General features: G+C 36.0%; 12 protein-coding genes, 2 long non-coding RNA genes and 3 pseudogenes across 24 annotated transcripts; 5 read left to right on the top strand and 12 right to left on the bottom strand.

Annotated features, from left to right (window-relative positions):
- The first annotated feature begins 24,662 nt into the window (after positions 1-24,662).
- Positions 24,663-28,153, top strand: LOC147513103 (vacuolar-processing enzyme-like). Its single transcript, XM_086596137.1, has 9 exons — positions 24,663-24,898; positions 24,990-25,154; positions 25,283-25,439; positions 25,628-25,713; positions 26,040-26,239; positions 26,730-26,778; positions 26,908-27,117; positions 27,221-27,427; positions 27,766-28,153. The coding sequence occupies exons 1-9, from the start codon at positions 24,710-24,712 to the stop codon at positions 27,946-27,948; spliced, it is 1,446 nt and encodes a 481-aa protein (XP_086452263.1). The 5' UTR covers positions 24,663-24,709; the 3' UTR covers positions 27,949-28,153.
- Positions 28,154-28,326: 173 nt separating this feature from the next.
- Positions 28,327-29,465, bottom strand: LOC147513102 (uncharacterized). The gene is made up of 2 exons (XM_086596138.1): positions 28,652-29,465; positions 28,327-28,483 (listed from the first exon to the last, which is right to left on the bottom strand). The coding sequence occupies exons 1-2, from the start codon at positions 29,380-29,382 to the stop codon at positions 28,453-28,455; spliced, it is 762 nt and encodes a 253-aa protein (XP_086452264.1). The 5' UTR covers positions 29,383-29,465; the 3' UTR covers positions 28,327-28,452.
- Positions 29,466-30,936: 1,471 nt separating this feature from the next.
- On the top strand, positions 30,937-31,567 carry LOC147513101 (14 kDa proline-rich protein DC2.15 pseudogene; annotated as a pseudogene).
- Positions 31,568-40,157: 8,590 nt separating this feature from the next.
- LOC147513100 (F-box/kelch-repeat protein At1g57790-like) lies at positions 40,158-41,168 on the bottom strand. The gene has a single exon (XM_086598857.1). The coding sequence runs from the start codon at positions 41,166-41,168 to the stop codon at positions 40,158-40,160; it is 1,011 nt and encodes a 336-aa protein (XP_086454983.1).
- Positions 41,169-41,179: 11 nt separating this feature from the next.
- LOC147513099 (uncharacterized) lies at positions 41,180-42,570 on the bottom strand. The gene is made up of 2 exons (XM_086598856.1): positions 41,440-42,570; positions 41,180-41,327 (listed from the first exon to the last, which is right to left on the bottom strand). Exons 1-2 carry the CDS (start codon positions 42,396-42,398, stop codon positions 41,180-41,182), a joined length of 1,107 nt encoding a protein of 368 aa, XP_086454982.1. The 5' UTR covers positions 42,399-42,570.
- A 10,407-nt stretch (positions 42,571-52,977) lies between these two features.
- Positions 52,978-58,138, bottom strand: LOC147513098 (alpha-1,2-mannosyltransferase ALG9-like). Of its 10 annotated transcripts, none has more exons than XM_086596131.1 (8): positions 56,735-58,138; positions 56,416-56,530; positions 56,196-56,334; positions 55,900-56,096; positions 55,764-55,807; positions 55,545-55,616; positions 54,258-54,360; positions 52,978-53,555 (listed from the first exon to the last, which is right to left on the bottom strand). In XM_086596131.1, the coding sequence occupies exons 2-6, from the start codon at positions 56,419-56,421 to the stop codon at positions 55,610-55,612; spliced, it is 393 nt and encodes a 130-aa protein (XP_086452257.1). In that variant the 5' UTR covers positions 56,422-56,530; positions 56,735-58,138; the 3' UTR covers positions 52,978-53,555; positions 54,258-54,360; positions 55,545-55,609. The 10 variants fall into 10 exon arrangements, with proteins under 10 accessions (XP_086452257.1, XP_086452253.1, XP_086452252.1 ...); XM_086596127.1 differs by having other exon boundaries at positions 54,258-54,488; positions 56,698-58,137; XM_086596126.1 differs by having other exon boundaries at positions 56,698-58,137.
- Positions 58,139-72,525: 14,387 nt separating this feature from the next.
- LOC147513097 (uncharacterized) lies at positions 72,526-77,000 on the bottom strand. Its single transcript, XR_015217333.1, has 2 exons — positions 76,373-77,000; positions 72,526-72,800 (listed from the first exon to the last, which is right to left on the bottom strand). It is a non-coding gene; the product is annotated as an uncharacterized LOC147513097 (long non-coding RNA).
- A 9,138-nt stretch (positions 77,001-86,138) lies between these two features.
- Positions 86,139-87,027, top strand: LOC147513096 (double-stranded RNA-binding protein 4-like). The gene is made up of 2 exons (XM_086598855.1): positions 86,139-86,381; positions 86,830-87,027. The coding sequence occupies exons 1-2, from the start codon at positions 86,139-86,141 to the stop codon at positions 87,025-87,027; spliced, it is 441 nt and encodes a 146-aa protein (XP_086454981.1).
- Positions 87,028-89,194: 2,167 nt separating this feature from the next.
- LOC147513095 (protein FAR1-RELATED SEQUENCE 5-like) lies at positions 89,195-90,775 on the bottom strand. The gene has a single exon (XM_086598854.1). The coding sequence runs from the start codon at positions 90,773-90,775 to the stop codon at positions 89,195-89,197; it is 1,581 nt and encodes a 526-aa protein (XP_086454980.1).
- A 2,511-nt stretch (positions 90,776-93,286) lies between these two features.
- Positions 93,287-94,201, top strand: LOC147513094 (14 kDa proline-rich protein DC2.15 pseudogene; annotated as a pseudogene).
- Positions 94,202-95,213: 1,012 nt separating this feature from the next.
- Positions 95,214-97,285, bottom strand: LOC147513093 (F-box/kelch-repeat protein At1g57790-like). Its single transcript, XM_086599518.1, has 2 exons — positions 96,734-97,285; positions 95,214-96,622 (listed from the first exon to the last, which is right to left on the bottom strand). Exons 1-2 carry the CDS (start codon positions 97,198-97,200, stop codon positions 95,452-95,454), a joined length of 1,638 nt encoding a protein of 545 aa, XP_086455644.1. The 5' UTR covers positions 97,201-97,285; the 3' UTR covers positions 95,214-95,451.
- An 8,566-nt stretch (positions 97,286-105,851) lies between these two features.
- LOC147513092 (uncharacterized) lies at positions 105,852-107,951 on the bottom strand. Its single transcript, XM_086596125.1, has 4 exons — positions 107,863-107,951; positions 107,634-107,731; positions 107,403-107,463; positions 105,852-106,274 (listed from the first exon to the last, which is right to left on the bottom strand). The coding sequence occupies exons 1-4, from the start codon at positions 107,892-107,894 to the stop codon at positions 106,121-106,123; spliced, it is 345 nt and encodes a 114-aa protein (XP_086452251.1). The 5' UTR covers positions 107,895-107,951; the 3' UTR covers positions 105,852-106,120.
- Positions 107,952-108,098: 147 nt separating this feature from the next.
- LOC147513091 (uncharacterized) lies at positions 108,099-111,173 on the bottom strand. Of its 2 annotated transcripts, none has more exons than XR_015215217.1 (3): positions 110,688-111,173; positions 109,298-109,347; positions 108,099-109,210 (listed from the first exon to the last, which is right to left on the bottom strand). It is a non-coding gene; the product is annotated as an uncharacterized LOC147513091 (long non-coding RNA). The 2 variants fall into 2 exon arrangements; XR_015215216.1 differs by having other exon boundaries at positions 108,099-108,649; positions 110,688-111,152.
- Positions 111,174-111,969: 796 nt separating this feature from the next.
- LOC147513090 (uncharacterized) lies at positions 111,970-115,599 on the bottom strand. The gene is made up of 4 exons (XM_086598853.1): positions 115,292-115,599; positions 114,499-114,932; positions 113,860-114,290; positions 111,970-113,729 (listed from the first exon to the last, which is right to left on the bottom strand). The coding sequence occupies exons 2-4, from the start codon at positions 114,922-114,924 to the stop codon at positions 112,517-112,519; spliced, it is 2,070 nt and encodes a 689-aa protein (XP_086454979.1). The 5' UTR covers positions 114,925-114,932; positions 115,292-115,599; the 3' UTR covers positions 111,970-112,516.
- An 8,928-nt stretch (positions 115,600-124,527) lies between these two features.
- LOC147513089 (14 kDa proline-rich protein DC2.15 pseudogene) lies at positions 124,528-125,124 on the top strand (annotated as a pseudogene).
- Positions 125,125-126,144: 1,020 nt separating this feature from the next.
- LOC147513088 (uncharacterized) lies at positions 126,145-128,711 on the bottom strand. The gene is made up of 2 exons (XM_086596124.1): positions 127,630-128,711; positions 126,145-127,517 (listed from the first exon to the last, which is right to left on the bottom strand). The coding sequence occupies exons 1-2, from the start codon at positions 128,586-128,588 to the stop codon at positions 126,347-126,349; spliced, it is 2,130 nt and encodes a 709-aa protein (XP_086452250.1). The 5' UTR covers positions 128,589-128,711; the 3' UTR covers positions 126,145-126,346.
- Positions 128,712-135,828: 7,117 nt separating this feature from the next.
- On the bottom strand, positions 135,829-137,756 carry LOC147513087 (auxin-responsive protein SAUR36-like). Its single transcript, XM_086596122.1, has one exon. It carries the CDS (start codon positions 136,503-136,505, stop codon positions 135,990-135,992), a length of 516 nt encoding a protein of 171 aa, XP_086452248.1. The 5' UTR covers positions 136,506-137,756; the 3' UTR covers positions 135,829-135,989.
- Between the last annotated feature and the right edge of the window lie 3,739 nt (positions 137,757-141,495).

Below are 141,495 nucleotides of genomic sequence, written 5' to 3'. Positions count from 1 at the left end.
GACGGACACCAACATGGACGAAGCTCCGTGATCATCTCGTGCCCGTGCAGACAAGAGAGTGGCCAAGAAGATCAAGGAGGAGCATGAGCGGCTGATCAAAGAAGGCTTCTTCCCGGTTCGCCGTTGCCCCCCGAGGTTCTGTACCACCTCGGCATCCGCATCAGTGGGTCGATGAGGCGGGCCTCTTAGTGGCTGGGGTGATAGACGCTGCTGCAGATGCCGTCATAGAGGAAGCCGCCGAGTCAGTGATACATGAAAATGTTTAAATGCGTTTCGCTTGAAATGGCCTGTTTTGTGCCCTGGCAGGCTTCTTTTGTTGTAATTGGTAATACCGATACATTTCATTTTATTTTTACTCCCTCCGGTTGAGGATAACTGATTTTGGTATTTATCTTATATTTTGTCTTTGTGAATTCCAAGTGCTTTGCTCTGCACCCGATACTGCGTGGCTTTAGCAGTAGTGAACCTCTATCATCGTCTTCACCTGTTTGGTCGGGAGCACTTCGCTCCCTTTGCCCCATGTTAAGGTCGGGGCCCTGCCCCGCCTCTCTCCTCCATATGTCGACCCTTGTTCATGGGCGAGAGGAAGCATCTTCGCTTCCTCTTGCTTGGAAGATCTCACATCTTGTCCGGCGACTCCCGCCCGCTCGCCAGGTGATTTCGCTCCCGTCGTGGACAACTCTTTTTGCCCCGATTGAGTTCTAGACCTCTCGTCCTCGAAAGGCTCCCCCCTTCCATTCCCTTTACTCTGAAGGCAGTAAAAATTCATGCGACCTTACTCATCCCAAAAGTGCTAAGGTTTTATATATGTACAACTAGCTCATGCAGTTTATAGCCACTCCCATTATATTTACTCATGAAATTTTTTTAGTAGCCTTACATTCCACGATTTTTCAACCATTTTCCCTTCCAAGGTCCGCAACCTGTAGGTGCCCGATCCTCCCACCTCAACCACCACATAAGGCCCCTCCCATGTTGGCCCAGCTTTCCCTCGCTCACTTTCTTGGTGTTGGGGGTCACCCGCCGGAGTACCTTGTCTCCCACCTTAAAGCTCCTTAGCTTCACCTTCTTGTTGTACTGCCGTTGGAGGCGGCGATGGTACTCTTCTAGTCTAATGCGCGCGGTATCTCTTCTTTCCTCCGCTAGATTCATATCTCTGGCAAGGATGCCCTAGCTTTGAGCCGCCCCTTGACGGGCTAAGGTTCTAGTAGTGAGGCCGCCACCAGCCTACATTTGGTATCACGGCCTTCACACCATATGCTAACGAAAAGGGGGTCTCCATGGTAGTGGTCCGCAGAGTTGTCTGATATGCCCATAGTACATGATTGAGCTCGCCGCCCGGGACCCTTTCTTGCTCTCCGTTTTCTCTTGATTGTTTAGTATGGTCTTGTTGGAGGATTCTCGCGCCCATTGCCCTCAAGGTTGTAATGGGCCGGAGAATCCTCGCCACATGATAGGCTCAGAAAGCTCTTAACTCTTGATCCCGTGGAACGTGATTCCATTATCTCGCAATGATAGCATAAGGCAACCCGAACGGCAAATAATGTTCTCCCACAAGAACTTGATTACTTGGACCTCCTTTAATAATTGCAGAGGCACGTACCGATCCACTTTGTAAAGTAGTCCGTCCACGCACTAAAAGAAACCTCCTCCTCTTACCTTCGGTTGTTTAGCGTGGTCCCACTATGTCGAGGGCCCACATTGCAAATGGCCATGGGCTAGATACACAGGGCAGCGGCTCTGCTGGGGCCCATATTAGTTGAGAGAATCTTTGACATTTCTCACACTTTCTGGCGAATTCCACAGCATCTCTTTCCATGTGCGGCCAAAAGTAACCTTGTGTTAACAACCTCAGGCACAAATTGTCCCGGCCTAATCAATGGCTCCTTGAGCCTCGCCTTCGCATCTCATCGAAAGCACCTTTTGCCGCCTTCGCCCCAAACATTTCAACAAAGGCCCGTTGAAGTTCCTTCGATATAATTCTCCTCGAATCAGTGTGTATCTCCGCGATGCCTGTTCCAATCTCCGCCTTTCTCTAGGGTCGGTCACCTCCACCCCTTCCAAGAACCGCTGAAAGGTCCCATCCATCCCTCATCTCCCTCCGCTGCGGATCATTACCTCCAATCTTTCCTTTTTCGGTCTCCGCTTCAATTTCCTTATCTCGATTGTCCTTTCTTCGACCACCGGAATGGCGGCGCCACACGTAGGCGAGCATCGGGTGTGGCGATTCTCCCCCCTGTTCAGATGGATGAATCGGATTTGGTCGAACTTCGAGGCCCACGCCCGCAGGACTCCCAAATACCTTGCCATTCTAGGACATCTAGCCGCAAAACCCTCCATTCGGCCGGCATACCACCAAATTGAGTCGGAGTATATAGTGAGTTCCTTCACGCCGTGTCCATCGCCATTCTTATGCCTGCGATCACAGCTTCTTCATATTCCACCTCGTTATTTGATGCTGCGAAGCCCAATTTCATTGTTTGCTCTAACCTATTGTTCTCCGGAGTGACGAGTACCACGCCTATTCCGGCCGCCAGATCCGCTGCCGATCCATCGGCAAACACTTCCAACCGTTCAAGGCACATCCCATGGGTTCGCATAATCCAATCCTCTTCTCTCGGGCTCCAAAACCATCTCCTCCCCGGTTAGGATCCTCTGCGCGGGGAACTCCGCCAAGAATTCCGCCATCGCTCGCTTCTTTCGGCCCCTAACTTGATATCAATCTCATATGAACTAAGCATCACGGCCCATTTCAAAGATTCTCCTCGATTTTTTCCGCCCTCGTGAGCCTCGAGCCGGCGAGAGGCAAGTTGGTTACTACACCATTGCGTGGGCTTCGAAATAGGGTTTCAAATTTTCAGTGGCAGAGAACACCAAGGCTGTATGCATTTCTACTTCCGATGCAGCCTAGTCTCAAGTCTTAATAAGGTCTTGCTCGAACTACACCGGTCTCTACTTTATCCACTACCCGACGGGGACCGAAGCCGATTATGTAACCAGGACACCTGTGTACAAAAATAACTTTTCTCCCACTTCGGGCCGCGACAACAATGGTGTTTCCTCTAGATACCTCTTAAGCCCCCTGGAATGCCTCTTCGTGACTACATTTGTCCATTTGAAACTGCGTGGTGTTTCTCAACAAATGATACAGCCGCCTACACTTGTCGGATGACTTTGAGATGAATCTATTGAGAGCCGCGAACTCTACCCGCCAACCGTATCCTCCTTCACTATCGTGGTGGTGACGCATCTCCACCAAATGATCTTATCTGTTCGGGTTTGCCTCTATTCCATTGTGTCACAATGTATTTAAAATTTCCCCGTGGTGACTCTAAATGTGCATTTCTCTGGGTTGAGTTTCAAATTGTGGGACCCGCAAAGATCTAGAACGCCTCCTTCAAATTCTCCAGGTGCTCTAGCTCGACATGCTTTTCTCCACCATATCATCGATATATATCTCGATGCCCCCTTCGAATCTTGCCTCAAACATTTTCTCCCAACCACTGGAACGTAGCCCCCGTGATTCTTCAACCCAAATGGCATCCTCAGATAGCAAGATGTGCCTCCTTCCACCACGAATGAGGTCTTTCCCCGATCAGGTCCATACATCGCGAACCTGGTTGTGCCCCATGGACGATCCATAAATGAGAATATGCTGAATCCTGGCCGCCCCGTCTACCAATTCGCCCACTCGCAGATAGATAACCGCCCTTCTGACACTCCAGTTTACGCCCCGCGGAAGTCAACACACATTCGCGACCTTCCCATTTTTCTTCAGAATCGCTGACTATATTGGGATGTACCATTCTGCGGAACTCCACCTCTCTTATGATCCCCGTGACTCTTTTAGTCCGCAACCTCTTCCCCGGATCCCTTCCGCAGATTTAGTTCTCATTCCCTCATCTTTCGTCTCCTCACCGCTTCGGCCCTCTCCCTCATATGTAAGCGATGACATGCGAATCCAGGATCTAAGCCTGTAACATCCTCTATCCCCCAAGCGAATACGTCCCTGTTATCCACTAAACATTGCACCAACTTATCCTTCCATTCATCCGCCGGCCTTGATCCAATCGATGTCAACTTCTCCTCTCCATTCTCTCCCTGTGTTCACTATTTCCGTTTCATCTAAAGTCTTTGGAACCATCGCGGCCTCCTCCGCCCCTTCCACGGCCCCGCACTGTAATTGCTATGCTGACCTCTTCCTAGGGTTCACCGGTCCACATACCGGTTAGCGGGACATCCTCTTTTAATTGTGTTCTCGTGGATCGTTCTTGAGGCCACCTGATCTCCGGACCTCGTGATGTTCCCTCGTAGGGTCGGGAAGCGTTATGACTTGATAATAGGTCGAGGGTACCGCTCTCATCTCATGTATCCATCTCCTCCCCGTGATCGCGTTGATTGGGAATGGGAGTCGACACCACCATAAATCTCGAGAACACCGCCACCGACCCGCTGTTACGGGCAGCAAAAGTTCACCCATAGGCTCGCGGACGCTACCATTGAACCCATACTGAACCGGTCTCATGGGGCCGTAGTTGCCTTCGCGGTCTATCCCCCATCTCCTCAAGAGCTCCTCAACAACAAATCCACGGGCTACTACCAAATCAATCAGACCCTTTTGACCACATAATTACCCATTGCTACCGCGGATGACTCAGCGCGATCTTCATGTGGAGTATCCACGGTTCGAGGTCCAGACCGGAGAATGCAATCCCTTCTTCCCCGCCCGCATCCGCTCGTCATTCTCTCGCCTTCGGTGGGACTCATTGACTTGTTGAATGCTCGCCGTCCTCGACCTTATCCCGGTGGGCATTGTGACTCGCTTCCCCACTAAAGATAACATTTATGGTCCCCAATATTCTTCCCGTTGGGCGGGCACCGCTCCCCTATTTTGTGGTTCCGCTACTTAACTCCCTCATCACTCCCTTCTCAACTAACCTCGAACCAACCACTTTAAAGGCATAGCAGTCATTTGTTCCATGATTGTGCACCGTGATATTCGCAAGATGGCTTTTGTCGCATTTCGGCAGAAATGTTCGCGCGCCCTTTATATCCCCAAGACGTTTTTATCAACGGCAAGATCTCGCCAACGGTCTCGCAAAGGGCACTTGTTCCACCTCGCGGTATGGCCTTTTCTCCCTCTGCCCTCTGCGCATCATTTCTCTTCCCCTCCCCGGCCGTGATGACTGACCGCGGTACCTCTCCCCACCTCTGTCTTCTCCTCCGCTTTTTTCGCCCCTTCCTTTTTCATCCGCAGAATCGCCTTTGCTCCCCTCTTTGAGTCCTTCTTACGATAGTGTCCTCAGATTCGATATACTTCTCTACCCGCGGATATAGCTCGCGGCAATGTTGCAATCTCATTCTTCGCCACGATCGATGTACCGCCGTCCCTCGGTCGCGACCCCTCTCTCGAACGCTATTACCGCTGCCCTTTCATCCAAATTTTCCACTTTAAGTGTTTTTAGCTTTGAAGGCGACATAGATACTCCTCGACAGATTCGCGGACCTTTGTCCGACATTAAATAAGGTCGCGATGTCCACCACCCTCCTCTTCGATGTATAAAGTGATCAACAAATGTTTGCTCCAACTCTTTGAAATTGGTTATGCTCCTTTGACGACAACCCGATAGTACCGGTCCGGAAGCCCCTTTAAGATCGGCGGGAACATCATACACCGCGGACCATCAGACCTCGCCTTTGCCGAGAGGCATCTGCTGGCCGAAAGTGATGGATGTGATCTGCCGGGTCTCCCGCTCCGTCAGATCTCTCGAATCTTTGGCTGATTGAAGCGTTTTGGCACCTCGGAAGTCCATATCGCGATCTGCCCGGTCATCGGGCTCCCCGCCACCACCGACCGCCGCGCCCGTTTGAACTTTCGCTTGCGAAGATTCGCCCCCGATCGTTGTTTATCATTTGTTGGACTTGCTCCATCGTTAATCCCTGCCACCGGGTTGTCCACCGTTGTCGGCCCCTCGCTCTCCTCATCTTCCGCGCCTTTTTCTCCTCGATTCCTCCCCTCTCTCTTCCCCGGACTCCTCCTTACTCCTCTCTCTTCTCTTCTCAGCTCCTCATTTTCTCCCCTCGGTCTTTCAATCTCTTCCCGCGATAAGCCGAGCTTCTTTCTCCTTCCTCCCCTCGCTCCCCTTCCTCCACCGGGCCGCTTCCTCGGCATTTGTTCTAAGACTCTTACCTTCCCGAGGGTCACCGCCGCTTTCTTTGGTGTCATTTCCATCGTTCCCCACAGACGGGCGCCAAATGTTACAACTCACACCTTTGTTATGTCACTATTCACTAGATCTTGAATCTCTATTCCCTCTCTCTTCTCTCACGGGCCGCTCCCCTCTCCCTTTTTTTTTCCCTCCCTTTTCCTCTCCTCTTTCTCTTTATATCAGTTTCTTACTCCATCCGGGCCTTCCACCTGTCCTTCCATCTCGCGGTCTCCTTCTCTCCGCGTGTAGGGTTTCCATACTGCGACCATGTGCCTTAGCATTGATCCTGTACACCGCGGCTCAATACCTTTCGTTGACTCGGGCGTATCCTCCCTTTGACACTTCGGGCCCCCATACTACCACTACAGGTGCATCAAGTTTATGATTTCTCATTAGTTATTCATTAAGGTTAATTTAGTGTAGTTGCATCCAGTTTTCGATATATCGTTAATTAGTTTTTGAGATTAGTTTATTGCATTTTCATCCAGGTTCCAATTTCTTATTAATTACTCTTTCAGATTAGTTCAATACATCTGCATCCAGTTTCTGATTTCCAATTAATTATTTTTAGAGGTTAGTTCGATGTTCAATGTATTTGCATCTAGTTTCAAATTTATGGTTATTTATGCTTTGAAGTTAGTTCGACCAGTTACATCCAATTTCTTATTTCTAGTTAACTATTCTTTGAGGTTATTTCAATGCATTTGTATCAAATTTTTGATTTACGGTTAAATATTCCTCAAGATATTGCATCCAATTTCTGATTTGCCATTAGTTAATATCTAATTTTAGTTTAATGCAGTTGCATCCAGTTTCTAATTTTTCATTAATTATTCTTTTAAGGTTAGCTCAATGTAAATGCATCCAATTTTCAATTTATAGTTAATTGTTCTTTGAGGTTAGTTTAATGCATTTGCATCAAAGTTTCCGATACATTAATTATTTTTGAGGTTAGTTCAATGTAGTTGCATCAAATTTATGATTTCCCGTTAATTATTCATTGAGATTAGTTCAGTGCAGTTGCATCCATTTTTCGATATTTCGTTAATTAGTCTTTGAGATTAGTTCATTGCATTTGCATACATTTTTTGACTTCCCGTTAATAACTCTTTGATGTTAGTTCAATATATCTGCATCTAGTTTTTGATTATTTATGCTTTGAGGTTAGTTCGATACAATTACATCCGATTTCTGATTTTTCGTTAACTATTCTTTGAGGTTATTTCAATGCATTTGCATCTAGTTTCTGATTTTTTGCCAATTATTCTATGAGGTTAGTTCAACGCAATTGCATTTGGTTTTTTATTTTCTGTTAATTATTTTTTGAGATTAGTTCAATACATTTGCATCCAGTTTTCGATTTCCCGTTAATTATTATTTGAAGTTTGTTTGATGTATTTACATACCGTTTCCAATTTCCCTTTAAATATTTTTCAAAGATTTAGCATCCAATTTCTAATTTTTTATTAGTTATTCTTTGACGTTAGTTTAATGCAGTTACATCCAGTTTCAGATTGTTAGTTAATTACTTTTTGAGTATGGTTTATTGTATTTGCATAAAGTTTCCGATTTTTTATTAATTACTTTTTGAGCTTAGTTCAATGTATTTGAATCCAGTTCCCGATTTTCTTTTAATTATTCAATGTGGTGTGTAATATCAACTTCAAACAGGACATAAAAATAAATTATGTTTGATTTACCATGTGGGATCATAAAAAATTATCTAGTCCCAATTTCCCATTAATTATTATTTAAATTATACATTACTCACTATGTGGGATCTTCAAAGATTATCTACGAATGTGTGATGTTATATTAATTATTTTGAAAAATATTTACAACTATATATGCAGTAACTATTATATATGAATATTATATTGATCACTCATCTAAATTTCTTATAACGTGAAAAATCTCACTATCCATTAAAAAAAAATAACTCACTTTTGATTAAACCCTTCAACTTCATTTTGTTGTTTAATAATAGAAGTTTGATTGAAGTTTTGTGAGATTGCTTAATAAGGCAAAGTTCATATTGAAGCTACTTGAATAGCAAATGTTCCTAATCATCTAAAAAGAGATAAGATAAATATTATTTTAAATGCAAAACTATATTTATCGAGACATTCACACAACATATAACACAACTATGTTTTGAGGTTAGTTTAATGCATTTGCATCTAGTTTTTTATTTTGAATTCCGTTATTTATTTTTTTATGTTAGTTCAATGCAGTTGCATATAGTTTCCGATTTCCCATTTTTTTAGGTTAGTTCAATACGGTTAGTTCAATGCATTTGCATCTAATTTTCTATTAATTGTTCTTCGAGGTCAGTTCAATATATTTGCATCCAATTTCCGATTTTCCGTTAATTATTCTTTGAGATCATTTTAATATATTTGCATCCAGTTTTTTATTTTTCGTTTATTATTCGATAAGGTTGCATTTGCATCTAGTTTCTGATTTTCCATTAATTATTGTTTGAGGTTAGTTTAATGAATTTGCATCTAATTTTCAATTTTTTAGTTAATTATTTCTTGAGGTTAGTTTAATGCATTTGCATCTAGTTTATTTTTTGAGATTAGTTCAATGCAATTGCATCCGATTCCCGATTTTCTATTAATTATTATTTAAAATTAGTACTACGCATTTGCATCATGTTCCCAATTTATAATTAATTTTTCTTTGATGTTAATTCAATGCAGTTGTATCTAGTTTTCGATTTCCATTAATTTAATAATTGAGGATTAGTCCAATGCATTTCCAACCAGTTTTCCCAACAATTAATTTTTATGTTAATTGATGTATTTGCATCCAAGTTTTGATTTCATGTTAATTATTCTTTGTGGTTAGTTTAATGCAGTTGTATCCATAGTCCGATTTCCCATTAATTACTTGTTAAGATTAGTTTAATGTTTGCATTTGCATCAAATTTTCGATTTTCCGTTAAATATTATTTGAGGTTAGTTTGATACATTTGCATCCAGTTTTCGGTTTCTTATTAATTGTTCTTTGAGCTTAGTTTCATGTAGTATTATATATATTTTAAAATATTTGTATTATTGGTTTGCCGTTATTTTTTTATTTTTTTTTATACATGTGAGCTTGCATTAGAATGAATGCAAAATTTTCTATTATATATTTTGTGATGTTATTTTTTGTATAATTTAATTTTCCACTGTACTTTGTTTTGGTTTGGTGTGTATATATATATATATATATATATATATATATATATATATATATATATATATATATATATTATAAAATTGGAAATTATATTATAGTGAAAAAAAAAAATTATAAATTCAGAAATTTAATTGGAATATAAAGTAATTAATTGTGGTTTTGAATTCTTTAACGATAACTAAATGTCTAAATTCCAAAGTGGATGATGCATTAAATCTATCCAATTTTATTTGTTTAGACCCATATAGATATATAGTGCATACAATACAATTTTATTTGTTGTCTACTTAGTTTTGGGTGTACACTGTTACTTATTTTATGATTAGTTGACTTTTATTTTTCTTTTTTTGTCCCAGTCATATGTGTGGTTAACAAATGTAAAAAGTAAATGTTCAGGCAACTCAATTCATTTTTTCCTTCGTTATTTCATTGTCTTTTTCTAGAAAGAAACTTTGTTATGTTAAACTTCACCTAAGATTAGTGTGAAAACTATTTTTTGTGGCATAAGGGTTTTAGGAAAATCGTTTTCGGTGGAAACTATTGTTTTTAGCAATTTAGTTTTTTGTCTCCTATTTTTTCGTAATTAGCTAGTGTTTAGGAAAAGTTAGAGAATCTGTGAAACTCTAGATGCAATTGTTTCCTTCTTGATATCATATTTTTTTCGTAATTAGTAATAGAGTTTAAAAAAACTGGAGTCTCTGTGAGTGCTCCAATTGTCTAATTTTTCCATATTAGTCTCATACTTTTTCGTAATTAGGCAAAGAGTTTTATAAATATTAGAGACTCTGTGAATGCTAAAAAAATAGAGCCAAGAGGGTACAACTATAATATATATCTAAGATTACGGGGGGAAAAAAAAAATCCAAAAATCCTTAGATAGATATTATAGCTATACCCTCACCAATCTATTTTTTGGAGCACTCACAAAGACTCTAATTTTTTCTAAGCTCTATTACTAATTACGAACAAATAGGATATAAATAAATAAAAAAAACCAATCTCATCTAAAGTTTCACAGAGTCTCTAACTTTTCTATTGCTAAAAATAATAGTTTTAGCCAAAAACGATTTTCCTAAAACTCTTATGCCACAAGGAATAGTTTTCACACTAATCTCAAGTGAAGTTTAACATAACAAAGTTTCTTTCTAGAAAATGACAATGAAACTATGAAAGAACAAAGGAAAAAGTAAATTGAGTTGGTTGAACATTTACTTTATGCATTTGTTAACCACACATGTGAATGAGAAAAAAGGGAAAAAAAAAAGTAAACTAATCATAAAATAAATAACAGTACGGGTGTACACCCAAAACAAACAAAATTGTATTGTATGCACTATATATATGGGCTTAATAAATAAAGTTTGATCAATTTGATATGTCATCAATTGTGGGATTTAGACATTTAGTCATAGTTAAGGATTTCAAAAACTATAGTTCCAGCAACAATAATTACGATATATTCCAATTAAATTTCTGAATTTTATAATTTCCAATTTTAGTGGAATAACGAGATTCAATTAAAGTGGACGTTGGCTTAAATAAATTATATAACTATTGATTTAGTTAAAGTGGGCGTTGGGATTAAATAAATTATTTACCAAACCAAACCAAACCAAAACAAATTACATGTGGAAAACTAAATTATACAAAAATAACATCACAAAATATATAATAGAAAATAATAAAATAATAATAACGTAAACCAATAATGACAAATATTAAAAATATATATAATATGCATGAAACTAACGTCAAAATAACAATTAACAGAAAATAGAAAAACTAGATGCAAATGCATCCAACTAACTTCAAATAATATTTAATAGGAAATCAAATTAAATACACATGCAAGTATTAAACTAATCTTAAAAGTAATTAATGGACAATCGTAATATGGATACAACTACATTAAACTAACCTCAAAGAATAATTAATGGAAAATCAAAACTTGATGTAAATACATCAAACTAACATCAAAAATAATTGTTGAAAAATTGAAGGCTGGATGTAAATGCATTGAACTAACCCTCAAAGATTAAATTAAATGGAAATCGAAAATGGATACAATTGTATTAAACTAACCTCAAAAAAAATTAATTATAAATTGGAAACATAATGCAAATCGTGGAACTAATCTTAAAAAATAATTAATGAGAAATTGAAAAACCGGATGCAACTTGCATTGAACTAATCTCAAAAATAAATTGGATGCAAAACCTCTTAAGAAATAATTAATGGAAAATTAGAAACTAGTTTGCAAATTTATTGAACTAACCTCAAGCAATAATTAATGGAAATCAGAAACTATATGCAAATGCAACTTTATCAAATAATAAACAAAAAATTGGAAACTAGATGCAAATGCATTAAACTAATTTCAAAGAATAATTAACGAAAAATCAAAACCTGGATGCAAATGCATTGAACTAAAAGAAAACCTCAAAGATGCAAATTGAACTAATCGAAAAAGAAAATTGAAAATGGATGCAAATGTATTGAAATGATCTCAAAAAATAAATAATAAGAAATAGAAAATTGGATGCAACTGCATTAAACTAACCTCAAAAAAAAATAAATAGCGGAAAATCAGAAATTAGATGCAAATGCATTGAACTAACCTCAAAATATAGTTGGGTTATATGTTATGAGAATGTCTTGATAAGTATATAGTTTTGCATTTAAAATGATGTTTATATTATGTCTTTTATGATGATTGAGAACTCCTTGCTATTCGAGAAGCTTCAATATATATGAACTTCTTCTTTATTAGGCAATCTAAAAACTTCAATCAAACTTCTATTATTAAATAACAAAATGAAGTTGAAGGGTTTTATCAAAGGCAAAGTTATTTTTTTTTTAATGGAGAGTGAGATTTTCATATTATAAAAATTTGGTTGAGTGATCAATATAATATCAATATATAATAGTTTTACATATTTGCAAATATTTTTGAATAATTAATTAAATAAAGACCCGTTCATAGATAATCTTTGAAGATTCCCACATAATGAGTCATGCATAATTTAAAAGAATAATTAACGGAAATCGAACTGGATAATCTTTGATGATCCCATATAGTAAATTAAGCATAATTTATTTTTTATGTCATGTTAATTTGCAAAGACACTGACGATGGATCAATAGAAAGTTTGTATTACACACCACATGGATAATTAAAAGAAAATGAAAATTGGATTCAAATACATAAGCGAGCTCAATGAGTAATTAATGGGAAATTGGAAAACTTTATGCAAATTGTATTAAACTAAAAAGTAATTAACTAGAAATGAGAATAACTAACGGAAATTATAAATTGGATGCAAAACTTTGAAAAATATTGGATGCAAATTTTGAAAAATATTTAGCGGTATGCAAATACATCAAACAAACCTCAAATAATAATTAATGGGAAACCGAAAACTGGATGCAAATGCATTAAACTTAACTCAAAAAATAATTAACATAAAATCAAAAACTGAATGCAAATGCATTAAACTAACCTCATAGAATAATTGGTGGAAAATCGGAAACTAAATGCAAATGCATTGAAATAATTTTAAAGAATAGTTAGCGGAAAATCAGAAACCGGATATAATTGTATCGAACTAACCTCAAAGCATAAATAATTAGAAACTAGATGCAGATGTATTGGACTAACCTTAAAGAGTTATTAATAGGAAATCGGAAACTATATCTAAATGCACTGAACTAATCTCAAAGACTAATTAATGAAATATTGAAAAATGGATGAAACTGCACTGATCTAACCTAAATGAATAATTAACGGTAAATTATAAATTTGATGTAACTGCATTGAACTAACCTCAAAAAATAATTAATAAAAAATCAAAAACTTGATACAAATGCATTGAACTAACCTCAAAGAACAATTAACATAAAATCGGAAATTGGATGCAACTGCATTGAACTAACCTCAAAAAATAATTAATGGAAAACCAAAAACAGGATGCAACTGCATTAAACTAAAATCAGAAATTAAGTAACGGAAAATCAGAAATTGGATGCAAATGGATTGAAATAATCTAAAAAAATAGTTAACTAGAAATCGAAAGTCGGATGTAACTGCATCGCACTGACCTCAAAGCATAAATGTCTACTTTTTTAGCCTTCTCACATTAGTAATTACGAGTAATTAGGAACCCAAAACAAAAGTGAGTTTATAAAAACAGACTCTTACATGTATGCAAACAAATTGTAAACTATCGAACTAATCTAGAAAAGCAATTAACGGGAAATCAAAAACTGGATGCAGATGTACTGAACTAACCTCAAAGAGTAATTAACGGGAGATTGGAACCTGGATGCAAATGCAATGAACTAATCTCAAAGACTAATTAACGAAACATCGAAAACTTGATGCAACTGTACTGAATTAACCTTAATGGATAACTAACGGGAAATCATAAATAAGTGGATGCAATTGCACTAAACTAACCTCAAATAATAATTAACGAGAAATTGGAAACTTGATGCAATTGCATTGAACTAATCTCAAAGAATAATTAATGAGAAATTGGAAACTGGATGCAACGTACTACATTAAACTAACTTTAAAGAATAATTAATTGAAAATAAAAAATTTGATGCAAATGCATTGAACTAATAATCCTAAAACATATTTGTATTATATGTAGGGGGAATAAATGTCTCAACAAATATAGTTTTGCATTTTAAATAGTGTTTATTATAATTCTTTTATTGTAATTGGGAATGTCTTGCTATTCAAGTAGCTTTAATATTATCTTCGTCATATTGGGTATTCTTACAAAGCTTCAATCAAACTTCTATTATTAAACCTAACAATAAAAAGAAGTCGATGAGTTTTATCAAGGCTTGATGCTTCCTTTTTATAGAGAGTGGTCAAGAAATTTAAATGAGTAATTAGTATAATTTTCATATCTCATAGCTATGCATAGTTGCTAATATTTTTTAGAATAATTTAATATAATGACACCCGTTCGTAGGACACGTTCATGTGAAAAATCTTTTCAAGCGGGAGTAGTGTATTCTTTGAGGATATGGAAACAATCAATCTGTTTTAGTGATTTGTACACATTACGTAAGCCGAATGGTGATGATTTACCGCTAAATCACCATAAATCTAATAAAACTATTATACAAGCTAGATCGAGTTTAAGATAATTTTATTTGAAAATTACGGATTAATATTCTAAACCACAATGTGAAGAGGCTATCTCAATTTGATCCCTTAGTTTCCAAGTACTTATGCACTATAATCGTTGCTCATTAACGTATTTCGGTTTATTTTCAATAAAAATATATTCTTATTCAAAAATTTGCCGCTAAATCACCATAAATCTAAGAAAACTATTATACAAGCTAGATAGAATTTAAGATAATTCTATTTAAAAATTACGGATTAATATCCTAAACCACAAAGTGAAGAGACTATCTCAATTTGATCCCTTAGTTTCCAAGTACTTATGCACTATAATCGCTGCTCATTAACGTATTTCTATTTATTTTTAATAAAAATATATTCTGATTCGAAAATTTGTGTGAGACATTTTGTAAAGCCTTTTCAGCACACAAAATATTTAATAGATCCTGAGCGTATGCCCGGGTCCAAAATCTAGTTGGAGCTAAAACGAAGGCTTTGTTGGACATGCTAATATATTTTTTTTCCCGATAATGACTGGACAAGCTAACACATTATATTACATGGTATCTCTTTTTCATTTTTTTTCTGATTTTTTAAAGTGAGGAAGGAGGGACGAGTGGAGAAGAAAAATGATGGAGGGAGAGAACGGAAGTTGGTGGTTGTGCAGTTTAAGCACTAATCGGGAGCAAGTCGCTCAAAGAGCTTATAGCGATTAATCGGAATTAATCGCCTTAGTTAACCTATAATACATATGTCACATATAATTAAGTAATATAACAACCTAAAACAAAATAAAGTAAAAAAACTACAAGCCTGAGTGGTGGAGTGCTAACTGGCTTAATAGTTTTCTTTGGTGGTTTTTCACTTTTTTTACTTTTGATTATTTTTCCCCGGTGAAGCGAAACGTTTTCAATATATAAATTCGTGGGCTTTTCTTTTTTGGGCTTTTTTGTGGACTTAAATTTTTTTAAAAAAACAAGCAAAACCTGTAAACCTATTAATCGGCGCTTTTTTTATACCGATTTTCCGATTAATCGCCGATTAAGCAGAAGAAATCGCCTGTTTTATGGCACCCGTTCAGACATCTAAATTTTTTCTTGATCGGATCGGTCGAGGGGCACATAACGCTTATGCGCCGATTAATAGGCCCTTAAACTGCCCAGGTTGGTGGGAAGAGGGAGAGAGAGAGGCGCCAATATTTTAGGGGAGAAAATCTCTGTTGGATATAATATTTTGTTAAAAAAAAAAGAAAAAAAAAAGGAAGAAGAAATGAGAGTTTTGTTAACACACGTGGGCCACTAAGAGCGCTCGTAGTATCTACCAGCAAAACCGAAGGTGAATAAATTCGGATTCTTCCACTACTCCCTAAATCTAACTGATTCGGACTTCTTAATATATACTAGTCTTGAGCAATGTGGTTCCCACGTAGGTAAGTAGATATTAAAAAAAACAACAACAACAACAACACACACATACACACACAAAACACAAAATACAAAAATGTATGCATGTCAGGAAATTAGCAATGGTTAGAACTGATGGACAGCTCCATCGGCTGCATTGAAATAATGTACCAGATTACAAGACATGGTGCCAACCTTTGAGAAAAAATGTGCTCGTTGCATCCTTGTCCAATGGGAAAGCTACATGTGGCAATCTTTTTCTCTTTCACCTCAATGGAATTGTTAACGAGTAGTGCTACAAGGACCTACTTTTTAGACCTACTATTGTGAATCATTATTTGGATAACGTTGGTTTGTTTTGCAATACACACGGACACATATCTCTATGTAAATCAATGATTATGACTTTTGACACATCAATATGTTCAAATAGTAGGTCAAATAAGTGGGTCAATATAGCATTACTGATTGTTAACAAAGACGGAACTCCTTAAAAGGAAATTTAACCATGACCACACGAAATAAGGAAATAATAATCGCACTTCTCTCTCCTACCCGGTTAGTCTTCTCGCACTTATCTCTCGCATGAGAACCAAAAAAGAAAAATCGTCACTCCATTAAGGCTAGTGATGATTTTCAGATTTAAGGGAGTTATGTTAATGAAGTGGAACATAAATGGTTACCTGAACCACATGCACCGTTACATGACAATCTTGTATTTCAAATGTTGATAAAAAATAATAGTTTAATTCGTGAATTTCATAGGGTGATCTTAGGGATGTCCAAACAGGTACCCGACCCGGTCCGAACCCGATTTTTCGGGTTTTGAACGGGTATCGGGTTATCCGGGCCCGGCCCTATTCTTTGCGGGTCGGGTTTGGGTTCGGATATTTGTTGGATACATGTGACCAAACCCTACCCTAACCCTATATTTTGGGTACCCGTCGGGTTCGGGTTCGGGTTCGGGTTTCGGGTATGGTAAAACCCGAAATATATGAAATAAAAGAATATTAAATCTCTTCATCGAGGAGCGTCATTTTCAGTTATTAGATCTCAAGAAAAACCTCTTTTTCATCTAATTAATCAAAAGCCATCTTAACTTTTATTGGATTTGATCTGTTTAACTTTAACATCGTAAAGCCTACTGGCGATCATCAAAGATTCAAAACGGGATTGCATTTTTTGAAAAGCAAAAGAAGATAAAAGTAGGCCAAACAAAGCAAGCAATTCCAAAGACAATAACTCAATAAGATTGATGGTTTTTGGGAGTTCGACTTCTTGTGGTGGTGTGAATCGACTATTGATTTTGACAATAAGATTGATGGCTTTTGGGAGTTTCGGTTTCTTGTGGTGGTGTGAATCCGACTGTTGATTTCTTTCGGCCTTGGTGACCACATTTAGAAAGAGATATTTGAGGAGGTGCCGCAAATTTTTAAAGTGAATGCAAACTTAAGCGGCACCATCAAACCCATGCGATCTTCTTCATCATGAAGCGTGTGATTGGGTTGTTTTTTTGGGGAGTTGTTGGAAGAGAGAGAAGAGTAGTAATGAATACGGTCAAAGGTAATTTGTCTTGAAGACCAAGAGTAAATAGTAATGAGCAAAAAGACTAAAAGTTTGTTGAAGATAAATAGATAACAAATGAAAATATAGTTGTTAGGAATTATGGTAGTGCGGTTCGGGTTCGGGTTTTGGTCGGGCATTTTTACCCTATATAAACGGGTTTTGGGTTCGGGTTCGGTCACGGATATGGTTTGGGCTTTTAACCCTTTTAACGGGTTTAGGGCCAAATTATCGAGTCGGGTCGGGGTCGGTCCGGGTTTAGATAGTGTGACCAAACCCGACCCTATGTATTCGATGCAGTCCGGGTTCGGGTTCGGTTTTGTCGAGACTCGGGTAGGGTTTAGTGTTTTTTTTTTTGGCGGGTTTTGGGCGGGTTTCGGGTTTCGGGCAGAATGGACATCCCTAGGTGATCTTGGACACTCCCATAAAAGCACTCTTATATATACTTCATAACTATGCCCAGCTATTGCTCCTTGAGTCGAGTACTTGTATTGTCAACCTGTGAGGTTATACGTTGGGGATGGCTACATATGGTCTGCTACTGGGGTTCAGCAAGGCGACATTTTGGGTCCCTTTCTATTTGCACTGGTGTTGCATCCTTTGATTCTACAGATCCTATAACACCCCGTGTTTTATTCTTTCTTTTTCCTAATAATAATAATAATAGATAATAGATAAAATAAAATAGGATAAGTGTTAGTGGAAATAGGAGACGTGGGTTTATGGGATAAACTTTCTTCCCTATTTCGGGGGTTTGTTTTTAAACAGAAAGGAAACAGAATAGGGTTGGTCAAAAAAAAACACAGCGAGAGTTTTATACATAGAAAAAAAAAGGGGAGTTTTACTGACAGTAGAAAAGGAAGATTTTTCTGGTAGCTGATTGATAGTCGGAGCGCGCTAAAGGTGAGTAGATACTTTCAACGATATAAAATATTACGCTTTGATAAAATTCTAAAACACTGATTTACTGCGGAATCATCGTTTTTGTCGACTGTAAAGGTCGGAAATGTGGTTGTATACGCGTGTGATTGTTAGAACTAAATGGTATAAAACCAAGAAATACATAAGATTGTTAACGCAGGAACAGATAAACTATAACCTCGCAAGATTGTTTTTTTTGGTTTAAACCAGGAATGAAATCGAGTTTCCATTTAATGATATAGTTAATTGTTCTTACATGGACTCAAAACTTATTGATTGTCGCGAGTGTAAACTGTTTTGATGAAGTGATATCTTTGTTTTCTTTTGCTGTCGATTGAATTGAAGGGTGGTATTTTCCTTGGTTGTTGGCTGTTGTTTAGTGAAGAATAGATGAGTTGTTGTCGTCGGGGAATGATGGGTAGTGGTGGAATCATGGTATGAGTGTTGTGAAGCTCTAAGCAGCCATTAATGGCGTCGATCCCGTTTTTTTTAGTATAAGGAAATCGCGTTTTGAGGGTATCGGTGGATTGGGTTTTTGGTGAGGAGTCAAACCGCAGGTTTTATATTGGAGATAGATGGCTGGTGGTGGCTGCTGTAGTGGTGGAGGCGCTGTGAGGAAGAGGAAGAAGAAGAACGTCCTGTTCATTTTTTTTTGGCTGTTGGGCTTGGGCCAATATAAATGGGTGGGCTTGAATGTTTAATTTTTAGATTTTCTATTTGGATTTTTAGTTTTAGACTTTGGGCTTTTGGGTTAGAAGAGTTTGGGACTGGTTGACTTCTGTTGACTCTTGGCAAGTTGACTTTGACCAGAGTTGACTTTTGACCAGGGTTGACAATGACTCAGTTTGATTTTTAATTCGGATTATGATTCGGTCTATTAGGATATGTTTAGGGCTATTAGCATGCTTGGCTTTAGGCTAAGACCTTTTCTATATATACGTATGTACGTGTATTAACTACTATGTGATATTGCAGTATTTTATGATATGCAACATTATGACACTTAGACATCCATATAATTAATAATGCGTAAACCAAAAATACATGAAACAAGATACTCCTACGTTCTCTGAAATGATATATACAATAAAGTTCAATAATGCGTAAACAATTTACCGCAACCTATTAGATCTCTCCACGCATCAAGTTTTGGAAATGAGACTTATGACTGAAGATGTCATGTGATAGGTGGGCATTTATTGAATGTGCCATAAAAGGCCCGTTAGCGTTATAATTGGGTATTCATTGAATGTGTCATGAATGACTAGATTGTTTGGACTGCCCTAGAGAGGAACTAAGGTATTCGCCTTGCGGGTTAGTTGTATTCCTTGAGTGTACGGGAATGTAGGGTTGGGTATTTCTTGAATGTGGCGGGAATGACCTAAGGTACATAGATACTAAATGGTGGGTGTATAAGATAAGAAATTGATTAATTGGGCATGATAAGAGAAATTGATTTGATTATGCGAGTGTGTTTGTGCTTACTTTTGAATACCTATAGGATATCTACATGTGTTATATAGAAGTTCTAACTTTCTTTTGCAGGAGGGTAGGACTTAATAACATTTTGTGCAGGGACGAGGGTCCTACCCTTATCTGGCCGATGGATATCGGTAAGTTTTAATTCAATGACTTAGTTATTAAAACAAGTTATTATAATGAGTTAATAAATAGAAGTCTTGCTTGGGAAGAAACTATGCGGTTGAAATGGCGGAACTACCTATCTTCAAAGCCGGAGAATGATTAAGTTAGGAGATATTTAAAGTGATAGTTTGATAAGTAAAGACTGGAAATGGTTATATGTGGTTAGTCTACTCTTACCAAAGAAATTCCATTTTTTGACCCATGTTTGCTTTGTTTTGTTTAGCGTGGGTGTGTCTTGGGAACATAGGTGGAAGACATGATGAGAACCATGGCGTGTGATTTGGATTCTTATGCGGGAGCGGTCCGGAGGTTATTTTATTAGGTCCGATCTTTTGAAAGTATGTAATAACGTAGTTTTCTTTTCATATGACATGAAAAATACGATGTTGAAGACCTGTTATTCTTAGAGTGGTTTGATGTTTTATTGGGACGGAAGATAGACTTTTTATAAAGTAATAAAGAGAATTTTGGAGATTATTTTTTGTTGTTAAGATTCTTTTATGATGTGGGTTTTCGGTTTTGGCATGTGTAGTATCCACCCCGTCATAGCCTGGGTTTTTAGACAATTGAATATAGTGATGTTTGAGATATTTATATTTCAAATATTCATTTTTTAATTGTTTAGAAATTAATTTGCGTAATGCATCCAAATCGGTTGTGGAGTTATTGCTCTGGTGGTACCTAGATGATGAGACTCTGATCGGGGATACAGAACAAGTGGCGACAGCTTTGGGTATGATTCAGGAAGAAAGACCTTCTTATAAGCCCATACGTAGTATATAATTTATAATTTATACACCATTTTATACTTTATACCCAACTATAATTTACAATTTATAATAGTTTTAATGTTTTATATACATTTTTTTTGAGTTTGAGCTCGAGTTCGAATTCAAACGAGCATAATTAAACTCGAGCTCGAAGTGTCGAGCCGAGTCGAGCTATTAGTAGAACTAGACGAGTCGAGATTGAGCTTCAATATTAAGCTCGAAGGTGAGTTCGAGTCAAGTTCGAGTCGAGCTTGAGTATAGCAAAACTCGACTCGAATAGCTCGATGTGCCCTAGCTCTCTAACAGTGTATTTTGTTTGGTTAATTTGTGATGAGCATAGATTGGGAGAACATGGAGAAACTAAGAGCATCATCAACGCATTGTTATAATCTATTTCCAATGTGACAGTTGACAATTTATTTGGCAATTTTTGTCACCAACACACTGCCAAATCATTGTTTTTATTTTAACAATTGTCAAATTCGAAACCAAATTCGTCAGAAATATAGAAATGACTTGCACGAGACAAGTTGTCCCATCCAAGAGTGGGACGGGACAAGTTTTGTCGTCCAACATTTTTTCTTTTTCTTTTTTTAATAAAAAATTAAAAATTTTCGATTTTGCATGTGGGGCCCAAGATGTTGGACGGGACAAGTTTTATCGTCCATAACTTTTTCAATTTTTTTTAATAAAAAATTAAAATTAACAAATTAAAACGGGCTATATTTTTTTGGGTCCTGTCCAAAATTAAAAACCAAATTTTGCCCAAAACGCACCGGTTCTTTCCTTGGTTTGAGAATGCATGATGATGCTCTAAAGTGGAATAGAACAAGAGAAGAGAGAGAAATGCTTTAATTTGTGGGTTTGAAGAGAGAGAGAAATGCTTTAATTTGTGGGTTTGGTTTTTTATTCTCTTAGTTTAATTTCCTTTTAAGGTGTTCCGTCTCAATCAAATTTTCCATCAAAGTGAGAGAAAAAGTTGCCACAGGTTTTCCAGGAGCAAACTGCCCAAGGAGCAAATTTTTTCTTGCCAAAGTTCTTCCAAATTAGAATGAAACTTTCTGGAATTATCCCAATGTCTTGCTAACTTTTGCAATAAAAATTTCAACAAAGTCGATAAATTCAAAATCACATGATGTAATGCGATCATATCTTTGTTAAAATCATATATTATTAAGTAAACTAAAACGACCTTTAGGCCTCTGGCCTCTGGAACATTTCATTTGTCAATAGAAAATTGTCGACGGCATTGTCCTCTCTCTATCCATTTGGTCGGAAGTTGTAGTTCTGTTAAGTTAACACATCAAATACAAATTTAATATAACCAAAGTCCAGATTGACAACTACTCGGCAAGTTCGCCGTTTGCCGAGTAAAATCGATGGAGACAATAACAACCCTACTAATAAGCAGTCTGATTTAAGAAGCATTCATACATTCTTTACGCGGAACCACGCACTTGGAAATTTTTTATTGTAAGTTCTCAAAATTAATCGCAAGTTCGTAACATACTACTCCATTGTTTAATTATTAGTACTTTTGAAACTGGATTACTAGTTCTCCAAAGATTTATAAATCTGGAAGACTAGATTAGTGACCAATTAGTTTTAACCAAATTAGTTTAACTGCTGTGCTTTGGTACAAAGAAGGATGAAGAGCAACTTTCTTAGAATTTGGGGAACCGGTCAATTCAAAGAAGTTGGGGATCAATCTTTTTCTGTAGAAAGTATAAACATATTGGTGTTGTTATTTCTGTTTCCCACTTTCCTTTCTTCAAAACTTTCTACCCTTGATTCACCCCACCGGCCCACCATGTACCAGCTCGCAATCAAAGACCTGAATATCCCCATCTACTTATATAGATATATGCCATATTCAAATGAGGGATCGATTTGGAAAATTGGAAATAAGATTCGGGAGATATCTTTTGAATGTAAACCATTATCAATTTCAGACATGCCGATGGGTTATTGATTTGGAACATTTCAAAATTTGATGGTAGTAGACATTCCACAAATGAAAAGGTGCATTGTGGGGGGATTTGTGGGTTATTATCGGGAAAAAAAAAAAACCAAAAACCAAAAACCAAATAAAATAATAGCCATCCCTTCTAAGAGTAAAAAAAACGAGCCCTAAGTTCATTTCAATTTTATTTTCGCTATAAGTCCTATTTAAATTTAAATTTGTACATGTAAATTTAATTTTTTATAGGACTTATAGCAAAATTATAAGTTAAAAATGATGACCATTCCCGATTTGAGATTTATGGCGAAATGAAAAATTAAGATGGATTTATTGTGAAATTATTATTGGGCTTTGTCCTTAGGCCGTAATCCCTTTAAAGAAAATGAAATTGGCAAGTAAATTGACCTTATTAAGCCCAATATACTAATATAGATAGAGTGCTTCTTCAATGTGCATCACATTGAGTAGACTCAATGAGCACAATTTGTTGCCTTTGATTTGGCATCTTTTTCATTGAGATTTGGGTTTTTGTGAAAATTTTCACTCAAAAAAATTTGACTTTTGTGCAATACATCCTCAACCCTTGGTTTGAGTGGATGAGGGGTGTGGATTGGTGCACATTGAGTGCATTTGAGTTTTAGCGCATTGAATAAAATGTCATAGGGGTCGTGGAGTTGGGCTTGGACTTGGACTTGATATATTTAAATTACTTGAGGCTGGCCTCAACGGCCCAATCTGATAAAATGCCGCAAAGTGTTTGACTGTTTGCCAATAAGTTAACCCAAGTCCAACACAAGTCTAAATTTGGGCCAACTCTCCAAACACTTAAACTGGACCATTCGAAAATGGCAAAATGAGACCCAACATATTCAGGACGATCGAACGTAGAAGGCGCAAACCTCCTGATCAAAATGTAGCATACTCAACTGAATTACTCACGCTGCTCATATGGTGGTACACCATCGAATCAGTATCGACGTATCATGTGGACAGGGGTACTAGTAGTTACCTTTAAAGAATTTTCATTCCTCAATTCTCAAGTGAGCATGGCTTGCTGTGTTGGCCAATGGGCTAAACCCAAGTGACCAAGTCTGATTTTGCGCCTAATATCCAAGTTTCAAGCTCAGTAATTTGAATTTGAAGACAGAATTACCTTGCAAACTCATCTGTGTCTTTTGATGATCAATATGTATGTAATGGTCCTCCCTTAAACAGTAAATTTTCTGAACTAGTTTCAATTGTAGGTAAGGGTCTGCCGGGTCTGCCAAACCCTATTAACTTGTTTCCAAAAAAAAAAAATTGAAGTTTGAAGTCGCAACTCCAAACTGCCCCAGCCTGATCAAACTCATGAACTTAGTACATAATGAAGCATTATGGACATCGAACTCATGAACAATGGTGCTATAACTTGTTAATCAGAAAGGTTCTTTGAAAGAATTCTCACGAGTCACGCCTTCACCTGCTGCGCACACACTAAATTGCAACTCACAAGTGACATTTTATTCTTTTCCTAAAATGCTCATCATTAATCATAGTCGGTTTTCTGTTTCACCTACCAAATTTTTTTTCAACTATTCAAAAAATCCATTGTCAACCATTTCGTCTTTCTTAACAAATCTCAACCATCAAACAATCTTAATCATAATAAGATCAACGCCTAATAACAATCTAAAATAGCCTCTTACCACTTTCCCAGTGAAAGCAAAAGAAAACAAACAAATGTATAAACGGATCAATTTGCTTTTGCCACGTTTTCTATCCATGTTAAAGCTATGGCTTTCCACGTGTCATCGAATCTTTACATTTCTTTGCATGCAAAGCTACTATAAAGCCAGCAAAAACTTCACACTTGAGCTCACTCTTGTTTTCTTCTCCAGTTCTTCTTTCTTTCTTAATCTTTGCCCATGGAAATTCTAACTCGTTTTCTTCTTCTTCTGATTCTGTTCAACGTATGTCTTGCAAATGATCCGTTTGAAAGGGCTATCAAAATGCCATCCGAAAGAAAAGGTTCTAAAAAACACGGCGTGGAAAAAGGCACTAAATGGGCCGTTCTTGTTGCTGGGTCCAATGGGTACGGAAATTACAGGCACCAGGTAAATTGGGCTTTCTTTTGTTTGTCTCGCTTTCTTGTTTTACAAGTTAAGTGGTAAAGGTTTAACGGTGTTCTGATATGGTGTGGTGTAGGCGGACGTATGCCATGCATATCAGTTGTTGAAAAAAGGAGGATTGAAAGACAAGAATATAGTGGTGTTTATGTATGATGATATTGCTAAAGATGAAAATAATCCAAGGCCTGGTGTTATAATTAATCATCCACAAGGTCAAGATGTTTATGCTGGAGTCCCTAAGGTACATTCTTATGTCAAGTATTTGATTACTATGTATGCACTTTGGTCATTTGGCTCATAGACGCAAATATCGTTGGAAAGTACGAAATATTAGCTTATTATTAAAAAGCATTTTACATGGCATTGCAGGATTACACAGGAAAGCATGTTACTGCAAAGAACTTTTATGCAGTTCTTCTAGGAGATAAAGAGGGTGTCCAAGGTGGAAGTGGTAAAGTAGTTGACAGCAAGCCAGATGACCGGATCTTTGTGTACTATACTGATCATGGAGGCCCAGGAGTGCTTGGTTAGTATAGCATTCTTTTCTTTCTGTCATTGTATTAGTTAATTTAATTCTTGTTTAATAAACTGGACACTCAATCACCCCCCTTGCTCCATGTTTTAAATCTGAAGTGAAGGGCATTCTAATTTCTAAAGATGTCTGCTGTAAGGATATTTTTTTTTACTGAATGTGATTAATTTTGTTCGATTCAGGTATGCCTAACCTGCCTTACATCTATGCCGGTGAATTCATTGAGGTCTTGAAGAAGAAACATGCCTCTGTTAGTTACAAAGAGATGGTCAGTGTCTCAATCTCGCCTCCCTTAAACATTTATTGTAGAAGCACACACATGGTACACCATCCATTTGTTTTGAGTAGTTTAATGATGCTGCACTCTGTTCTGGTCGTGTGCGGAAAAATACTTGATGTGGTTCTTACCTCTTAGCTGTTAGGTTTCACATTCATGTTATCATACATGTTGGTTTCTGAGTGCACCCAGTTCCTGGTGCATTTAAGTTTGCACTTCGTAGACAGACATTTAAGTTATCAGTATGCAAGGTCTTGCATATATAGAATTACCGCCCTAAGTTTTTATCGAGAGTCCAATGGCTTCAATGTCTGTAGGTAATCTATGTGGAGGCATGTGAGAGCGGGAGCATTTTTGAAGGTTTGATGCCTAAAGATCTCAACATTTATGTCACGACAGCATCAAATGCTGAGGAAAATAGTTGGGGCACTTATTGTCCAGGCATGGACCCTCCTCCTCCCCCAGAGTATGAGACTTGCCTAGGGGATTTGTACAGCGTCGCATGGATGGAGGACAGGTCAGTTTGTTGCATTGATTCTCGAATATGTAGTTTATTATCATTTGTGTTAATTTATTGGCAAGTTGTATTCCAACCTTGGGGGACTTCTGACACAGTCATATCAGGCAAAGGAAGAAATGTGAAAAGACAAGAGAGTAGAGGGATTACCTTGCTTGTGCTTACCAAAGGCATAACGATTAGATCTAATCAATAGTAGCCAACTAGCCATATCCACAGAACTGTAAATCAATGAAGCTTTAAGTTCTATCTGTTTTTTTCTCTTTTTTTTTTTGCTAAAGGGTGATTGTTTGTATTGATAGCAAAAGACGAAAGAATGTTACATTGTGAACTTGGTGAGAACCTTGTACAGGTCTCCAACATTACAAAGGATTACAGTGATTACAATCTTGTGCCCTTTGGTTGCTTTACAGTGAAATACTGAATTCAACAAACTTTATTCAACTTTTGTTTTCCTTTTCCTCATTAGCCATTTTGATTTTTTTTGCAGTGACACCCACAATCTAAAGAATGAGACGCTTAAACAACAGTACGAAACGGTAAATGAATTTTCTAGAGGCATTTTTGGGCTTATCATTTCCTTTGAATGCTATCTTCTGGCAAGCTGGGTATTTGTTATGTAGTTTAGATGTATAATTGAAATGGGGTCTCACTTTTTTTTTTTGCAGGTAAAATATCGAACGTCTAACTTCAAGACATACAATTCCGGGTCTCACGTTATGGAATATGGGAACAAAAGCATTAAAGCTGAACTTCTCCACTTATATCAAGGTTTCAACCCTGCCACCGAGAATCTCACTCAGAACAATATTCCTCGGTACAGCCATATGGAAGTTGTAAATCAAAGAGATGCAGATCTTCTCTTCTTGTGGCAGAGGGTATCTAGAATCTCACTATCTTTTGCAAGTTCTGACACTGCTACTTTCCCCCAAGAAAAGGAAACTAATTCATATTTGTCATATTCATTTGATTGCTGTGTAGTATGTAAAATCTAAGAATGGAACTGGCAACCGAACAGAATTGCTCAAGGAGATCAAGCAAACGATATTACACAGAACACATCTAGACAATAGCATCAAGTTGATCGGGCAAGTCCTTTTTGGCCCACAAATAGGTTCCTCCATCCTCTCAGCTGTAAGGCCATCCGGCTTGCCCTTGGTTGATGACTGGGGTTGTTTGAAGGCAATGGTACGCATTCTATATGCTTAATTCCTCTTTTAGAAGATCAATTTTCTATAATGACCCATTCAAGATCCAGAGCAAATGGTCCGTCAAAAACAAATGTTACCACTTGTTTAAAAAGTCAATAGTTACTAACGAAAAACTTAATACACTGTGGAGTGGTACTTGTGCACATCTGAACTGTTAAATTGTTGTTAAAACTTAATTTCACAAACAGGTGACAATCTTTATGATGTACTGATAGTTATTTTATAATTACCAACTTATGCACTATAAACTTGAGCACTATGTATTTGTCTTTGAAAATAAAATGAGTATGGTATATGCCATGTATTTGCATTCAGGTCCGGTTGTTTGAATCTGAATGCGGGTCACTCACACAATATGGAATGAAGCACATGCGAGCATTTGCAAACATATGTAACAATGGGGTATCTGAGAATGCAATGGAGGCAGCGTCGAAGGCTATATGCAATAGAGATAATATGGAATTGTGGAGTCCTACTACTAGAGGTTACAGTGCTTGATCAAAATGAACGGTGGAAGGAAAGAGAACAGGGTTGACTTGGTGTCTGTGGCCCTTTGTCTGCAAGTATATGATAATGATGAGTGATAGAAGTTTATAGTGTACACAATACTGGTATGTCTGCAACACAGTTTGTTATAAAGCTTATTGTAAGTTATCAGAACTTGCCTAGTTTTTCAGGAATAAATGACGAGGCTTTTGTAGAACTTCACATGATACAGGTTTAGAATCTGCTTTAGGACATTTTGTCCGAATCGATGCTTTCTTGTTTAATTGCCTACAACTACAGGGGCGAAGTCCATTTCGGATACGTGGCGATGTTTGAAATGATTGAACAGCAGTTTCACATTGGCAATCTTCTGCGGATATTTTGGAATACTTCGGACGATTTAAATATCAAATGTATAGAACAGAAGCATCTGTATCTGGTTTCCAACTGAGTCCCAAAGAGCCCGAGGAAAGAGTTCCATAATATTCAAAGTTGAAAAATGCTCACACCAAGAGATTAAAATTTATAATCTTTGAGGCAAATAGAACTACAAAAAAATAAAAATGTGTCACTTTTATTGTGCTTGTTAATGAATACTGTGAATGATACAGTCCCCAATGGGAAATCAAAATACAACTAACACAGGCAAAAAGCATCAAAGAAAAAAAATGTCATGGAGGGGATAAATGGAAGAACATCAACATGAGAGGGTTACCATGCACACTGAAAACCAGAGGGAGCGTGTTTACCGCAGGTGTTGAGAAGCAAGCTGAGCGATACAGGCAGATTCAGATGAATACCTAAAACATTGGCTTTAATGGCAGTGCAAAGGCACACAGCTGCTTCAAGGTCAACAAGGCCCTTGATAAGGCTGCAACACGGAGTATCAGGAGGAGTACCAACAGAGATAGTAACCAAACCGCCGAGCAAGTTTGCACAAACACCTAGCTTTAGTGCATCTATTGGGCATTTACCATTGGAAGGAAGTGTGGGTGTAGTAGGAGTGGGATAGGTTGGTGTTGGAGGGGGAGGAGACTGTGGCTTTGGTGGAGGTGGTGAGGATGGAGGTGTTGGGCTTGGCACTGGCGTTGGAGGAGTAGGAGACTGTGGCTTTGGTGGAGGAGTTGGATAAGAATGTGGTGGTGGAGGAGGAGACTGAGGCTTTGGTGGAGTAGGAGTGGGATAGGTTGGTGTTGGAGGGGGAGGAGACTGTGGCTTTGGTGGAGGTGGTGAGGGTGGAGGTGTTGGGCTTTGCACTGGCGTTGGAGGAGTAGGAGACTCTGGCTTTGGTGGAGGAGTTGGATAAGAATGTGGTGGTGGAGGAGATATATATGGATAGGACTGCGGCGGAGGAGGGGAGTGATCATTGCAAGCAGTGACTGCAGTAGAGAAGAGAATGTTCACTAAGAGAAACATCACAGCTGATGCAGAACTCTTAGAACCCATATTTCCTCTGCCTTGATGGTTCCTACTACTTAGTAGTACTAATTGTAGCAGGAAATGTGCTGGTGGTGATGAGGAACATGGAACATTGTGAGGTATAAATAGTAGTTAAGAGAAAAATGTGCTTGAAGTAGTATGACAACTTATTATTAGTAAAGAATTTGCAAGTCGAGTCGTGCAAACATGTTGCCTTGAGTTTAGCTGGCATATCTGCTTGTGGATACGCAAATATTCCAGGTTATGCATAAGTTTGTTGAATGATCAGCTGGATATGATATTGCAACCCATGAAACTATGATAACTGTATCAGGCTATCAGCTAAGGCATTGATGCAGTGACTCAAGTTTTAAATTTAGACTCATGAAACAGGCAAACAGCCCTAAGCATTTCCTCTGACTCTTGACTGTTATATACTTATATCTAGTTGTTATGTAATGCTAGAATACTTGTATCTACTGTACGTAATAATTCAAAAATTGAGGATAGGCAGTGCAAAACCAGTCATCTTTGTCTTTCGCCCTGATATGTAGTCCTGTGTGAATGGACGATGCGAGTATGAACTAAACTACTCATTTGCATGCCTTCAATTTTTATCTTCTTCCCAGTTTGTGCATACTAGCTGCCAAAGGTATCATTCGAATTTCTTCTCATCCAGCTCGATTTGAAGTCATTAGGCGCCGAATTCTGATGGGTGATGCTGATAAAATCTGGAATTATTGTTCGTGTTACGTTATGATGCATATAAGATTTAACCGCTTCCATAACTGGAGTTAGATTAATATTTCAGTAGTTTTTTATTCCTTTGTACTATTTTTACGATCCAACAGAAAATGGGAATGGGCGAATGCAGTCATTTCTGATTGAGTGATTGGTGTAAAGAACTTTTGGCAATCCTAAAACTCCGTTTGAAACTCAGAGTGATAAGCAAATTAAATTATTAATCTCTCTAAAATATGGCAACTCATGTAACTCATGCAGCATTGAATATAGCAGATGTGGAAAACGTGTTCTGCCGTTCTGGTTATAGTTTTAAACAAACTCAGCATTGAATTAATTAATAAGATGTACTTAATAGAATATACAACGATTTCATGTTATTTGCTTCTCATTTGTAGTAATATTAATGATTTATTTGGTCTCGAATAAGGACTGTCACAAATTCTTCACTGAAAGTATATATGCAGAAATGCAGAATGCGAAGAAGCAGAAAATTTGAATGTTGTGTCGGAAAACACGGCCACCACCCAACCCCTAGCGGCCTAGCATACCTTTTATTAAGAAACTGCCATGAAATTGATAGGTTTATTGGGGGTTGTACAAGTGCAATTCTTTATAGCACTACTCTAATACATAATTCTCTTAAACATGTTGCACGATTCATTTAATTGATATGAAATTCTCCTGAGCCAGCTCAGTGGTGGTTAAATATGATGCACGATTCAAGTTTTAAATCCTAATATGAACTAATTTGCTTTGTTAATTAAAACAACTCTTCTCATTGAACTCTTATAAATAGACAAGACACATTGCATGTTCTGCATCAAACCAAACATTTTGTGTTGCAATTTGCAAATAATACCAGTACTACATACTAAGAACCATTAAGGGAGAGTGAAATGGCTTCAAAGATCTCTGCCTCAGTTGTTCTGTTTCTGCTACTAAACATACTCTTTTCTGCAATGGTCACTGCTACACCAACACCTGCTTCTAAAGGTAAATGCCCAGTTGATGCTCTGAAGTTGGGTATCTGCTTAAATTTGCTAAATGGGTTGGTTGATGTCCAAATCGGCACTCCATCTGACATTCCTTGCTGCAGTCTTATATCAGGCCTCGCCGATCTTGAGTTAGAAGTGTGCCTTTGTACTACCATTAAACTTAAAGGACTTATCAATCTCAATCTCCCAATAGATCTCAGTTTGCCTCTCAACGCTTGCGGGAAGACACTCCCCACTGGTTTCCAATGTCCCTAGATATCATTTTTTATTTTTCATGTGTGAAATTGTTCCTTGGTGTTACTAGTGGTGTGCTGTGTTAATAAGTGTTTTCATGTTAATATAAGTATTAACATAAGAAAACAATTGTACTCGTGAATATTTGATTGATTGTTTTCATTTGTCTCAATTACTAGTATCCTACTTTTTTGTGCAAAAGCTTTCTCCTTTGTTTGAATAAATTTTGCTTTCTGTGACTAGAATTTCGTATGGCGTCTTTTTACATGACAGGACTCGTAGCAGGCCATTAATCTTTACTGACTCTGTCTAGCATAAGTAAAGTTCCACCATGTTTTAGTGGAATGGGAGGTTTCCCCCCACATAGATTTTAAGTATACAAAAGATATGCCGCGCGCGTGCGAAGAAGTTGAGGAAACGAGAGTTGAAATATCAATTTACGTTGGGGTGAGATTCATTTTGAAGAAGTAGAAGCCTCCTACCTATAATAGTCTGCTGCAGATCTTGTGCATGGCCATTAAGGAGCATCCAGAGTAAGTATATAGCCGAGTATAAGCTGTTTTTCATTAAGAAAGAATGGAAGATAGCATCTGAGTGTATTTCAAAGAAGCTCTCGAGATCAGTGTAGTAAAGGCGTTAAAGCGCACCTAAGGCTAACACCCTCCTCAATGCCTTAGGCATGGCGCTGAGGCGGTGGCCTGATAGAAGTGAGGCGCCAGAGTAAGTAATAAAAAATAGATATATCAAATAAAAAATAAAATAAATATTAAATATGACATGAATTATTACTGATTTGCTTAGCCAAACTTTAAAATTAATTTTATGTGATTGTAAACATAAAACTATTGTAGTCATTTAAAATAAAAATCTTAAGCAATAAGTAGAGAGCAAAATAAAACTTGTATCTCTCAATGCAATTTAGCTCAACTTCAATAAACTAAAATAATGAACCGATAGAATTGAGTCAAATGAGTTTTTCATAAAATAGAACACGTGATTCAATTTTAGAATCCCGTAAAACTTCATTTAAAATTTAATCCATCTTTGTGTTTTCTCTCAATCCATACTACTTAACAAAAACTAGTCAAAATTAAGTTTAAAGTGTACTCCACAATGAAACTTATTAAATTTGTACAATTTCTTATATCATACAACAATTGGATCGAGTGTAAATGTGTCACGTATAGCAAAAATTGTAAAAAAAAACGAAAAAATTGTAAAGTTGATTGATAAGGCGCTTTGGCAATTCTACATACCTCGACAAAAACGAAAAAAGCACACGCCTTATATTACCTCTCGCGGCGAGGCACTAAAAGTGCGCCTTGCGCTTTAAGCGCGCCTAGGCGCGCGCCTTGACTACACTGCTCGAGATATCATTCTGTTGTCTTCGTGGTAGTACTTGAATACTTGATATATGTAAATTTACTACTCAACTCTAATCCGTCCAAATTTTAACTGCGTAGAGTCGCAATGGCACGTAATGTTTTTTTTTTTTCCTCAAAGATTTGCATATTATTATACTAAACGTGCCGTTGACACGCCGATATTGTCGTAATACAAATATTTACAAATGAAAGGGTGGCCGGCATGCCACCATGTAACGGGATAAAGAAATTCCATGTTGTGCTAGAGTATCACGGTGGCGTTTGCCTCCCGTAGATGTGAGTTAGAGACAGATTGGTGAAGGAGGAAAATAGTTTATGGATATCCTCTATAATTCCGCCGCCCATGGAGTGTCCCCTGTCATTTCCTTTAATACTGACTAATCAACGCCTCGAAGTCGCCTGGATGTGTAGGCGTGGGATGTTGTGTGAGGCTGCCAGAGAGAGACCAAGTCTCATTGCCAATGCTTCTGCAATGAATGATGTGGAGATAGGGACAAAATCGACTGCTGCAGCGACGAAAGTCCCATCAGAAGTCCATAGTACACAACCCAAACCCGAAGGACCGGGGTTTCCATGGCAGGCGCCGTCTGTGTTCAAAGTGATGTGTGGAGGTGCATTCGGCTTCCAGCAGGGGTGGGCTAGCTGTTTCGTTCTCTTGGGTTTAAGGAGTAGATTTTGGGCTTCCTTTGTACTTCTCCAAAATGCCAGACTAGCTCGTAAGGTGCCTTGTGGTGTTACCCTTTTTTGCTCAAACAGTTTCTCGTTTCGACTATTCCAGATGCTCCAGCAGAGGATGGCGAATAATTCTATAGCAAAAGGGATAGTGTCATGCGTGTTCCGCAGCAACTGTTGGATCTTTGTTATCCAAATTTGTGGGGTCTCAGTGAAGGGGACAGAACCTATTTGGGGAAGTGGACTAGTTTGCCATACGGTCTGGGTAAAAGGGCATTCATGAAAGAGGTGTCAGGCCGCGGTCGGGTGGTTGTTACGAAGATGCGGTCGGGGTTAATGTTCAACCCAAATCGGAATAGATTTGAGGATGATTTCAGAGCATCTCGGGAGAGTTTCCACATGAATACTTTCACTCTAGGAGGACACTTGAGTTTCCAAATGATCCTCCAATCAAAGAGAGGTGTTGTGTTGGTGGAGTGGAGGGCGTGGTAGCCTGATTTGATATATTTCCCATTGACTAAAAAGAGTCCAAATTCTTTTCGCCGTGGTTGGCGCCGAGGGAAAGTGGGATGGAGATGATCTGTTTGGCAATATCTTCCGGCCAGCAGATGGTAGATGATGTTTGAACGCCATTTTCGCGTTGTACTATCAATTAGGTAGGAGACAAAGAGGGGGTGATCTTTGTTAGTCAAGGTAATTGGAGCGATGACACCTTCGTTTCCCGGAATCCAATTTGTCGGTGGAAAGGTTTATAGAAGTGCCATCACCTATTTTCCAGCCCAAGCCTTTATGTAGGATCGAAGCGAAGCTTTGAGGATATCTTTCCGGACTCTTGAATCGGTCGGGTTTGGGCAGACTGTTAAGAAATCATGCTTCCGGAGATATTTTGCCTTTACAATATCCACCCATAGGGACTTGCCGCTTGCAATGACTGCCCATGCTTTTTTTGCTAGAAGGGCGAGATTTTTATGTTGAAGATTATGGACTCCCAAACCTCCCTGAATCTTTGTTTTTCAATAGTATCCTAGTTAACCGAGTGCACTTTGCGAGTGTTGATGTCATGGCCCCAGAGGAATGCACGCCGATGGACATCAATTGGCTGTGTGATCATTTCCGATAGTTTAAAAATCGCCATTTGGTGATTTGGAATAGCGGAGCAAACCACGTTGATGAGTGTCGATCTACCGCTTTTGAGAGGGTAGATGCCTTCCATAATCGAAGTCTTTGTTGCAGTCTCGAATAATTGGGTGGAAGGACTTGCTTGTAACTCTGCTGAGGCAAGTGGGGCTCCCCAAATAGATTGTGATTGGTAGCTGTTTTTTGATGCCAAATATTGATCGAGCGCTGTGCTTGAAATCTACCGTCGAACGAGGGCTGAAGAGCATATCAGATTTATCAAAATTTATTTGATGTCCCGAGGATTGGCAAAAAAGTTTCAAGGCAGAGACCGTTTCATTTACTTCATTGAGGTCGTTGTTGCCAAAGAGTACAAGATCATCTGCGTAGAGCAGGTGGTGTATAGTTGGCACACCACGGCCAATGGAGATTCCCTTTATCAAATTGGACTGTTGGGTATGAAGGAGATGAGTGGAGAGGACCTCCATACCTAGGATGAAGAGGTATGGTGACAACGGATCCCGTGGCCCCTTGACGAATACCTCGCTTTGGGCTGAAATATCCGCAAGGTCTACCATTGACGATGACCGAGTAGGATACGGACTGCACACAGAACATCACCATATTGCACCAGTGGTCATTGAAGCCAAAAGAAGAGAGAGTTTTCCTAAGGAAATTCCAGCCTATACGGTCATAGGCTTTAGATAAGTCTATCTTGGCACCCCATTTTTGCGAAGCTTTTTTGTTTCTGGTGTGGATGTGGTGAAATAGTTCGTTTGCAATTAGGATGTTATCATGGATGCTCTGAGAGGGAATGAAAGCGCTTTGGAAAGGTCCTATAATCTTGTGCAGCAGTGGACGAAGTCGATTCACTATTACTTTGGACAAGATTTTATAGGCCACATTACAAAGGCTGATAGGACGAAAATGCGACGGATGATCAGGTTTTTTCGTTTTTGGTATAAGGAGGATGTTGGTGTGGTTTAGAGGTTTAGTGAATTGAGTAGTGATGTAGAATTGTTGGATGAAGCTAGTGACATCTTGACCGACGGTATCCCAGTAGGTATGAAAGAACTTCCCAGTAAAACCATCGGGTCCTGACGATTTATTTGCTCCAATTTGGAAAGCTGCTACCTTGATTTCTTCCTCCTTTGGGATTTTGATCATGTCAATGTTGTCCAGTGCAGATACCCGTGATGTAAAGGAGTTGAAAATTTTGCTTGTCGGGTCATCATCCGACTTGTCAAAGGATTTGTGGAAATGTTCCACAAAAACCTTGGAGATGGCTTCTTCTTCATGTTGCCATAGGCCTGCCGTGTCTTTGATTGCAGCTATGCCGTGTGCTTGTCTGTTGATGATAACAGACATATGGAAAAATCTTGTATTATCATCGCCGTCTTGGTGCCAGGTAGTATTCGCCCGTTGTGCCCAATGTCTTTCTTCTCGCAGCACTAGGTTGGCAAGGATCTTTGCCAAGGCCTTTTCTCGTTGGTCCGTAGCTCGAGTGCGGGCTGAAGGAGGGGTTTGTTGGATATCAGTAAGTATTTCCTCAATTTCACATATTTTCTTTGCGGAATTTCCAAAAACATCAGCTTTCCACCGAATGAAGTTTTTCTGGCATAGTTTTAGTCGCTGTGAGAGTTGATAGGAACTAGAACCTTTAAAGTTTTGATTCCAGCTGTTTTGTACTGGGGATTTGTTGTCATGATGTAAAAGCCATGCATTTTCAAAGCGAAAGCGGTGAAATTTGTGGGAAGGTGGGTTTATGACACTAGTGAAAACCAAGACTTTGTGATCTGATTTCTGAGAGAATACATAGTTAAGTTGGGAATTTGGATATAAAGAACACCATTCCACATTACAAAATAAGTGATCAATGGTTTGAGCAACTCGAGCTAGGCCATCGTGCTTGTTTGTCCAGCTGAAGCATTTCCTGTGAGGTGCATACTGCATTAGATTGCAGCTATCTAGCATGTCTGTGAGAGGAACGACTCTTCCCGGTGTAACCGGGACACCACCTATCTTGTCTTCCTAGGAAAGCACCTGATTGAAATCACCAAATATTGCCCAAGGACCCCGTATGTGTATACCAATAGCCGAAAGTAGCTGCCATTGAAGTTTTCTTCCATGATGCTTTGGGTGGGCATATATACCAGAGAAAGTCCAAGTAATTGTTGGTGTGGCGATACAGTGAGCAGAACCATGTATTATCCAGCTATCAGATTGCTCGATGGTCACCGACAGATTATTTGTCCATAACAAACTCATTCCACCAGATCGTCCATTTGAGGGGACATGAAAGTAGTTTACAAAACCTTGTCTTTGGATTGTTTGGGATATCTTTGGAGATTTTACCTGGGTTTCAACAATAAGAATCATCTCCGGTCGAAATTTGCGAATTTTCTTAAGCAAATCAGCACCTGTCGAGGGGTGACCAAACCCTTGACAGTTCCATGAGAGGAGACTCATTTTGGGGGTGGGGGCTGTTTACGGCCAGCCGCCAACACCGTTTCAGTACGCTCGGGTATCTCCGTGGAAGTGGTATCATCATCATGGATTTCCGTAAGGGAGACCGATGCATTGTGGGTAGAACTATCTTCAGAGAGTTTCATGAGAGTGAATTTTTGTTTGAGGCTTGACGGTTGAAAGAAACAACTTTCTAGAACTTGGTTAACATCTAGGATGACTTGATTTTTTGAAGCATCTAGTTTCTGTTTCTTCATGCCTTGAATGGGTATCGGGCATTTGCCTCCGAGGAGCAATTCGATATCAGAAGTGGGTGAGATGTGTGAAGGTGAGGGATGATGGGAAATAGATGTTGGAACAGGTGAGTGTGTTGGTTTTGTGGGTATGGATGAGGGTACAGTTGTGAACATGAGCTTCGTCATTCGCATCTCTATAGGTGGGGTGTCAGGGATGAAGTCAGAGGAAGGTAGAAATGTTTGATTTGGTTCAGAGATAAGTTGTGGGGTATGATATAGGGTGTGGCGAGAGTAGTTGGGGTGGGATTTTGATTTTGGATTTCGTTGATCGGTTGGCCCCTCAAGATTCGGATGCAAGTCTTGGCTTATATTTCCGATTTGGGAAGGGTTTGGTGGGTGTAGGGAAAATGTCTAGATCCTTTGAAAGCAGGGTGCATGATTGGTAAGATTTGGCCAGATCCTTGAAAGCAGGGTGCCTGTGGTGTCACCCTAAAAATCAGGTGGTTTGAGTGTTAAACATGTGGAGTGGGTAGTAGGTAAAGGTGGATGTTCCGCGACAGGTAGGGGTTATGATGTGTTGACTAACCGTTGATTGAGGTTGGGGACATGATTGATCGAAGTTTGAGGAATTTCCGGGTTCTTGTGATGTGCATTATTGGTTATGTTTCTTTGTCCGGATGATACGTTTTCATGGGGTTGTGGAAGATCAGAGGGTGTCGATCATTGGTGGGGGTGTGGTGATGTTTGTTGGAATTGAACCGGAGGCTTGATGTGAATAGAGGTTTTGTTCCAGTGAAAGGGTCAACCCGTTGATAGCCTGGAGGGGGTATATTTGCAATGCAGTGTTTGTAGCTGTGCCCGAGAATGCCACATCGAAAACAGACCAGAGGTAGATGTTCATATGCATATTCAACCCAGATACCACCAAATGTGGATGGGAGTGCTGCACCAGTTGCTATTGGTTTATCCACCGCTATTTTAATTTTTGCTTTCACCATGCAACGAGGTGGTGCATCGTCTTCCTTTCCGGTGAGGGGAATGCTAATGAAAAGAACTTCGCCACACTTTGGGACGCTTCTTTGATCTAGAATACTACGAACCGTTTGTTCGTCATAATAGCAGTGAGGGAGGTTTACAAGATGAATCCAGAAGATAGCTTCCGGAAATGCTCTATCCAGAGAGTAGTCCTTCCATGGTCTTAACTGTAAAGTAGTTCTTGCTGGATTCCATGGCTGATTTTCTAGGATGAACTCGTATCCTCCAGTTCTTGAACACAAATTCAAAGAGGCCTCCGGGTATACCATAGATTTAATCGGTCGAATTGGGTCCCAAGCTGTAGTGAGATCCAATTTGATAGTGTTGTACCTAGTTTTGTCCACAAGTATCTTCCCATTAGAGTGAAACTGTTATGCTTATTGAAAAGTAATGCCATCCGATTATCCAATTGGGAGAATATTTTGACCATCCGAAGGTAAAAGATACGTGTCTGTGGGGTGGAAGAACCTCTCGCCGCTGGTGCCTTACCTTTGTCTTCGTAGTTGGAGGGCAAAGCATGGGTTTCATGGCCAGTAGTTGTAGTGGTGGATGACCCTAAATTACTCTGCAGGGAAAGATGTCGGTGGTCTTTATTGGTAGTATCCATTGGGTAGACGTTGGGTGGTATGTGAAAAGGTGTTGATGTTGGAGTGGAAGAAAGGTGAAGAAACTCTTTTATAGGTGGTTGTACCCAGCAGGTGGTGTTGATGGTTATGCTTTGAAAAGATTTGTGGGCACAGATACTCTGATTAGTGAAGTTACAGATCATCCAGCATGTTGCGTGGGGGTCATTTGATTTCTGTAGAAGGTATAGTGCCAAGAGTGGTGGTGATGATAGCCTCCTGAAAAAAAGTATTCATAAATTTGTGGCTTCCCTGTTCTCCGAACTCGCTTTGAAGCATAGATCGGGATTTCGGAATTCTCGGAATTCCGGTAAATCCAAAAACCGAAATCCAGTAAATTTCGACCCTATAGAATTCGGAATTTCAAATTCTTTCGGAATTTCGATTATTTCGACACTATATTTAAAATTTTGATTTTTTGAAAAACCGAAATTCCGAACGGAATTCCGGAATTTCGTTCAGAATCACGAACTATGCTCTGAAGTGAAAAAATGGGTTTCTATTTCCATTTCAAAATAACTTCAAGTGGGGCATATATTCCAATACTCTCCGGCACATTAGTTTATGCAACTCCTAATCACTGGTTTGGGTCTATAGAGTGTCAAACATCGACTTTGTTACTTTGTCAATTAATAAATATATGTTTTTCTTTTTAATGTATAAGCACCTAATTTATTAATTTAAACAATATTTCATACTTCTTTTGGTAATTATTAACTTAGTATTTATTGAATATATTAATTATAAATACTATATTCATAGGCCCTCTATAGACGCTCGAAGATCTGGTGACTAAGGTCGTCACTCAGTCTTACAAGTATAAATTGTTCAGGTTTATCATAAATGAAGTTATTTGCATGTGAATCTGAAGATTTTGGATGGAGCTTTCATCCAAGCAAACTCAGTTTAAAAAGTATTAACCCCATTTTGAATAAAGGATATTTAAAGAACTTGGGATGACCCATCAACAGTGGCGCCCAGTTAAGTAATCCCAGAACCTCTATCAGGCAAAATCCAACACAAACTCAGAACATCATATGTTTACTTATTTCAAGATATCTAATGAACTTATGCTCTATAAGGAAAATCATACCTGCTTGAAACACACAGTACATGTATTATTCCTATATTACTTGTAGCAGGGATGGATATACATGATTTATCAAGAAACAACAAAGAACAGGTTCGAGATGCACGTGAAAATAAAAACAAATCAATTGAACAATGATAGATACTAACCTATTTCTTCTGTATACTTGTCCAGAAGGACAAATAGAGTATCACCAACACCAGGTATCACGACGATGTATGCTTCCAACTTATAGTAGGCTGCATCCAAGCGCAATGTAATAGTTCTTTTGTATTGTAAAGATCCTCCCCAAAATAGTCGCCAAAAGAGGACTGCCATCTGCCTACCTGAAGAGAGTAGAACAGATAGTTGTTCTCGCTATTAAATGAGACAGAAAAATAAATCTTGTTCTGCATTCTTTCTGCTACTGCCTTCAGTGCTATAGATGAAAAACGGCTTACAAACAACATTGTATCTTCTAAATTACTTAAAGTCTTCCAAGTCTCATTCGAATAATCCAACTTCAGCACATGAACATATTTCCCCTTATGACTGACAAAAACCGATAATATTTCTCCATTATACTCCAGCAAATAGCTTCGGTGGATACAAGAACAAGGCCGAGGAGTACATAGAACAGTCCAACCATTTAAGCCATCCTTCAGATCAAAGATACCCAGGTGTCTTTTTTGCCCCAAACAGTAAAAAGCACCATTGCAGAAAACTGGAGTGACCTTAGAAGGGATGAATCGAGCTTCACTAACACCCAATATGTTAGTCCAAGCATCATCTTCCAGATGCACAAAATAAATATCAACCGCATTAAACCCACGGAAACAAATACCAAAAGTAACACAATCTGGAGAAGTTGGTGGAGATGAAAAGGATACACCAGAGAATGAAAAAATTTCTGTCAAATCTGGAAGTTCGACTATCTCCTTAGTGAAGGGGTTGAAAAAGAACATCGAATAGTCACCTGCGGACATTAGTAACCAGCCATCCTTTGAGGAGCAAATTCTAGCATACAGTAGCTCTGGCATGTCAAAGTGAGAAGTAATATTGCACGTCGGGTCAAGGAATTTGCATCTACTGCTCTCTCTATTAGAGGACATGAGCCAAGGATACTCAATTGTGGAACCAGTTGGATTAACTCTCCACCGGATTGGACGAACCGAAAATGCCCATGTTTTACAAACGCAACGAAGATTCATATAATCAATAGCCAAGGGTAGATGCATTGCTATCATCGCTACGAGATCAAAGGGAGATCAATCCAGCAAATCCTTTCTGATTTCTCCACATTTACTTTTATTATTGCTAGTGTGTTACGCATTGCCTCCATCTTCAATTCCTTCTTCGCAGTTGTATTTTCATCTACGTTCTGCTTTTCAACCAGCCTAGTTAATAAAGTTACATCAGCCATTAGATAAAAATTTGAAATATACAACAGATTACAGGGGGAAACATAGAAATAAAGACATATGAAATGACAAGGAAAGGAAGACATACCTGTTACTAGGCAGTAGCCAAAAAGGTAAAGAGGAAGGTGTCCTTAAATTCGGACAGGGCAGATAAATTGATATACTCTCGTCTTCCAGATCAAATACATACAAATTATGCTTGTCTTGCACCAGGGTGAAATATATGCAATTTCCTTTCAATCCTGACTGAGTAGCAGAGACAGACATAGAGTCAGCGCCAATAGTTGATACAAATATCACGTTATCACCTAAACAGTCCATGATCACCCATGCCTCCTCGGAAAAATCCATCTTGAAAAGCTCAATATGGTTGACTCCCTTAAAAGTTACACCCTCAGAATGTATGACTACGAAAATTATTTCGCCACAAGATTCAACCAAATAAGCATGAAAGCAAACTGTTTCAGGGTAAGATTGAGGTCTTTCGAAATCTAATGTCCTCGCCAACAATTTGCCACAAGGTTCCTTATCAATAATTATTGTCAAACCTTGCATGGTAAGAGCATAGATTGTTCCATCCGTACAACTAATGACCTTGTGAATGTAGTCATCTATTTTAATTCCATCCCTCACAATTTCATACTCGTCCTTCGTCCAACTTTTGTCTCCTACTCGCCACCACAGAAAGAAACTTTTCCCCACGAACAAAACCGTACAATCTGGATTGGCAGGTGGAGACAATAAGATGCAATCAGAATTCTTTATTTGTTCAATGTCATCCTCATCCCGCGGTGGTAAATCAATTATTTCTCGTGTATCAGGATTCCATAAAAAACAGTGGTCTTCTTTTGATAAATAGTCCATCATAATTAACCAACCGTTGATGGACGCCAAACAACAGCATCCAAAAATCTCGTCGAAGTTTTTCGTGTAACTCTTCTTGTTTGGATATGATAATATGTCGAAGAAAGTCAGCTTCTTTGTACCCTCTCCATTAGGGAAGACGAGCCTAGGAGCTGCAAGGTTGCTTATTATTGTCTTCTTCATATTCTCTGTAAATCAAGTTAGTCAGTAAACACCCAATCTAGCTATTTCAATCAACTAGTCATCTATTTTGGTGGTAGAAAAAGAACATTAGTAATGGATGTATAGTCCTATTATGTATATAGACTTCCGTTTCCTAGTTGAAGCAGAATTAGAAAATTTTAGTTTCCTAGTATATATATAATGACCGTCGTTTCCTATTTCAGTTTCCTATGTCACTGTTTCACCGTGAGAATCTAGTCACAAAGACCATCTCCAAATTTCACAAAATAGAAACGCAAACTTCATTGCCATTTACCGAAAAAATTAAAAATTAATAGATAAAAAACAGTTCATTGCACATTTTTGGTGAGTTTTCATGAAATGATGGGCTATCACTGTGTGCCACACCATCTTAATTGGCCTCCAGAATTACACGCCCTTTTAAGTTTTAACTAGAGTAGATGAGTGGAATCATGCATCTATAGACACGCTATGCTATGCAGATCATAGCGACCGGGTAGACCGTTAGATGCCTCTTCACACATCCCGATGCAATGTTAAAATCTGAGAAAATTAAGAGAAAAAAGAAGTACCCAAAATATTTTTCAATAAAACCCACATTTTTCTACTTTATCATTTTCCATGAAAAATCTTGTCTTGTTTTAATTTGAACAAAATCAATATATATATATATATATATATATATATATATATATATATATATACCCGTATATACGGGCTCGCTACGTCGACATACTAAATTGACATACGCATTCCAAAAGCAAATTTGCACATTGAATTAAGGGCTGATTTTTGGTAGAGATGACTTACCTACTATGGATAGTATCTCCACAAAAAATCACCTCAATCGGATATGTCTAGTCTTACCAAAAGAGTGTAAAAAGAGTGTTAAAATTCTGGACCGTCAGATAAATTTTTAATTTGAACTCATATTTTGGTAGGGTTAGAAATGTTCAAAGGAGCTGATTTTTTGTGGAGATGATCTCCATATTGTAGAGATCACATCCCCAGAAAATCAGTTTTTAGTTCATTATGTAGATATGTAAGATTGCATGTGTTAATTTAGTATGTCAATTTTGTATGTGAGCATGAACCAGATATATATATATATATATATATATATATATATATATATATATATATATATATATATATATATATATATATATATATATATATATATATACTAGTAGCATATCCTATAATGATTCTGGCCTCTTAAATTCATCCGGGTATTTTTCTTACATATAATACCTACCCCTGGATGAATAATTAAATCAAATGTCTAGATATTTATTAATGAGGACTATTTGGTCTTTTTATGCCTTCGAGGGGCGAGATCCGTTGAGTTCTTACTTTTGAAGACCATATCAATAGGTGTTCCATCTTGCAAATAGGGCATGTCTTGTCTAGGCAGCGGTAGAGTGTCACCTTGACGTGGTGGAAGTCATCAGTTCGAGCTTGATTATCCCTAAATCCAATGTAAATCAAGGCATAAGAAACTTCGTAAATTAGGAATGAATGAATGGAAAAATTGCTCTTGCTACCGTTAAACGATCCTCTTCAGATAATTCGTCCAACCCAAGGATAGCTATAATGTCATTTCTCGCATGCCCCCGGAAATTCAGAGTAGGTGCAAATTATCGGACCAAATAATTCGATCGGGGTAGTTGCTGACCCATACCTTCCCGGAGCTCATTCTCCAGGGCCCCCGTTTAAATCAAAAATAAGAAAATAGAATAGATCTTTGGAAAATTCTTGATTATAATGTATGTCATCGTAGCGAGCCCGTATATATATATATCTACTAGTAGCATATCCTATAATGATCCTGGCCTCTTAAATTCATCCGGGTATTTTTCTTACGTATAATATCCTGGATGAATAATTAAATCAAATGTTTAGATATTTATTAATGAGGACTACTTGGTCTTTTTATGCCTTCGTAAATTTTCAGTACCGATATTGTCTTTAAATTAAAATGTTGATTAACACTTTTGAATAGGAACAATCAGTCTTTTCATGTGGCTGTATGTTAAAAAACCAATTCCACGCCATTTTGAATTGTACGCCTTATTATAAATCGTAGTTAATTAGCAATAATTGGGTAATTTAATTACCCGTTAAGAAAATGAAAAGTCTAATCCCTTCGTCTCCCATCTCTTCTGCTTCACATATTTTTTTTTCTCATTAAAGAAATTAATTCATTGATGCAACTACTACTCACATTCTTTTAATTTTGGGTTTCTCCCCGTAAGACCAAAGTAAAAAAAAAAAGTAACCAAAAAGTTAGTGTAAAACCATTAAAGAATAGCTCGGAGAAGAAAGTGCCATGGAGGAAAACCACTCTCTTTATCTCCTATCTACCTTTTGATCTTATCAAAAGTAAGTTTCTGATCATATTATTCTATGTTCATCTCTCTCTGCATGCTTACAATTGATTGTAAAAACCAATGACATGGTTTTGCTTTTAATTCAACATCAACGATTATTCTCCTGAGAAAATGTTAGTTTTATGCTCAATTCCATCCTTGAGAGGTTTTGAGTTTTGTGAGATTTCATTGTTGGGGTTTGGTTTTGTCATGTTTTGGTCAGTGGGTTTTGCTGGAACTTGCTTTAACAATGCTACATCAGCATCTGTTACACTTTTATTTATAAGGTTGGTTCGTTGGTTCGTTGGTTCATTGATTTATTTTATATGTTGTTTGTTGATCAGTTTTCTTATTGTTGCATGAGGAAATTACAATCATTTTTTATCTCTATTTTTTTGGTAGTTGATTTGGATTTTGTACGCAGGAAAAAGAAAAAGGAGTAATCAGCTAGCTTCAGCCTTCAGCACATATTTCTATATTAAAGAGTAGTTTTAAATCCTTCGTTTGGTTCGATATTGGTTTGAATAATATTATCTTGAGTATAAAGATGAGAGGTGTAAATATAACAGAACAGAACAGTAGTTTTTGTGCCCTTGGCTGGAGTCATGGCTACATCGTTACATCCTGAATCGAGACGTATGTATTCATGGTGGTGGGACAGTCATATTAGCAAGGAACTCAAAATGGCTTCAGGAAAATCTTACTGGTATTCCCTCTCTGTTTCCTATTCTATCTTTGTCAGTTTGGTTGTAGTATGGAAATGCTAATGCCCTGTTACACATTAGTAAGGAAATAATATGATGTACTGATCAGATGGTTAATGTTATTGATTAAGGTTAGGGAACATAAAATCCAGCAGTTGTCCATTGCTGTGATATAGTAGTCAAATGACAATCACCAGGTTTACTGTATTACCAAAAAATAGGGTAGTCATAACCACAATGTCATAAAAAAACTTATCCGTCTCTTCATATACTTATCTAAGAGAATCACAATTCAGACAAGAAGAAGGTGAAATCAGAAGGAGCAAACATGTAAGATTCTAAATACTCATACATGTGTATATTATACGTTGAAGGACCTGGATCGAAGCTATGCTATGTGATAATGAGGACCATCCTACACTTTTTATAAAGACATCGATATTGTAGGGGTTTCATTACTGTAGCATTAACTCAAATATTTCACATATAAATGTGTGCATGACCACTCATTTAGTTATATGAAATTTAAATTCCGTTTTTTATGCTGTAAAGCCAAATAGTAGAAGTTGGAATATCTGTAAGGAGAAAATATTACTCAATAAATTCTCATTGATTTCTTTCAATGCATATTTGTTTCCTTGAAATGTAACCATAAGGATATGCTTCTAAATTTTCGTGGAAGTACCAAATATACGATCCATGGCTCTAATATCTCAGCATCATATTGGATCGGCTATCAAAAAGTGGAAGCATTTATGAGGAGGAAAGGAATAGGCATTTGACTGAATATGGAGAAGCTGGTTTCCGTACATTGGCTCCCTCTAAGGTGAATGTAATTGCATATCTGCTAATTGCTAAGAGTATTTTGCACTATTGAAATACTTGTGTACATTCTTATTAGCGATTAACATGAGGATTATTTATTAGAATACATTTTAAGCCTAGAGTTGGTCTAGACTCTACAATGGTTTTGGCAAAAGATTTAACAAGGGTAGTTTCAGATAAAGATTGTTTTGGAAGGGTGGTACAGACCAAGATTGTCGTGTATCCAAGAATCAGATCAACTAAAATAATTTAACGTTGTCAAAGCTACTTCGCAATTTCCATTCAGACTCTAAATCTTTTGGTTGGTGATTCTCCATAAGGTCTTCAACCTCTTTTTGGCAACATTAGTAACTTTTAACTGAACTCATTTTTTATTGTAATGATCTGTGTGACCCCGGGATCATCCTCTGCAACACTCATAATCAAGCAACTGTCAAACACTATCTGCCGGCCATCTCGGGCACTTCAACTAGATAATGTTAGAATCACCTATGTTGTTCAAAGCATGGGTTAGCTCGACAGTGCAAAGTTCGTTTAGATGTTCGAGTTCATGGGGCTTCTCTTCATTTGTCTGTCATTGTTAAAATCTATTTTCTTACTTGAATAATGTATCCTAGCCCCTTCTCTGGATCATGCATAACTGATTTTGTTTTTCTGTGTCAGAGCTCTTCTGATATTGAACGCAATGCGACAGTCTTCACGCACTCAAACTTCCTTATTAGTAGCTTAACTCATGTCAAGTCTTTAGGGTTTATTCCATTCTATATATCAACCAGTGAATCAGTTGGCCTGGTCATGTTTTTCACATTGGGTTTTGAATCAGTTTGCATTTTTATTTTTATTAGGTAAAAAGATCCCACCCAAATTCCATTTAGTTTATTCCATCTATATATCAACCAGTGAATCAGTTGGCCTGGTCATGTTTTTCACATTGGGTTTTGAATCAGTTTGCATTTTTATTTTTATTAGGTAAAAAGATCCCACCCAAATTCCATTTAGTTTATTCCATCTATATATCAACCAGTGAATCAGTTGGCCTGGTCATGTTTTTCACATTGGGTTTTGAATCAGTTTGCATTTTTATTTTTATTAATTTGGTGTATGTCAAAATGTGCATGGTATGGGTTTGAAATATAGCTAACAATTTGTTACATTATCTATTATTTAACAGATCACTAACTTATGGGCCTAATGTTTTACCGATAACATCTCGATTACTCGATACAAAGTAGTACAACATGAAAGTATGTAGCAAAGTAGAACCTATAGGGCTTTAACTAGTTTTCAGACCCGTCCTATGAACGGGTGCCGTTATATATTATATATTATTTTAGAAAATATTTGCAACTATACAGAATTATGAGATATAAATATTATATTGATCTTGCAATGTGAAAACCCCACTCACCATAAAAATAAAAAATCCCTTCAACTTTTTTTTGTTTTTTTAATAATAGGCATTTGATTGAAGTTTTTTTGAGAATGCCAAATTAGATGAAGATCATATTGCACATAGTTGAATAGCTAGGCATTCCCAATCATACGAATATAATTTTAAATGGTAATCAACCGAATCAATGTTAAAAGTTCCACTTATGTGGTCGGGAGCGTTAAATTGCCCCTTGTAACCTATTAAGCTCCAAAATATGTATATTCTTTATTCTTTGTTAAGAATATCAATTCCCCTTATATTGTGTGGGAATTACTACAAAATTATGGTCGTTGCAATGGAAACAATCTTTTCTAACATCATACTAACCCATGAAGTACTTTTGTTTATGTTTAGGACCCTCAACCTCAGATTCAATTATTTAAAATTTTAAACTCTTCCATCTCATAATGGTATTCTTAACACCTGCCTAAGAGCATCTTTAATGGTAAGATTTGAAAAACACTAAATTTTTTTACCAAACAACTTCAGCCCAGACATCAAAAATTTGACACCAAACTACGCTGTTTTGGATAAACCGCACCAAAATAGCTAAAAATGCAAATTTAATTAACTTATTGTTATGGTGTATATATCAAGCATTTAGTCTCACATGGGCTTACTGATATTCTTCTTTATTAAGCATGCATGTTAGCTGAAATTCATTTCTAATTCTAGCAGCAGACATATAGACGTATACTTGGCTTCATGATTCCAAATGTATGTCCTTTTGGCCATGGGTTAACTTGGATTACGCATGTATTGACCTATAATTGCTTAAAATATAGTATTCATAATCAGTCTAAACTTTTACAACATAATTATCATAATTGCTTAAACTTTTACTACAGAAAGTCATACACGTAATTATCATTCCATTTTTAATAGAGTAGTATAATTGGTTATGGCAATAAGTTTATCTTTCTAGTTATGCTTGATTAATATAAATGCATGTGTATAGAACGAAGAGTAAGTTGATTTTATGTATTTTTTTTTATTGTTTTATAGGTATTCTTGGAATATTTTTCTCAATGGAAGAGTAAGTTGATTTTTTTTATTTTTTAGTAATGTATTTGTCTCAATTTTTTTGTTTTGTAGGGATTGTGCTTGTAAATTTATGATGTTTTTTAATTGTCCAAAAGATATCTGGCTGGCAAATAAGTATGTTTTTGATAACAGATAAAGGATTTATGTGTTTGATTATTTTGAATATCTGATTAAAACGTGGTCTCGATATATAAATAGTGAAACTCAAAAGTTGGTTCTAAGTATGAGAAGCCAATTGAATGAGTATGTATTTTTTTTTTTAATCTAATTTGAATAATTTGAATAATTTTAGTTATAATGTTACTAATTTTTTTTTTTCTTAAAGTGATTGTGTTGGCTTTCGTGCTATAATGTTGTTTTCCAAAAAAGTTCGAGTGGAGAACATACAAAATTATTATGATAAGAATTTTGATTGAATTAGTTTTCTGTAGTGTGTGAATTTTTTGGTTGAAGTTATTAGGAAGGAAGAACTTCATCATTTTAAAACAAAAAGCATTGAAGAACTTTATGACGAAGGAAGTTGTAGTGGTCGGAATGTGAAGACTAAAAAAAGATGAAGAAGAAGTTGTTGATAGGTAATTTTGTTTTATCACATATATTTTTTGCTTTGTTTACCGTTTAATTAATATATGATCATGTTTTTATTTTTTATGTTGCTCTTTCACTTCATTCTAACATGAACTCTATGTGCCAAAGCAACCTATCGTCATCGTCATGTTGCCTCATGCATGTATTGAAGTACGCTATAGTGACACCACCCCATGTGCCCATGAAGCCTCCCATGGTGAAGCCACAATATATGTGCCAAAACATCCTTTATTGAAGTTGTGTCCACTGCCTCTAGTATTTTTACATCATTTCAAATAGTGAAGCCGTCGAACGTGGGCAAGCTTTAGGTGTATCCTCCAGTATACCCAATCTTCTGACAATACTCATCCTATTGCATCTGACATTCATTTATGAAATTTTCATCCTTGCTTCTTAGTTCGCTAACCTTATCAACCTACAACATATGTTGTGTATGTTTAGGCTTATTACATAACCAATATAGATAGTTATAAAAGAGATGGCTAGTCTACCTATTCATAATTTCTAGAGATGCCGGGACCAAGTTACATACTTCATATGTTGTGTTGTCTCCGGAATAATCTAAAATCTTGGACTGGACTATGTTAGTTTAAGGGATCCCTAGAGTAATCATAGTGCAACACTGCCTCTAGTATCTAAGACACCTCCAATAGTGAAGCCGTTGAACGTGGGCAAAAGTTCCTATTTTAGGCCACCACCTACACCGAATGTGGCGACTAAGTCTCCTTTATTGGTAAAGCTACCTTAGAAGTATCTTAGTTTATTAGGTCTTAGCTTTCCTAGATATGGTAGGTAATAACTAAAAAGTTGTTGCATTAATCATTTTTATGGCTTCAACTTTAAAATTTGCTCGTATGTTAGTTTGGGTTTTTAGGTTTCTAATTAGTGTACACATTAATGTCTTATGTTTAATAGGGTAGTATTCCCTTATTGATATCCAATCATAGTGCAACACTTCCACTTTTCCACTCTTCCGGAGGTTATGGTCAATAGTCAGTATAGAGTAGTTGAAGACCTTAACTCTCCTTCATGCCCTTGTGTAGAAGGAAATAATGATTTAATTAACAGCTGTTGCAAGATCTTATTTTATCTGTTAATTTAAAGACTTTGTAACACTATTTTGTTGATCCAAGTTTCTAGTCCATATTGTGTGTATACAATTTCAGACCTGTTATTTAGACATAAATCGAGAGAGTAGTACATTGATCACCGAAACCTATCTCAAACATTTTCTCCAACCAACTCAAAGGTAAGTTATTTCCATTTACTTCTTAGTCTTTCATTTAATTGTTCATATACTCTTGATTATGCTAAATTTAGAGATTACATGTCGTAAAGGTGATATCTCTGATTACTGCTTTCGTAAACTGATGATTTGGTTGACTTGAAAACATAGTATAATATAGGATATAAAGAGTTGTACATGAAGCAGGGGTAATCTTATTTTGTTTCAAGTTCAATCATATGCATTTGGGGTTTCAGAACTTTTAAGCATTTTTTTATTGCTCTAATTAAAAGTTACTACTGATTTCAGTAGCAGGGACATTGTTTCGTGTCATAGAAAGCACTAAATATGTTAGCAGTGTTATAGAAAATCAAGTTTGGAGATTTTATATCAGCTCACATCTAATCTGATGATATGAGCCTTAAGGAAGTTGAGGTACAGATTACAGATGATGGACTTACTACTAATGATGGTTTGCTCTCAACCATCAAGACTGAAAGTGTAGCAGCTTATCAGGCAGCATGTATAAGGACGGTGGTTTACCAATTTGTCGCGTGTGTCAGTGTTCAGAGCCTGACAGTAAAGGAGAGGCTGCATTAGGATATCTGGATATATTCCCTCCACTGCAGGAACTACCAAAAACTGATGTAGATAGGAGATATAATTCCAAGAATACCCCGAAGTTTGCCAAAAGGGACACAATTCATGCAAGGACTTCTTTGCATAAAGTTGGGGTAATTGAGTTTGTTAACACTGAAGGGGAGGTATTTAGGTTCATTTGAATTCTCCAATACTATCTCAATGGCTTCAACAATATCATCGTCAAAAGGCAGGATGTGCTTTGCATGAGTGGGAGGAACTGGATCAGATAGTATATTGACCGACTCCATGTTGCATTGTTCACTAAGTATAACTGAGTTCTTTGTCTTGGCCTTGTTCATGTACTCAAGCTCTGGCTCCCAAATGTGAAGCTGAGCCTTTCGCACTGCATGCCCGTTGTTGTTTTCACCATCAACCAAGTGCACAGCTATTTCTATTGTTGAAGTAGTTGACATACTCTTAACCGAATAAACTATTTCCTGAAATTGTGAGTCATACCCTATTATGTTTTTGGTTGTCCATACCTAGAATTTCTTAGGATTGGAGAGTTTTACATGGGTGATATGACGTGTTTAATTATTTTGGGTTCTCTGTCTTGGTCTCCAGGCAAATAGCTTCCAGAGGCAGGGCAGGCAACTTCGGCATAAGATGGGTTCTCTGTCTTGGTCCTTATCGTCATTGTTATACTGTGGTTGATGGTCTGCAAGGTGTTCAAATGCTGACCTGACCCTGTGTTCATGGAAAATAGTGCTAAATAGAGAGATGGAATGTGATAGCCTAGTCATATGTTTTTCCCTATTTAACTATATATATCACTTGCACTGAGCATAAAGTAAATTGTAGTAATTTAAGTTATTTCATTAAAATATGACAGTTGTGTAGATATGTACTGGCTACCTCCGGTTGTCTGAAATTATATGAATGGTTGCTTCTATATATGATTTATAGTTTTGGTTGATATCATCTTCTACATGTTTATTTCAGCGATGGTATGGTTGACCTTCTTCGAATGCTTCCCCTATAAATTAGGATGTTTTTCTTCGTATTTGAAGTTGTAACTTCGTAGTGTACACCAATTAGTGACTAACTGTTTTCTTTCAATTACTAATATTTTCACCTTAAACCAATATTTGTGCTTGATGTCGAATTTTGGCTTCAACTTTCAAATTTGCTGGTCTGTTAGTTTGGGTTAGTTTTTAGGTTTCTAATTAGTGTACACATTAATGTCTTCTGTTTAATAGGCTAGTATTCCCTTATCAATATCCAATCAAGCATTGTAGAACAATTGAATTGACAATATATAAGGTAGGAGGAAGAGATGCTGACGTAACTTTAAGTCGAAATAGCTCTCACGTAGTATTGCTTCAATCTTGTTATCAATCTAGTTATACGTAGTATTGCTTCAATCAGTTATGAGAATGATACTGGGCTAAACTATGAATAAATTATGATCAAGCCTTCAATAATGGTTTTTTGCTGTATAGCAACTACTGATCAAATTTACATTAAGATCCCACTAACTCGAGCCACACACATCCAGTGCCTAGCTTGTAAGGCCTTGGTCTGGTGTCGCTGTACCGAAAGTCAGAAATCACGGATGTCATCATTTATTTGGAGAAACCAAGCTGGCATCACCAAAAATGATCACTTTATTTTCAAGGGAACTGAGAACAAATCTACTGGCATGTAACACCTGGACTGGATATGCAGTTACATTTGCAACAAACAAAAATGTTGGAAGTCTATAAATTTAGCATTATGTTCATCTGTATGCAATGCACAAAATACACATCCTGAATAAGCCTTGTATGCTTTTCCAAGGCAATAAATTAGTCCTTATTTGATGATGTATGATAACTGAATTAAAAGATATAGTTTCTTATAACAAAAGACTTGTAATCAACTGCCAAAAAGAGGAGGGGCTACAAACTTGGTACATTTATATAAATTATGAAGGCTAAAAATAATGGAGGCAGAGGGTTGGGAGCCTAATCATTTGTATTACTTATGATACAAAAACCATTTGGGACTTCTGCAGATGCCCATCGTCCCCTGTTCAATCAACAGCCTCAGAATTGCGGTTCATGAGATCGTTGCTACTGATACTGTATAGAGACAACACGTATTCCTCAATCCCAACGGTGTCAATGATCAACCTCCCATTATTTGTTGACTCATCTTAGACGACCCGACTGACACGGACCTTGAAATAGCTTATTCGGTTATTCTAGTCAAAACCAATCAGGTTTACCTTAAAACTTTCCAAGACAATATAAATAAGGTGTGTTTAAGTTAGAACTGCTCGTGCTCATAGAAGGATAGACGGGAGTCTGATAGAGCAGAGAATAGTTGTGTGTCTACTAATAACTGCAGAAGCAACAAAAAGAAAATTAGAGAATATGTCAACTTAATCTACTACATATATATGAAAAGTACAATTTTTTATTTTATATATGAAAACCTAAATCATGAAGTTTACGTGTCTTCAGAATCTACTTTGAAGCATTTTGGAGATGACTTGGAAAAAAGTCAAGGGAAAGGAAAAAAAGAAAAAGAATCTAGGAGTGTGTAAAGGTCTTTTATTTTCCTATATATTTTGGTTGGTTCAGTAAACTTTCACATTTCAAAGTAGAGTTTGATATGGTTTAATAAAAATCCCAAAGTTTCCAGTCAAAAAATCTTGGACCTCGTAAGCAAATGTAAATGAATCCTTAGCTTTTCAATAGATTAGCTGATAAATTGATTATCGGAGAGTGAGAGCGATTGAGGCTTTAATGGAGACAACAAAGGGTTTACAAATAGGGGCCTCATTTTTGGTTGAGAAAATATATAGGAAACATTCCGATTTCTGCTGACGTGTGTAGTATAAACCATGACCACTGACCAACAGTCAAAAACAATCATTCCACATGATTTCCGACATCAGTGCATATAATTAGTTTCAAGTAATGAAAAATAGCATTTTAAATAATTCGGGTCATAGATAAATGCATTTTAAAATTTTAATTCAATGCAACAAAATACAGATATATAAACCGTGAGAGTCAAATATAGTCATAGGGAAAGTACCTTCTAACACTGCAAGGTAAAGATTCCATTTACTTAGATTGTCTTTCAATATAGCCCACTAATGAAACCAAATACCAAACGCTAAAAACTATCCCTGCGTGGCCTAAAAAAAATTTGAGCATAAAATTCACAAAAGCTGTAAATATAGTCATTACTCACATTTTTACAAATCCATCATGGGATGACGTAAGGTCATGCTCTCCTGAGAGCATTCTCACACATTAAGCAAAACTAAAAGAGATTCAAAAAAAATTGTATTATAAGGCAAACCCACGGTTTATTCAAAGCATCTGAATTCAGTATCCCATTCTTAAAAGTGTGGTGACCGTCCATATTGATTGTTGGAAGGTTTCAAACCTTTACAATAACTTGCATAGTAAATAACCACACCGTTTAGTGCCATTCTTAGTAGCAAGACTTTGATCAAAGTAGGATATTATGAGACAGAGCATTACAGACTCTACTTGTTCCAAATTTTAATTCAAGTGATTACAACAATATCAAATAAATATAACATAATTAATTGAAAGACAAAAAAAAATGATCCTCTTGGTGACATACGCACCAAACTTCTCTTCAAACCTTCAGTATCGATCTGCTATTTCTTGATGAAGATGGGTTTTACTTAATTTTCTTGATTGATCAAAAAATATTTGTAGAAGTATTTCTAATTGCATTTGGTAAAATTGGTGAAATTCTAAGTTAAAAGGATTCATGCAAATTTTTTCCGTGTCCTATTGGCCATAAAGAAAAGCCACTTCTAGAATCGATGAGTGTTCCGTTATTAACACTATTGGTATACATACATACTAATCAACTTGAACTTTATCAATGAATCCAATTGTATGTAGTTCAACGCGTTTACATCCTCGCACCTTTTGAAAGCATACTTCAAAATGGGTATCAAAGAAGACAAAATTTGAAATAAGTAGTAGGTAGACGTCAAAGTAAATTGAATGAATAATTCGAACTTTAACTTGAAGAATATGAAGCCTTAGATGAAAACAAAAAAAAATCAATAGAAGAGAAAGATTGTTCATTCATTTGTACACAGAGTGTGAATTAGATGGACTGAACTCTTTATTTTAGTGATAGGATGATATTGCTCTCTATTAAGATGTAATTATTGTATAATGTGTATTCCAACTTTAACATAAAAAAAATGTTAGAAGTACCAAGCAGAGTACGTAGTTAATTATTTAAGCAATAGCAAATTGCACGATATTATGACTATTAGAATGACACAACAGTCTAGACATACCAAATTATGCAATACAACTCACTTACCCTTCTATGATGGAAACCCTAAACAGCATAATGCAAGCAAGTCCTTCCTTTGATCAAATCAAATGTCAAAATCTAAAAAATTCAAAGATACCCCAAGATCAAAATCTAGATTATAATTCACAATACAATAGCAAAATAACAGATTTGCTTCAAAAGAGTTTATAACAAACATAATTCAAAAAATAAGGAAACCAATAATAGAATAATAGAATAATTTACCTTATTGAATAAATCCGAATGATTAGAACCTTAAAATTTGCTCCCTAAGCTGTGAATAAAGTTTAATAAGGATAGATGATATGTTACCTTGAGCACAATACTATAAGAAATTGAATTAGTTGAGATAAGCGTTTACATATTGCTCATCAGAAGCTATGTTCTTATTGTTAAAATAAGGTGGTGCTGCAACAGACCCACCCAAGGTAGCATTGAAAGGCAAAGGAAGGAGCCCCCTGAACCCATCATCTAGCCATCGAACTTCACCCACATACTCCGGAACGAAAAAAGCTGATGGAAAGCGATGCCACACACTTCCAACACATACCACGGAAGCTGCAAAACATATATTTGGTCGGAAACAGTTAATATTGGTACTTCCAAATTTTATCTGGTAGCAAAAGCTTTAACTTTCATAGCTAACAGGGTACTAACCAACTCCAACATCTTCATGGTGCTCTAAATGCTTGTAAGCCTCCAAAGGTGCAGAGTAATCATTGATCAATGAGAAAGTCTGGCAATGGGAGGCAGCTAGTATGAGACCAAGAACAACATGTCTGACGACCTTAGCAGCCTGTTTCCACAAAGAGTGAAACAATAAGCAACTATATATTGGGTTCAAAAGAAATATCTTAAAAATCTAGGAAAACCTCACCGTCATAGTCAGGGATGTCAAATTTGGAGCATACTTATCCCGAGAGAAATCAGGAAAAGACTCAATGACAGCTGCAGCAGCCACACAAATGAGCAGGTATATGGGATAGAGAAACCTGCAATATGAATGAATGCAAAAATAGTAAACTATAAATCATTTTTGTTTCTCACATCTTGCCTATCAAATGTCACAGGCACGGTTCAAGGATCACTTAAACATTGCAGTCATCGGATGCAGGCTGCACCACTATTCTCACTTTGATATACGATTGAAAACCCTTACTTGTTAATTAACAAATGGCTGGCTGTCTGAAAGCTACCTGAGCTTTTACTTTTGAGACACTATATAAATCCCCTCTTCATCGAGTCAGGCTGAAAAGGCCTCGTTCTTCCTTCCTGGAAAAAGGAGTGTACTGTCCTATTCTCCCGTTTCGGATGCCTCAGCTGCTTTGTATGATTCATATGAAGCAATCGGATAGATCCAGATTCCTCTGCTTCTACGGGGGATTCAGATGTGGATTCTGAAGAGATAAGTCTGCATCGCTGAAGGTTAGTTTTGCTCAGTGTTAGATCTTCTGAAAACCATCTTTCTATAGGAGCCTTGACAGCTTCTGTCACCTTGGCTCTTGAAGAAGCTGCTGATTCAGCTGGTGACTCTTTTATAGTAACACTATTGAATGATTTCAGTAAAAGGTCCTGTGCCATGAAGAGGGTAAGGGAGATTGTATATTCAGGTTGTACCAAGACCTCCTATGCCACAAATCATCCTTGAACTCAATTTTCCAAATTGAGCGCCAACTTCCATTGTTGTGCAGTGCACAAAAGGGTTAGAATCCGAGTAAATCGTTGAATCTATAATATGCAAGGATGGTTTTTTACTGCAATAGTAAGTGATGACCTAGACAGACCTTAGAACAAAATGACATATTGGACCAAAATATGTCTCCAAAGCTGGTATTCTGGTAAGGAAAGATTTGATAACTCTTATTTTAGGGTTGCCGAGAATATTGCAATATGCTAAGGTTTCACATGGAGAAGAAAAAATAATATTTTATGCAAAATACTTTTTCAATAATCAACACTCGCTTTGTTGGTGATCCAATTGGACTCAGAAACTTAGACAAATCATTAACGTTGATATTTGTTCGAAAATCTCACTTGGATAATGGGTTTGGTAATTTTTGGCCTTGTGGTGTTTGTACTTCCGGTATGGAAAGCCAGTATTGGCATTAGCTCCGTGTCTGGTTTCATACATCTCCCATTCACTCACTCAAGTGTGAAAAATCAAGTTTACTGCCTTAATTGGTTCGGCAACCTCGTCTTCTTCCTCGACTGCCCAATCGAATTTTTTTTATTAGCGGAGGATGTAACTAAGAAAAACCATAAATGTTTTTCATACCTGACGAAGGGATTGCTAGAGCATGTTGGATTTTTTTTCCTTTGAATAATAGGGGTGGGTAATTGGAGTTGGCTCCGTGAATTGAAGAGTGAAGAGGGTAGGATTCATTTTTAAGGATTGGCAGAGATATTTCGAACAAAGGGTTCGGAGAAGATGAAGGGCTTTAGTATGCTGATTTATAGTAATTAGTTTCCTCAATTGAGGGGAGAGAGAGTTGTATTTTTCATATTAAAATCCTATTTTTCTGTTCATTTGGATTTCATCCGGAAAATGAGCCGAAACAAAGATTCGGTGGGTTTTGCAGACTTTTTAATGTGTTCACCAGTTTTTTCTCCGTTTTTTTTTCTTAATCCATCCTGATTTCTCGTGAGTAAACAGGGTACTTAAAATTTGCGTACGTGGACACCCTCGTAGGCCATAAAAAGGGACTGCTATTATATATATATAAAGATTCTCGGGTTCTCATCCTACAGAAAAAAACCATTTGCAATGGCAGCATGACCGACAACGTTTAGAACTGAAGCAGGATAGCCATGTACTGGTGTACATTGGCAACAATTAAATCAGGATGATGGTGGACATGTACAGAGGCTGTACGATCAAAAGCAAATACAGCAGTTGCATGATGAACTTGAACAGTGGCTGCACGACCGACGACAATTAGAACACTTGCAACATGGCCACATGCAAATGTTGCAACTCCGACTACAACTTGGACAAATGCAAGATGGCTGACAACAACTATAACAGGAGCAAGATGGTTAAGAAGTGGTTAGAGAATTGGTTTTGATAGTAATCAATACATTGAAGGATTGTTCAAGAAGTGGGTTTTCAGAGGTAAATCTAATTCCACATTATTTTCTATTTCATGCTTCCTTAAAGTTGATTTATTTGCTTCAGCAACTTAGATTTGTTAACTGTTCTGAGTATATCATTTGTCAGTCAATTTTTTTAGACAAATATATTTTATTTATAAGGTTAAGGCATTTAAATATTATCAACAAAATTTGTCAGTTAACTACACATTGCACTAGCAACCAGTACATGGTTTCTATAGTAGTGTCTTATATACGGTTATTTAAAGATTAATATAATGGATTATTAAGAAACTATTGGACCCACCGTTTCCATAATTAACTATATCAATCACCTTTAAAGCATCAAATAGTTTGGTTCAACGGGTTTCTATTTGGTGCTTTTAATCCTAAGCATTTCAAATGTACCTTTCACAGGAATCTGTGAGTGAGTTATCGCTGGCATTACTTAAAGGACATGTTTATCGATTGGGTTGATGTTCATAGGTCCCTCTATGTGAATAATAATGGTCATCACCTTAATAATGTGAGCATCATCTAGCAGGTAAGATTATTGTTTATGGAGCTAGCCTAGCTTACGGTATTAGTTTAGAACTTTAGATTAACATGTTGAAATTCTAATGAGTAAAGCAGATGAACTTCTAGGTTCTTGAAAAATGGTCCAACGAGTTTTCCGTCGTATTATTCTATTATTCTAATGTAATTTATGTGATTCTAGGCAGTTGTTGTTAATGGGTTTATTAAATTATTGATTGTTTGATTATTTGTGAATTTATTGTTTATTTTTGGGCTAGGTTACATTGACACGGACACGCGTGTCGGTGTCCGACATGGATACGGGGTGTCGGATACGGTGAGCAGTTGAAGATCGACACGGGGACACGGATAGGAATAATTAATTAATTTTTTAATAATTATAAATTTATTAAATTAGATGGTAAATCATAAATTTGAGGTAAATTAACTACAATATGTGTCCACCACGGACACGTACAAGTGGATACGTATCCGACACAATTTTTTTTCAAAATATGGCGTGTCCATATAACCTACACAATGACATTAATTATGGAATCGATGTCTCTAGCAAGCCGATTGATTGTAAAAATCAATGGCCTTTAATTGGCTTTGCTGTATGAGTTTTGATTATAAAAAAAAAGGTTAGATTTCCATTTTTTAATTTCAGGTTTTGAAGAAAACGAATTCTTTAATTGAATCTAAAAGATTTTAGTTCCTTTGTCAAGTTTTCAAATTTTAAATTAAGCCGGTCTAATATTATTGTCTTGTGTTTTCTTGATGGCATATATAAGTTGAACGCTTGTGGGGAGTAGTCTACTTTGTTTGCTGTTCTGAACAGAATGGATTTCCTGCAATAAGCTTATAAATGGAGTTATCCCGATTCCTCTGCAACAAGAAGTAAGATGTCATATCAACTGATAAAGTCAACAAGGCTGTAGTCACAGTGCCAGCATACATCAGTGACTCCCAGAGGACTACAACAAAGGATGATGATCGTATTGCGGGATTAGAAGTCCTTTGTATTATCAATGAACCAACCGTTGCATCTTTGGCATATGGGTTTGAGAAAAAGAACAACGAAACCATATTAGTATTTGACCTTGGAGGTGGTACTTTCGATGTTTCAGGTATTTTAACAATGTCTAACTTCACTTTTTCCTCCATCTTTAGTGTTACTCCAATAGTTCATGTTTGTGTTTTGCTAACTGTTAATCTTCCATTAGTTGAATGCAAGTAGTTTGTATATGTAACCTATGTGGATTATCTATTTTTCTTTATTCTATTACATGGTTTGAAAGAAACCGCTACTGTTATCATGTCAACAATGTAGTGCCATTGTAGTTTCTATTTGGTATGTGTGGTACACAAGCCTTTTTTGTTATAGCTCATCCTTAAAGATGTTGATGATCATATTGTACATTGTTTTCCCATTTGGAATATGAATATACATCTTTGAATGTGGGCAAACAGTTCGCATGTGTTTCTATGACTATGTTGTGTTGTTCTTCTGTGATGCTTAATTTTATGAGGTGATATCTTGGGTTGACTTACATGTGATGCAATGCTTACTTTATTTACTTTTTTGGTTAATACTCGCTTGTTTATGTAACAGTTCTAGAGGTTGGTGATGGGGTATTCGAGGTGTTGTCTACATCTGGGGATACACATTTGGGAGTTGATGATTTTGACAAGGTTTTTACAACTACCTTCAAACCAACTCTCTCTCTCTCTCTCTCTCCGCACACACACATTTTGCTTTTAACAATGTTATATGTTGTAGCAAGCAACTGCTCACTGAATAAAGAATCTGTATTCTAACAGAGAATTGTTGATTGGTTTGCTTTGAACTTCAAAAGAGATGAAGGTATTGATCTTTTGAAGGACAAACAAGCCCTTCAATTCACATGTATTGAAGTTTCTTTGAAAAAGCCAAGATGGAACTGTCGTCCTTAACACAAACAAATATAAGGTATGTAATTCATATTTGTGCCTCCCTTTTTGTATCTATAAACCATCAAGTTTTCGATTGAGGATTTCGTTAAATTTCCCAATTTACCTTTCATCACTACAACGGCAGATGGTCCCAAGCACATTGATACCAGTCTTACAAGAGCAAAGTTTGAGGAGTTGTGTTCTGACCTCCTTGATAGGTATGTGATTTTTTCTAGTGAATAACTTCACCCATATGCATAATTAGAATGTCTATCTTGCTTATAGTTATTCATTGGTTACTCTGGTGTATCGGATTTTATGTACGTTATTTGTAATATTTATAAGTCGTCTACTTTACTTGAAGCTGACATAGGTATGTATTGTATACTTAAAACACCAGTTGATAATGCCTTGAAAGACACAAAGCTCCCTTTTAAGGACATAGATGAGGTTATCCTTGTTGGTGGATCAATTCGAATTCCAGCAGTGCAAGAACCCAATGTTACTGTCAAATCCTGATGAAGTTGTTGCTCTTGGAGTTGCAGTTCAGGATAGTTGTGTTATTCTTGGTTTCTCTGTTTTGCCAAAACCAGCCTTTAATTGGCTTTGCTGTATGAGTTTTGATTATCAAAAAGAAATGTTAGATTTTCATTTTTTAATTTCAGGTTTTGAAGAAAACAAATTTTTTAATTGAATCTAAAAGATTTCAGTTCCTTTATCAAGTTCTCAAAATTTTAAATTAAGCCGGTCTAATATTAATGTCTTGTGTTTTCTTGATGGTATATATCAGTTGAACGCTTGTGGGGAGTCTACTTTGTTTGTTACGAAAAAAATGAAATGGAGAATGGATTTCCTACGATAAGCTTAGAAATGGAGTTATCCGATTCCTCCAAAGAACAAGAAGTAAAGTCATTTTAATAATAAAGGAAGTGAAAAAGATAATGATAAAGTTTTTTTGTCTTTTTGAATGAAGATTGTTTCAAAGGTTAAAACTTTTAAGGTAGATAACCAAATTCATTAGTATCGCTATCTTAATCGTCAACTTCGCAATCATATTCAATTGTTTGAAAAAGATAACACTCTTAGGTTTGTGTACTAGGTAAGTAGGCCACAAATCCATAGTAGTGATATGAAAAAATACTTAAATATAGTTTCATCCATCCAACATGTGGTCTTCTCGGACCCTCATCATGATTCACATGGTTTGGTTCTCTTCTTATCTATTTTTTATTTTTGTTATGGCATTTCAATTCTATGCAGGAAGAAGAATGAAAGCCATGAAAGTGATTTTATGGATGTAGTTGATGTCCGCGTTTTTTACCATTGATACAAGCAACTATAGGAGATATAGAAAGGAGTTTTCCCCAAAAGTTGCTCGATAAGTATTGAAATACCCACTTCTCCTCTAAAAACAAGGTATGTACTTGTGTTTTGGGTTAGACTTTACTTAAAAATCAAATTACGTGAAAATGGAGTCACGACGTGTGAACGTCATCACCCATAGCGATGAGTGTGCGTCTGGTTAAGGGATGGTTTGTGGAATTGTTATGATTCAGCACTTGAGCAATCATATTCTTAATACTACTTAATGAAAATGATGCCAATCTATTCTGATGAAATAATGTGAGCTGCGACTAATTTTTCTTAGTTTCACATATTATATTATAGGTTTTGTTTAATGTTGGCGATGTTTGTTTTTAAAGTCCTTTCTTTTAGTCTTTTGGTACTTTAGTGCTGATATGATATTATCTTATACTTTCACATCTCGGTAAGAATATGAAATATTTCATTAAGTCTGTGATGCCTGTTTAGATAGACTCAAAAATTTACCTTTGTAGACTTCCAATGTATATACGTAGAGAAACTTTGTTTGGCTATGCCATTCATAGCTTACTTTCAGAAAGTCTAGATATACTTTATGAAAAAGCTAATAGAAATTAGGTCTATTTATCATCCTGTCTTTTTTTATGCGTTTTGAAGAATAATGTATTTCTCTCAACTCGTTATTTTTTTCCAACAAATCTGTGGTGTCGTTATAGCTTTTGTTTTAGGGCTGTTGGTGAATTGATTTGTGGTTTTAGAGGGTGTAGGCAGTGTGCTGTGTGGTTTCAATGATGGTGGTTTTATACATGTAGGTCTTGATTGCTTTGGTAGTGAAAAGTATCTGTTCTCAACAATGATTTTAAAGTTATTTGATTATAATACATACTGTTCTCAACAATGATTTTAAAGTTATTTGTTTGCCTACCGTAAGTGGTCTTAACCCTAGTCGTGACTACATGATATTGATTTCAAAGCTCTTAGTTGTGATGATGTACTCTCATCAAGAATATCATCTTAATAACAAATGGAGAAGTTACAACCTCTATTATTTGTGAAATTGGGAAAACAAACCATCTAAAGCGTCCAAATAAAAAACAATCAAACTTTACTCACATTAGAATTTTTTTTATATTAATGATCTGGCATTGATCTTCATTTAACATCTAAAAGAATATTAGCATGTTAGAGATGGTCGTGTGGGATGAGATTTTGTGCAAATAATATGTCTAATCATATGTACTTACCAATTTCCTCGCTGTTAAGAACATCCTTACGATGCCTAATCCGACAACACTATGAATGCAAGAGAAATTGGCAAACACCTTTTTATTATCTCTTTTTCAATCTTACAATTCAAGCAAGTGCCAAGCAGCCTATTTTTATTGAGTCATGTGGTTAAAATTAATTTGTATACAATTTTATACTCCCTATTTTGATTTTTAGTTGATGCGGAAGCTAGCATCACATTCTATCTTCCAGTTACATGGTTACTATTTTTTATTCAATAATATGCTATATCCTTTTTCTTTTAGGGCTTTAAAGTTACAAGGTTGAGTCTATGGAGGTCTCCTCCATGCTGGCATGTGGTCTACTCAGACCCTCATCGTATTCACAGGCTTCGAGTTATCAAGTGATATGATCTGATCTGTAACACCACCTGAAAGTTTTCAGAACACTTTCCAAATTCACAGGGTTTTTTCGTTGGAGTAAAAATGCATGAATCTGGCATTTACCAGCAGGCCGGTATCATCTATCTTCTTCATCAATTAGTTTTTATTATTGATTTGTAGATTGTTCTTAATTTCTCTTAGAAAATGGTGGATTTTATTGCTGGAAATTGGAACTCCACATTCCTTTATTATGTTTTTCTATTCTACAGGCTGGTGCTATACAATAGAGTTAGAGTGTTTGTTTACAATAATCACTTTGGTTTTGGAACAACATCATGTTTACACTTTTCGGCAAGTTTTGTTTAACATCGCGTGCATAGCACGTGCATCTTGCTAGTATATATAATAAAAGGGTTTTTTAATGGAGACATAAGTACAGGCGTAGGAGCAAATGATTTTTATTTAATAATGAAACAGACTCTTAATTGTTAATGGGGCTCTTTCCTTTAATTTCATTCAAATTGTTATTTTGTTTGATGGGATGGCTAACAGAGAAATGGGGATTTTGATTCATGCTAAAAAAAAATCGTGTTTTATGGGTGAGGTCGTGATGGAAGAAGCTAAGAGAAGATTTTTCCACTTTATTATTTTTTTTGGGTATTTTTTCCTCTCTTAATTTCTCTTGGTTTGTAATGTTGCATCTATGGAGTTTATATATGGAAGAATAGAAACAAAATGGTGTATGATGGAAAACAAGCAAAATTCTCTCTTGTTTGTAAGAAGGGATCACAAGTGGTCTAAGGGTACAATGGCTAGTTCGGACATTGTCTTAGTTAGAAGTTAAATTTAGAGCCTAGATTATCCAGATCCCCTCAAGTATTAGAGGGACTTGAAAGTACAGACAAAGAGAAGTGGTTGAAGGCCATGCATGCATGATGAGATGGATTCTTTGCATAAGAATCACACTTATGAGTTAGTTGAGAAACTTGAAGAAAGAAAAATTCTCAAAAATAAGTGAATCTACAAGGTCAAGCATGAAGAGAACAATCCACACCCAAGACACAAAGCTCGCCTTATTGTGAAGGGATTTGGTCAAAGGAAAGGGATTGACTTTGATGAGATTTTTTCTCTTGTAGTGAAGATAACTTCTATCCGGGTGGTATTGGGTATAACCACAAGTATGAACCTGAAGGTTTAGCAGCTAGATGTTAAGACAGCTTTTCTTCATGGAGACCTTGAATAAGATGTCTACATTGACCAGCCAGAGGAGTTTGAGGTCAAAGGCAAGGAGCATCTAGTATGCAAGCTGATAAAAAGCTTGTATGGGTTTAAGCAAGCACCAAGACAGTAGTACATAAAGTTTAATTCCTTTATGGCGAAGCAAGGATACAAGAAGTCTGCTTCCAATCATTGTGTGTTAGTTTAAAAATTTCCAAACGGAGATTTCATAGTGCTCTTGTTATATGTGGATGATATGTTGATAGTTGGCCCAAACATCAACAAGATATCCAAGCTAAACAAAGACTTGAGTAAGTCCTTTGAGATGAAGGATTTGGGTCAAGCAAAGTAGATACTTGGGATGCAGATCACTTGTGACAGAAAGAGTGGGAAGTTGTGGCTTTCTCAAGAAAGCTACATTGAGAAGGTGTTGAAGAGATTCAACATGGATCAAGCGGCCCCGATCCGGTTAATGCTTGGTGGCCAGTTCTGCATGACCAAAGAGATGTGTCCAAAGGGTGAGCATGAGTAGAGTCAGATGAAAAATATTCCTTATGCATCCGCAGTGGCCAGCTTGATGTATGTAAATGTGTGTACAAGACCGGATATTGCTTTCGCCGTTGATGTTGTAAGCCGATTTTTGTCAAATCCGGGGAAAGAGCATTGGGAAGGTGTTAAGTGGATATTGAGATATCTCAAGGGCACTTCCAAATCGTGTTTGTGTTTTGGTGGAAGTAAGCCCTTACTTGAAGGCTACACTGATGCAAACATGGCAGGTGATGTTGACTCGATGAAGTCCACCTCCGGTTATCTGGTTATTTTTGCAGGGAGAGCAGTTTCTTGGCAATCTAAGTTGCAAAACTGTGTTGCCCTCTCTACTACAGAAGCCGAGTATATTGCAGCCACTGAGTGTTGTAAAGAGATGCTATGGATGAAGAGGTTCTTCGATGAACTAGGGCTAAAGCAGAAACAGTTTGTAGTTCTATGTGACGGTCAGAGCGACATCCATTTGAGCAAGAATTCGAGTTTTCATTCTAGATCCAAGCACATACACGTGCGTTATCATTGGATTAGAGAAGTACTCAAAGACAAGCATTTGTGTATCGAGAAGATCCATACCGACAAGAACGGGTCGGATATGATGACCAAAGTTTTACCGAAAGGTAAGTTTGATATTTGCTGTGCTACCGCCGGAATGGTAGCAGACTCCTCTTGTTGATTTGGAAATTGCATGGAGGTATCCCCCCTCACTGTTCGGGAGGGGGAGATTGTTTGAGTTATCCCTCACATGAGGAGAAAAGGAGTTCAGCTTGCGTGGAGAAGCTTAAGCGCGCACGCGCTCATATTAGTCTTGCTCAAGGCGCGACCCATGCCCATGCCGTGGACAACCTCCAGTGTTTTTAGGGCGCACGCGCTCGACTTTGGCCTTGCCTAAGGCGCGCCCGCGCCCATGCCTATTTTCGTCAAGATTTCTATTTTTGCGAAACCGCGAGTTTGCAATATAAGGTTTGGGTTTTTGGCAAAACCTAACACATGTTGAGACACAAAAATACATAGCACACAGAGAGGAAACCTAATCTTGAAAGCAATCAAGATTGAGAGATAACATTTACAAAGAAATAAGCCTGTAAAGAGAGAGGAGTGATCTAGTAAGGTGAGACTACAAGGAGTGATTGTAATCTTCCTTCCCGCTTTATAAAAGGATTAGCTTTTGTGGAAGTAGGCACCATTGGCCGAACCATGGTATATCTTTGTGTTGTGGTATGTTTTTACTGTTTTACATTATTATCTGTTGTTAATAGTTGTTTAGTGAGTTGGGCATGTTAGTTTGGTTTTATGGAATATTTAGATTGTTGGCTGGAGTTGTTATTGTTCAAATACAAGTTATCTGTGTAGTGTGGAATCAATTGGTATCGGTGTTAAACCCTAACAAGTGGTATCAGAGTCTTGGTTAGATTAGCTTAGGGTGTTATCTAAATCTTGGTCGGAAGGTGTTTGACAAAACTCCTGAGAGAAGATTTGAGTCTAAATAACTTATAGAGATGGACAATTCCATGAACACTCGTATGACAAGTCTGAATAGAAAGAACTACACCATTTGGAAAGCCAAGATGGAAGACTTGCTTTATTGCAAAGACTTGGCACAACCCATTGAGAATGGAAGAGAAAGACCCGAATCGGTTGCTACGGCTAAGTGCAGCAAGCTTGACATAAAAGCAATTGGGTACATTCGACAGTGGATTGACGACAATGTTTTTCACCATGTATCCCAAGAGACTACAGCTTTGGCTTGTGGAAGAAACTCGAAGACCTCTATGAAAGGAAGTCGGGCGGAAACAAAGTGATGCTCGTTAAGAAGTTTGCCAGCATGAAGTACCAAGAAGGTTCTTCAATGTCTGAGCATCTTAACGAAGTACATAATACCATCAATCAGATGCATTTGATGAAGATTAATTTGGGAGACGAATTTGAGGCTTTGTTTCTATTAGGCCCTCTACCCAAAAGTTGGGAGAGGCGTTAGCAGTCTCTCTACACGGAGCAGCCAAGGATGGAATCATTTCCATGGATATGGCTACCGCATCTTTGTTGAATGAGGAGACTAGAAGGAGTTCAAAAAGCAGCTCCTCTCACACAGATATCCTTGTCACAGAGAAACAGGGGAGAGGTAGAAGCAGAAAACCATCTCATTCTAGAGGTGATGACAGAAGCAAATCTAGGGGTGAAGCTATAACTCCTAAGGTAGAGAGACAGTGCTACTATTGTGCCACCAAAGGCCACTTTATATATAAGTGCAGAACACTGAAGAGGGATGAGAAAAATAAATGTGTACATGAGGACATAGTAAAGAGGAACAGAAACTCAGGCAGAGATACTACCGCACTAGTTGATGATGGTCTAATATGAATTGTGTCAGATTGTGGTGAGTGTTGTCTTAGTACCTCATGCCGGGGATCTGAGTGGGTGATAGATCTGAGGGAGCATCCTATCACGTCACACCGCACAGGGGATTCTTCACTACCTACAGCTGTGGTGAATATGGTGAAGTGAAGATGGGCAACAGTGGAGTCTCGAAGATTGCAGGGATTGGGGATGTTCACATAGAAACCAATGTCGGATACACCTTGACACTTAAGGATGTAAGACATGTCCCTAATATTCGACTAAGCCTAATTTCCGCTGGGAAGTTAGATGATGATGGCTTTGTAAACTCGTTTGGTAACGGGGTATGGAAACTGAGTAGAGGTTCCATTGTAGCAACCAGAGGGAAGAAAACTTGCTCTCTTTACAAAACACAAGCTAGTTTGTATAAAGCAGAAGTGAATGCGGCAGAAGAAGAAGCTTCCTCCTCAATCGTGGCACAAGAGATCGCGGTCATACGAAAAAGGGATGGAAGTTCTTGCTAAGCAAAAGGCCTTGCCAGACATCAAAGGTACACATTTAAATAGATGTACTAACTGTTTGGTAGGAAAGCAACACAGGGTGTCTTTCCAAAGATTCCCATCTCACAAAAAGGACAATGTCCTTGAACTAGTGCACACAGACTTATATGGTCCTATAAAAGTGAAGTCCTATGGGGGAGCTTTATACTTCGTGACCTTCATTGATGATGTGTCAAGAAGGGTATGGGCATATAGTCTGAAGACCAAGGATGAAGTACTTGGCGTGTTTGAGAAATTCCATAACATGGTGGAAAGAGAGTAAGGGAAGTTGTTGAAGTGTATTCGCTCAGATAATGGGGGTGAGTACATTGGGCCATTTGAAGAGTATTACTAGAGTCATGGGATTCGTCATCAGCAGACCGTTTCCCAAGATATTGCAACATAATGGAATAGTTGAGAGAATAAACCGGACTATTGTAGAGAGGATGAGATGCATGTTGTCTCACTCTAAGCTACCTAGAAGCAATGCTGGGTAGAAGCAATGCGCACAGCCGTACATGTGATCAACCTATCGCCGTCAAAGTCTCTGAATAGTGATTATCCAAGGAAAGTATGGTAAGGCAGAGATGTTGATTATGGATACTTTAGGGTATTTGGGTGTAGGGCATTTGTGTATATTCCGAAGGATGAGAGATCCAAGCTTGATGACAAAGCCAAGCAGTGCATTTTTCTGGGTTATGGAGATGAAAAGTTTGGTTACAAACTCTATGATCCGATTAACAAGAAGGTAATCTGAAGTTGAGATATTGTGTTCTTAGAAGACCAAACCATAGCAAATTTTGAGGAGGGTGAGAAGCTATAGGCTTTCACTAATGATCTTGTTGATTCAGAACCAGAAGTTCCTACTGTGGAACGTGCAGAAGGCATTGAGCATGCAGAGAACCATGAGTTTGAAGCTCATGATGAGAATCATATTGCTCATGATGGGATAGAACCTATTGGTATAGAAGATGCGGATGAAGTGCATGAACCACCACCAGAGCAAGCAGAAGTGCATCCTCCTGAGGCACCAGGAGATAGGGCAAGGAGGTCAGACAAAGAGAGACAAGCTTCAACCAGGTATCCGCCACATACGTATGTTCTACTATCGGATGGTGGAGAACCTATGTACTATCAAGAGGAACTTGAAGGTACAGACAAAGAAAAGTGGTTGAAGGCCATGCATGATGAGATGTATTCTTTGCATAAGAATCACACTTATGAGTTAGTTGAGAAACCGGAAGGAAGAAAAATTCTAAAAAATAAGTGGATCTAAAAGGTCAAACATGATGAGAACAATCCACACCCAAGGCACAAAGCTCGCCTTGTTGTGAAGGGATTCGGTCAAAGGAAAGGGATTGACTTTGATGAGATTTTCTCTCTTATAGTGAAGATAACTTCTATCCGGGTGGTATTGGGTATGACCGCAAGTATGAACCTGGAGGTTGAGCAGCTAGATGTTAAGACATCTTTTCTTCATGAAGACCTTGAAGAAGATGTCTACATGGACCAGCCAAAGGGGTTTGAGGTCAAAGGCAAGGAGCACCTAGTATGCAAGCTGATAAAGAGCTTGTATGGGTTTAAGCAAGCACCGAGACAGTGGTACATAAAGTTTGATTCCTTTATGGCGAAGCAAGGATACAAGAAGTCTACTTCCAATCATTGTGTGTTCGTTCAGAAATTTCCAAACGGGAATTTCATAGTGCTCTTGTTATATGTGGATGATATGTTGATAGTTGGCCCAAACATCAACAAGATATTCAAGCTAAAGAAAGACTTGAGTAAGTCCTTTAAGATGAATGATTTGGGTCAAACAAAGTAGATACTTGGGATGCGGATCACTCGTGACAGAAAGAGTGGGAAGTTGTGGCTTTCTCAAGAAAGCTACATCGAGAAGGTATTGAAGAGATTCAACATAGATCAAACGAAGCCAGTCAGTTGTTCGTTTGGTGGCTAGTTCCGCAAGACCAAAGAGATGTGTCCAAAGGGTGAGCATGAGCAGAGTCAGATGGAAAAGATTCCTTATGCATCCATAGTGGCCAGCTTGATGTATGCAATGGTGTGTACAAGACCGGATATTGCTTTTGTCGTTGGTGTTGTAAGCTGATTTCTGTCAAAGCCGAAAAAGGAGCATTGGGGAGGTGTTAAGTGGATATTGAGATATCTCAAGGGCACTTCCAAATCGTGTTTGTGATTTGGTGGGAGTAAGCCCTTACTTGTAGGCTATACTGATGCAGACATGGTAGGTGATGTTGACTCGATGAAGTCCACCTCCGGTTATCTGGTTACTTTTGCAGGGGGAGCAGTTTCTTGGCAATCTAAGTTGCAAAAATGTGTTGCCCTCTCCACTACAGAAGCCAAGTATATTGCAGCCACTGAGTGTTGCAAAGAGTTGATATGGATGAAGAGGTTCTTTGATGAACTAGGGCTAAAGAAGAAACAATTTGTAGTTCTATTTGACAGTCAGAGCACCATCTATTTGAGCAAGAATCCGAGTTTTCATTCTAGATCAAAGCACATACACGTGCGTTATCATTGGATTAGAGAAGTACTCGAAGACAAGCATTTATGTATCGAGAAGATCCATACCGACAAGAATGGGTCGGATATGATGACCAAAGTCTTACCAAAAGGTAAGTTTGATGTTTGTTGTGCTACTACCGGAATAATAGCAGACTCCTCCTGTTGATTTGGAAATTGCATGGAGGTATCCCCCTCACTGTTCAGGAGGGGGAGAGATTGTTGGAGTTATCCCTCATATGAGGAGAAAGGAGTTCAGCTTGCGTGGAGAAGTTTGAGCGCGCACGCGCTCAGATTAGTCTTGCTCAAGGCACGGCCCGCGCCCATGCTGTGGACAACCTCCAGTGTTTTTAGGGCGCGCGCGCTCGACTTTGGCCTTGCTCAAGGCGCCCCCACACCCATGCCTATTTTCGTCAGGATTTCTATTTTTGCGAAACCGCGAGTTTGCAATATAAGGTTTGGGTTTTTGGCAAAACCTAACACATGTTGAGACACGAAAATACACAGCACACATAGAGGAAACCCAATCTTGAAAGCAATCAAGATTGAGAAATAACCTTTACAGGTAAACAAGTCTGTAAAGAGAGAGGAGTGGTCTAGTAAGGTAAGATACTGCAAGGAGTGATTGTAATCTTCCTTCCCGCTTTATAAAATGATTAGCTTTTGTGGAAGTAGGCACCATTGGCCAAACCATGATATATCTTTGTGTTGTGGTATGCTTTTACTGTTTTACATTATTATCTGTTGTTAATAATTGTTTAGCGAGTTGGGCATGTTAGTTTGGTTGTAGGAAATATTTAGATTGTTGTCTGGAGTTGTTATTGTTCAAATACAAGTTATTTGTGTTGTGTGGAATCGATTAGTATCGGTGTTAAACCCCAACACCTAGTGCATTTAAGTTTGCGCTTCTTAGACAGACATTTAAGATATCAGTATGCAAGGTCTTGCATATATAGAATTACCTCCAAAATTGTGTCATAATCGCCCTATGTTTTTATCAAGAGTCCAATGGCTTCAATGTCCGTAGGTAATCTATGTGGAGGCATGTGAGAGTGGGAGCATTTTTGATGGTTTGATGCCTATAAAGATCTCAACATTTATGTCACGACAGCATCAAATGCGGAGGAAAATAGTTGGGGCACTTATTGTCCGGGCATGGACCCTCCTCCTCCCCAGTATGAGACTTGCCTAGGGGATTTGTACAACGTCGTATGGATGGAGGACGAGGTTAGTTAGTTGCATTGATTCGAATATGTAGTTTATTATCATTTGTGTTAATTTATTGGCTCTTGTATTCCAACCTTGGGGGACTTCTGACCCGGTCATATCAGACAAAAGGAGAAATGTGAAAAGACAAGAGAGTAGAGGGATTACTGTCGCACCCCAAATTTCATAACAATATTTAAAACAATTATATTTAATTATCTGGAAACCCGGGGTGAAACAAAACCCAAAACCCTGTTATCAAACACGATATATACGAAACTGAAATCAAAAGAAACTAAAAGGAACAATCCTTAAATCACATTATTAAACTACAAAGAAACTAACCAACTCTTCAGAAAATCTTAAACCAGAAGACTCCAAGAGAAACTCCAAATCATGTGTCCTTATCCACTCCACTCCACTATCTATGTTCCCAAGAACACACCCATGTTGCAAAACAAAGCAAACATGGGTCAGCAAATTGAATTTGCTGGTATGAGTAGATTAACAACAAAATATATATAATGATCTTTCAAATTAATAAATATAACATTACCAACCATTTCAACTTGGAAGACAATATAGTTCCGTTTTCCAAAACGGCGTGTAGTTTCTTCCCAAGTAAGATTTCACCCACAATATACAAATTCCAATAATCTCATATAACCGTACTCATCATTCCCACTTTCCAAAATAACTTCCAACATAAATACCACTTACATTCTATTTATTAAATGCACACATGATAACCTAATTAAATATGAGTTTGGTATACCTTACCTTTAAGCCAACACGTCGTCTTAGGGTAGGATATTTACGTCCCTGCAGAAAAGATTAATAGAACCTACCCTCCTGCAAAACAGAATTAGACATCTCAATAAAAATGATTTATCTCAGTCAATCAAATTACCATTTATAACCAAACCTCATTTAAGACATTTAAGTCTAATTGATATAACCTGGTTCGTCCCGCATATTCGGGGAATACCACTTATCATAATACATATATCAAGGGTAGTCATTCATATGACATCATTATGTCATAAAGTTTCTGCGTGCATAACCATAGATCTCAGACTATCACAAGTCATTAATATTTTCGTAATAACATATCAAGTTATAGTTATTTCCCCGTCACATAGAAATCACAATCATTTACTAATATTATTCACAGTCACACTTCACTATCATAACATCACACAATTCATATATTTTTACTTAAAAACCACTCGTCTACTTATGAGAACGGGGAAATATCACACCCAAGGAGTACATCCATCCCTTTGTGAGTATCAACTCACACAAACTACATAAACATTTCTCATAAGAAATCATATACATCATATGCAAAAACTCCATCACATGTAAAATCAATATTTTACTTTGCTTATTAATTATCTCGTTGACTCATTTATTAAAAACACAACCCAACCTTTAGTTCCTACTCCACGATTTGCACTACACACATTTGCCAAATCACATATATCTGTGTGCCTCACTCACACCGAGTACCACTACAAGACATATGTCCCAAGCGGGATATCGCCTCCAGGAAACATACTTTCATCTTGTAAACTCGTAACTTGTGAGTCACAGCCATCTCTGGGCTTTCCATACACATAATCACAAAGCCTCTTTGGGCATAACAAAATATCCGGTCATTCATGGCACATTCAATGAATACCTTGGGTCATTCCCGCCACATTCAAGAAATACCCATCATAACACTAACGGGCCATTCATGACACATTCAATGAATGCCCTGAGTCATTCCCGCCACATTCAGGGAATACCCAAACCTACATTCCCGTACATTCAAGGAATACGACCAACCAAAGACGAATACCTTAGTTCCTCTCTCTAGGGCAGTCCAAACTATTGGGTCATTCATGGCACATTCAATGAATACCCCATCTATCACATGACATCATAAGTCATAATATCTCATTACCAAATCCTGAGGCGTGGAGAGTTCTAAAGATGTGGGCGACACATTAAAACATTATTATCACTTATAATTATACTAGCATTACTCATGTCAAAACAGACCACACATGCGGAGAGTCATTTTCGCGCGTCAAGGCAATTCAAGCACTTAAATATCATTGAATGTAAACAGACTTATAATCAAACAAATACAATTTACATAACCACACTCATATATACAATATCGTAAACAAATAGTTCATTAGCCCAAATTCAAGTCTACACACACTAATGTCCAAAACATATCCACATATACTAAAGTCTATAACTTCTATCTCACACATATATATTTATGTAGTCTCAAAACAACAGTAATTTCTAACACAATCACATAGTTATCACACAAACTAATATATATATTATAGATATAGTGGCTGCACTTTTGTTCAAAGCTGCCTACGTATCCAAATCTTTCAGGATTGGAATCAAGCCTTCGTAGTTCTTATCAGCCACATAGTCAATGCTATAGTTTTTCCAACATTCATCCAAATGACATGTAACTTAATTATTTATAAACTAAGGTATGTAGATATACTTTTTCATGTAGAACTCGAAGTCCCAACCTCAGGCCATCTAGAAGAAAACTTAGGTCGAAAACGGTAAAAATCCTAATCTTCAGCAAATTAGATTTCTGACGGACTATCTTCCGAATGGCTCAACTCTTTCCACAAGTGTCCAAACGAGACAAGACTTTTTGTGTTGAAAAGGTGACACACAGAGCTTACTTTCTCATGTTTTACAAAAATACTCAATATCATTCTAAATGTGCCAAAACTAGGCTCAAACACAGTACACATAAACTGATTTCTAACGCACTGTTTTCTGCCAGTCAAACTTCCAAACACCATAATTAATTCCACCAGCCTCGAATGTGATGAGGCCAATTGGAATAGAAAGAAGACTTCCAAATATTACTCTTTTATGTTTTATAAAAATCTAACTCACCCTAACTATTTTAAAACTGGACTTGAACACAGTTCGCAGAAACTGATTTCTGACGCACTGTTTTCTGTCAACCAAACTTCCAGACCTTATATCTATCTCCACAGACCTCGGAATGCGACGAGGCCAATTGGGTTGGAAAGCAGACACATAAAACTTATTTTTTCATGTTTTGGCAAGAGTTTGAATCTGACCCTAACTAGGTGAAAACTCGATTCCAGATCAGACACAGATTCAGCCCAAAAACAAACTCTAACCTAAAGCCCATCTAAATTAAAAGAATCCGGTCCACTCAACTCAACAGACCTAGTCCACACAAAACTGATCAGGCCCAACTCAACAAAACATAGGCCCAAAAGCCTTTAGCCTTTTCCAAGCCCAACTAGAACTAAAGCCCATATGTAAATATCTAAAACAAACAATTAAGCCCACAAGTATTTTGGCCCAAGCCCAAGCCCAAGCCCAACTAAAAGAACAGCATCGTTGCTGGTCTTTCTTCTTCCTCCTTCTTCCCCAACAGCCCACACCACCACCGAAACAACCACCACCGCTCGACCACCAAACACCACCAAAAGGTTCGGTTTTGCTCCCTATCAAAAACCCAACCTTTTGGTATAAACAAAACTCACATCCCCTACTTCTCTAAAATCGCCTCGAAGACGCCATTAACAACTCCTCTACAACTACCAAACACCACCGAAACCACCAACCCAACAGTCACCATTTCCAATTCAAACAACAACCCAAATCAACCTGACATACATCAACAGTTCAACCCAAAACCCAATAAAAATCGGTTTACCCCAAACTCAACAATTCCAACAGTAACAAGTTTATATAAAACGTGTATAAATAATTAAAATTGATTCATAATCATCTTTTTATCACATAGGTTTGTTTACACAATACCCAGACTAAGTCGAACACAGTACCGTAGACTAAGTCGAACAGTATGTAGAATAACACTGAAGAATAATTTAACAGAAAATAATTAACAGATATCAGACATTAAAGTTTTTAAACAGACTTAAAAATATTGGTTCAGTGAAAGATAAAAATGTCTACTCACCCGTGATTAGCTCCGACTATCAGCTAGATATCAGAAAATTTCCAGCAAGAAACCTCTCTTTTCCTCCCTCAGTAAAACTCTCTTTTTTCCTCTGTGTTTCAACTCTCCCCCCTCAACTCTTACGTGTTTCCCATTTTTATTATTTGAAAACCCCCCAAAAATAGGGAATGGGGTTTATCCTCTTTTTCCTATCTCTTTATAATCTTTATCCATTTTTATTATTATTATTATTTATTGTACTAGAAAAATATAATTAATAAAACACGGGGTGTTATAATTACCTTGCTTGTGCTCACCAAAGGCATAACGATTAGATCTAATCAATAGTAGCCAACTAACCATATCCACAGAACTGCAAATCAATGAAGCTTTAAGCTCTATCTGTTTTTTTCTCCTTTTTTTTTTTTTGCTAAAGGGTGATTGTTTGTATTGATAGCAAAAGACGAAAGAATGTTACATCGTGAGCTTGTGAGAACCTTGTACAGGTCTCCAACGTTACAAAGGATTACAGTGATTACAATCTTGTGCCCTTTGGTTGCTTTACAGTGAAATACTGAATTAAACAAACTTTATTCAACTTTTGTTTTCCTTTTCCTCATTAGCCATTTTGATTTTTTTTGCAGTGACACCCACAATCTAAAGAATGAGACGCTTAAACAACAGTACGAAACGGTAAATGAATTTTCTAGAGGCATTTTTGGGCTTATCATTTCCTTTGAATGCTATCTTCTGGCAAGCTGGGTATTTGTTATGTAGTTTAGATGTATAATTGAAATGGTAAATAGTAAGGCAAATTATTATTAGTAAAGAATTTGCAAGTCGAGTCGTGCAAACAAGTTGCATTGAGTTTAGCTGGCATATCTGCTTGTGGATATGCAAATATTCCACGTTATGCATAATTTTGTTGAATGATCTTCAGCTGGATATTATATTGCAACCCATGAAAATATGATAACTGTATCAGGCTATCAGCCAAGGCATTGAGGCAGTGACTCAAGTTTTAAATTTAGATTCATGATACAGGCAAACAGTCCTAAGCATTTCCTCTAACTCTTGACTGTTGTATACTTATATCTAGTTGTTGTGTAATGCTAGAATACTTGTATCTACTGTACGTAATAATTCAAAAATTGAGGATAGGCAGTGCAAAACCAGTCATCTTTGTCTCTGTCTTTGGCCCTGATATGTAGTCCTGTGTGAATGGACGATGCGAGTATGTAGTGAACTACTCATTTGCATGCCATCAACTTTTATCTTCTTCCCAGTTTGTGCATACTAGCTGCCGAAGGTATCATGCGAGTTTCTTCTCATCCAGTTCGATTTGAAGTCATTAGGGCGCCAAATTATGAGGGTTGACGCTGATAATATTTGGAAGGGTTAACTAGTATTACCCCAACTAAATGAGCCAATTAGGATTTCCACCTCCACCCCTACTCCCACCCCTACCCGTTAAGAGACCCTAATTTCCCATCTAGGGGGGAATCCTAATTGGCTCATCTAGTGGGGGTAATACTACTTAATTTACCCAATTTAGAATTATTGTTCGTGCCACGTTATGATGCATATAAGATTTAACCGCTTCCATAACTAGAGTTAGATTTATATTTCAGTAGTTTTTTTTATTCATTTGTACTATTTTTACGACCCAATAGAAAATGGGAATGGGCGAATGCAGTCATTTCTTATTGGTGTAAAGAATTTTAGGCAATCCTAAAACTCCATTTGAAACTCAGAGTGATAAACAATTTAAATTCATAAAATTAGTTTAAGGGAGTCGGTTAAAAATTGTTTGGACTCCAAATAGAGAGACATAATATTTTTAGTTTCAACATCAAGTTTGACTAAAACTAGAATTTGACATGTTAACTCATTTTTGGAAGCAAAATATATAAATACCATCTTTTAATTATTTACATGTACAACTACTTCTCCCATAATCTCTTAAAATTTCAAGAATTTTAAAATGCGATTGAAAGTAATCATTTATTTAAAGAATTACTAAAATGCATTTTAACTCGAGTAACATTTTAAAAACAATAGAATTAACTTATAATAACCTACTTTGCATTTTAAAATACATATAGTGTAAAAACTAAAAGTACTGTGTCTCCCATAGGCATTTGTCACTAGACGTACCCTAATCCTCAACCCCGAACCTCTAAACGCTAAACCTTAAATCCCTATAACTAGACCCTAAGCCTAAACCATAAACTCTAAATCTCAATAAACTAGACCCTAAGCCTAAATCTTAAATCCCACTAAACTAGACCCTAAGCCTAAACTCTAAACCTCAAGACACTAAATTCTAACCCCCAAAACCTAACTTGTTGCATTGTCGAACCTATTGCATAATAAAATGCATTTTGTATCTGTGCGCATTTTAAAATGCAGAAACTCATCTATATTTTAAAATGCATTATGTATTTTAAAATAAGTTTATTACATGGGTGTGGTTTTAATTTGTGATACATATGTATTTTAAAATGCAAAACATGTAGCTATAATCAAACATTATTATTTTTTAGTGAAAATATTTAATTTGGTAGTTATATAAGAGTAAAAAAAAGAATAAAACAGTTACAAATCCCAATAACTAATTTATCCACTTCCACATTACGTGGGTAGTTATAGTCAAAGCCTCTGCATCTAGTTTTTTTCCTTGTACAGTAGTTTCCACTATATAAAAAAAATACCAAATCTACAATGCGCAGGGCTTGAAATGAGTCTCAATGCGTACATAACTGGAGCACACATCTGTCATCTTACCCTATAAATATGAGAAAATGTATAAAGGGTAAAACCGGTAGATCGATTGTCTAACTGGCTACACCAAGTTACCAAATCTCTACGTGCTTCCAAAATCCAAAGAAGAAAAAGAAAATTACTCTTTTCTCAACCTTCATCGCCTCCTCCTTCACCTCAAAACTGATACAATTGAAAATAAGTGTTTAAGAATGACTTTAAATATGAAAAAGCACTCTCACTTGTGTTCTCTTCTCTTCTTTCACAATGTCCTAGATAATCCAATGAGCGACGGACACAAAAATACTAAAACGGCGCCACCTCATCAGCAAGAGGAAGAAGACATTAAGAGTTGCATGGCCTTCTTGTACCCAATATCGACGACGCGGTCGGCCCTCCCTCATCCAATCGACTCCAATTTTGTTACATATTTCGCCCCTGGTTAGTCTTTACTTTACGATATTACCATGTAATCGGTGTTGAACAGGAAAGCTAGAATAGGAAACTGAAAATTACCGATTGAAAAAAATGGAATACTGAAAATTTCTTGCGAAGTAAATTTTTTAGCAATATGCATAGATGAGATCTTATTGGAAGTAATTAGAGGCAATTCAAGATAGGTGCAAATGGAAATCTACATAATAGTTTGTCATATACAGAGTAGGTTAGAAGCTATTATGGCCATTTATTAGCGTTTTTTAGTAAATATATTATTTTCATTAAGATACAACTCTTCAATTTAGTGTTCGTATCGACAACATGCTGTTTGTCTCTGATATGCTAACACTTACTGCCTTGTATATACTCGTTTTTCATATAAAAACAGGTAGTCGAAATATTGATGATGCACTGATATGCTAACATACTGCCTTGAACATCTATAACTCGTAATATGTCCATCTTTTATATAAAAACAAGTACTCAAAATTTTGATGCATCTTTTGCGTAAGCTATGTGATGATGATGATGATGCATTAGTGTAGTAACTCTTTAACGTGAAATGATCTCCAAGTTTTTTACACTTCATCCATTCTCTGAATTGTGAGGGATCTTACATATGACCCTAAGGGTTATTAGAAAGAGCCTTTGATACATCCCCTTGGTTTCCCTGATATAGCTTGGTAAAATATTTCTCTATAATATTATTCATCTATTAATTCCATTTTTTTGTTTCGGCAGGCTTTCAAGTTGAGCTGGTTCTTATTGGTTAATGGTGTAGTTTGTGTAACAGTTGACGTCAAGGTCTACCTAGAGAGCATAGAGGGGGCCTCGGATTCACTTATTAACCATCAAGCTTCTTGTGTTGTCATGTTTCGATTTTGATAGAATGTCGGATTTGTGCTTATTAGCATTCAGTTTGAAGATATCAGTTTGTCGGATAAAAGAAATAATGAAGGTTACTACACCTATTTATCATAAAAGTTTATGTTAGATTAGCATATAGTCGGGAATTTCCATTATTAGAGGATTGGTTCCAAATATACTCTTAGGAAGAATTATAAACTAGAGAATAATTTTGATGAAAATATTACAAAGTTAATTCATTACTTTTTGTTATTGATTACCTTCCACCGAAAGCTTTGATCTTGCTCTGTGTATTATACTATTATGTACTGCGAACCACTGGATGACCTTGTCTATTATCTGGTGTAGTGTGCTTTTCTTAGACTTCACTTCAACCTCACTGCTTTGTTCCTTGATTAGAGTACTTCCATACGTGGTGCATATGCTACAGTATTCCTTACACCTGCTTGCTAGTTCTTCTTCCTCAACCGTCAACCACCAACAGATAAACTTGAAAATTAGGAAAATTGAAGAACAGACCTCTCTCATAGCAGTTTCAGATTGGTCAGTGGATTTGTGAGGCTACATTTGGCCTGTGGTGTCTGCTACAAAACGAGATGCTCATCTTGCTTTGGGTGTATCTTAGTATGTAGTTTGAATTACTTATAAGAAGGTCTGGAGTGTTTCTGTTGGTTTGCCACTGGAGCTATAAGATTTCTAAATAAGTTGCTATTTGAATAGGCTTTAAAAGAAACGGATAGTGTAGTAGATTGAAGTGGGTACATTACTTGTATAACTTAGAGCTGATCGAATGCTAGTTGGGAAAACAGGTAACATCACCCATGCATCTTCTAACTGGTACAGAGAGCAATGCCTAACTAACATCTTATTTTTGTTAGAGGGATTCCTTTGACCCCAGAAGTATGGAACATGACTACAAAGCACTGCATGGGATGGGATGTGGTGTCCAGAAATCTTTTGCTTAATCCTTGTTGAGCTAGTAAAATCGACTTACTTATTAGTCATTGAGCTAGGCTCTAGTTCATAATGCAGCAAATGCATCTCTCCTTTTTTCTTTGAACTTAATCATTTATACAAGAAAGTTTTACAAACTACGAAAAAATTGTCGAAGAAGAAGAAGGAAAAGAATATCCCAATTTACAATCACAGCATGCACTGACGGATGAGATCCCAACTAGTATGGCATGCCAAATATCATGTATATAACTTCCCTCACAAACCTAGAACAGATAAGGATATCTGACTTTTGGCTACCGTTGAGAAGTGGAGGACCTCTACATTATGACATCTCTTGCCCCACATGCATCAGCACTAAAATTCACCTCATCAAGTAGCTGAGCATTGCGTAAAGCTTTTAGCCAAAACTCAATCAACATGAATCTTTTTGGTTGTCAATGGATCCGTTAGCACTTCTGATATTAACCATCATCTATTGAAGGACACTTGCAACTCTGGCATAAGATCCTGCTTGATAGTTTGTTAACATAACTAGCTTCTATTGCATATCGACTGTTCTGATAGTTAAAAAAGATGTGATAAAAAAGAAACCACGGGCGAATCACATAAAAAATACTTTACAGTTCCAGGAGAGTAACTAACCATCTAAATTTACCCATAGCTTAGATAGCATTCCATCTCGCTCTTCATAATCGGTCCTTTCTAGAGCCAACCAAACAGATTCATAAAACCGTCAAAATCGGGAACATTGGTAAACCTTTCATCGTTACTATGAGGTCATCTAACATCGATAAATCACGGAGAACAAGGGTGTGTTTTATCCGCAACACGGAAAGAATGGGTTTCATTGCTAATGGTAATCCAACCGCACCTCGGCAGCTTCCTCAAACCTTTTCCTTTCATCTTTTTCCTCAGTGCGTCCGCCACAACATCCCACCTCTTGACCGAAGCATATGGTTGAACCTATCTAAAGGGGTAGAAATGTAAAATACAAGCCATATCCTTAAAAAAGTGTTATACATAAAGAATGCATCCTAACACAAAGATAATGTCAAAATTCATTACAATCTCAAATTAAAAAGAACAACCAAAGGCGGACAAGATAGCCTCAATCTTTGAATAACCGGCGTGGGTTGCTTGAGACTAAACAAGGCATCCACATGTTAAGCACTAAGGCTATGACAATAGACAAGTCTCATTTCACCTCTACCCTGGAACTATTACAACCCATTTTGTTATTTCTTGCCCTGAGTATCATTCTTAACTGATAATGGAGAAAACAAATTTTAATCCCATATACTGAATTCTCGAAAAACTTCTTTGCCAAGCCCCTATATATCTCATACATTAGTTTTCCCCACTTGAGAAAATTATCATAGCAAGCTCTAATCCGATTCTATACACACACAGGCAAATATTAAACAATATTAGTGATTCTACAATACAAGACTACAAAGTAACATCGGCAGAACCATATACAAAGACCAGACTAAATCAACAGCATATGCAACAAGAGATCATTTAAATGACCAAATTGAGTTGAAGGAAAACACTTGCCACAAAATAGCAATGGAAACACAAAAATGAATAAAGAAAGAAACTTATCTGCACCCAATGTAAAACACAGTTATGACAAACTTGGAGCACTAGCACCGTACGTCCGTACCATATCCTTCCCTCGTATCAAATACCATTATTTGACCACCATCAATTTAGAACTTGATAGGATATCAACTTAGGCATAAGAAATAATAAAATTTTAACTTAAGTACATCACAATAACAACCGGATAGAAAATTCAATGTTGTTGCACTAACCCGACAACATCAACAAGAGAATGTTTGTCAATAGTCTAATCCATAAAACAAAAGCATACACTTCTACTCAATAACGAAAAATATTTTTTAATACTAACTGAAAATATCAATAAGAGAATGTTTGTCACGTCATTTGGGATGATGAACCATCCTTTACTGAGATGGCCTAAATAATATATGAAATGTCTTCCTCAAGCAGGTTTACACAAAACCATATTAGTTCAAAATAAGTGTAAAGAATAAAGTTGGATGCGTAAAAAGTAGAATGAAAAAAGAAAATTTTAAATATCGCACAATGTAGGAGCCTCCTACCAAGTCAGTTTGAATCACTCAGAATCACATGGTCACCCAAATGATCATCTCTACAAGAGACAAATGGAAATGCATCAAAGCGAGACATGAAATATGATTTCCACTCATCAAAGATTTCACGATGATATTTTTCCCAAAACGTCGCGATCTTTGGCATTGGACAATTTGCTTCCAAATTCAACTTTAAAAAGTGGTTTGGAACACGCCCAATACCAATGACTTTATAGTCATTCTCATTGAATGCTGACTTTAACGGCAGAAAAGTGTGACAACCCGCCATTGAGAAATACACAATCGCTAACGCTTATACTTTTGTACGCAAGATACCCATGTTGGGTAGCAACATCCATTTCTCTTCAGGAGCATCACCCTTAAAGTGTAATAGACTTCCCTCACAACGAGTCACATTTTCATGACCGAACATCTGTATGTACTCTTCCTTACTTGCATGCAACTCTGAAATCAGATTAACTCGTACTTGGACCCAACCCTCCTCGCCATGCCCCAATGTCATGGCCAAGGCCCTAAATCCACAGTTGTCGTCACCCTTTGGATCTTCAATATCCAAAATTAAAGGTTGTAGAACGTCTGGGAAGTAATCCAAATAGCGATAGAAGGAGCAATCACCCATATCCTTACCAAACTCAACCTAAAACAATAACAAATAGTTATCTTCGTGTTTGTAACAAGTAAAATGAGTATTATGTGAATGCACCTTTTTCGTTGTTACTATGGGGGTATTGTCTAAAGAATCTCTAACACATACCGTTTCAAGGGTATAACAACATCTCACTATGCAACTTTTTTTCTTTTCATTAATATAGTTTCTACTTAATCATAAAATCCTTAGCATGAATTTACCTTCCGTTTTGCTTTCATTGTCTCCTTCATCAGCTCAGGAGTGATAGGTGAAGCATCTTTATATTTAATAATTGGCACAGGAGTATTCTCTAGTTCCATTAAAGCTGCTTCGAAACGTCTCATCTCAGGATTATTCTCCCATTTCTTTGCTGATATTTCCAACTTAACTCTATCCTCAATTTGGTTGGCATGGGACTCTAAACCTTTAAAACTCTCATCAAGATACGATTTCATTGCACATAAATCTAGCTTCACGCCAACCACCTCCTTATGTAGTTTTTCCATTGGAACCTGAAAATCAAAACTAAATAAATAAACATTAATATTTGAGACTTCAGCGACATATTGATAACTCTAGTCGAGCATAACAATTGACCCTTAACATCCTTTAGACGTTCATTTTGACTCGCAAACGAGAAGGTGCAGTATACGAATATATAAGAACTAACATAGCAAAATTTAGAAAACAGTCAAACTTCTATTACTTCTATTACTTCTCAAGAAGAAAGTACAGGTATTATCTGAACAAAAACAATAATTACTACTTGAGAGATATAATGAAACTAAGTAACAAAACCAAGGAACAAAAAGAAAATTAACATGACAAACTAAAAACTTCTAAGCAACGGGAAATGGGTGTATACCTCGAAAATGTGAAGTCCACTGATATCTTTTAATGAACCAATACTAATAAAAGTGTCACCTCTAAGGGTAATGAGCATTGTAGAGGAAACAAATGAAGAAAACAACTAGAGACGTGGGGTTTGAACCTTGTTGTGGGGGTGGTTTGGGAGTTCTGAAATACCTCCGAAATAACCTCATCAGTTTCTTTTTTAAGTTTGTTTACCTTGTCAACCCTGTTTAAATTCGGTTTACCTTGTCAATCCTTGTCAACCTCCGAATCTAATGATAACTGATTAGATTCGGTTTAGCTCATTAGTTACCTTGTTTACCTCTTAGAGTCCATTTGAGTATCTCTACATGTTTCCTGATTTCTCAAAACAACCAAGTCATAAATCTCTATGTGTTTCCTGATTTCTCGAAACAAAAAGAAAGAAATCACTCTTCATTCTCATCCTCCATCACCCTCCTCCTTCACCAAAAAATAAAAAAACACTATCCACCCTAAAATAAGAGACAAGAGCCATGCCCTTTTAGATTGATTAGGAAGGCATGAGTTCTTTGATAGGTACTATTTCTCTCTCAGCCTTCACTTTGATTTCTTCTCAATTTTGGTTTCATCTTTTAACTAAGATTTTATTCTATTTACAATTCAAGGTTTTCGATTTAAATGAGATTGACTGTCATAGAAAGATATATTTGTTTTGATAAGATAGATTAGCTTGTGATTTTTTTCGTTAAGTTTGGTTCTGTGTTTGAGGTGGTTCATGTGTTTGCATGTTTATAGTTAATATACAAACTCTGACTATTATAGTTTATAGTTTGCATGTTCATATATATGAGTTATATAGTTATCAAATATCGTTGGGGATAATTATGGCCTATTAATGGAAAGACAGAATCTGACTAGGTTTTAAAGTCACATATTACATTACATCTGACAATGAGTATCATAGATTAAATCTGCGGAATGGTTTTGTGTCTGACAATGAGTATCATAGATTAAATCTGCAGAATGGTTTTTTGCTTTTTCCCTTCTAACTTAAAATTTTTTTTTTGTCTAGATACTTTTTAACTCAATGCAAAAAAGTTGTTGACATGGATTTTATTTTTTTGTCTAATTGGGAACACCCCGTGGTCTAATTGAAGTCATGATGCATAAGAACCGATTGCAAGAGTATGCTCAGAAATCCAAACTGCCACTTTCAACCTATACTACTAAATGCTTTGGAACTGTGGCACAATTTAGATCTTCTATTTCTGTTGATGGGGGAAATTATATATCAGTTGAGACATTTCTACAAAAGAAAGAGGCAGAACAGAATGCTGCTAAAGTTGCTATGGAATCTATATTGAAGAAGGTCAAAGACAAAGGATGTCCAATAATAGATGAGGTATGTTGCATGCATGCGTGTGTTTGTGTGTGTGTGTGTGTGTGTGTGTGTGTGTGTGTGTGTGTGCGCGCACATGTGCGTATGCGCACTCATGTTATATGGCGATTAGACTGTTTTACTTGGATGACATGTCCAAAATCCAAATCATAGTGCCGTCCAGTGGCCTATTGGTCAAGACTTGAGAGGTTGGTATCAAGGTCTTGGGGAAAGAACATGAGGGGAATAAATGGTATTAAGGAAGAAAAGTTTTAACTATAATTGAAGAAAGACATGTCCAAGTCATAGTTATGTTGTGACTTGATTTAATTAAGCCTTACTTATGCTATTTTACTATTATGTTAAACCTTGTTCTACTTTTTCCTCTTAGGTTATATATTTTTATTTGTTTTTGTCACTCTTGCAAGATATGACCTATTGCAAATCCATCCTTAATGAATTTGTTGTGAAGATTGGTTTGGAAATGCCTATTTATACAACTACCCAGTCAAATTGTCTTATTCCAGTGTTCATCTCAACTTTGGATTTCCATGGTAAAACATATACCGGTACTCTCGCCAGAAGCAAAAAGGCGGCGGCAAAACAAATGGGTGCACGTTCTGTTATCAAATTAATTTTAGGTAGTTATTTATGTTTTGATTCATGTTGATTAGATTTGTGGTTACATGGATTTTACTTTAACTACCTCTTAGATGATATTATCATGCAATTAGACTTGTTTGTTGGAGTGTTTTGAGTTCGCTTATTGAAGTAATTTGCAGGTACTGAGGCGGGATCACTTCTATCTCAAATCATCAAATCCAAAAGGAACGTTTTTGATGCATTGCCCAAAGTCAATAAGAATGCAATGTTGCCAATGGTTCCGTGTTCAAAAAATTTGTACAAATTAGAGATGCCCCAGAAATGCATTTGGATGTCCAACCATCAAAAAGAGTAAAGTTGGAACATTTGTGTGGATGTAGTACGGGTGTGGTTATCAATGTATTGGCAAATCAAGCTAAAGATCAAGTTATGTAAGCCTTGCAAGGTGTCTCCGATCATGGTTAAATTGTAGTTTGTCGTAAAAAATTTTATTAACCGCACTTGTTTGAATAAAAATAGGGATCCCCGGTCTAGTTGTATTATTCCTCGACAAAGATAAGGCTTTTCTAGTAACTGTGTTTATCTATGTTAGTTGCAATGATATGAGGCTACATTTGTTCATTAAATTAAAGCGAATTGCTAATTAGTCTTGGATGCTTTTTGTGTACTGCGTCCACCCGTAAGGCTGAAATTGATATGATATTGTGTGCTTTAATGATTGATATTTGATGTTTGGTGTGATCCCAGCATACAGACAGATAGTTGCAAGCCTTAAAATTTTCAGAATATCAAACATAATAGAGACGGTAGTTCACAAATTTGTTAAGGAGAAATGTCTATCTGTCTTCCTACTGGATAGGATTTTTCCGCGAAAAGGCGAGACTCATCAAGTTTTGTGCCAAATCAGCACTTTAGCACCTACTTTTAGCATTGTTAAATAGCATATTTTGGCCTGTTTAATGTAATAATTGAAATGGACTGAAAATTCTAAAATTGTAACCTTCCAAATATAACTACTCAATATGCAGTACCTACCTTGTGATTGAGGTTTAGACCATGTACACGTAGTCTTTGTATGCCCTGTTTCACTGCAATTTCCACACCTGCTGATTCGAGATCTTCCTTTCCTTTTATCAGAATTCTCCGTAGCAACAAAACCACACGCACCTATATTAGAACAAAAATTAAGAATTATATTGAGCTTTGGAAACCAAAATTGAGCAAATGGCAGTACCTACCACTCGTAGAATGTATCTCCTCTTCTTCGCTCAAATCGGCTGATCGAGTACATTTCCTCACACATTTTGAGTTTGTACTTGGACCTATTACACACACATAGCATTGTAGTTATTAAAAAAAATAGAAGTACTAGCAACGCAACATGTTTAAAAATTATAGTTCTTCAATAATATAGATACTTGTATTAGAAAAACTAAAACGGTGAACATAACTAGTTACCCCCAATTTCTCGATGTAATTCTGGGCACGTAGGTTTTGTATGCCCAACAACACCACATTCGCCACAACTTTTCTTCCTTGTCTCATTGTGTCCTTTAAGTCTTTTTGGTCGACCTTTAGGTGCTACCTGGGGTGGATCACGTATCAGTTCTAAGTGGGCCGCATCTCCGTGAGTATCTGATGGCTCCTCAACGGGAACTTGAGGATTTTCTTCAGCAGTTGATGGGATCTCTCTTTTGACATAAGATAAAAATGTAGGAATCTTTGAACTCTTCACTAGCTTCTTTAGTTTTGGAAGCCTTCAAACAAATATTCTTGCAAATCCCCATAAGCTCACTATAACAAATAGCAGAAGTTGCTTCATTATGAACATTAACCGAAGTAACAGTAGGAATGACCGTTTTCACATGTCGCGTCCACCTCAATAAAATGCAACTAGAAGGTATTTCAGTGACGTCTTCATTTTTTAAGTCGGAAATTATGTGCCAGCATGGAAAACCAAATAACTCAAATAGACCACAAGAACACTTAGCGTTTTGATCAACAACATTGTATTCCACAATAGACTTGCAATGCCTATACAAATGACGATGCAAAGTGTAGTAACGAATATTGTCACCTTGATGATCCTTCATTGAATCAACAATGTGCAATGCCTCTTGCTACAATTGCATCTTAAACACATTAAAAACCGCCCGTGTATAGATGGAGATCGCCTGATTTTCATACTCAGTCAGGTGGGTCACAATTACCGGCTTGGTTGTCAGAGTAATAACTTATTCTTCGTGCTCACGGTGCCAGATCTTCTCAAGTGCTAGCTCCATTTTTCCATAGAGCTCAACCATTTTTAAACCAGGCTTTACATGAAGCCGTATAACAGAGTTCATGCTTTCACAACGTTGGTTGGTTCTACAACCACCAAAGAATGCCTCAAGATATGCCTCTGCCCACCTCATCCTCTTTTTGTATATCTTCTTCACCCACTCATGGTCATGGACCTGGTGTGCTTCTAACAAATGTTCCCACATTTGGTCAAACTCTTCTTCTGAATATTTCATAAACATGATTGAACAAAAGTCCCTTTGAAATCCAGAGACACGGACATTGTCAATACAATTTTTCAAAACATGCCAAGCACATAAGCGATGTCTAGCACTAGGTAAGGTAGCTTTAATAGCCTTGCAAATTGCATGATTTCTATCTATTATGACCGACGTAGGTGCCTTACCGCCCATCGCTGTAAGAAAACGCTCTAACGCCCAAATGTAAAACTGCTCTAACTCACTAGTCATAACTGCAAAACCAAATACAATAGTTTGTTTATGATTGTTCACTCCAACAAATACGACAATTGGCATTTTGTATTGATTTGTCCGATATGTTGAATCAAACAATAACACATCACCAAAACAACTGTAATCTGCACGAGATGTCGAATCTGCCCAGAACAATCTGACCAATTGGCTAAGTTCATTCAGCTCGTATGAGTAGTAAAATTCTGGATCAATCTTCAACTTGTTTTTCATGCAGGAAACAAGTGTGCTAGCATCTCCATTCATATAATAAATTTTCCTCATCCTGGTCATATAATTATACAAATCCTTTCTTATGTAACCAACTTTACAAAACTGGACAGCCCTATAAACAAGGAAATCCATCACTTGACATTGTCTAATGCCCACATCAATTAGACTCTTTGCCAAAGCTGCATCTTCACTGCCCATCTTTCTATGTGAGCGACCAAATATTGAACTATGACAAGGCACAAATGGATGAGTGTGTTCAGCAACAAACTTATTAACAACCCACATATTGCATTTAATATCAAAAATCACTTCAAAAATCGCATGACACTTGCATCTAGACAACTCACGTTGTTTTCTTTTGTGTTCCACATTCAAATATTTTGTGTCTCTCTCACCTTGGCACGAGCACACAAAATTTCTTTTAACTGGGATATCTTTATGAAATCGGTAGACACCCTTGCGTACACTAAACCCAACAACCTTGGCATACTCGTTGTAGAACTCAAATGCCTCATTGCTAGTTTTAAAATGCATTGAAAACATGATTGCATTTTCATCTAGATCTTCCCCTCCCAACTTACCACTGAATAGATTGAAATCATTCTCATTAGTTTGTTCACTTCTTGCATCTGCTTCATTTGACTGTCCTTCAAAATCTTCAATTTCACTAACACTATGGTCATCTGATTCATCTTTGTCTTCCAAACTCACATTGGTTGAACCTTCCACAACATTTATTTCGGTGTTTGAAGAATCACTTTCCTCATATAGACATGCGTCATTACACATATTTGTAGCCCAATCTCCGTCTTCATTATAGATATCCACCATCACTTGATCACTATAATATAAATATGCATTCATTACTTCTTGCACTATAAGTGGAAAATAAAATAAACAACAAATAAAGAGCATACACGTGAAGCAACGTTAATTTGAAGTTAAAATTTTATTTTAAAATAAAAAATAAAATAGACAATAGCATTTTAGGTTCACAAATAAACAATTAAAAGATTCATCTTTGTGTCATGAAGGGACAAAAGGTAAAGGTGAGTAATGCGTAACGATAATTTAAGCAACGGAAGCAAGTCAAAAGAAACTAGCAGTAAAATTAAACTCCCCTTATTATGTGACATAAGAAGATAAGCAAGTTCAATATGTGATTAAACTCCCCTTATGGAGCTCAATATTTACATGTCTTGAATCCTAGTATTGAAAATCTGATCAATTTCAATTTTCAAGGAGTAGAATACCTACATAATTGGCAATCCGACCAGGCCATGAATCTACTTATAAACTATCATTACTTCTCTCGTTATTACGTTGTATAGTACTATAGTTCTTTCAAGATGTGATTCCAGAACTAGAAAGGAGGAGGTAATACTGTTCCAACATCATTTTTTTTTTACATTTATGCCAAAAAAAAGTGACAATTCAGTTTCTCTGGTCTCAAGGATTGTTTCTGCTCTTGCATGTGTCATGTGTGCCACTAAAATTATAGGATCGACTAACAATGCCAGCATTGATATCAGGATGAAAGTAAATCAGTTTAATTGTTTAACTGGTACACTTTTAGGTGAAGACTATGTTGTGTACGTGATCTCCAGACAACCAGTGCATCTAGTACAATCCTTATGCAAGAACATTATGCTATTAAAAAGTTTCGCACTTCTAAGGGCAGTTAATTAAGTTGGTTGTTTCAAGAATAAAAAGTAAAAATCTCTTAAGAAATTAAAACAATTTTTGCATTTTCATTCCAATGGACAAAGCTAATGTTACAAAGTAGATTAAATATAACTAACCGTCCTTACAATAGAAGGATTCAATTGCCTCTTATACAGATTATCCAAAAAGGACCATTTCGAATCATCAGGTTATGAAACTATCCTTTGTTGATTGCACTATTGCAAAGCACTTGACCATGAAAATAAAGTTATGCGTGACTACAGATCTACATTCTTAATTGCTTATACATGTTTTTAGAGTTTGAATTGAACCTGCTTTAGTCTAAGAGTCTGTACTAATATTATACATGGATGCACAAAACTTGAGAGGGAAAAACTTAGGAACTAAGATAAAGAGACAAAGAAGCGAGCCTGTGAGCATCACTACTCTTAGCCTTAGTAGATAGTACTACTCTCGCCTAGCACATTTAATTAATTGCGGATTCTGATGGCATTGGTGCATTTATATAGAGGAAATCATGATATATGTGTGTGAAAGTCATAAACAAGCAAGAAAAGCAAATCATTGAACCAAAATATACATGTAAAAAACTTGTGTTTGCCATTGAAGACCAAGCACCACCATATGTAAATAACAGATATTTTGAAACTAGATATTAATTCACTAATCAATCCATAGAAAAATTTCATGAACTAAGCCTAAATTACTAAATACTCATATCCAAACCTGAAGGAGTACTGAAGGAGTATTTGAGAGATGCCCAATCCAGAGTTTGAAATGCAGAGCTTTTCTCTTGGAAGATAGTGAGAAAGGGAAACAATAGAGATGAACTCGATAGTTTAGTGGAGATGAACCCGAAAAGAGTATGAGAGTTTGAAGCTCTTGTTTTTTCTTTTTTTTTCGAACCGGCCCGAAGTAAATAGCGAAGTTTTATTTCACTTTCCAATTTCCACAATGGTTATTATGTTGGATTAGTTTTTGGGTAAATTTGGTATTTCATGTACTTGTTTTTTTTCCAAACCAGTTTATCCGGTTAACAAGTTTGTATTGGATCATGGATTTCCCAACAAAAATCAGATGTGGGGCTGAGATTAGTGCACATTGGAATGTATTGGAATGTTTGTGCATGGAAGCAAACCTCATAAAAAAAGATAAATAGTAGTAAATTTATAAAATAATTATTCATCAATCTTTTTTTAAGTGTAAATTTTTATAAAATAGACTCCCTCACCCAATTTCTTGAATTCAAATTATTAATCTCTCTAAAATATGGGCTCATGTAACTCATGCAACAATGAATATAGCAGATGTGGATAACGTGTTCTAGTTATAGTTTTAACAAACTCAGCATTGAATTAATAAAATGTTAATAGTATATACAGCGATATCATCGTTTTTTATTCTCATTTGTAGTAATATTAATTATTTATTTGGTCTCGAATAAGGACTATCACAAATTCTTCACTGAAAGTATATATGCAGAAATGCAGAATGCGAAGAAGCAGAAAATTTGAATGTTGTGTCGGAAAACACGGCCACCACCCAACCCCTAGCGGCCTACTCTAATACATAATTCTCTTAAACATGTTGCACGATTCATTTAATTGATATGAAATTCTCCTGAGCCAGCTCAGTCGTGGTTAAATATGCTGCAACGATTCAAGTTTTAAATCCTAATATGAACTAATTTGCTTTGCTAATTAAAACAACTCTTCTCAATGAACTCTTATAAATAGACAAGACACATTGCATGTTCTGCATCAAACCAAACATTTTGTGTTGCAAATAATACCAGTACTACATACTAAGAACCATTAAGGGAGAGTGAAATGGCTTCAAAGATCTCTACCTCAGTTGTTCTGTTTCTGCTACTAAACATACTCTTTTCTGCAATGGTCACTGCTACACCAACACCTGCTTCTAAAGGTAAATGCCCAATTGATGCTCTGAAGTTGGGTGTCTGCTTAAATTTGCTAAATGGGTTGGTTGATGTCCAAATCGGCACTCCATCTGACATTCCTTGCTGCAGTCTTATATCAGGCCTCGCCGATCTTGAGTTAGAAGTGTGCCTTTGTACTACCATTAAACTCAAAGGACTTATCAATCTCAATCTCCCAATAGATCTCAGTTTGCCTCTCAACGCTTGCGGGAAGACACTCCCCACTGGTTTCCAATGTCCCTAGATATCATTTTTTTTCTTTTTTTTTTCATGTGTGAAATTGGTCCTTGGTGTTACTAGTGGTGTGCTGTGTTAATAAGTGTTTTCATGTTAATATAAGTATTAACATAAGAAAACAATTGTACTCGTGAATATTTGATTGATTCTTTTCATTTGTCTCAATTACTAGTATCCTACTTTTTTGTGCAAAAGCTTTCTCCTTTGTTTGAATAAATTTTGCTTTCTGTGACTAGAATTTCGTATGGCGTCCTTTTACATGACAGGACTCGTAGCAGGCCATTAATCTTTCCTGACTCTGTCTTGCATAAGTAAAGCTCCACTATGTTTTAGTGGAATGGGAGGAAAAATCTTCCCAGGAATAATTCCAGTGGTTGGATCTTGATGTACTTTAATTTCCCCCCACATAGATTTTAGGGTGTGTTTGTTATGATGGAAATGAAAGGAAATACTATGGAAAGGAAAGGAAAATAAGAGTGGTTCCCTTTTCCATAGTTTTTAATTTGTTTTCCAGTGGGTTGGGCTTTCTTATGGAAACAAATGGAAAAGGTTTTTGTCTCCCCCGAAATTTTTGTGGAAAGAAATTTAGATAAAGAACTAACTACTAATACAAAATACAATATTTGCCAAAACAAACGTGCGAACCAAACACATACCATTTAAAATTATTTCCTTTCCATTCCATTCCATAAGAATTTTACGAGTTAAAATTTAACAAACAAATAAGTATACAAAAGATATTGCGAAGAAGTTGGGGTTGAAATATCAATTTACGTTGGGGTGAGATTCATTTTGAAGAAGTAGAAGCCTCCTACCTATATTAGTCTGCTGCAGATCTTGTGCATGGCCATTAAGGAGCATCCAGAGTAAGTATATGGCCGAGTATAAGCTGTTTTTCATTAAGCATGAATGGAAGATAGGATCTTTTTCACAAATCTTAGTGTATTTCAAAGACGCTCTCGAGATATCATTCTGTTGTCTTCGTGGTAGTACTTGATATATGTAAATTTACTACCTGACTCAACTCTAATCCGTCCAAATTTTAACTGCGTAGAGTCGCAATAGCACGTAATGCTTATTCTTGGAGTGATGATGTTTTACACTGATAACGGCTATTTGACACTGCTCTCAAAAGGACCAGTCGTCACTCAGTCTCACAGGTATAAATTGTTCAGGTTTATCATAAATGAAGTTTATTTGCATGTGAATCTGAAGATTTTGGATGGTAAACTCAGTTTAAAACGTATTAACCCCATTTTGAATACAAGTGCCAAGAAACCCCAAAGGATATTTAAAGAACTTGGGATGACCCATCAACAGTGGCGCCCAATTAGGTGATCCCAGAATCTCTATCAGGCAAAATCCAACACAAACTCAGAACATCATATGTTTACTTATTTCAAGATATCTAATGAACTTATGCTCTATAAGGAAAATCATACCTGCTTGAAACACACAGTACATGTATTATTCCTATATTACTTGTAGCAGGGATGGATATACATGATTTATCAAGAAACAACAAAGAACAGGTTCGAGATGCACGTGAAAATAAAAACAAATCAATTGAACAATGATAGATACTAACCTATTTCTTCTGTATACTTGTCCAGAAGGACAAATAGAGTATCACCAACACCAGGTATCACGACGATGTATGCTTCCAACTTATAGTAGGCTGCATCCAAGCGCAATGTAATAGTTCTTTTGTATTGTAAAGATCCTCCCCAAAATAGTCGCCAAAAGAGGACTGCCATCTGCCTATCTGAAGAGAGTAGAACAGATAGTTGTTCTCGCAATTAAATGAGACAGAAAAATAAATCTTGTTCTGCATTCTTTCTGCTACTGCCTTCAGTGCTATAGATGAAAAACGGCTTACAAACAACATTATATCTTCTAAATTACTTAAAGTCTTCCAAGTCTCATTCGAATAATCCAACTTCAGCACATGAACATATTTCCCCTTATGACTGACAAAAACCGATAATATTTCTCCATTATACTCCAGCAAATAGCTTCGGTGGATACAAGAACAAGGCCGAGGAGTACAGAGAACAGTCCAACCATTTAAGCCATCCTTCAGATCAAAGATACCCAGGTGTCTTTTTTGCCCCAAACAGTAAAAAGCACCATTGCAGAAAACTGGAGTGACCTTAGAAGGGATGAATCGAGCTTCACTAACACCCAATATGTTAGTCCAAGCATCATCTTCCAGATGCACAAAATAAATATCAACCGCATTAAACCCACGGAAACAAATACCAAAAGTAACACAATCTGGAGAAGTTGGTGGAGATGAAAAGGATACACCAGAGAATGAAAAAATTTCTGTCAAATCTGGAAGTTCGACTATCTCCTTAGTGAAGGGGTTGAAAAAGAACATCGAATAGTCACCTGCGGACATTAGTAACCAGCCATCCTTTGAGGAGCAAATTCTAGCATACAATAGCTCTGGCATGTCAAAGTGAGAAGTAATATTACACGTCGGGTCAAGGAATTTGCATCTACTGCTCTCTCTATTAGAGGACATGAGCCAAGGATACTCAATTGTGGAACCAGTTGGATTAACTCTCCACCGGATTGGACGAACCGAAAATGCCCATGTTTTACAAACGCAACGAAGATTCATATAATCAATAGCCAAGGGTAGATGCATTGCTATCATCGCTACGAGATCAAAGGGGAGATCAATCCAGCAAATCCTTTCTGATTTCTCCACATTTACTTTTATTATTGCTAGTGTGTTACGCATTGCCTCCATCTTCAATTCCTTCTTCGCAGTTGTATTTTCATCTACGTTCTGCTTTTCAACCAGCCTAGTTAATAAAGTTACATCAGCCATTAGATAAAAATTTGAAATATACAACAGATTACAGGGGAAACATAGAAATAAAGACATATGAAATGACAAGGAAAGGAAGAGATACCTGTTACTAGGCAGTAGCCAAAAAGGTAAAGAGGAAGGTGTCCTTAAACTCGGACAGGGCAGATAAATTGATATACTCTCGTCTTCCAGATCAAATACATACAAATTATGCTTGTCTTTCACCAGGGTGAAATATATGCAATTTCCTTTCAATCCTGACTGAGTAGCAGAGACAGACATAGAGTCAGCGCCAATAGTTGATACAAATATCACGTTATCACCTAAACAGTCCATGATCACCCATGCCTCCTCGGAAAAATCCATCTTGAAAAGCTCAATATGGTTGACTCCCTTAAAAGTTACACCCTCAGAATGTATGACTACGAAAATTATTTCGCCACAAGATTCAACCAAATAAGCATGAAAGCAGAGTGTTTCAGGGTAATATTGAGGTCTTTCGAAATCTAATGTCCTCACCGACAATTTGCCACAAGGTTCCCTATCAATAATTATTGTCAAACGTTGCATGGTAAGAGCATAGATTGTTCCATCCGTACAACTAATGACCTTGTCAATGTAGTCATCTATTTTAATTCCATCCCTCACAATTTCATACTCGTTTCCTAGTTGAAGCAGAATTAGAAAATTTTAGTTTCCTAGTATATATATAATGACCGTCGTTTCCTATTTCAGTTTCCTATGTCACTGTTTCACCGTGAGAATCTAGTCACAAAGACCATCTCCAAATTTCACAAAATAGAAACGCAAACTTCATTGCCATTTACCGAAAAAATTAAAAATTAATAGATAAAAAACAGTTCATTGCACATTTTTGGTGAGTTTTCATGAAATGATGGGCTAACACTGTGTGCCACACCATCTTAATTGGCCTCCAGAATTACACGCCCTTTTAAATAGAGTAGATGAGTGGAATCATGCATCTATAGAGTATAGACACGCTATGCTATGCAGATCATAGCGACCGGGTAGACCGTTAGATGCCTCTTCACACATCCCGATGCAATGTTAAAATCTGAGAAAATTAAGAGAAAAAAGAAGTACCCAAAATATTTTTCAATAAAACCCACATTTTTCTACTTTATCATTTTCCATGAAAAATCTTGTCTTGTTTTAATTTGAACAAAATCAATATATATATATATTAATGTCTAATATTAAATTAAGCTGGTATAATATTAATGTCTTGTGTTTTCTTGATGGTATATATCAGTTGAATATTAAAATCTGAGAAAATATTAATGCTTTGTTTCTTGATGGTAAACAAGGCATTAATATTAGATCGGCTTAATTTAATATTAAAATCTGAGAAAATTAAGAGAAAAAAGAAGTACCCAAAATATTTTTCAATAAAACCCATATTTTTCTACTCTATTATTTTCGACAAAAAATTAACTCTTTGGCAATTAGGAGCGAAAAGTCCCCGAAGCACCCATCCACCACACATCCACCATCTTTTAACTAATAATGATTAACTCTGGTTAGTTAAAATCTAACAAAATATTTATTTTATTCTCTCTTCAAATCATTCATTTTTTTTTCTCTATTATTTTTCAATAAAACCCATATTTTTCTACTCTATTATTTTCCATGAAAAATCTCGTCCTGTTTTAATTTGAACACAATCAATTAATTTGCAGGCATGTGCATACGCACCGGCTCTTTTGAAAACATTTAGATTTTTTTTAGAAAATTAGGACTATCGTTTTAGTCGCTAACCCGTTTTAATTTTCTAACAAATTGTTTTAAATAAAATTTTAATTAAGTTTTAAAAACCCGTTTTTTCAATTGGGAGAGAGATCATGTTTTAATAGGAGAATAATTTTCGTTTTAATTAGATATGCTATATTTTCTTTTTTCAATAGGAGAGGAATTCCCATTTTAACAGAAGAATTATTCTCGCTTTAATTAAAAGTGCTAGAATTTGTTTTAATAGGAAATAAATTCCCGTTATAATAGGAGAGGAATTCCTATTGTAAAAAAAGATTCTCGTTTTTCAAATATGAGATAAATTCCCGTTATAATAGGAGATGACGTGGAATTTTAATAGAGCTCGAAAAATACTCTTTGTGAGACCTTTAATATTAAGACTAGAAAGTAGACTCGTGCATACGCACCGATTCTTTTAAAAACTTGCTCAATAATCGTAAATATATATATATAGTTTCTAACAAATCGTGATTCATGTTTTCGTCGTTAACTCGTTTTAATTTCTCAACAAATTATTTTAATTAAATTTTAAAAACCCGTTTTTTAACTGGGGGAGAGATACGATTTTAATAAGAGAATGATTCATGTTTTAATAAGAAGTGTTATAATTTCTTTTTTCTAATAGATGAAGAATTTCTGTTTTAATAGGAGAATAATTCATGTTTTAATTAGAAGTGCCTAAAAAAATTCAATAAGAGAGAAATTCCCGTTTTAATAGGAGATGGTGACGTGGAATTTTAATAGAGCTCGAAAAATACTCCATGTGGGAGCTTTAATATTAAGATATAGACTAGATTTTGAACCCGGGCATACGCCCCGGATCTATTAAATATTTTGTGTGCTGAAAAGGTTTTCACAAAATGTTTTACACAAATTTTTGAATCAGAATATATTTTTATCAGTTGAAATAAGTTAATGAGCAGCGATTATGGTGCATAAATACTTGGAAACTAAGGGATCAAATTGAGATAGCCTCTTCAGTTTGTGGTTTATGATATTAATCCATAATTTTCAAATATAATTATCTTAAACTCGATCTAATTTGTATAATAATTTTTTTAGATTTATGGTGATTTAGCGGCAAATTTTTGAATCAGAATATATTTTTATTGAAAATAAACCGAAATACATTAATGAGCAGCGATAATAGATGCATAAGTACTTGGAAATTAAGAGATCAAATTGAGATAGCCTCTTCACTTTGTGGTTTAGGATATTAATCCGTAATTTTCAAATAGAATTATCTTAAACTCGATCTAGCTTGTATAATAGTTTTTTTAGATTTATGGTGATTTAGCGGCAAATTTTCGAATCACAATATATTTTTATTAAAAATAAACCGAAATACGTTAATGGGCAGTGATTATGGTGCATAAGTATTTAGAAACTAAGGGATCAAATTGAAATAGCCTCTTCACTTTGTGGTTTAGGATATTAATCCGTAATTTTCAAATAGAATTATCTTAAACTCGATCTAGCTTATATAATAGTTTTATTATATTTATTATGATTTAGCAGTAAATCATCACCGCTCAGCTTACGTACTAATGTGTACAAATCACTAAAACAGATTGATTCTTTCCATATCCTCAAATAATACACTACTCCCACTTGAACAGATTTGTCATATGAACGTGTTCTACGAACGGGTGTCGTTATATTAAATTATTCTAAAAAATATTAGCAACTATGCATAGATATGAGATATGAAAATTATATTAATTACTCATTTAAATTTCTTGCACCACTATGCATAGCTCTATGAAAAGGAAGCATCAAACCTTGATAAAACTTACCGACTTCTTTTTATTGTTAGGTTTAACAATAGAAGTTTGATTGAAGTTTTGTGAGAATGCCCAATGTGGCGAAGATAATATTGAAGTTACTTGAATAGCAAAACATTTCCAATCACAATAAAAGAATTATGATAAACACTACTTAAAATGTAAAACTATATTTGTCGAGACATTTATTCCCCCTACATATAATACAAATATGTTTTAGGGTTATTAGTTCAATGCATTTGCATCAAGTTTCTGATTTTCCATTAATTATTCTTTGAGGTTAGTTTAGTATAGTACGTTGCATCTAGTTTCCAAATTCTCAATAATTATTCTTTGAGGTTAGTTCAATGCAGTTGCATCAAGTTTCCGATTTCTCGTTAATTATTATTTGAGGTTAGTTCAGTGCAATTGCATCCACTTTATGATTTCCCATTAGTTATTCATTAAGGTTAATTCAGTAAAGTTGCATCCAATTTTTTATGTTTCGTTAATTAGTATTTGAGATTAGTTCATTGCATTTGCATCCAGGTTCCAATCTCCCATTAATTACTCTTTGAGATTAGTTCAATACATTTGCATCCAGTTTCTGATTTCCCGTTAATTGTTTTTCTAGGTTAGTTCGATAGTTTACAATTTCTATACAGTTTGCATACATGTAAGAGTCTGTTTTTATAAACTCACTTTCGTTTTGGGTTCCTAATTACTCATGTGAGAAGGCTGAAAAAGCAGACATTTATGCTTTGAGGTCAACGTGATGCAGTTACATCCAACTCCTGATTTCCAGTTAACTATTTTTTAGGCTATTTCAATGCATTTGCATCCAATTTCTGATTTCCCGTTAATTAATCTCGATTTTTAGTTTAATGCTTGATTGCATCGGTTTTGTTTTCCGTTAATTATTCTTTGAGTTAGTTCAATGCGGTTGCATCCAATTTTCGATTTTGTGTTAATTGTTCTTTAAAGTTAGTTCAATGCATTTGCATCAAGTTTTCGATTTCCGTTAATTATTTTTAAGGTTAGTTCAATGCGATTTACATCAAATTTATAATTTCCGTTAATTATTCATTTAGATTAGTTCAATGCAGTTTTATCCATTTTTTCAATGTTTAATTAATTAGTCTTTGATATTACTTCATTGCATTTGGATTCAGTTTTCGATTTCTTGTTAATAACTCTTTAAGGTTAGTTCGATGCATCTGCATTTAGTTTTTGATTATTTATGCTTTGAGGTTAGTTCGATGCAATTATATCCAGTTTCTGATTTCCCGTTAATTATTCTTTGAGATTATTTCAATGTATTTGCATTTAGTTTCCGATTTCCCACCAATTATTCTATGAGGTTAGTTCAATACAGTTGCATTCGGTTTTTGATTTTCTGTTAATCATTTTTTGAGTTTAGTTCAATGCATTTGCATCCAGTTTCCGATTTTCCATTAATTATTATATGAGGTTTGTTTGATGTATTTGCATACCGTTTCCGATTTTCCGTTAATTATTTTTCAGGGATTTTCATCCAATTTCTAATTTCCCATTAGTTATTATCTGACGTCAGTTTAATACAATTACACCCAGTTTCCGATTTTTAGTTAATTACTTTTTAAGTTTAGTTTATGGCATTTGCATAAAATTTCCGATTTTCCATTAATTACTCTTTGAGCTCTATTATGTATTTAAATCCAATTTCCGATTTCCTTTTAATTATCCAATGTGGTGTGTAATACCAACTTCTACTGATTCATCTGTAGTGTCCTTGCAAACATGACATAGAAAGTAAATTATGCTTGATTTACTATGTGGGATCATCGAAGATTATCCAGTTCCTGATTTTCCATTAATTATTATTTAAATTATGCATGACTCACTATGTGGAATATTTAAAGATTATCTATGAACGGGTGTTGTTATATTAATTATTCTGAAAAATATTTGTAAATATGCATAACTATTATATATTAATATTATATTAATCACTCAACCAAATTTCTTATAACGTGAAAACCTCACTCTCCATTAAAAAAAAAATAACTCACATTTGATAAAATCTTTCGACTTCATTTTGTTGTTTAATAATAGAAGTTTGATTGAAGTTTTGTGAGATTGCCTAATAAGGTGAAGTTCATATATATTGAAGCTACTTGAATAGCAAGGAGTTCCCAATCATACGGGAAGAGATAAGATAAACACCATTTTAAATGCAAAACTATACTTATCGAGATATTACCACAATATAACCCAACTATGTTTTGAGGTTAGTTCAATGTATTTGCATGTAGTTTCTGATTTTTCATTATTTATATTTTGAGGTTAGTTCAATGCAGTTGCATCCAATTTCTAATTCCGTTATTTATTTTTGAGATCGAGTTCAATGTAGTTGCATCAGGTTCGATTTCTTGTTAATTATTCTTTTCGATTAGTTCAATACATTTGCATCTAATTTTCAATTTCCTGTCAACTGTTATTTGAGGTCAGTTCAATGCATTTGCATCCAGTTTTTTATTTCCCATTAATTATTTTGTGAGATTAGTTTAATGCATTTTCATCTAGTTTCTGATTTCTCGTTTATTATTTGATAAAATTGAATTTGCATCTAGTTTCCGATTTCCGATTTCCCGTTAATTAATTTTTAAGATTAGTTCCACGCATTTGCATCATGTTTCTAATTTATAATTAATTTTTCTTCGAGGTTAGTTCAATGCAGTTGCATCCAGTTTCCGATTTTTCATTAATTTAATATTTGAGGGTTAGCTCAATGCATTTTTGCATCGGTTTCGATTTTCCGACAATTATTTTTTTATGTTAGTTTGATGTATTTGTATCAAAGTTTTGATTTTCTGTTAATTATTCTTTGAGGTTAGTTTAATGTAGTTGTATTCATATTCTAATTTTCTATTAATTATTTTTTAAGATTAATTTAATACTTGCATTTGCATCCAGTTTTCGATTTTCTGTTAAATATTATTTGAGGTTATAGTTTGATGCATTTGCATCCAGTTTTCGGTTCCCCATTAATTATTTTTTTACGTTAGTTTCATTCAATATTATATATTTTTTAAAATATTTGTCATTATTGCTTTGCCGTTATTTTTTTTTAAAAAATTTTATTATATATTTTGTGATGTTATTTTTTGTATAATTGTTTTTAATTGTGTTTTGAGTCAGTGTTAAGGATATATTCGAAATAAGTCGGTGCTTATTAAAATTGTATGATTTGTAATAGGGAATTAGTTTCTACAAATCACATATTTTTAGCAATTTTTTTTATTTGATCAAATATATATATAAGAATTGGAACACTAAAAATGTTTGATTCATAATAGGAAATTACCTTTTATAAATCACCTATTTTTTAGCAATTATGTTTATCTGATCAAATATATAAGAAGTTGTAATACACTCCAACTCTCCAAATATAAGAATTAGAAATACACTCAAACTCTTCAAAGAGGTTCTATGTACGTGGGATTATAGGCTATTAGAAAAGATTATCTTTCATATTAGAGTTTCCCATAAGAAAAAAAAAAAAAAAAAAAAAAAAAAAAAAAAAAAAAAAAACAAAACTAACTCTAATATTAGAGTGCCACATAGGAGAGAGAAAATCCTCTATTAGAGGTCTCTGCTTTAGTATATAGATAGTAGATATAGGGGCTAGCTACCTTGACAGCTTATCTTGACATCTACAACTTACACAATGAACTAAGAGCTGATTTTTTGGGAATATGTTCTCCGTACAATAGAGATCATAACCACAAATTATCAAGACATTTGAACATGTCTAACCTTGTCAAAAGTTGTGTTTAAGTTCAATATTTATCTAACAGTCTACAATTTTAGTACTCTTTTTAATAAAACTAGACATATCCAATTGAGATGAGTTTTGGTGGAGATTCTATCCAAAATAGGAAGATCTTCTCTACAAAAAATCAGCCCTTAGTTTAATGTACAAATTCACTTTTAGGTTTTGGATGTCAAGATAAGTTGTCAAGGTAGCCAATATATATATAATAAAAATGTTTTTTAATGGAGACACAAGTACAGGCATAGGAGCAAATGATTTTTATTTAGGGGTTATTTTTATTTAACCCCCCCCCCTTTTGAGATAACCCTCCATTTTGAAAATAATTACTGATTGTCTCCCATTTCAGAGTTAATTTTACATATTGACAATTTTGCCCTTATGTCAAATTTGTAACCCCCCCATTTTTAACATACGTCTTTGAAAAATTTAGAAATTCAAAAAATGGAAAAAAAAATAACAAAAACTCGAAAACAAATTAAAAAATATTAAAAAAAAAAAAAAATCAAAATTTTCTAAAAATTGAAAAAACAAATCGGAAAAAAATTCAAAAAAAATTTCAGCAAAATAAAATAACATCGAAAAAATGCGTAAAAATTTGAAAAAATAATAAAACTACTCAAAAAATAGGAAAACAAATGAATTTTATTATTTTTTCAAATTTTTATGCATTTTTCAATTTTATTTTAATTTTTTTCGAATTTTTTTCCGATTTGTTTTTTCAATTTTTAGAAAATTTCGGAATTTTTTTTTTTTTTTTGAATTTTCCTTTTATCGAATATTTTTTAATTTGTTTTCGAGTTTTTTTTTTTTTTTTTCAATTTTCCGGATTTTTTGAGTTTTCAGATTTTTTTTTTTTTTTTTTTTTTTCGGATTTTTCAAAGACATGTTAAAAATGGGGTTTTTACAAATTTAACATAAGAGCAATATAGAAAATTAACTCTAAAATGGAGGGCAATCAGTAATGATTTTCAAAATAGGGGGTTATCTCAAAAAGAGAGTCTATTTTTGAGGGGTTAAGTTAAAACCCCTTTTATTTAATAATGAAACATACTCTTAATTATTAATGGGGCTCTTTCCTTTAATTTGATTCAAATTGCTATTTTGTTTGATGGGATGTCTAACAGAGAAATGGAGATTTTGATTAAAAAAAAATGAGTTTTATGGGTGGAAGACTAAGGGTACCTGGACGGGACGCTATGTAATCAAGTTTTCCCGAAATTTCAGTCAAAATCACATTGACTTGGGGGTGGTAGGAAAGGTGTGGTTAGGAAGGGGAGTTGGGGCCTTGGGGTAACTCTAATTAAAATGGGGATGTCATCTAACTTCTTTAAAGAAAACGATGGGAGGAACAGTGAAATTCATCACGCCATTAATTGCTTTTTCCAATTTTGCCCCTTTCCAAACACGAATATTACAACTCATGCCATTTGTTTGTTTTATTTTTTTTATTTTGTTTTTTGCATGGGTAAAATAGTAGTTTCATGTCCATAAAGTAATTAAAAATAAAATAAAATCAGAGATTGTTCCATCACGGCATTTTTTTTTTCTGATTTTGCCCCTTGCCAAACCCGAATATTACAGATCATGCCATTTTTAATGTTTACGTGGCAGAGACACGTACAAAGAGGCTAGTGTCAAATAATATATAAGGTAAGAATTCTATTACAGTAAACCCCAACTCATTAACTCGTCGTCGTATCTTCTCCCCAAACCTCAACTTTATCTTCTATTACTTTCAGCATCGTGGTATGTTCTATTACTTTCAGCATTTCTTTATTTCTTTTCATACTTGTATTCTTTAATGTTAGCTGACTCTTAAAATAAACAATAACAAACAAAAGAACAATTTTGAAATTTTACAAGTCTGTCAATTCATAATAGTCTGTCAATTACTGCTAAATTCACAATAGTTTGTCAATTAGTTTCTACTAGCAAGAGATAAAAACAGGTTTGTAACACCATCTGCTCAAATCCTTTAACTATAGTTCAAAATTTCGGCATTTCCGGAATTCCATTTCAAAATTTCAACAGTTTCAAAGAACTCCGAAATTCCAGTGGAATTCCGGAAGTAGAACTCTGAACAAAAACCAAAATAATGAAATTGTCTTTTTTACATTTGTAAAAATAAAATTACTTTGTCCTAGATTATGAAACTAACATTATATTTATCTTCTTCTCCTAGATTATGGTCATCCTTGGACCTGGACCTGGACCTGTCAAATGCCGCATCTGTCTGAAAGAGTGGGACGGCACTATTGAATCTCTCCATAAGCACATGGAGCTGTGCAACCGACCTGCAAACAAAAACAACGACAACAATGTCAATGGGAACAACAACAATGGCAGGAAGAACGGAGGGAAGAAGAACAAAGGCGGACAACAATGTCAATGGGAACAACAACAATGGCAGGAAGAACGGAGGGAAGAAGAACAAAGGCGGGAAGAACGGAGGGAGGAAGAACAAAGGCGGGAGGAACGGAGGGAGGAACAACAATGGCGGGAGGAACGGAGGGAGGAACAACAATGGCGGGAGGAACTAAACTAGGACTAAACAAATAAATGCACTGCCCTTGGACTCTAAAAGGGTAATGTGCTGTGGTACCTGTCCAAGGGCAAGTTTTTGCAAATTAGAACCTATTACTTTACTGTTTTAATTTCTTTGAATTTTTGCAACTTGGACTCCTCAACCCCTTTACTGTTTTAATTTCTTTGAATTTTTGCAACTTGGACTCCTCAACCCTTTCCTTGTCTACAGCAATATCAATGGCATAATAAAGTAAATGCTCATCAGATTTCTTTATTACTCCAAACTGTCAAATTCGTTCTTCTAACTTGCATTCCCCAAACCCCGACAGCTGCTCTTGGGTCAATTCATATGTTACAGAATTGACAATGTTTATTCCTACATATGCCATGCCACTTCCATCGTTGTTGGGTTAAAGTCGATGCTATTTCAATAGGCAATTGCAGTCAATCTCTCATTTAACTTATTCGATGTGGATATGAATACATATTTTTACCTTAGTCGATTAATACATATTCTCATTTAACTTAGTCGATGCTATTATTTTTACCTTCCATGATTAATACATATTTTTTTCTCACATAATTTCCAATTGAGGCTTAGGCCTATAAAGCTAGAATGAAGCCTCAATCCTCGAGGCTGAAAGAAGTTTGTTTAAAATGCCAAAAGAGTGGCACAACGTTTGACGGCATTAGATGAATTTCTGAAATGCCAAAGGAGGGTATATATATATATATAAAAGATAAGATATGCCATAAACAAAGGATACATAAATGCTCAAAACCATATCATGAATGCAAATGACAGAATAAAACATAATTTAGTAATACTTATCGGAAGCATTTCAACAAACTTTGAAAAAAAGCATTACAGAAGGGAGTAAAAGTTTAAACCTGACCTTTGCGCAAGCAATTGCTTTGAGTATAACAAATTCCATCCCTTGCCAAGTCTTCTTGAATCTTAAAAGTAAAAAAAAAAAAGAAAAAAGAATCAACACTAGTAGTATAAACGAAACAAAGTCAAAGTTAAAAGTCTTTCTATAGTCTTTTGCTGTCTTGTGTTAGCTGTTGTAATTTACAAATAAAACCATACAAATGTGAGAGATCCCACCCAAAGAGAGATGATTTACCAGCATCAATTTGTGATCCTGCTAATGAGGCCTTTAAGACACGTCTAAGGCACCACAAACTACTTCCATTGCGGGCTAACACTGTTCTGATCGTAAACCTGTTGTTGACAAAAAAGATGTCACGACAAATCTTTTATGTAAAGATTGACTAATTGCAGAGTATCCACACAAAAAAGAATTGTCATACAATTCAAATAACAAAATGTTTACAAAGGATTGAAGAACCAACATGAAGTAAACCTTATTGCACCATGATAACATCCATATGAGATCTCTTACTCCAAAGCCAACCAAGGTCCAGGGACAAAGTTCATAAATCTAAGGTTGGAGATAGTGCGATAGAAACAGTACGTCATAGTAAGAATGTCAGTTAAAAAAAAGTGAGCAACCCATAACTGCTTATCAAATGGATCCAGCAGTGATCTAATCTTTAGGTAGACTAGAATAAAGAACTAATGCTAGAAATTGAAGAATAACAAATGAACTTAATTTAATTGATAAAACAGAGAAGAGAACTTTTACAATGTTTACCAATTTGGTTCTAATAGAACCTTGGTATTTGCTAAGTTCTTGGAGAACTCTCTCTTTCACTCAAGAATACAAAAGTATTTTTTTTTTCCATCTCCTTTGATGAAAGGGGAAAAGTCTTTATATACGCTTCTTCCAGAATATTTAGCCCTTAAGTATTCAAACCAGTGTTCAAGTCCAACTTGAACTCTTGGTAGGCAACATTTATCCTCTTCTTTAACCACTAAGCTTCCTATAACATCTGGACCCTTTGTCATTTTGTGTTGAAGACGGCTTCAAACAGCTAGCGCCACCTAGGTTGCTTGACTGCCAAGAAGCTTCCTTGTTGAGGATAACTTGCTGGTTAAGATAACTTCACTGCTAAGGAAAGTTGCTGGTTAAGAAACCAGATGAATTCCTCATGCCAGCTTAAGTTTTCCTTCTTGTTTTAATTAGTGGATTAAGTGGAAATGGGACCCACTAATCAGATCAAGCAGTACCTAATTAAGCTATAGCATTCACAAAAAGAGTTTTTTTTCATCAATCTTAACCAAAAGAGAATGCATCAACCAGAAATGACAAATTTTCAGTGAAACAAATGGAACCTAATATATTTTTTCATTACTTCCGTGTTTGTATTTTCCAAATGTCTACAGAAACATCAGTAAGAGATGCCAGTGATTTGAAGAATGCTCGACTCACTTAAGCCTAGATGAATAAAAGTGACCTTCAAGACAACTGACGAGGTCTAAACTGATGAAAGACAAAGATCATGTCCTCGTGACTCCTGACTTGCTATAGATTTGTTGTTCATAGATCTAAGGTGAATTCACAACAATATTGTCAGTTAAACAAAATAAGCGACACATAACTGCTTATCAAATGGATCTAGCAATACCTAATTACGCTAAAGCACTCACAAATCAATGTCTTAGCCTAAGAGATATGTGACAGCACCAAGCAAGCAGAATTCTGGTCCTTTTATAATGCCCCACAGACATAACATTTCATAAGGCAGACGTGGTGCTTTATTTGGAAGGAGTAAATCTATGATTTATCAGGACTCGTCTCTGAAAATGCCAAATATGCCAAATCAAGCATTCAAACATAATTCTAAACAGGAAAACGGAAAGTATGATAAAATCTAGGCTTCATACCCTTAACTTTGCAAAATTCCCTTCTTGAGCACCCCAAAAGCCAAAACTATCTGACAGCAAAATAAATCACAAACAAAAAGGCCTCGATAAGAATCACCCAGATCAAACAGGAATTCCAAGAGTTATAGCCTAAAATCAAAACTTTAAACCTAGAACTTACGACAAATCCCCTGTTATACACCCAAGCCTCTTCAAAAGTAAAATCAATCAAAAGAAATATCTTGTAAATAATCAAAAACATTCAAATCAAATAAAAGCTGTGTAGAAATTAAGACTTTATCAAAAGAAGCATAGCGAGTTCTTTTTGGATGGGGGAGGTTAAAAACACTGTCCAGTTTCCTGTCTTACTGATTTTTTTTTTCCCTTCATCTTCCTCCATTTTTCCTTCTCCCTTTAGTCCCCCTCCCTCAGTTTCATTCACCCTCAAATCAGGTTTGACGACGTCGAATACTGTAAAAGTGTGGAAACCCCTTCTCCCACCCATCTCCCTTCTTCTTCCTCTCCTCTCTTCTCTTTCCTCCTGTAAACCTCATTTGCAATTCATTATCTCCACTCACTGTCGATGAATGGAGAGCTCACCCGCCCAACGTGCACGATATACTAGTTAGTATACCTGAAAGTTTGTGACACCCCCAACTTAAGCACCCAACCCTATTACAGAACAAATTTAAAATACAGATGGGAGTACCTTGTTGAACAACAGACAGCCTATTTTAAACATCACCAAATTCTTAAGCAGTTAGTTTTTTTCACATAAAAAACAAAACTTTATACCCTGAATGTTACAAATACCTCCACTTATCATCCCAATCTATTTGAAAGTCAAAAAGATCCCAAGAAACCGTTGTTTAACATCACCAACTTCAAATTTTTAAGAAGAAAGTGTTAAAAGAACAAAACTTTATGCCTGAAAACAACTAAATTACTCACTTAAGCATCCAAAACTATCCAAAATCGAAAGAAAATAAGAAATCAGAAGAAAATTATTGTCAAATACCATTCATTTTTAATTCAAACGAAACAAAAAGTCTAAAAATCAATGTTTTTACCTCAATCTTGTATAGTCGACTGGTTAAACAATCAAACCAATCCCGAAACCATATTCAATGATCGGTTATAAAAAAAAAAAGCAATACAGGACAAAGAAAGTCATCATGTATAAGATGAACAACGTAAAAGGAATTCAGTTGCAATATCACCACACACATAAAAAAAAAAAAAAAAATCAAATCAACATATAAAGTTAAAGGATAACCAACAACAACACAAAGGTTCTCAGAAACAGAGGAAGAGAGAGAAAGAGAGAGAGAGAGAGAGAGAGAGAGAGAGAGAGAGAGATAACCTGCTGTTTGCTACTCGATTCAGACCTAGAGAGAGAGAGAGAGATTACCTGTTGTTTGCTACTCGATTCAGATCTAGATCTCCACCTTTGTATGGGTAAGGTGTTGTGAAGGCTGGTTTCGTACGTGGTTTGGTATTTTATGATTTTTTCTAGACATCTTCTTCGCAGTCTTATCGGTCAAGTGGTCAACCACGATGTAAACAAGGAAGGGTTATTATACTCTTTCCTATTTTTCATTGTTTCCTTTTTTTTCTCGTTTTACATTTTTACTTTCGTTCGCCGTTGCAAACAAGAAGTTCTGATAGAAAGGAAGTTTAGCACGCATGGAACTGTTCAGTTTCATTCACACAAGTACTATTCTTTTGTTTTGTTTGCTTACTCTCGTATGCAAAACATTATCTCACTTCGGATGCTGAGTTATATATAAAGTTTCCCTAATGACACGTATGACCATATCAGAAGAGTGGGCTCTTTCGTGTTTAATCGTTTAAGATTTCACATTTTCACACAGAGGTATTATCATTACTTTGTCAAAAAAAATCGCATGGAAATATGGAATGCCGTTTAATGTTTCTTTATTGTTAATCGGCTTCCATGATACTGATTTACACCACAGAACTTGTGCTCGTCCATTCTTCACTGAATCACAGTGTAGTGTATATAAGCGTGGAAAAAAACACTGCCAGTACAATTCGAATCATTAGACCTTGCTGTATTTTTCCTGCATATAGATTTTAACTATGCAGTATATGCCACAACTGAAAACTTAAGTGAAAAAGGTAAAATAAGTGTGCTTATAATAATTGATGCAGATCTCGTCTCTGGCCGTTAAGGAGCATCTAGACTTCTAGAGTTAGCATATGACTTGGGTATAAGCTCTTCTTTAATTAAGCATAATCGCAATGTTACAGCAGTATGAGGTAATGGTACTACTACTACTACTTCATGTAAGATATCAGAGAGCACTACTTAACTAGTCTATTTCCTCCAATGCTTTTAGACTGCTTCTTGGGTTCATGGCCTCAGGCTACTTCACATCGATGAAAAAGGACTAGTACTGTAATTGACTGTGACAATACTAAATTGTTCTGATTAAGAAAATAATTGTGACCTTAATTGAATTATGTTTGATTACTTTCATCCAAGCGAACTCAGTTGAAAATGTAAAAGTTGCATTTTGAATCAAGATACCTAAAACCCCAAGCTCCCACAGTAAAAATCCAAGAAGACAGACTTAATTTATCGGGCAAAATCTAATAAACCCCAGAACATACATTTTCATATTTCTAGATATCTGATAGCTAGACTAGTGCTCTAAAGATAAAACGTACACGATTAAGAACATAATATATGTTTTCCTATATTACTTTCGGTAGCAACAGTCAAACGGATGCACCATCTAGATGCGTGAATAGATTCATCAAAAATAGAACACATGAAAAATCGAATGAAATGCAAATAAAAAGCAAACTTAAAAACAATTGCTCAATAGAAACCTAAAACTTGTGTATACATGCACAGAAGGAAAGAATTACCAACTCTGGTTGCCACGATCCTTCAATTCCAACTCAAAGTAGGGTTTTTTCTTTGAAGGCTAAGCTAGGGTTAGGCAGACCCTCACCTGTATTAAGAAACCAACCTAGTGTACAGCCTTATTGGCTACCTCCTCTTCTACAATAATATCACTTTGAAGATCAAGAGGAGGTACGAAATACACTACATTCTCTTCTACACACTTACCTACTGTAGCTAGATGATCTGCAAGCCTATTTGTCTCCCTATAAACATGTATAAAAGAGATAATCTCAAAAAGAGGACACAAGCATTGAATGCTCAAAACAAGATTGAGGCAGTACCAAGAGGGGGATTCAATCTTGTTAATGCACCTGACTGCATGAAAAGAGTCTGAGGCCACCACCACTTTCTTGAATCCTTTCATAACTCAAAGTAGGTTGCATCCAAGCACAATGTAACAGTTCTCTTGTAGTATAGAGATCCTCCCTAGAATAGTCGCCAAAACAGGAATGCCATTTGCCTGTGTCTAGGGAATAGAAGAGATAATTGTTCTCGTCATTGAATGAAACGGGAAAGTAAATCTTGTTCTCCATTCCTTTGGATACCGCCTTCAGTGCTAAAGAAGTAAAACGGCTAACAAACAACACTTTGCCTTCCAAAGTGCTTAAAATTCTCCAAGTCCCATTCAAATAATCCAACTTGAACACATGAACATATTTCCCCTTAGGACCGACCAAAACCGATAGTATTTCTCCATTATCCTCGAGCAAATATCTTTTCCAGATAGACGAACAAGGTGGGGTAGTACAGAGAACAGTCCAATAATACTCGCCATCCTTTATATCAAAGATTCCCAAGTACCTTTTTTGCCCCAAACAATAAAATGCTCCATCACTGAAAACTGGATTGACATTACTGGGGATGAATTGATCTTCACTAATGCCGCGTATGTTAGTCCAAGCATCATCTCCCAGACGCACAAGATAAATATTGACCTTATGAAATGCCAAGAAACAAATACCAAATGTAACACAATCTGAAGAAGTTGGAGCAGATGAGAAAGATATGCCCCAGAAACTTAATATGTATGGCAAATCTGGGAGTTGGACTATGTCCTTAGTGAAAGGATTGAAAAAGAACATTGAATAATCACCTGAGGACATTAGCAACCAACCATCCTTGGAGAAGCAAATTCTAGCACCCAGTAGTTCCGGCATGTCAAAGTGATAAGTAATATTGCACGTTGGATCAAGGAACTTGCTTCTATTTTTCCCTCTATTAGAAGACATAAGCCAAGGATATTCAATTGTTGAACCAGTCGGATTAACTCTCCAGCGGAACGGAGGAACTGATGAAGCCCATCTTTTAGAAACATAGCGAAGATTCATGTAATCAATAGCCAAAGGGAGATGTATTGCTATCAACCCTAAAATATCAACCGGAAGGTCAATCCAATAACTATTCTCTGATTTCTCCACATATACCTTGGGCACCGCATGTGTGTTATGCATTGTCCCCATCTTCAGTTCCACTTTCGCAGTTGCAATTTCTTCTGCTTTCTGCTTTTCAACCATCCTATTTAATGAAATTACATCAGCCTAGCTTCCAGTAAACATTTGACTTACAAATATGTAAAATATTAGCGGAAAGGAACAGAGAATGAAAATACAGATGAAACAACAAGGAAAGAAAGACGGTATGGTACCTGTTAGTAGGCAGCAACCAAAAAGGTGAGAAGGAAGGTGTCCTCAGATTCCGACAAGGAAGATAAACTGATATAATCTCATCTTCCAGATCAAATACATACAAACTATGCTTGTCTCCTACAATAGTGAAATATACGCAATTTCCTTTCAATCCTGTCTTGGTAGCAGAGAGAGACATACAGCCTGAGCCAACGACAGGCAATATAAATAACACATTATCACCTAGACATTCCTTTCTCACCCACACCTCCGACGAAAAATCCATCTTGAAAAGCTGAACATGATTGACCACCTTATTACGTTCTAAGCCTACAAAATGTATGACTAGTGGGAGAGGAAGATGGAGAAGGAGGAATGGAAAAGATGATACTATTTCTCCACAAGATTCCACTAAAAAGCAACTATTTCTCCACAAGATTCCACCAAGCAACTACAAAAGTTAAGTGTCTCAGAATAAAATTGACAGTCCAAAATCTAATGTCCTTAACGACAATTTTCTACAAGGTTCCCAATTTATAATAACAATCAAAGATTGCATGGTAAGGCCATATATTTTTCCATCTGTGCAACTGATGACCTTGTCAATGCAGTCATCCATTTTAATACCATTGTTCACAATTTCATACTCATCCTTGGACCTTGGTCCAATTTTCATCTCCTAACCGCCATGAAAGGAGAAAACTATCCCCTGCAAACAAAACCATACAATCCGGATTGGTAGGTGAAGACACTAATGTGCAACTCCTCATATGTATACGTCGTCGAAGGTCGTAATCGCCCAGTGGTGGCAAATCAATTATTTCCCGTGTTTCAGAATTCCACAATAAACAATCACCGTCATCTGATAATAAGTCCACCATAACCAACCAACCGTGCATGGATGCCAAACACTGCTTTCCATGAACTTCTGGAAAGCTTCTGATGTAATTCTTCTTATTTGGATCGCATATGTTGAAGAAATTCAATTTCTTAACACCTTCTCCATTGGGGAAGACGAGCCAAGGTGCTCGTCCAGGACAAGGTGGCATAGTTGTGCTTGGTTTGTTTGTTGTTGTCTTCTCCATTCTTCTATCTGAAAGAAAGCGGGGCAGATATTGAAGCTTTACTCTTTAGATTATATATTAATTTCAAGTAAGAAACTAACAAAACTTGGACTCACAATGATTATAGCCGTATATTCAGCTGGCTACTTATAATTACATTAGAATGATAGTGGAAATTCCAGACCCGTTCTCACTTCCACCAAAATCAACTAAAGGTATAGCCGTATAGAACTACGACTAGAACTATGGAATATCTTTGTTATCATTATTGTATCCCTTACTGTTTAGTAGCTCTGTTCAGAAGTTAATATTTAAAACATTAAGAAGCACACTAAACAATAAATCAATCATCATATATCTAAACATAAATAACACCTCCTGCATTGACCTCTGGAAGAATTATATTATATGGTAAGCACTTCAGAGAACGATCTGCAAGAGTTTATTGTCCTTCTGTAAAGAACTTGTTATAGGGGAAAAAATTAATTGTTGGGTTTTTTCAGATACATTAAAGGGGAAGTACATACTCATACTCTCTGTTCTTATGTACTCTGTTCCGTAGAATTTACATAAAGAAACCGATCTTGTGTTTGAATTGGAACTCGATTTGCTGAGTTTCCTATTTGAGGCATGAAACTTTTCGAGCAGTATTTTCGTCGGTCGTATTTCAATAGCCACGGGCCATTTTGCTACATTTTTTATGTATTCGTTCTGTTAATCCTTTTTTGGTAACTTGTGGTTCTGTTAATCTATTTGGCTGCACCACTGAAGTTTAAAAAAATTGGAAAGTCCAATACGTAGAAATTATTGACGTATTTTGATAGTTCTGTTAATCCTTATTATTTTGACGTAACGGGCGGGGGTTGCTACATAAAATCCATTTTTGCACCAATTACAATTACAATTATGGGCAGTTTGGGAACTATTATAAGTATAAATAATTATGTTTTTAAAATCAATTTTAACATAAATAATTTTGAGAGAAACCCTTATGGGTATAAATGATACCAAACAACAAAATACAAATCAATTTTGGATTGACTGACCAAGCCAAAAATGGAAAAAGAAATTATCAAAAACTAAAATAATTAAAATATGGTAAGTCATTTCAAAAGGAAAGCTCCATAATTTTTGTTTCTCATTCTTTAAGCTACTATTTTTTTGTTTATGTTTTAATGGATTATCTCATTTTGGAAATGAGATAATGTTTTTTTCTCAAAAAAAATTTACCAAACAATTTTTTTTATATACAAAATCGATTATGGGGCTCATAATTGATTATATGTCATAAAATGGATTATCATAATGGTTACCAAATACAATTAAAATGTATAATATTCTGCCACATAACTATAGAACCTCGATATTTTAATACTCTTGGGACCATGCAAAATCTATTAATTAAGTGGGGTTTTAATTAATCAGTAAATTATTAATGATATTAATTAATAGGTAAATTAATATTTATTCATTTATCCAATTATTTATTCTAGAAATATTTTTTTATGGTATTAAAGATCATATTATATTATCTTCATATATAGCATTCCGGCACGGCGCAAATGCGCCGTTACCCCGTTACATTCTTAAAAAAAAAACAAAGATAAAAATAAAGGGTAGTTTCGTAACTTACAGTATAAGGGCATATTCGTAATTTAGACAAAATATAGCAACTGCTATATAGTTTATCGTAAAGTATAAAAACTGTTCAGTAATTAATATAAATATTATAGACTGTTCTGTAATTGAGGCAAAGTATAGGGGCTGTTTCGTAAATTAAAATAGTTAGATAACAATTTCATAATTTGTTGATAACGTACATATGGGCAATGTGCTAAATCAAGGGAGAGACGTCTAAATTTTACCAATCAAATGTCAATTTTACCCTTCCATAACATATCTTATTACATACCTTCCTTTTAACATAATTGTAATAATTGAAATTGTTCCCCTAATTACTGTTATAACTTGGTAAGAGATATCATAGACTGGAATGTATGTTGCCGCCGCAATAATTTCGAACGAAGCTAGCCTACTTAATTTTGATTGTAATTATTTTTATTATCTACAAAATCAGAATAATTACCTTGCCATTGTTTTTTATTTGATATAGGCATATAGCTGAAAAATATGATAACCTAAAATAGAAAAAAAAAATATGAAATGAATTAAAATTGGGATAGTATATATGTTTGCAAACTAAATTCTAGCAAAAAAGGAAAATTTCAAACTAAATTAAATGAGTGTTTACCTGAGGAAGGAGGAAGCAGATGGGTGTTTTCTTTATAGTAATTTTTTTTTTTTAATCTCGCGAGACGGGGGATTTTGGATAAAAAGGTAAAAGAAGTTTTTAATATTGGGACCCACCAAATTATTAATTATTAATATGAAAACGTGGCAACATGGTTTTTCTTTGTGATAAAGAAGTTTTCTGTACCAAATAAGAAGTATTATGTATAGCTGAAGTGAAACATTTCGTGTATAGGTTTCCTTAAAAGAGTTTAATGAAGTGAAACAAGTACCAAGTTATTTTATAACAATTATCATACCTACATCAATAGTGCATGTCCCAACGGGTGTTCATATTCCAACAAGTTTTGGCCCTGAATGAATTTTAATCACAAAATGATTGAATTTCGGATATCGGAATTCGAATTTGAAAAACAATATTTGTTCCCGACTCTTCGATTTTCGAGGTATGATGCACTTTCAACTTCCAAAAACCCATAAATAGTTTAAACATGCAAATAATTAAAAACAAATAAAAATTTTAACTTAAACAAAAGTCATCTTCATTACAAAAATTCACAAATAAGATTAGGTTACAAAACTCTTTTTAATAACTCTTTATTTAAAATTACAAATGAAAATACAAATAACATTGTCTCAACTGAAAATCTATATCACCTCAAGGAAAACAAAACATATCTTGAAATCGCGACGCTAACGCAAAACCACAAGCAAAGAACTAACCTTTTTCAACACTAAACCGCCAAGACTTATCAACTATGTTCATTTAATGAACACACCCGATAAGCAACCATACAAATCAGGTCAACATTATAAAAATGCTGGTGTGAGTAGCTATAACATACAACATATACTTATATATATACATACATAATCCATAAGACAGTTAGTTCATCCACCGAGGCGCCTTAACTTCCAACAACTAATACGATATTCTTAACTACAATAAGTAAGGCAGGTAGTTCCTCCACTGAAGCGCCTTAACTTCCCACTAACCACACAACAAACCATACGCATAATAAAAAGACATTTAGTTCCTCCACGAGGCGCCTTAGGTTATAACTAAACTAATAACCAACTAAGCATATTCTATAGTTACCGCATTTCATGCTCAATTACAGAGTGGGTCGTCTCTACACAAGTAATTAGTTTGACCCACCCTTCTGTAAAACCATCCATATACAATCATCTATCTAAAGATATATCATTAATCAACATATTACCATAATTATATTAATTAAGACTTTTTTTGCGTGTCCCTAAAATCACGTTGTATCTATGTCTTACCTAGTTTCCCTGGCTACCACAATCGCTTCCCAACGCCGAACTTGTACATCCACATGTCTCCCCTCACATAATGAACTACCCTGAGCGGGATGCCGCACACCAGGTAACCCTCACACGAAAGCCATTATGTAAGTACTGCCATTATACGACATAAAATATCGCGCATCTTGTTCTAATTTTGCTAACGGAATAATCAAGCCACCATTCGGCTACGCCAGAAGGGTCATTCAGATTCATTAAAATGCCAGAAGGGCCAATCACATTACTTACGCCCGAATGGCCATTCAGATTCACTGAAACGCCCGAAGGGCCAATCATATCGCATACGCCCTTCACATGAGCCAATCACATGAGTTGTGGTAGCTAGGTTCCAGGATTTTCGTTAAGTAATTTATTCAAGTGTCATACATTTATATCTCATAATCATTCCAGTATATCACGTGCAAGTCAAATAAATTATTGCACTAAGCCACCATATTTGGAAATATCTTAATATATCTCATAACCATTTTCATTCTGTCACGTGCCAATATATTATTGCACTATGCCACAATCCTGTGGGAAATATCCACAAATACTCTACTAGCATCTCACATATAAAATAATGGAGCATTTATACATTTATTTCTCCAAAACTATTGCATTTAATATATATATCTCAACATATTATATAATGTCATAATTGCTTCAAACGTATCACATAACATTTTTATAGAGTTTTAGGAATATTATATCTCCTAAAATTTCTATCTCGTCACGTGTCAAAATATACACAATATCAATGTCAAATCTTTCTTAGATAATGACAACCAAATTATACAAGCTTCCACAGCATTTTAGCATTTGATTTGTCCATACCATTTACAATATAAAACGTAGCACAATTAAACAGTCCACAGTCCACAATCAAAGCCCAAAAATCTAAAGTCCATGAATCTAAGTCTATATATAATTTAATACTCATAAAAACATATATATCTAAGTCTTATTATCATAATTCCCATCTTTTTACGTGCCAATATATTATATGTTTTACACACTACTCACGTCAAATCTTAATTAGATAATGACAAACAAGGTTATACAATCTCGACAATATTTTATTACTACATTTGTCCATATTCTTAAATATGTGAAAATCTGGAAAAAGTCAACATTCCACAGTCAACGGTCAATGGTCAACGGTCAATATCAAAGTCAAACTGTCATTGTCAAAGTCAAACTATCGTTTCCATGTTCAACAGGTTTAGGGTCATAGCCCTGGTTCATGGCTAAGGGCAAAAGTGCATGGCTCATGGGCTCATGACTAAGGAAACGATTCAGACCAATTAACTAGCCGAGCCCAAACCCAAACCTTAGAACCCGGCCCCAAAACAAACTTGAAACTGGCCCAAAACTTTAATTGGTTTGGCCCAAAGAAAACTACAGTGGTCGGACCCAAGAATAAAATAGAACTGGCCCAACCAAACAACTAAAACCGGGCCCAAAGAAACAAAATAGAACTGGCCCAACCAACCCAAATAGAATCGGGCCCAAAGAAACAAAATAGAGCTCGGCCCAACAACTTAAACTAGCTAAGGCCCAAGCCCAATTGACCCAAGACAGTCGCCTTTCCTCCTCTAGCGCCTCTCTCTCCTCCACCACTTCCAGCCACCATCCACCACTCACCGGCACTCCAACCCAAACCGAACCAACTTGGTTTTGCAACCCCATAAAAACCCAACATTTCGATACCCTCCAACTCGATTCCCCTCACCTCCACCAACGCCACTTCCACCACCAACCACCACCGTATTTCTTCTCCTCCTCCAATTTCATTATATCGGTTTGACTCCTCCCGAAAAACCCAAACTGCTGATACCACCCAATTGGAATTCCATCACTCCTCCAACATTGCGTTTCGACGCCATTAATGGAACTCCAAGCTTCAATAGAACCTTACCACCCATCGAAACAGTTGGGTTTTGATCCCCAGCAAAACCCAACACTATACTATACAAAAAAACTTGATTCCTTACCTCATTCACCACGTACAGAAAACTCGACCTCCATTGACGAGTCTTCGAGCTTTTTTACAAAGCTTCAACAGCTCCATCCGACCAACATTCAATCACCCATCACTAATCACAGTTTAACAGTTCAACCGCATCTACCAACCCAACAACATAATAGTTCATAATAAACATACAGAATCGATTTCTAATGGGGTTGGCGCCTCCAATAACGAGTTCTCCGAGCTTGAACAGCTCCCTAATAATGTACCAACACAACCCAACGTCCATCCCTAAACCCCGACATCAGCCAAACATCAAAATTGTATACCTGTCACAGCCCGAATTTCTAATAAACCATTAAAAAAAATGAATATTTGAAATATAAATATTTCAAACATCGCTGTAAGAAAACGCTCTAACGCCCAAATGTAAAACTGCTCTAACTCACTAGTCATAACTGCAAAACCAAATACAATAGTTTGTTTATGATTGTTCACTCCAGCAAATACGACAATTGGCATTTTGTATTGATTTGTCCGGTATGTTGAATCAAACAATAACACATCACCAAAACAATCAGACCGCGACGAGATGTCGAATCTGCCCAGAACAATCTGACCAATTGGCTAAGTTCATTCAGCTCGTATGAGTAGTAAAATTCTGGATCAATCTTCAACTTGTTTTTCATGCAGGAAACAAGTGTGCTAGCATCTCCATTCATATAATAAATTTTCCTCATCCTGGTCATATAATTATACAAATCCTTTCTTATGTAACCAACTTTACAAAACTGGACAGCCCTATAAACAAGGAAATCCATCACTTGACATTGTCTAATGCCCACATCAATTAGACTCTTTGCCAAAGCTGCATCTTCACTGCCCATCTTTCTATGTGAGCGACCAAATATTGAACTATGACAAGGCACAAGTGGATGAGTGTGTTCAGCAACAAACTTATTAACAACCCACATATTGCATTTAATATCAAAAATCACTTCAAAAATCGCAAGACACTTGCATCTAGACAACTCACGTTGTTTCCTTTTGTGTTCCATATTCAAATATTTTGCCTCTCTCTCACCTTGGCACGAGCACACAAAATTTTTTTTAACTGGGATATCTTTATGAAATCGGTAGACACCCTTGCGTACACTAAACCCAACAACCTTAGCATACTCGTTGTAGAACTCAAATGCCTCATTGCTAGTTTTAAAATGCATTGAAAACATGATTGCATTTTCATCTAGATCTTCCCCTCCCAACTTACCACTGAATAGATTGAAATCATTCTCATTAGTTTGTTCACTTCTTGCATCTGCTTCATTTGACTGTCCTTCAAAACCTTCAATTTCACTAACACTATGGTCATCTGATTCATCTTTGTCTTCCAAACTACATTGGTTGAACCTTCCACAACATTTATTTCGATGTCTCAAGAATCACTTTCCTCATATAGACATCGTCATTACACATATTTGTAGCCCAATCTCCGTCTTCATTATAGATATCCACCATCACTTGATCACTATAATATAAATATGCATTCATTACTTCTTGCACTATAAGTGGAAAATAAAATAAACAACAAATAAAGAGCATACACATTGAAGCAACGTTAATTTGAAGTTAAAATTTTATTTTAAAATAAAAAATAAAACAGACAATAGCATTTTAGGTTCACAAATAAACAATTAAAAGATTCACCTTTGTGTCATGAAGGGACAAAAGGTAAAGGTGAGTAATGCGTAACGATAATTTAAGCAACGGAAGCAAGTCAAAAGAAACTAGCAGTAAAATTAAACTCCCCTTATTATGTGACATAAGAAGATAAGCAAGTTCAATATGTGATTAAACTCCCCTTATGGAGCTCAATATTTACATGTCTTGAATCCTAGTATTGAAAATCTGATCAATTTCAATTTTCAAGGAGTAGAATACCTACATAATTGGCAATCCGGCCAGGCCAGGAATCTACTTATAAACTATCATTACTTCTCTCGTTATTACGTTGTATAGTACTATAGTTCTTTCAAGATGTGATTCCAGAACTAGAAAGGAGGAGGTAATACTGTTCCAACATCATTTTTTTTTTACATTTATGCCAAAAAAAAGTGACAATTCAGTTTCTCTGGTCTCAAGGATTGTTTCTGCTCTTGCATGTGTCATGTGTGCCACTAAAATTATAGGATCGACTAACAATGCCAGCAGTGATATCAGGATGAAAGTAAATCAGTTTAACTGTTTAACTGGTACACTTTTAGGTGAAGACTATGTTGTGTACGTGATCTCCAGACAACCAGTGCATCTAGTACAATCCTTATGCAAGAACATTATGCTATTAAAAAGTTTGGCACTTCTAAGGGCAGTTAATTAAGTTGGTTGTTTCAAGAATAAAAAGTAAAAATCTCTTAAGAAATTAAAACAATTTTTGCATTTTCATTCCAATGGACAAAGATAATGTTACAAAGTAGATTAAATATAACTAACCGTCCTTACAATAGAAGGATTCAGTTGCCTCTTATACAGATTATCCAAAAAGGACCATTTCGAATCATCAGGTTATGAAACTATCCTTTGTTGATTGCACTATTGCAGCACTTCAGCCATGAAAATAAAGTTGTACGTGACTACAGTCTACATTCTTAATTGCTTATACATGTTTTTAGAGTTTGAATTGAACCTGCTTTAGTCTAAGAGTCTGTACTAATATTATACATTGATGCACAAAACTTGAGAGGGAAAAACTGCTCTTGAAAAACTGAGGAACTAAGATAAAGAGACAAAGAAGCGAGCCTGTGAGCATCACTGCTCTTAGCCTTAGTAGATAGTACTACTCTCGCCTAGCACATTTAATTAATTGCGGATTCTGATGGCATTGGTGCATTTATATGGAGGAAATCATGATATATGTGTGAAAGTCATAAACAAGCAAGAAAAGCAAATCATTGAACCAAAATATACATGTAAAAAACTTGTGTTTGCCATTGAAGACCAAGCACCACCATATGTAAATAACAGATATTTTGAAACTAGATATTAATTCACTAATCAATCCATAGAAAAATTTCATGAACTAAGCCTAAATTACTAAATACTCATATCCAAACCTGAAGGAGTACTGAAGGAGTATTTGAGAGATGCCCAATCCAGAGTTTGAAATGCAGAGGTTTTCTCTTGGAAGATAGTGAGAAAGGGAAACATTAGAGATGAACTCGATAGTTTAATGGAGATGAACCCGAAAAGAGTATGAGAGTTTGGCGCTAACTGTTTTTCTTTTTTTTTTCCGAACCAGCCCGAAGTAAATAGCGAAGTTTTATTTCACTTTCCAATTTCCACAATGGTTATTAGGTTGGATTAGTTTTTGGGTAAATTTGGTATTTCATGTACTTGTTTTTTTTCCAACCCAGTTTATCCGGTTAACAAGTTTGTATTGGATCATGGATTTCCCAACAAAAATCAGATGTGGGGCTGAGATTAGTGCACATTGGAATGCATTGGAATGCTTGTGCATGGAAGCAAACCTCATAAAAAAAGATAAATAGTAGTAAATTTATAAAATAATTATTCATCAATCTTTTTTAAGTGTAAATTTTTATAAAAGAGACTCCCTCACCCAATTTCTTGAATTGAAGTTATTAATCTCTCTAAAATATGGGCTCATGTAACTCATGCAACAATGAATATAGCAGATGTGGATAACGTGTTCTGGTTATAGTTTTAACAAACTCAGCATTGAATTAATAAAATGTTAATAGTATATACAGCGATATCATCGTTTTTTATTCTCATTTGTAGTAATATTAATTATTTATTTGGTCTCGAATAAGGACTATCACAAATTCTTCACTGAAAGTATATATGCAGAAATGCAGAACGCGAAGAAGCAGAAAATTTGAATGTTGTGTCGGAAAACACGGCCACCACCCAACCCCTAGCGGCCTACTCTAATACATAATTCTCTTAAACATGTTGCACGATTCATTTAATTGATATGAAATTCTCCTGAGCCAGCTCAGTCGTGGTTAAATATGCTGCAACGATTCAAGTTTTAAATCCTAATATGAACTAATTTGCTTTGCTAATTAAAACAACTCTTCTCAATGAACTCTTATAAATAGACAAGACACATTGCATGTTCTGCATCAAACCAAACATTTTGTGTTGCAAATAATACCAGTACTACATACTAAGAACCATTAAGGGAGAGTGAAATGGCTTCAAAGATCTCTACCTCAGTTGTTCTGTTTCTGCTACTAAACATACTCTTTTCTGCAATGGTCACTGCTACACCAACACCTGCTTCTAAAAGTAAATGCCCAATTGATGCTCTGAAGTTGGGTGTCTGCTTAAATTTGCTAAATGGGTTGGTTGATGTCCAAATCGGCAGTCCATCTGACATTCCTTGCTGCAGTCTTATATCAGGCCTCGCCGATCTTGAGTTAGAAGTGTGCCTTTGTACTACCATTAAACTCAAAGGACTTATCAATCTCAATCTCCCAATAGATCTCAGTTTGCCTCTCAACGCTTGCGGGAAGACACTCCCCACTGGTTTCCAATGTCCCTAGATTTTTTTTTTTTTTTTTTTTTTTTTCATGTGTGAAATTGTTCCTTGGTGTTACTAGTGGTGTGCTGTGTTAGTAAGTGTTTTCATGTTAATATAAGTATTAACATAAGAAAACAATTGTACTCGTGAATATTTGATTGATTCTTTTCATTTGTCTCAATTACTAGTATCCTACTTTTTTGTGCAAAAGCTTTCTCCTTTGTTTGAATAAATTTTGCTTTCTGTGACTAGAATTTCGTATGGCGTCCTTTTACATGACAGGACTCGTAGCAGGCCATTAATCTTTCCTGACTCTGTCTTGCATAAGTAAAGCTCCACTATGTTTTAGTGGAATGGGAGGAAAAATCTTCCCAGGAATAATTCCAGTGGTTGGATCTTGATGTACTTTAATTTCCCCCCACATAGATTTTAAGTATACAAAAGATATGCCGCGTGCGAAGAAGTTCAGGAAACGAGAGTTGAAATATCAATTTACGTTGGGGTGAGATTCATTTTGAAGAAGTAGAAGCCTCCTACCTATATTAGTCTGCTGCAGATCTTGTGCATGGCCATTAAGGAGCATCCAGAGTAAGTATATGGCCGAGTATAAGCTGTTTTTCATTAAGCATGAATGGAAGATAGCATCTTTTTCACAAATCTTAGTGTATTTCAAAGACGCTCTCGAGATATCATTCTGTTGTCTTCGTGGTAGTACTTGATATATGTAAATTTACTACCTGACTCAACTCTAATCCGTCCAAATTTTAACTGCGTAGAGTCGCAATAGCACGTAATGCTTATTCTTGGAGTGATGATGTTTTACACTGATAACGGCTATTTGACACTGCTCTCAAAAGGACTAGTCGTCACTCAGTCTCACAGGTATAAATTGTTCAGGTTTATCATAAATGAAGTTTATTTGCATGTGAATCTGAAGATTTTGGATGGTAAACTCAGTTTAAAACGTATTAACCCCATTTTGAATACAAGTGCCAAGAAACCCCAAAGGATATTTAAAGAACTTGGGATGACCCATCAACAGTGGCGCCCAATTAGGTAATCCCAGAATCTCTATCAGGCAAAATCCAACACAAACTCAGAACATCATATGTTTACTTATTTCAAGATATCTAATGAACTTATGCTCTATAAGGAAAATCATACCTGCTTGAAACACACAGTACATGTATTATTCCTATATTACTTGTAGCAGGGATGGATATACATGATTTATCAAGAAACAACAAAGAACAGGTCCGAGATGCACGTGAAAATAAAAACAAATCAATTGAACAATGATAGATACTAACCTATTTCTTCTGTATACTTGTCCAGAAGGACAAATAGAGTATCACCAACACCAGGTATCACGACGAAGTATGCTTCCAACTTATAGTAGGCTGCATCCAAGCGCAATGTAATAGTTCTTTTGTATTGTAAAGATCCTCCCCAAAAGAGTCGCTAAAAGAGGACTGCCATCTGCCTATCTGAAGAGAGTAGAACAGATAGTTGTTCTCGCTATTAAATGAGACAGAAAAATAAATCTTGTTCTGCATTCTTTCTGCTACTGCCTTCAGTGCTATAGATGAAAAACGGCTTACAAACAATATTATATCTTCTAAATTACTTGAAGTCTTCCAAGTCTCATTCGAATAATCCAACTTCAGCACATGAACATATTTCCCCTTATGACTGACAAAAACCGATAATATTTCTCCATTATACTCCAGCAAATAGCTTCGGTGGATACACGAACAAGGCCGAGGAGGACAGAGAACAGTCCAACCATTTAAGCCATCCTTCAGATCAAAGATACCCAGGTGTCTTTTTTGCCCCAAACAGTAAAAAGCACCATTGCAGAAAACTGGAGTGACCTTAGAAGGGATGAATCGAGCTTCACTAACACCCAATATGTTAGTCCAAGCATCATCTTCCAGATGCACAAAATAAATATCAACCGCATTAAACCCACGGAAACAAATACCAAAAGTAACACAATCTGGAGAAGTTGGTGGAGATGAAAAGGATACACCAGAGAATGAAAAAATTTCTGTCAAATCTGGAAGTTCGACTATCTCCTTAGTGAAGGGGTTGAAAAAGAACATCGAATAGTCACCTGCGGACATTAGTAACCAGCCATCCTTTGAGGAGCAAATTCTAGCATACAATAGCTCTGGCATGTCAAAGTGAGAAGTAATATTGCACGTCGGGTCAAGGAATTTGCATCTACTGCTCTCTCTATTAGAGGACATGAGCCAAGGATACTCAATTGTGGAACCAGTTGGATTAACTCTCCACTGGATTGGACGAACCGAAAATGCCCATGTTTTACAAACGCAACGAAGATTCATATAATCAATAGCCAAGGGTAGATGCATTGCTATCATCGCTACGAGATCAAAGGGGAGATCAATCCAGCAAATCCTTTCTGATTTCTCCACATTTACTTTTATTATTGCTAGTGTGTTACGCATTGCCTCCATCTTCAATTCCTTCTTCGCAGTTGTATTTTCATCTACGTTCTGCTTTTCAACCAGCCTAGTTAATAAAGTTACATCAGCCATTAGATAAAAATTTGGAATATACAACAGATTACAGGGGGAAACATAGAAATAAAGACATATGAAATGACAAGGAAAGGAAGACATACCTGTTACTAGGCAGTAGCCAAAAAGGTAAAGAGGAAGGTGTCCTTAAATTCGGACAGGGCAGATAAATTGATATACTCTCGTCTTCCAGATCAAATACATACAAATTATGCTTGTCTTGCACCAGGGTGAAATATATGCAATTTCCTTTCAATCCTGACTGAGTAGCAGAGACAGACATAGAGTCAGCGCCAATAGTTGATACAAATATCACGTTATCACCTAAACAGTCCATGATCACCCATGCCTCCTCGGAAAAATCCATCTTGAAAAGCTCAATATGGTTGACTCCCTTAAAAGTTACACCCTCAGAATGTATGACTACGAAAATTATTTCGCCACAAGATTCAACCAAATAAGCATGAAAGCAGAGTGTTTCAGGGTAATATTGAGGTCTTTCGAAATCTAATGTCCTCACCGACAATTTGCCACAAGGTTCCCTATCAATAATTATTGTCAAACGTTGCATGGTAAGAGCATAGATTGTTCCATCCGTACAACTAATGACCTTGTCAATGTAGTCATCTATTTTAATTCCATCCCTCACAATTTCATACTCGTCCTTCGTCCAAATTTTGTCTCCTACTCGCCACCACAGAAAGAAACTTTTCCCCACGAACAAAACCGTACAATCTAGATTGGCAGGTGGAGACAATAAGATGCAACCAGAATTCTTTATTTGTTCAATGTCATCCTCATCCCGCGGTGGTAAATCAATTATTTCTCGTGTATCAGGATTCCATAAAAAACAGTGGTCTTCTTTTGATAAATAGTCCATCATAATTAACCAACCGTTGATGGACGCCAAACAACAGCATCCAAAAATCTCGTCGAAGTTTTTCGTGTAACTCTTCTCGTTTGGATATGATAATATGTCGAAGAAAGTCAGCTTCTTTGTACCCTCTCCATTAGGGAAGACGAGCCTAGGAGCTGCAAGGTTGCTTATTATTGTCTTCTTCATATTCTCTGTAAATCAAGTTAGTCAGTAAACACCCAATCTAGCTATTTCAATCAACTAGTCACCTATTTTGGTGGTAGAAAAAGAACATTAGTAATGGATGTAGTCCTATTATGTATATAGACTTCCGTTTCCTAGTTGAAGCAGAATTAGAAAATTTTAGTTTCCTAGTATATATATAATGACCGTCGTTTCCTATTTCAGTTTCCTATGTCACTGTTTCACCGTGAGAATCTAGCACAAATACCATCTCCAAATTTCACAAAATAGAAACGCAAACTTCATTGCCATTTACCGAAAAAATTAAAAATTAATAGATAAAAAACAGTTCATTGCACATTTTTGGTGAGTTTTCATGAAATGATGGGCTATCACTGTGTGCCACACCATCTTAATTGGCCTCCAGAATTACACGCCCTTTTAAATAGAGTAGATGAGTGGAATCATCCATCTACAGACACGCTATGCTATGCAGATCATAGCGACCGGGTAGACCGTTAGATGCCTCTTCACACATCCCGATGCAATGTTAAAATCTGAGAAAATTAAGAGAAAAAAGTACCCAAAATATTTTTCAATAAAACCCACATTTTTCTACTTTATCATTTTCCATGAAAAATCTTGTTTTAATTTGAACAAAATCAATATATATATATATATATATATATATATATATATATATATATATTAATGTCTAATATTAAATTAAGCCGGTCTAATATTAATGTCTTGTGTTTTCTTGATGGTATATATCAGTTGAATATTAAAATCTGAGAAAATATTAATGCTTTGTTTCTTGATGGTAAACAAGGCATTAATATTAGATCGGCTTAATTTAATATTAAAATCTGAGAAAATTAAGAGAAAAAAGAAGTACCCAAAATATTTTTCAATAAAACCCATATTTTTCTACTCTATTATTTTCGACAAAAAATTAACTCTTTGGCGATTAGGAGCGAAAAGTCCCCGAAGCACCCATCCACCACACATCCACCATCTTTTAACTAATAATGATTAACTCTGGTTAGTTAAAATCTAACAAAATATTTATTTTATTCTCTCTTCAAATCATTCATTTTTTTTTTCTCTATTATTTTTCAATAAAACCCATATTTTTCTACTCTATTATTTTCCATGAAAAATCTCGTCCTGTTTTAATTTGAACACAATCAATTAATTTATGGGCATGTGCATGCATGCAGACCGCTCTTTTGAAAACATTTAGATTTTTTTTAGAAAATTAGGACTATCGTTTTAGTCGCTAACCCGTTTTAATTTTCTAACAAATTGTTTTAAATAAAATTTTAATTAAGTTTTAAAAACCCGTTTTTTCAATTGGGAGAGAGATCATGTTTTAATAGGAGAATAAATTTCGTTTTAATTAGATATGCTATATTTTCTTTTTTCAATAGGAGAGGAATTCTCATTTTAACAGAAGAATTATTCTCGCTTTAATTAAAAGTGCTAGAATTTGTTTTAATAGGAAAGGAATTCCCGTTATAATAGGAGAGGAATTCCTATTGTAAAAAAAGATTCTCGTTTTTCAAATAGGAGATAAATTCCCGTTATAATAGGAGATGACGTGGAATTTTAATAGAGCTCGAAAAATACTCTTTGTGAGACTTTTAATATTAAAACTAGAAAGTAGACTCGTGCATACGCACCGGTTCTTTTAAAAACTTGCTCAACAATCGTAAATATATATATATATAGTTTCTAACAAATCGTGATTCATGTTTTCGTCGTTAACTCATTTTAATTTCTCAACAAATTATTTTAATTAAATTTTAAAAACCCGTTTTTTAACTGGGGGAGAGATACGATTTTAATAAGAGAATGATTCATGTTTTAATAAGAAGTGTTATAATTTCTTTTTTCTAATAGATGAAGAATTTCTGTTTTAATAGGAGAATGATTCATGTTTTAATTAGAAGTGCCTAAAAAAATTCAATAAGAGAGAAATTCCCGTTTTAATAGGAGATGATGACGTGGAATTTTAATAGAGCTCGAAAAATACTCCATGTGGGAGCTTTAATATTAAGATATAGATATAGGGGCTAGCTACCTTGACAGCTTATCTTGACATCCACAACTTACACAATGAACTAAGAGCTGATTTTTTGGGAATATATTCTCCGTACAATAGAGATCATAACCACAAATTATCAAGACATTTGAACATGTCTAACTTTGTCAAAAGTTGTGTTTAAGTTCAATATTTATCTAACAGTCTACAATTTTAGTACTCTTTTTAATAAAACTAGACATATCCAATTGAGATGAGTTTTGGTGGAGATTCTATCCAAAAGAGTGCGGTAAATTTGTTTACGCATTGTTGAACTTTATTGTATATATCATTTCAGAGAACGTAGGAATATCTTGATTCAATTAATTTTGGTTTACGCGTTATTAATTTCATGGATGTATAAGTAGAACGCGTTGTGTATCGTAAAAGGCGAAAAAAACAAAACAAAGTAAATACACGCATTACACAAGTATATTTAGGAAGGTCCTAAATTAAAAAGTCAAACACGTTAATAGTCCTAGACTTATCCTAATAGACTGAATCATAATTTTAGGTAAAAGTCAAATTTGGGTCAACTGGTCAAAGTCAACCCTGGTCAAAGTCAACAGTCAACTCTGGTCAACAGTCAACATTGGTCAACTAGGCCTAAACTCCAAAAAACCCAAAAGCCCAAAGCCTAAGGCCCATAGTCTAAAGTTAAGTCCAAAAAAAAATAAAATCCAAACAAAACATATAAGCCCACCACGATTTGGCCCCAGCCCAAATCGTGATTCACTGTTCATCTCCTTCCTCATCCAACTTCTAGCCACCACCGACCACCACAACAGCCACCACCGGCCACCTCTAAACAAAAGGAACCCAGCGGTTTTCATCCTTTGTCAAACCCCTACCTATCTATACTAACAAAGCACGATTTCATCATACTGCAAAAACGCGATCTACGCCATTAATGGTTTATTCAAGCTTCAATCACCCTCTCTCCAGCACCCAATCAACCACCAACAATCCACCTCAACCCAACAACATAACCTCACAACAAACTAATCCAAACAAAAACACTAATCAAACAATCAAAACGCAGGACGATTTGGTGCGGTTTGGTCGCCATTGAAGCTCCTCCGGAGCTTCAGCAGCCCCACCTCGCGACACCAACAACCCAAAACCCAACAATCCTAACAGTTCCAATCACAACCACAATAGTCCAGCTCACAAAAAAAACAATATAATCATAACGATTTATTGATTTAACTTAAGCCGCCATTGGCTTATGTTCCGAAGTTAAATGATTCAATTTAGAGTTTAGGTTATTAACCAATTCCCTATGCTAACATATAACCAAATTCCATAGTTAAACAAGAGGAGAGAAAGATAGAATAAAGGCGGAAAACGAAATTGTATCAAAACACGGTATGAACCACGACCCATTTTTTTTTTCAAGATCTAACAAATAACAAGAAATTTATTTTTATAAAAGAAGTGCATAAAGTATCTACTACTCACGGCTCTCCGATTATCATCCAGCTACAAGAAAAACTTCCTTTTCTTCTTTCAGAAAAATTCCATTTTTCTGTCTAAAACTCTCGCTGTGTTTTTCCCCAAAAACTCTAGAGAAAACTTCCCGAAAAACAAGGACAACCCTTATCTATTACTTACGGGATTTTTATCCTTAACTGATAGTTATCATTTATCCATTATCTATTTTCATTATTATTATTATTTATTATTATTATTATTATTATTTTTTATACTAGGAAAACAAAAGAAAAGTCGGGGTGTTATAATACCAGTTCAACCCATTTACTGAACGATATTTTCTTTGGGCTTTACTCGCCATTGACGCTCTTTCGAGCTTCAACAGTTCAAATCCAATTTTCGAGTTTCAACAGAGTTTAATCAGTTTTAATAACTACAGTTTTAACAAGTTTTAACAACGAAAAGACGAATATTAATAACAGAATAATTAACCGAAAACATTAGCAGAAACCTTTAACAGTAAGGTTAGACGTGAAATAGAAAACTAATATACTCACCTTTATTAACAACTAGACTAATCCCTCCTAGTCTGAATTGTCGCGCTCCAACGCTCTAGCCAACGAGCTTTTATCTCCGCCTCTATTTTTTTTTTTTTTTTTTTATCTCTAAACCCTATTCTCTAGAAAAAAATATGAATATATATTTGGGTTTGAAACCTAAGCCCAACACAGACTCGGGCCCAGAAATCAAGCCCACATATCCCAAATCTAGTCTAAAGAATTTTAAACTAATTAATTAATTAATAAATAAATAAATAAATACGTATTTTAAATATGGCGTTACAGTTTCCGACCTTGGCGATCACTTGTGCAAAGGTAGGTAGTTCTCTTTTATCGTTTTTCCTCCGATGTCATCTTTCATGTGTGGGTTTAACCATATAATATGACATTTACAGGTCAGAAAGCTATGCAAGTTAAAAGCAACAATGCAAGTCGCGCCAATTCAAAGAAAAACGCCACTCGCCCCTTGCCATCCGTGCAACTCGTGGTGGAGGAGGTGGCGGTTAGGCTCAAGGTGGTGGAGGTGGCGGTCAGGCTCAAGGTGGAGGAGGTGCTGCTCCAGCTCAAGGTGGAGTTGCGGCTGGGAACATGCCGGAGGCTGTCCTTTACCGTGCAGTGTAATGAATGAAATCAGGCCAACCAACAATACTTTGAGAAACATCCATGTTCATTTTTAGTTCTCTATAAGCACATGTAGAAGTGCAAACAACTTGCCAACAAGAATAACAACAAGATCAACATCAACAATGGAAATAGAAACAACAACAACAATGGAGGGAGGAACAACTAAACTTGGACTATCATGGATGGAGAAAGGATCCTAAGCCAAGGGGTGCGAGATTATGTGCACACCCCCCCCCACAAAAAAAGTATACATTTTTTTTTTTTCAGAAGGTCTAAACAATAAAGATCAACAAAATTATGCATTTATTTCAATTAACAAAACTAGAATGTATTGATTACTAATAATTTAATATGGACTGACGAAGTTAACTACTTAAGCACTTAAGCCATTAATTGATATTACTATGTCTATATTTATCTACATAATCTAGTCCACAAGTCTACAACAATTCAACAAATTGTTAACTTCCAATAATCCTATAAGTCTATATAACCCTACTATCATGTGGAGAAAATTATAAAAGATTAACACTGAAAGTAAAAATTTACTTTGTTTTGTTTTTTTTTTTTTTTAAGTGAAAATTTTATTGATAATAATAATGAGTATTACAAATAATTAGGACAAGTGTGCAACAAGTTGCATCGCAAGTCCTTTCTAAATTTGTTTTTTGTTTTTTGTTTTTTTTTTGTTGAGGTCTGACTTTTGTTTAAGAATTGATTGTGAAAGAAAAGAGAGAAAGCTTACGGGTTTGTTATGGGTGATTATAATTATACAAAATGACTAGTTGGGTTTTAGGCTTTTGGCTATTTGTTTTAGTCTTATTAACTAATCAAACATTCAAAGACACATTTGTCATTCTTAATGGTTTTGGACTCAAAATAAATAATAAATGATAAATGATAATTTTGTAAGGGAAAAAAGTGAAGTAAAAAAAAATGTTGGTTTATTAGAATGTTTTTTATTAGGTTTTTTTTTATTTTTTTTTTTTGTTGATTATATTCTCACTATAGTTGTGAAAATTTTGGGAGTGCGGTAATAGAAATTTGTTAAGGGTGCGACCGCCCCTACACGCACCCCTTTATATTCATCTATGACTATATAAATAAATGTATTGCCCTTGGACTCTAAAAGGGTAATGTGTTGTGGTGCCTGTCCAAGGGCAAATGTACTGTTTTTGCAAATTAGAACCATATGTTGGTATTACTTCGGATATTGTGGTATTGGTTTGGATACTTAGTATTTTTGTATGAATTCAACTCTGTACTGCTCCAAAAATATATTTATTGTTAAGTAAACAAGAAATCAAATTGATATAACAAATATATCATGAACAAACCTTTAATTTCAACAAACAAACAAATATTTTAGTTCAACGAATTAACTTAATTTACCAATGATTAAATCCGAGCCTAGTGATGATCACTATGTCCTTAAAGACATTTTTTTTTCCTCGCGTGCTTGAAGGTTTATGGGAAAGCTGTTTCCAATATATAACGGATTTTTTCTTCTATAGAAAAGCCAAGACTTCAATTTTATAGAATCGTGACACAAACATAGTATTTGGTAAGAAAGTATGGGAAAAAGAAAGATCGAATATTGTATGATCTGGTGTCTCTTTCTCTCCAAATTCATCCATTATTTATAGGTGAGTGGTGCTTCTTCGGAACAACACAATGACTCTGGGGAAAAAGTAAACTGTTTGAAAAGTCACATGTTTCGAAAGGACACACCATTTGGACATAAAACACTATTTCGAACCAGTGTCTATTTCGAAAGGTCACACCTTTTAAAAAGATCATTTGTTTGAACAAGTGCAAGCATTTCGAAAAGTCACTTTTTTTATCATTTACAATCGCCAGGTCTTGCACCATTTTAAAAAGATTATTATCACTTTACGTACTGTTTCGAGAAAAACTCATTTCATCTCAAATAGGATAATTTGGAAGACAAATTACTCATTCATATCTCAATAGATTTGTGCAAATCCATTTTTCTAACACTCAATGGATTTGTGCAAATCCATTTTTCTAACACTACCTAAATCAATCTAACTAAACTTACTATTGAAGATTATTTGTAGGTTTAATAACAGTCCTAGATCATCACAATTCACAAGTGTCAATTTTCAATAGCTAGCTCACGAATATTTCTTTACATAAAGACTTCCTAAAATATTTGTCTGTCTGGAACTCTGGATTATGTGTAGGATATTCTTTCACATCTAACTTTCGTATTAAAAACAAACGCATAACACTGCTCCTGAACTCCTATGTGGTTTTCCATTCTAACTAAACGCCATTGCAAAAGGATTCTTGAAAATTGTTGGTTTTTAGGACCACTCCACATCTCCACTGTCCACTCACTCTATGTGGCTTAGAACCCCTACCAATTACACGTCCAAGACGCTTCTTTCTCCCGAACAAAACAGACATCACTCTATGTGGCTTAGAACCCCTACCAATTACACGTCCAAGACGCTTCTTTCTCCCGAACAAAACAGACACCAATGTCGACAAACACAATGACCCAACACAAACACAATGACCCAACGCTTTGTAGTTGAGTGGGTAAACCAAAAATATATCCTTTTTAATTAATCTCTATTACAACAACTAATCCACTATTAACAAAAAGATCAAAGTAAAGTAACAACCATGTGAACAATATTCTCCTACTTATCAACATCACTATCTTGATCATCATCATCATAAACCAAATCATCAATCTCGATGATTACTCCGCATACTCTTTCTTCCTGCAGCAATACTCGTCTTCACCCTTTCAAACTCTGAAATCGGGCATGGTATTTTAATCCCACCCGAATGATTATACCCGAATTCCTTCTCAGCTTCTTGTAAAAGCTGACCAAACAAAGGATGATTAAAGTAGATAATCGGTACCAAAACTCGGTGCGGGTCATCATCTTTTGAACCAACATAAACAGCTAAATGACCTTTGGGTACTTCAATTGGTTTTGGGTGGTCAAATTCTTCCCGACCCATTCGTGAATAATCTGAACAAGTAGCTGTCCTTGGACAACATAGACCCTTTGCTCCTTGTTTTAAAGAACGTCCCCAGTTATAAATTTTCGTCATCGTCTTGGTTTTGTAATTTGGTGTTGTAGTATCTACTAATCTTTTATACTCATTACAGGATCTTCTTCTCTTGGATGTAAATACCCATTTGAATACACGTACAAATTTTCTCCCTAGTTTAAAACCTCTGTTTCTCCTCATATTTACAAAGAGAAGAAGAAAAATGGACAAAGAAGGTGTTGGAAGAAAAGGAGTAGTACGTGAGAAAAGGGGAGTAGGAATTCAAGAGACAGGCCAAGGGTCAGCAACGGACATTGGTAAGACGAGAGAGAGAAAGACAAGTATCAGAAAAAGTAGATGGAATGTTTGATATGGCAGTGCCTCAATGAGAATCTCATTCGTATCCAAAGCTAGATATATTTTCGATCAGATACAAGTCTTGAATCCCAACTTGTTGTTTCTTGTTTGTTAGTATTAAGAGAAAGAGGGTTTGAGGTGAATAAGCTTTCTTTGTTCCGAGATATCAGATCGAGAAATTTATAAAGGATTCGAAGAGAGAAACGTTAAAGAAAGAAAAGGAGGATTCATTTGACATGGTCGGCAGGTTACGGCACGCGAACAAGACTAGTATTATAGACGAGATTGACAAATTTATTAAGGGAGAAAGTCAATGGTCAGCTTGATCATCAGTTATTACTACGTAGAAGATTAGATGAGCTTCGCGGCATGTCTCGTTTTGATGAATTGAACTATTCAAGATTTTTTATTTTTTATATATCTTTCATTAAATTTGTTGAAATCTTGAACCGTTCACTCTTGATTCCACACTTCATGCTATACAAAGAAATTCTGTGACCACGTGCTTCAACCGTAGATTGTTGTACTGTTAGATGCCCAGGTGTTCGAAATATGTACGGAGAGTAACGCTGTGTTTCTTGGAAGTTGCAGTAGTGGACATGTGTGGTGCTATTAATGATGATTAAGAAGTGGGTAATTGAGTGTTTGGCACTATATTAGCATTGTTAAGTGTGTGTTTTGTCTTTTGTTCAGAGTCCAGAGTTCAGACTTTGTTAGATTCTGATTGATTGTGGTCCACTATCTGTAGTCTAGATATGAGATTTTCTGTAGGGATGTTATTCTCTTCATTTAGAAACAGTTTTTCAAGTGTGGGCTAGTGGGAACCGATTCTGGGTGGATAACAACAAGAGGTTGTGTATGTAAACTATAGCGTACGGAAAGATTCATCTGTGACGGAAAAATCAGGCATCTAGGATAATTTTCGGTTGTAGCCTTGTAGGATGGTGTGAAAAAATGAAAATTTTGGTGAGGTGGTAATATAGTATGCATGCAACTCACGATGCGCGGTTACTTAGCATCTTGGTTTTTCTTTTTGTACAAGAGTTTTGGATTGGAAGATTCATGATTGATAATTAATTTAAGTTTGGTTTCGATTCAAATATCAAAATGATAATCCATTGGTAACTGTAACTTTGTAAGTACGTAATTCCATTCGACCCAAAAAAAAAACAAGTACGTAATTCCTAAGCATGACAAAATTCAATAGATGCCATGGTAGATAAGTAATAGTAAAAAAAGGATAGGCCATCGGTCCATCATCATGAGGGTGATGTTGATGAAGTCGAAGCTTTGTATTACCAGCTCATTAATTACTGAGGGTGATGTTGATGATGAAGTCGAAGCTTTGTATTACCAGCTCATTAATTGTTGGATTGGTTAAGTCGAAGCCAAATGATCCACTTTTAAAAATCTAATTCAGAAGTGGTTTTCATTGATTGATGGTGAAATCGATCGATTTTGACCATTTGAATAAGCATGATTTTGACTTATGTATGTAATTATTACAGATCGAAATCACTACTCCTAATAAAGTAATAAGAAGGAAAAAAGAAAAAGCAGCTGACCCATTTGACAAATAATGGTTTCCACAGTTACTTTAGATTTTTAACTATTTACAAATTTATCATATCTTTAATATATAGAAAAACAGGGTTGAATAGTGAATAGTGAATAGTAAATGTGCGTGGATGTAGGGGTATTTTGGTTATTTTATATTTTATTATTATTTTTAAAATTTTTTAAGGGCAAAATAGTAATTTAATATTTATAAATTAAAAAAAAAAAATTGTGGATCCCACATGGGTACCACGTGCACAGTAACTAGTCCATTTTAATCTTCCCAGTCCTACGGTCCTACCTAAACATTCAAAATTCTAGACATATGGTTGAAAATGCCGCCTCTATCTCTATACAATGACTATACAGCATTATCAGGTATGTGCATGGCTTTTTCTACGTATAAAAGCTAAAGAAAGCCATATGTGCATGGCTTTTTCTACGTATAAAAGCTAAAGAAAGTCATGTTAGTTAAGGGAAAAACAAAAATTCCAATTACAAGAAAGTCGTGTTTCGACAGCTATAACAACTCTTCAGCAACCAACATGAACCACAAACTTTAACGCTTTCAAGAATTCCGTTCGAGTTACCATCTTGTTTAAGCAACAAGCCAACTTATGTATTATCCTTCAAAGTGCATGCTTTATCATGTGGTCAAGTTTCTACATTTCATACTTTTTATCCCATGGCGGCAGTGACATAAGACCGAATCGTGTTCGTTGATCTTTCCAATGTGGATCCAAAAATGTGTTCATAATTGCCACGTGGATTAAATATAAAGATAGTTGGTTTACATGAATGAATGTACATCAAGAATTTCCCAATTAAATAGACCAAAGAAATGACAAGGAGTTTGGATTAAAAAAACGTTACCAAAAAAAAATTGGAGAAATGTACAATTGTCCGTACAGTTACGTAGTGGGATTAGTTTATCGAAAAAAAAAAACGTAGTGGGATCTAATCAAGTCAAATAATGGATCACGATTACCTCGCGTGAAAATCATAACAGGTTGTAACAAGATTCCAAGAGGCAATCCCAAATTTAAGACGGCAAATAATTGGAGCTGAGCTGCTGGGGGGCATAACTTTTTTTTTTATTTGCCGCTTTTTCGCTAAAGAGAATACAAATAAGTGAATAACAAGACATGACCTCAGTTTAATTTTGGGGATTGATTGGATTATCTACCACCATATGTCCATCTTATCAATTACAAAGGAACTAAGAAAATTTCAACTTGCAATTCTAGGCTTCTGCTAGTTTGCCCATAAATAATATAGGATACTGGGTACCCATACTATATCGTAGAGGTTGTCTACTTCAAGATGTCTTCATAGGAATGATGGCCGCGACCGTTGGATATGTGATCCAACCACCTAGAAATACAACATTTTTTCATCTTCAACAGCCTAGAAATACAACATTCTTTCATTTTCTCTCTCATCTTTTTTGTTCTTGATTTTCAAATCATTAGATCCCACATCCAATAGTTATCCTCAAAGTAGCTGGAGCCTATATTGGCAGACCCTCATCCTGTGAGAATATCCTCGGAGTAGCTGGAGCCTATATATCTACCACCATATGTCCATCTTATCAATTACAAAAGAACTAAGAAAATTTCAACTTTAATGGTGCAATTCTAGGTTTCTGCTAGTTTGCCCAGAAATAATATAGGATACTGGGTACCCATAATATATCGTAGAGGTTGTCTTCTTCAAGGATGTCTTCATAGGAATGATGGCCGCGACCGTTGGATATGTGATCCAACCGCCTAGAAATATAATATTTTTTCATCTTCAACAGCCTAGAAATACAACATTCTTTTATCTTCTCTCTTATCTTTTTTGTTTTTGATTTTCAAACCATTAGATCGCACATCCAATAATTATCTTCAAAGTAGCTGGAGCCTATATTGGCGGACTCTCATCCTGTGAGAATATCCTCGGAGTACCTGGAGCCTATATATCTTATAAAGTTCAGAACTTCGGATATAATGGTCAAGGATAGGAGGTCTAAGAAGAACGTAGTGGTAGGTCCACGGTCCACTACTCCACTAAAAAACTTAAAAACTTTAATTTTCATTTCAAAACTGGAATTTCTACATGTCGGTTCAAAATTGAGGATGTGCTTCATTGCCTCTAAGAGTTTGTGTAGGTTTGAGCTAGAATAGAGATGGTTTTCGAGGAGAACGATCATCTTACGTGCTGACATTGTGGCATCACCAATCACCTTGCCCAATTTTCACAATTACAAACGAATCTAAAGGTCCTCAATTATATATAAACTAAAGAAAATATGAACTTCATGAAAATAAAAGAAAGGGCGGTGTTGTATTATGATTACATTAGCATGGATATCAGGATATGGTCTCGTTACATGGTTGTGGTTGGCCTATACCCATAGTTCTTGATTCCGAACCAAACTTCGGAATTCCGCCCGGAATTTTGGTTTTCTAAAAAAACAGAATTCCAAATATATAGTTGAAATATTTGAAATTTTAAAATCATCCGAAATTCCGAATATGATAGGGTTGAAATTTAAGGAATTTCGATTTTTAGATTTATCGGAATTTCGAGAATTCCAAAATTCCGAACTATGCCTATACCACAACTATCTATTAGCCAAATTCCCCCATTAGTGTGACAGTATTAGTTCATCCATTGGTTAATTCTATTTCGAAAAACGACTAAAAAAGTATGGAACTTTATAAGTTTTGAAAATAAAAAGATTAAATTTTTTTTTCGGTTAAATTGGGGACCAAACTTTTTAATTTTTACAATGTGAAGACATGTATAACATGATATATAAATTTCTCACACGATGCTTCACAATTTGAATTAATTTCCATGGTCATAAAGTTGTAGCATGGATATACTTTGGTAAGAAAGTGTATAACAATGTATGTAACTTGTGAATTATGAAATACCATGTGAGAAATTTAGACTACATGTGTAACTAGTCTCCACATTGCAAAAATTAAAAAGTTTGGTCTCCAATTTAACTGAAAAAATAGTTTAGTCCTCATATTGTTCAAACTTGTAAAGTTCGATACCCTTTTTAATCATTTTTCGATTCTATTTTATGGGAAACTAGATATGTGTTCTACATTGCCATTTTTCAAAGTTGAGCACTACATTTTCCACGAACTCGCCCAATGCTTCTCACAGAGTATTGTGCGTACGCATTATTTAACTAACTTCAGGAGTCCAACACGTTACTATATATACAAAAAGGAGTCCAACACTTGAGACACACTCTCTCTCTCTCTCCACATTATTT

The sequence above is a fragment of the Coptis chinensis genome, chromosome 3, assembly GCF_015680905.1.
Source record: "Coptis chinensis isolate HL-2020 chromosome 3, ASM1568090v1, whole genome shotgun sequence".
NCBI classification, from domain to species: Eukaryota; Viridiplantae; Streptophyta; class Magnoliopsida; order Ranunculales; family Ranunculaceae; genus Coptis; species Coptis chinensis.
This window is presented reverse-complemented; position numbering and strand designations above follow the sequence as displayed.

Coding starts and splice junctions, on each gene's coding strand:
- LOC147513095 (XM_086598854.1), bottom strand. CDS start 90,775: ATGGTGGATATCTATAATGAAGACGGAGATTGGGCTACAAATATGTGT.
- LOC147513103 (XM_086596137.1), top strand. CDS start 24,710: ATGGAAATTCTAACTCGTTTTCTTCTTCTTCTGATTCTGTTCAACGTA. Junction 25,155..25,282: donor TTTATGCTGGAGTCCCTAAG/GTACATTCTTAT, acceptor ATGGCATTGCAG/GATTACACAGGAAAGCATGT. Junction 27,118..27,220: donor TTCTCTTCTTGTGGCAGAGG/GTATCTAGAATC, acceptor ATTGCTGTGTAG/TATGTAAAATCTAAGAATGG.
- LOC147513102 (XM_086596138.1), bottom strand. CDS start 29,382: ATGGGTTCTAAGAGTTCTGCATCAGCTGTGATGTTTCTCTTAGTGAAC. Junction 28,484..28,651: donor TCTGGTTTTCAGTGTGCATG/GTAACCCTCTCA, acceptor ATTTTTTTGTAG/TTCTATTTGCCTCAAAGATT.
- LOC147513092 (XM_086596125.1), bottom strand. CDS start 107,894: ATGTTATCATGGTGCAATAAGGTTTACTTCAT. Junction 107,732..107,862: donor TGCAATAAGGTTTACTTCAT/GTTGGTTCTTCA, acceptor TGTCAACAACAG/GTTTACGATCAGAACAGTGT. Junction 106,275..107,402: donor AAGCAATTGCTTGCGCAAAG/GTCAGGTTTAAA, acceptor TTTTGTTTGCAG/GTCGGTTGCACAGCTCCATG.
- LOC147513100 (XM_086598857.1), bottom strand. CDS start 41,168: ATGCATCTACCCTTGGCTATTGATTATATGAATCTTCGTTGCGTTTGT.
- LOC147513098 (XM_086596131.1), bottom strand. Junction 56,097..56,195: donor CCATGAAGATGTTGGAGTTG/GTTAGTACCCTG, acceptor TATGTTTTGCAG/CTTCCGTGGTATGTGTTGGA. Junction 55,808..55,899: donor TAGCTTCTGATGAGCAATAT/GTAAACGCTTAT, acceptor TTCACAGCTTAG/GGAGCAAATTTTAAGGTTCT.
- LOC147513088 (XM_086596124.1), bottom strand. CDS start 128,588: ATGAAGAAGACAATAATAAGCAACCTTGCAGCTCCTAGGCTCGTCTTC. Junction 127,518..127,629: donor TGGCTACTGCCTAGTAACAG/GTATGTCTTCCT, acceptor TTTATTAACTAG/GCTGGTTGAAAAGCAGAACG.
- LOC147513099 (XM_086598856.1), bottom strand. CDS start 42,398: ATGAAGAAGACAATAATAAGCAACCTTGCAGCTCCTAGGCTCGTCTTC. Junction 41,328..41,439: donor TGGCTACTGCCTAGTAACAG/GTATGTCTTCCT, acceptor TTTATTAACTAG/GCTGGTTGAAAAGCAGAACG.
- LOC147513087 (XM_086596122.1), bottom strand. CDS start 136,505: ATGAGGAGAAACAGAGGTTTTAAACTAGGGAGAAAATTTGTACGTGTA.
- LOC147513093 (XM_086599518.1), bottom strand. CDS start 97,200: ATGCAACGTTTGACAATAATTATTGATAGGGAACCTTGTGGCAAATTG. Junction 96,623..96,733: donor TGGCTACTGCCTAGTAACAG/GTATCTCTTCCT, acceptor TTTATTAACTAG/GCTGGTTGAAAAGCAGAACG.
- LOC147513090 (XM_086598853.1), bottom strand. CDS start 114,924: ATGGAGAAGACAACAACAAACAAACCAAGCACAACTATGCCACCTTGT. Junction 114,291..114,498: donor GAGATGAAAATTGGACCAAG/GTCCAAGGATGA, acceptor TAACTTTTGTAG/TTGCTTGGTGGAATCTTGTG. Junction 113,730..113,859: donor TGGTTGCTGCCTACTAACAG/GTACCATACCGT, acceptor TTCATTAAATAG/GATGGTTGAAAAGCAGAAAG.
- LOC147513096 (XM_086598855.1), top strand. CDS start 86,139: ATGATGCATAAGAACCGATTGCAAGAGTATGCTCAGAAATCCAAACTG. Junction 86,382..86,829: donor GATGTCCAATAATAGATGAG/GTATGTTGCATG, acceptor TTTGTTGTGAAG/ATTGGTTTGGAAATGCCTAT.